Source organism: Sprattus sprattus (assembly GCF_963457725.1).
Source record: "Sprattus sprattus genome assembly, chromosome: 18".
Taxonomy (NCBI): Eukaryota; Metazoa; Chordata; class Actinopteri; order Clupeiformes; family Clupeidae; genus Sprattus; species Sprattus sprattus.
The window spans coordinates 15,582,134-15,706,112 of record NC_137916.1 but is presented as its reverse complement, the minus strand read 5'-3'; the positions used below and the strand labels follow the sequence as shown (position 1 = coordinate 15,706,112).

General features: G+C 41.9%; 7 protein-coding genes and 1 long non-coding RNA gene across 8 annotated transcripts; 2 read left to right on the top strand and 6 right to left on the bottom strand.

Moving 5' to 3' along the window:
- Positions 1 to 14,171: 14,171 nt before the first annotated feature.
- Positions 14,172 to 20,405, bottom strand: abtb1 (ankyrin repeat and BTB (POZ) domain containing 1). The gene is given in 13 exon segments (XM_080856380.1): positions 14,172 to 15,148; positions 15,479 to 15,679; positions 16,230 to 16,391; positions 16,394 to 16,395; positions 16,576 to 16,678; positions 17,015 to 17,127; positions 17,499 to 17,615; positions 18,209 to 18,254; positions 18,394 to 18,553; positions 18,686 to 18,830; positions 18,921 to 18,976; positions 19,335 to 19,397; positions 20,145 to 20,405. Coding segments are annotated over 13 exon segments (1,431 nt in total). The 5' UTR covers positions 20,201 to 20,405; the 3' UTR covers positions 14,172 to 14,941.
- Positions 20,406 to 23,708: 3,303 nt separating this feature from the next.
- LOC308379124 (deoxyribonuclease-1-like) lies at positions 23,709 to 28,000 on the bottom strand (the record flags this gene model as incomplete). Its single annotated transcript, XM_080856180.1, has 9 exons — positions 23,709 to 23,860; positions 24,403 to 24,811; positions 24,943 to 25,039; positions 25,276 to 25,433; positions 25,548 to 25,660; positions 26,229 to 26,341; positions 26,932 to 27,018; positions 27,212 to 27,300; positions 27,920 to 28,000. 9 exons carry the CDS (start codon positions 27,998 to 28,000, stop codon positions 23,709 to 23,711), a joined length of 1,299 nt encoding a protein of 432 aa, XP_080712306.1.
- Positions 28,001 to 34,399: 6,399 nt separating this feature from the next.
- On the top strand, positions 34,400 to 52,250 carry LOC308379123 (uncharacterized protein; the record flags this gene model as incomplete). Its single annotated transcript, XM_080856179.1, has 17 exons — positions 34,400 to 34,581; positions 34,829 to 34,889; positions 35,064 to 35,159; positions 35,352 to 35,516; positions 35,787 to 35,912; positions 36,401 to 36,621; positions 36,709 to 36,746; positions 42,944 to 43,109; positions 43,482 to 43,549; positions 43,749 to 45,519; positions 49,378 to 49,539; positions 49,732 to 49,899; positions 50,044 to 50,217; positions 50,547 to 50,717; positions 51,166 to 51,336; positions 51,775 to 51,942; positions 52,181 to 52,250. 17 exons carry the CDS (start codon positions 34,400 to 34,402, stop codon positions 52,248 to 52,250), a joined length of 3,978 nt encoding a protein of 1,325 aa, XP_080712305.1.
- A 451-nt stretch (positions 52,251 to 52,701) lies between these two features.
- gpd1a (glycerol-3-phosphate dehydrogenase 1a) lies at positions 52,702 to 62,973 on the bottom strand. The gene is made up of 8 exons (XM_080856997.1): positions 62,843 to 62,973; positions 61,902 to 62,079; positions 61,649 to 61,789; positions 61,367 to 61,505; positions 61,097 to 61,209; positions 60,489 to 60,725; positions 59,285 to 59,391; positions 52,702 to 53,487 (listed from the first exon to the last, which is right to left on the bottom strand). Exons 1-8 carry the CDS (start codon positions 62,884 to 62,886, stop codon positions 53,391 to 53,393), a joined length of 1,056 nt encoding a protein of 351 aa, XP_080713123.1. The 5' UTR covers positions 62,887 to 62,973; the 3' UTR covers positions 52,702 to 53,390.
- A 4,880-nt stretch (positions 62,974 to 67,853) lies between these two features.
- Positions 67,854 to 96,708, bottom strand: asic1a (acid-sensing (proton-gated) ion channel 1a; the record flags this gene model as incomplete). The annotated part of the gene is made up of 10 exons (XM_080855986.1): positions 67,854 to 67,973; positions 68,254 to 68,333; positions 68,603 to 68,694; positions 69,023 to 69,176; positions 69,849 to 69,905; positions 70,120 to 70,270; positions 70,615 to 70,742; positions 71,286 to 71,433; positions 88,132 to 88,327; positions 96,329 to 96,708. 10 exons carry the CDS (start codon positions 96,706 to 96,708, stop codon positions 67,854 to 67,856), a joined length of 1,506 nt encoding a protein of 501 aa, XP_080712112.1.
- An 829-nt stretch (positions 96,709 to 97,537) lies between these two features.
- On the bottom strand, positions 97,538 to 99,589 carry LOC308379062. Its single transcript, XR_013968985.1, has 4 exons — positions 99,004 to 99,589; positions 98,168 to 98,206; positions 97,768 to 97,881; positions 97,538 to 97,671 (listed from the first exon to the last, which is right to left on the bottom strand). It is a non-coding gene; the product is annotated as an uncharacterized lncRNA (long non-coding RNA).
- Positions 99,590 to 103,418: 3,829 nt separating this feature from the next.
- On the top strand, positions 103,419 to 105,329 carry spryd4 (SPRY domain containing 4). Its single transcript, XM_080857232.1, has 2 exons — positions 103,419 to 103,552; positions 104,309 to 105,329. The coding sequence occupies exons 1-2, from the start codon at positions 103,420 to 103,422 to the stop codon at positions 104,848 to 104,850; spliced, it is 675 nt and encodes a 224-aa protein (XP_080713358.1). The 5' UTR covers position 103,419; the 3' UTR covers positions 104,851 to 105,329.
- Positions 105,330 to 105,442: 113 nt separating this feature from the next.
- gls2a (glutaminase 2a (liver, mitochondrial)) lies at positions 105,443 to 117,256 on the bottom strand. Its single transcript, XM_080857231.1, has 18 exons — positions 116,968 to 117,256; positions 116,062 to 116,149; positions 113,779 to 113,900; positions 113,066 to 113,195; positions 112,810 to 112,889; positions 112,244 to 112,407; positions 111,444 to 111,502; positions 110,177 to 110,209; positions 109,897 to 109,955; positions 109,550 to 109,616; positions 109,388 to 109,438; positions 109,101 to 109,277; positions 108,859 to 108,990; positions 107,896 to 107,988; positions 107,639 to 107,700; positions 107,217 to 107,293; positions 106,801 to 106,864; positions 105,443 to 106,681 (listed from the first exon to the last, which is right to left on the bottom strand). Exons 1-18 carry the CDS (start codon positions 117,153 to 117,155, stop codon positions 106,510 to 106,512), a joined length of 1,818 nt encoding a protein of 605 aa, XP_080713357.1. The 5' UTR covers positions 117,156 to 117,256; the 3' UTR covers positions 105,443 to 106,509.
- Positions 117,257 to 123,979: the final 6,723 nt, after the last annotated feature.

The window sequence follows — 123,979 nt, the reverse complement described above, 5'->3', positions numbered from 1 at the left end:
TTCCCCTTGTGTACAGCCTGTGTGTATATATATATATATATACATATATATATTCACCTGCTGACAAAGAGCAACAACAACACAACCCAGTGACACAAAACGATCTTCATTAGCTTTCCAACTCTTTGTGTGTGGAGTATGTTTCATTCAGTGAGAGATACACACTCATAAGCCCTTGCACCAGAGAGTGTTTTTGTATGGGGTGAGGGGTGGAGGTCTACACTGAACTCTAACCTGTTTCTCTCATTCCTGCTCATTACAAAATCTCTCACAAACAACCCCTCAGTATGTGTGCGCGTACACACACACACACACACACACACACACACACACACACACACACACACACACACACTCTGTCAAGTCCTTGACCTGGCAGTATTTGAGTGTATGAGTTCGACGAAGAATGTCTTATAAAAATGACATTCCACAACTCTTTCTCTTACACACAAAACTGAACACACAATAAAATGGGCTTATCATCTACAATTATTTTCAACTTCCCAACAAGGTCACTCACCGCTTTGTCAGCTCCACTAAAAGAAAAAAAGAAAGACAAAAATATAGAAAGAAAAAAGAATAAAATTCTTTGTCTAAATGTGTGTTTGTATATGTGTATATGAGCAAATGCATGCATGTACATGGATGCAGTATGGGATTTGGCATGTACAAAGTAATGTGTTGCTGTTCCTACAGGCTCCATTCAATCTTTCCTGACTGTCTTGCCAAGCATAATAACTAGTAGCCCTGAGAATAGAAGTGCCTACACACACTCACACCTCCTGACACTGCCCCGACTCTTACTGACTAATTAGACACAATACAGTACACAGTGAGCGCCACCTCATTCCTCACGAGTAGTAAGGTTATAAATACATTGAGGATGAAATGACTCCCTGGCCTCAAGTCACCCTGAAAATGTTACTGTATTCTGATGCCTAGATAAAACTGAACTTTGCACTGGAGGCTGAACTAAATTGAACTCGGTGATGAACTACCTTTAACTCTAGTTTACACAGACGGTCAGCTACAACATAGAGGTAAGCACGGTCAGACACTGTGTGGGGCCAGGCAAAGGCACAACACAGATGGACTGACACACAGCAATGCTAATGCTCTCAACATATTTAAAGGCATAGTGATTCCACACAGGTAAGTTTTAATGAATCACATTTACAAGGTATAATATGGTAGAAAATACACCCTGCCCCTCAGTGTCCCCTCTGAACGCCCTTTCCCCAGACACAGGCTGCCTAGGCAAGAAGACACATGATTGACGGGCAGATAAAGACGTCTCTTTGTATTGACTGTTTGCACGTGTCTGGCCCACATCATTTATTTTCTCCCCTCCCCCCCAACTACAGAGCCTGGAGCAGGCACTGACCTCACCACCCCCCCACCCCCTATTCCATTCCCATATTGTGGATACTGTGTTGACACATACACAAACCTCGAGGCTACTTTCATTATGCACTAAAAAGGTTGAGGAACTGGTTTAACACACACACACACACACACACACACACACACACACACACACACACACACACACACACACACACACACACACACACTCGCATTTGTTAGGGTGGCGTTGGGGTAACGTGTTAAATTAAGCTCAACTGCATTTGTGAGTCTGAGCACTGAGCCAGTGCATAGACATTTGGGCAGATGGCACCTCACTGTGATGGCTCATACCAACTGCATGCCAACTACCATAACCAGGGAATGCTATCAGTCTGCCTCACATTCAAGTTCACACTTCCACCAAATGACAGAGAATGAATGCCACCAGTGTGGTTTAAAGGAAGGAGAAAATGTTACCTCCCATCCACAACGTGGCACAAAACGCATTGTCATGATGTAAACCCAAAGCTGGAATAAAATAATGAATCTCTTCAAACCCTAGCTGCCAGTCTCCTCCTATTACAATGTATTTAACCTGTCCAATCAGTGAATACATCTGAAGCATATCAACCAATCAGCATCAGTATCTACATGAATTAACAACGGAAAGCTGCCCACCAAGTACAACACACTTTCTGGCACTTTTATATCTGAAGACAGGACCGCAATATTATGACCCAGAGGCCAACTACTGCCTGTTTCACATTTCTCAAAGATAGATAGGATGTAAACATACATTATCTGCTGACAGTGGCGTCGCCCTGACCCTGTAATGTAAACATTGAATTTGGCTTTTCTCTTTGTGGATTGTACGGATATAGATTCGTAAGCGTTGAACTGGTACAATTAGTGAAGGAGCATAGCACGTCCGCTTCAGTCAGATGGGGCATTTGTGTGCCTGTGGGGGATCCGCTGGCCCACTGAGCCTTCCAATATTCTGCTGGCAAGGAACTGATGTGTTCACAAAACGACTTGCCCAGCAAGGTATTTCAACAAACGATAAGGAGATTCGAAATAGCCTTCAAATCTACACACGTTCGGTGTTCAGGGGTCACCTTTGCCCTTCAGTTTAAACAGCCGGTAACCAACAAGGTGTTTAGTGATAATATGAACAGTTTATATAGCCATACATTTTTGGTCATCCTAGGCTCCTTGATGACGACAACAAGAGCGAAGCTACGTGTTTATGCAGCTACAACCTCAAGGTCATCAGTTTTTTTTTTAAATCGCTTGATCAAAATTGGTCAATGAATCACCTATCCTATGCCATCACTCTCTTAAATGGCACACCTGTTCTCCACGGCTAGTAAGGTTGATATAACACGCCCATATAGGAGGCTAATCAAGTCGGTGGAACCTGACCCACCCACCCGATGGCCTCATTCTCCACTCGTCTCAAAATCCCCTTCAGTATGTGCTCCAAGAACAAGACATATAGACAACTGGGATGCGAACACGCTCCTTGCGCAGACATATTATTTTTATCCATTTAAGCATATTGCATCCTCACGTCTAAGAAAATACCTGCTCTATAATTTCACATAAGTCTAAATCGAATCAACATTGAATGAAGAGTTTACCATGTCCACCAACCCAGACACGCTTCAATCAATCGCGTCTTTATTCAGAACAGACTTCACGCTCCACAATCAAATGGCCCTCCAGCTAATCTCATGACGGTTAACGCCAGACGGCGTTTCTTGTTATACTATTGTCACATATGATGCCCTACACAATACCCTTCAGTAAAATACGTTCTTTATGGCGGCATGTCCCGATGAGAGGTTACACATCTGGCTTCAGCTCAAGTCGAGAAACAAAGGCGAGACTTAACAAATAAATCAATTCAAATAACCGGCATCTGCTAAATATGCATATGTGAAAATCAATTTTTCTCGCCAAGAAATTTTGTAGACGCGCTGTTCTGACATTAGCGAGCAAGCCCCGGTGATTCCGCGCTCTTCATTTAAGGTTATCCAGGATGGCAGTTGAAAGAGAGTGAAATGCATTAAAACGAAGTGCTCCTTTCCTAGAACTTGTAAGTGTTTTCAAATGTTTTCATTTCTCCTGTTGTGCGTAAAATATGATATGAAGGTTGTTAAAGATATTGTGATAAAACACAGACCAAAAAAAAGACCTGAGCTGAAATTGTCTGCAAAAGAACGGAAACAAATTGTACATGGTTCTACTACATAATTTAACCTTGCCCCTGAGAAACACATCAATCGCTTTTGCAACTATAACGACAATAGTGACACTGACCAAGACACTGTCAGTTTCATTAACATCATATTCACACTTCAACATAATCGCATTAAAATCTCAGTTTTCTAATTAAGTAATTGAACATAGGTAGGGTATTACCTGTCGACTACTTTATTGTGCTGTTCGGTCCTGTCCTTCTTGCTTGTTGCTTGTTGTGCGATGACTGGGTACCGGAGCACTCGCAACACAATAATTCACACGCGTTTTTTTTTTTTAATTTCCTGGACTCCAGTTCCTTATAACGGGCGCCAGTGTGATATCAGTGAGAGTGGAAAAACACCAGCCTCCCGGTGCAACAGGAGTGTGCTTCTTAAAGAGATAGCTTCCCGCAAGCTTAATGAGCTCATTCCGCCTTCAGACCGGCGGCCAAAGCGCATGCGCTTTTAGAAACGTGCCGCCTAACATCCACACACACATATACACACATCCACGCACCCCGACCAGCAACAGAGGAGGATGAAGTGCGTGAGGGAGGCGTTCTGACGTAACTACCCTGGCAACCGGAGCTGCAGTGCATGAACCATATGCATAGAACAGAATACTGAAATGACATATTGTGATGTGATTGAAGTCATAGAATGAGAATGTTCATCACCCAGAAACTACATAATTGCTATGTTGACCATTTTTCTACAACACACTGTCAAATAATCTATTTTACACAATGTATTCTTTTTTCAAATACACAGGCACCACGTTCCCTATTTCATGTTGGCACTGAAACTCGTAATTTCTATTAGCCCTTTCTTTTGTCTTCTATTGCCCGCTCCACTTAAACCTACTTAAATGAGATGCAAAGTTCCTTTCTTCCTCCCCCAACCAATATGCTTTGTTCCATTTGACCCTCCTCATACCTCATATTGTGAGAGTATGATCTTAACCCTGGGGGATGTGGACCATGTCCTCCCTAATCAGTTATTCAGCAAGTCAGTCTGCACAACTTTATTTATTCAAATAAGCAAGTCTTTGATATCTTAAGAAGTTTGGAAGAGGTAGATAAAAACATAATTAAACAGTCTACTGCCATAAATCATACAGAAACCAATATAGTTAGATATGAGAGCATAGTGGTTATCAGGAGCAGGGTTGGTTGGTTACTTTTGAAATGAATTAAGTCACAAATTACTAATTACCTTCTTAAAAATGTTACTATTTTAATATCTTTTTAAAATGATTTTAACTGCTACGTGTCTTAAATTCAAACAAAGGAAACAAAAAAAAACAATGCGAAAAGTTGTAACACAACAGAATGCATGTTATATTCTACATAAAACTTATTACAGAAAAAAATATATTCGAATTTGACACCAACATTTGGATTAGCAACTATAATTTAATTATATATAATTTTTTTTAGTAACTGTGACTGATTATAATCACATTTATTTTGTAATCAAATTACATAACTCAGTTACATTTACCTACTCCCCAGCCCTGGGTACTGTTCGGCGACGCTCGCTAAGCGGTGTAGCGCGCTAGATTCCAGGCTAAAATAGAGGACGCCCCTTTATCGAGTTCGGCAAAGCAACTTCTGATGTATTACCATAGTAACATATCGCTTAGCACTAACCTGCTCCAGGGCAGGCTTACCAAAGTTTAGCTGGCTAAACTTGCCACACCCACGCCTAAAGGAGGGATCCCATTGACAAGGAGTCATATTATAGTTTGATTAGCGCAGGAAGAGTTATTTGCGATCGCCAAGAAGATCCATTTTTCCATCATGATGAGTTCTTGTATGAGCGCTACCGATCCACCCGACAAGGAATAATTAATTTAGAAGACCTTCTCGAGTCATTTATTGCATACACCACCGTCAAACATTGAATGTCTTCACTTTCTTGCGAGTGGTAGCCTTCATTTTTGTAATGTCAGCGATGCGGAGAACAAAGCACTCATAATTATATGACAGTGGTAGCCTATTAGTACAGTTGAGACATTGGTACAGTTGATAAACCCGAAATAACTTTCATGCGCAGCCTGAGACGTGATTTTTAGTTTGCACATGAATACTAAAGTTTTCTTTCTATTTGAGCACATAACCCATCTCCATTACGGAGATATTGGCGAAAGTTGTTTAAGATTTTGATTTTATGTCCCTTCTAAAATCACGATGTTATTAACCATACGTCATCAACAAATGCACGCACATCATTGCAAACGTATAGTTTTGCAAACGTGTCTAGTTTTTGTGCAGTAGTGAATAAAGTCTGAATTTCTTATTTATACATTTACATTTAGTCATTTCGCAGACGGTTTTATTCAACGCTATTTACAAGGAGATGTAAAACTACAATTACTAGGGAGGCGAAGGGGTTCGAACCAGCGATCTATTGCAAGCAATCCATGAGCTCTAACCGCTTCACCAGTCACATATTAGACATTGGAAAAGATATCACAACTTATACAGCCTATAGACAGTTTCTTATATTGCTGTCACAGCCACGGCAGTGTTGAATTTTGACATGATTATGGTCTTGAATTCTTCATAACGCATATCGGGGAAAAAAATCATGGTTTTGGTGATCGACCTTTCTTGCCTTTTGAAGTAGGACGTGCACGCGCAATTTAGTTGACAAGTTTAGCCTGGGATAAAATAACTTGACATATAAATAATTTAGCGCACGTCGCCAGACCGGCTTGGCCTGTTCTCATTTAGCGAGCTATATTATCTCATGTCGCAAGCTAAATTAATTATCTTAGCTTCAGTTGTACGCCGAACAGGGCCCAGATCCTTCACCTGCTTGTAGTGACTACTTTACCTCCTCACATTTGAATTGATATCCAATTATTGACCACATTACCTGTCATATTATGCCAGTATAAGGGCAAGTTTGTGCCTTGGGGTACTTTTTTGTGGTAGATGGAAAATGGTATCACTAAGAAAAAGTGTTTGTTGGAAATTATCTTTATTGGGAATAACCCCTTGAGATGTACCATCTCGTTTTCGAGGGGGTCCACAACACAATCAGATAGTAAACATACATTAAATGAACATAAACATAGAAACAAAAATAAGACAGGACAAACAAAAACAACACACAACAAACGATCAGCAGAATTGCAGCAAGACATCAGATACATAACGAATTATACGACTGCGCTCCAAGCAGAGCACAACAACAGATCCTCGGTTTACATAGTACTGACACAACAAACACTTCAAATGAGTGTGCATGCACTTGCAATCGTGCGTGTGGACAGACAGACAGACACACACACACACACACACACAAACACACATGCACACACACACACGCGGCAGACACACACACATACACATACACATACACACATAAACACGCACACACACACGCACACACACACACACACACACACACACACACACACACAGACACAGACACAGACACATACGCACACACACACACACACGCACACAGACACGCACACACACACACACACACACACGCACACACACACACACACACACACACACACACCATTGTGCTTTGTGACAGGTGTTTGGAGCGCAGCTGAGTTGCCATGATGCTGATGCCTCAGGAGAAACTGTGATGTTTCCCAGCAGGTACAATCTCAACTGCTGAACAGACTCACTCTCATCTCTGAGATTGTGTTTAATCAGGGCCAATGGGAACCCTGAAACCAGTTCTCGTCAAAGTAATTGTATACTATGTGTTTGTATTAATGCAAGTTTGTTGTATCAGTGTAACAGTGTACATGCATCAATATTACATTATAATCCAGTTCTACACTGCAGTCATAGAGTCTGTTCTGTGCACTTCAGTAACTGTCTGGTTTGGTTCAGCCACCAAACTGGACAAGAACAGACTCCAACGGACAGTCAGGTCTGCTGAAAAGATCATCGGTGCCAACCTGCCCACCATCCAAGACCTGTACACCGCCAGAGTCAGGAAACAGGCAGGAAAAATCACTGCAGACCCCTCACACCCCGGAAACAAACTTTTCAAACGCCTCCCCACTGGTAGGCGTGACAGTTTCTTCCCCCTCGCCGTCTCACTATTGAACTGCTCAAAGTAACATACATATTTATCCATGTAGCATATATTTATCCCTGCACTTCTTGCACTCTCCACTTTCTTCTTTGCACTATTGTCAAAATTCACAGCTCCTGTACATACTTTGTCAAACTTTCATAGACCATTGCACTGTTTGTTTTTGTATTGTATTGTGTTTGTTTTTGTATTGTGTTGTAATGTATATTTTGTGTAATATATTGTGTTTGTTTTTGTATTGTGTTGTAATGTATATTTTGTGTAATATATATGTAAGCACATTGAGAGCCAGTTCACCAGGTCAAATTCCTTGTTTGTTCTAACTTACTTGGCAAATAAAATCTGATTCTGATAGTCCAGAATATTGTGTATTTTGTGAGGTTATTGTGTATTTTGTAAGGTAATTGTGTATCTTGTTGCACAGTTAGAGAGAGAGAGATAGAGAAGTGTTTTGGCACCACTGAGCAGGAGTTACCATGTCTCACAAAGTCATGTGGTGTTAGTAATCCTCTTTCTTTCTCATATGAAATCTGTGTGTGTGTGTGCGTGCGTGCGTGTGTGTGTGTGTGTGTGTGTGTGGGGGGGGGGGGGGGGGGGGTGGGGGGGGTGTATGTGTGTGTGTGGGTGTGTGTTTAAAAGTCACAAGGTTCATTTAAGTCAAGGACAGGAAGGACTGGAAAAGACCACTCACACACACACACACACACACACACACACACACACACACACACACACACACACACACACACACACACACACACACACACACACACACACACACTATACAGAGTTTGCACAGTTTTTCTATTGCAACTCTCTGTTCCATACTCCGTTCCTCATTTGAATAGTTTTTGTAATCTTTTAAGTTTACTTTGCTTTGTAATACCTCTGTTTGGGGTGCAGCAGTTAAGGTGAAACTAAACTAAACTAAAAATGTGTCCAGTGCACTGACTGTCATGTGACCTGAGGTGTTATCAGATCCTTAGATTCAACCGCAAAACCCCTCACCCACACACACACACAAGGTGAATATGACAGAAAAGAAAACAATAAACTATCAGTATTTACTCACTGGTAGTAACGCAAGTGTAAGTGAATTCCATGGGTCTATAATGAAAAGTGTTCCTGCAACTGTGGGACATCAATGGCTCAATCTTTCTCACTCTGGAAATCAATTGGTGCCAAGAAGAAGTAATGTATGTGCATTTGCAATACATAATCAAGTCCTGAATGTCATGTCTGGAGATTTGTATTGATTGGGATATTTGGATAGTGATACTGATATTCATTACCAACATCCACAATTCCCTCTATTTGTAGGGAACATTTAAACAAGTAGGGTGTGTAATACAGCCCAGTGTGTGCTCCTTCCTGGGCGACGCCAGTTTAAATCACTGCAATCCCCACATAATCCATGCATTGAATCCAACCAAAAGATGTCAAAGTAAATCTTGATGGGAAAGAAAGTAGTCAGATAGTACTGGGAATACATGTGTGGGTGGCAGATAGATAGAGAGAGAGAAAGAGAGAGAGAGAGAGAGAGAGAGAAAGAGAAAGAGAGAGAGAAAGATAGATATAAATACAAAAAATCTGCACATCTCCAGTAGCGCTCTCACTGTTGTCAAGGAGACATTCCCTGTCATACTACCAAAGTGCCCAGATTACTCAGCATACCCATAACAACCATCAACACACTCCCGCCTCCCTCTCAAATGTTAGGTTAACAAAGCCACAATCATCAACTTGGAACCAATAAAGCAACAACAGACACCAGTATAGGCCAAATAAATATTTTATTTTAAATTATTTGTAGATTCATTATACAATCCAACGATTTTTGCTATACAGAACTACACTTGAGAACATCATGTAAACTGGTCTTTCAATATCAGACAGCCAAATTAGCCAAACAGACACACAGGCAAGCATATGGCATTTGGCACAATCAATTGTAACAAGTCACGTGCATGACATCAGTTCTGCATCAAAATAAAACCAGAAGTCAGTTTTTCAATATAACGGCCACCCTTGGTACCCCATAAACTAACATGGATAACTTGTAACTTGATATTTTATTTGGCTTTAAGAGATTGGACAAACAAAGATAAGTTACATAAATCAGCAGTTTTCTTACTAGAATGATGCAGGTTTTTGCATTTGGCTTCCTTAATAGTACATAGGTAAATTATCTTAGACCAGTAGTTGTACTAGGGAGTGCCCTCTAAAGAATCCATGGCCTTCAGCTTAAGTTTACCACATGCCATAAACTGGGGTGAAACTCAGTTTATTTTCATCCCATTCTCTCTGATGGCGATAAGACAATGGCCGCAAGGACCTTAAATATTTAGGCTCTTTTATATCCATTTTACAGCTGGTATTACCATGTCACCAATCAGGGCTGATTTCCTTATATTACTCTTACTGGGAATCACATGAATGCCATTCCAGTCGGGATGTTAGTAGAGCCCAGTCCCTTCCTGGCTACTCTCAGCACAGCTCTCTTCCTTGGTGCTGTTGACTTGCTGTGCCTGGGTCCTGAGCATGAGCCACTGCAACTTAATACACCTCACCCTAAGGTTCACTCCATGCTATCCTAAGACTTTGCACAACAGCCCACAAACCCCACAATGAGTTCATAGCCACATTACTACCTCAGGTCTTCTAAATCCTCTTAGAGCTGTCCCTGCTGTCCCACGTATCACATTCTCCACTACTAATGAATACCTGAAAAAGCCAGAGGCAGATAAGCTGCCATTCAAAATCTGGGTCTGCTTTGTGTTTCTTCTTCTGTAGGAAGTGTGAGAGTCTGGCTTAGAAACATCATTGCAAATAATGACAAATGCATTATTTTCCCATAGAGCACTTTCCATTAAAGGGAAGCAGCTTTGTTGAAATGCCTTTAAAAATACTCTGCACATGAAATTTAATTCAATTGGTCTGTCCTCTTTCAAGGGCACAGTCAAATGAAATCTCTCTATTTGAGATTGCCTAGAAACAACGTCCAACACAACTTAACCCATACACTGTGTTATGCAGTGCGAATGTGTGTGTGTTTGTGTGTGTGCGTGTGCATGTGTGTATGTGTGTGCGTGTGTGTGTGTGTCTGTGTGTGTGACTGTTTGAGCAAATCATGCAGCATGTGACGTAGCAGGTAATGTCTTCTGAGTGTGTGAAAGAGAGATTGCATAAGAGGGACAGGAGCAAGAAAGAGTCAAGCAGAAAGATTGAGAGATTGAACGTTTGAGACAAGATCTCTTGATTGGTACAAAATTCATGCACACTGAATCACTGACTGCACAGTGAGTCAGCCGTGAGTCAGTGTCACAGAGGACCGTGAAAAAACTGTGTATTTCTCCAGAACCTCCATTCTGATGTCCCTATTCTCCATCTTTCAACCCTCTGTAATATCTTTTCTTCATCTTTCCTTAGTCATTTATCCTGGTTCTCATTTACTCCATTCTCTGTCAACTGTATTTGAGAATTTGCTGACTGACATTATACAGGACATACCTCTGATGTCTGTCCAGTCTTAATCTATGAGCAGGCATACCCAGTGCAAGCGGGCCGAGGGGAAAGGGAGAGGCGTGTTCACATTGTTGCATCATTGACAGTTTTTTGTGATTAGCCTTTCACCTTTAGGCTAAAGTCAGGAGTAATGATGAGTTTCACAGGTAGACACTGACAGCATACAATATGAGACGGTATCCTGTGAATCTTATGCACATTCATTTCTCCCAGTTCAGAACATTCTCTGTTCCAGAGAGCTCCAAATACGTGGGTGTGAAACTAAAATCACTTGATTCGGTTCCATCAACACACTATCTCCCCATTGTCAAAATAGAGCCTGGTTTACAGAGAGTGGAAAACAAGGGCTACGTGTGGCAGAAATTCTATCCGTTATACATTCCACATATTCTTTAGTGAATTCTACCCAGTTCTGGATTTGGGGGAAGTTTGGTGTGTTATTAGGAAATATTCACGTTAAGTTGCTCTTTCTCTTAACCAGGCTTGTCTTTGAATAGTGAATCATTGAATGGTACAGGTTCAAAAATATGTAGCATCAACACAACACATTCTCATTTTTGTGATTTTTTTAAGCAATCTGGTGTTTCATGCACCATTTACAAATGTATGTAATGTAAGTATGTTCTCATCAATAATCTCAACCGATGATCAGTTAATGTAAAAACAAAAAAAAAATAAAAAAATGAGATGCCATCCGCAGGTGTAAACAGTACTGTATATGTTCAGATGAGATATCTTCCATGCTCATCACCCGACGGGTATCATCTCGTTCTGCTCTCTGAAGAACTGGGCCAACATTCCCTCCATAGAGGTCTGTTACATAACGGGCCTAGTCTGTGCTTGGCTTCTCATGGCTCCTTCCCCATCCCAGTCCTGGTGCTTCGGTCCGTCTCTGCTCCAGTTCGAAGACTTGTGCGCAGTGCGGGCGTATGACCATGAGCAGTGTTGCGAAAGAGGACAGTGGATGAGCAGTGAAGGGCTGTGCTGCTGCCAAAACGCTATGCACATGAACTTTCCCACTGCCAAAGCAACCAAAGCAACTGTGTTGCCAAGGAAACATGATCAAAGCACTTGTTTGAGGTGATTTGTAGTGAGATGTACTATCCTTAATGGGTACACAGGTGCCTGACAAACAGACAGTGATCTTTAAGAGTTTTATCTGTTTAAAAGGTTGTGAGAATCTCTTACAGAGTCTCTGCTTAGGCATGGGCCTCATTAGAGTGACTTAGCGTGTAACACAAGGACCACATAAAGAGTGAGGACAGGAGGGAGACCATCAATTCACCTTATAATCTTTGGAATAGGACCAGGGTTCAAATTACGCCCTTAGTTCTGGCCTAGGCATCCCTAGTTACAAATTTGTGTAAAAGTTTGAAAAAATCAAAGTTTTCTTTCCTCATATTTGTTCAATTCTATAACTGGCGTGACAAAATGGCGTCTCATTAAGTGTTATTTTCAGCCACACTGCAAGGTGCATACCAAGCTTTAGAAACTTAATTAGAAATGAACTATTATTTCTGTGCTTCATTCAGATGTGCAGCACTAATAGTGAAAATTAATTAATTGAAGAAACAGTGAGCACACCTTGAACTGTTTTTATTTAAATGCCGCACGGATGTTTCAGGCAGATCCCTTCTTTACCCTGCTTTTCTGGCAGTCATGTCAACACATCATTCCCTTTATGTTCAGCACTAATAGTGATGGAAACCTTTCTATGCATTTGGTCGGATTTTCTAATTGAATGTGGTTATGGTGTCATGGCATTTTTCGTCAATCACTAGGGTGAGGGTTATGGTTAGTGAGACAGTGAGAGGTGTATAGCCTATTGCTGTGGGTAGTTGTTGCCTCACATAGAGTATTTGCTCTTATGTGATTCATTTTCGTATCATCTCTTCATTCATGCATCCAGGTGAATTCAGTAATAATGCATGCTACCTGTGTGTTATTATGGTGTGTGGCATGGCAGAGGTTCATCTATGATGCGACAGTGCTCATGGCCGTACCCAGGCTGTGTTACTGTGCGTTGACGTTACCTGTGAGTAGACGTGTGTAGACGTTACCTGTGTAATTGTAGTAAGGAATACAGCAATGTGTACAGTACCGAGGGCCATCCGTAAGGGCCCAGGAGCTGCAAGGTATTTCGAACACTGAATAGGACTGCAACATAACCAATATGAAGCAAAACCGCACGTATTCACCAATTTTCATGTCATTCTAATTAATCTTTAAAAACATATATTTTGTATATATTAGAGTTTTTTTGTAAAGTTTTTCCAGGTTGTTTGTTTCCTAATGTCCTTCTTGGTGTGGAAATACCAAGTTCAGTACTACGTGTTTGATCTTAGTTTGATCCTAGAGGTTCCACTACTCCATCACTCTGTGCTCTTCTCGCATGGCACCGAACCACACTAAGGCAGCGCCCCCCTGTGGCAAAAGACAGGAAAGACTCTTCCTCTTGCTCTAGTTTCACACAAAGATGGTAAAACAGCCCCTGAGAAACAGGCCCACCTCAAACATTACTACAAATCAGCCCACACTGCTAATCCATACACACATAAAAGTCCAAAATCTGTAACAATTTTATATCTTTTTATTTCTTGAGTCAGGCAAGCTTTATAATACTTTGGAAAATAAAGTACTTATATAAATATGTAGCTGACATTCTTAAACAGCCTTGCACAAAAAGACCCTGTTGCTGTAACTCCAGACCAAGCACAAACACATTGTGGCCAGATCAGAAAATATGGGGTTCCTGCATGACTGGAGTGAAACGGACAAACATCAGAAAAAGGTTATGATGAGAGATTCTCCTGACTTTCACTCACCTAACTCCGTATGTCCTATTAGTCCTTCACCAAATAGCCAAACATCAGCTCAAGTGTGAGAAAGCAGGTGTGTCAGAGTTAAGTGTGAGAGAGAGGATACACTAGGAATGTTACTATAAAATAAGAATGTCATATAGTTAAACATCACATACATCGCTTAAAAGGTCAACAAATCAATGTTTTAATTCAGGTGGGAGCAGTCTACTACTTCACACTGTAAGAACTCTGCCTGACTTCAGAAAATTATTTCGTAATGTTCAAAATAAAACAAAGAAGTTACAGGGGACTAGGTGGAGAAGATTGCTGGTGTTGACGGCACTGACAAAATTGACATAAAACAAGAGAGAAAATCTAGAATTCTTTGAGAAATCATAATCTTGGTACAAATAGAACCTAAAGTAAAACGATGAACACCAGCTACTTGGTATTACTGTCCTCTTAGTATACCAGCATGGGGTGAACACCCCCCGCCCTCCCCCCTCCTCTCTGACGTTTCATAAGTTTCACACCTCTTTGTGTATTTCATAGGCGTTTGATATGCAAATATTCTGCATAATATCAGCGACTATATAGTAAATTCTTCAGAGATCAGGTTAATGTTCTACTGTTGCTCAGAGATGAAGCTTTAAAGATGTCTGAAGACCTTACCTGCCTTTGTTATGAGTTTATAATATATTTGTGTTCACATTCTGTTAGTCATTCAGTAGCTTAGGGGTGAGCGAGCGGAGCCTCCTCCCTGCCCTGCCGACTACTACTACTAGCTTCTCTGTGGCCCAATGAGCCACACTAATGCTCAAGAAAACTCTTCATACAAGCTTAGTCAAACCTAGTCTGTCAGTTCTGCACCACACCCATCTTCCTATGCATCTCTATCCTTCTGTCCTGTCCTCCTACCTCTTTCTCGCTCTTTCTCTCTCTCTTTCCTTCTTAGCACTCAAGACCAATGCTGGTAAGCAGGAGTTCCAGGGCGGTGAGCTTCTGCTGGGCCTCCTCGATGGCGCTGTAGGTCTGCACATTGCTGCTGATGTGGAAGCGGATGTCGTCCACCAGCGGGATGGAGTCGGTCTCCTGGCGAGCCTCCACAGCCCCTGCGTCCTCGTGGATCAGATCGACAAAATCTGGACGCTCTACCAGCTGTAAGCGTGCATATACATGTGTACACACACACACACACACACACACACACACACACACACACACACACACACACACACACACACACACACACACACACACACACACACACACACACACACACACACACACACACACACACACACACACACACACACACACACACACACACACACACACACACACACACATTATTAAATGCAACTCTTCTTAGAACCACCTCAGATAATGAAGATTCCTCATCAAATGCTGACATATATAAAGCATCACACATGCACATGCAGAATCAAACAGACAGACAGACAGACAGACAGACAGACAGATGCATACCCTCTCAATGATCTTGGCCATGTACTCTGTGCACTGGTCCTCCAAGCGGGAGAGGCTGAAGAGCCGAGCACACTTCCACACGTACAGCACGTTCTCTTCACTCAGCTGTGCCGCCAGGCTCTTCCCGCACAGGCGCTTCAGCCCCGGCAGCAGGTACATGTCTGCCACACACAGCACCTCGTACACATTCTCCTGAGACAGCTAGACGCACAGCAAAACACACAGAATAGGAAAAACAATGTCTGTGTACTTGGAGCTCAACTGCTACTACACCAAGGGTTGATTGCCAGGGGGTATGCATGCTATTGAAAGTGCACAGTACGTCTGTAAAAACACTGTAAGACACTTTGTATTAAGCATCAACCTTCTCTCTCTCTCATTGAAGATCAAGCTTTTCCTGTTCTGATTCTGTGAACTGGATATGTATTTTTTGCATTTTTTGGGGGGGGTTGAGTGTTATTGACTTTGCAACATTTCGGTATTTGCGTGCGAGTGTTTGGAATGTATTTGTTTTGGGCTGTTGTAGCATGTTTTCCCTCTTAGGTTGTTTTATGTGTATCTGCAGCATGTTTCGATATTTGCAGTATGTTTCCTAAATGCTGTGCATGTGTTTTCAAATGGATGTAAATGTTGCTTGCATTTTGTCTATTTGCATGTGTTTCCTTAAGTTGTAGCAGATTTGCCCTTGTCGGCCACCCATGTGTGTGTGTGTGTGTGTGTGTGTGTGTGTGTGTGTGTGTGTGTGTGTTACCTCTGTGTCGTCGCTGTAGATGTAGTACAATATTTTGGAAAAGAGTTCATGGGAGATGTTATGTAATGTGATGACTGGGATGTGCGGGGCGGAGGCCAGCGTCTCGCCCTCACTGAAATGGTCCTCCAACAAGGCTTTAAAATAGTCACTGCGGCCAGAAAAATGGCTGAAAATGGACACACACACACACACACACACACACACACACACACACACACACACAAACATAGACAGGTGAACATTCGCCTGGTAAAATGGACGATAGTTATTTCAGTTAGTTAGCTATTTATTAGTTAGGTTTTTCAGATGACTGCTAATGGAAGATGATAATGAACATGATGTACACCCACTTTGTGGCACAGGAAGTCATAGCCTTCAACTCGGAAGCAAATATCTGGATAACTTGGGAAGTTGTCGGTTTTGTCAAATGGAAGCTCACCAAATCCAACCTGCAATGAGACACACAATCCATTCAACACTCAAATGCCCCAATAAGCAGTAGTGTCATATTTACCTCAGCTTAAGGATAACTCTCCATTTAGATGGAATCTTATCACCACATCCACCAGGCACATTTACAACACAATTAATAAAGGGCACTGTTCACAGATTTAGACCAGTATCGGTCAAACATTCCAATTCACAGCAACTTTTTAGTCACAGGCAAATATCGAAACGACATGCAAGTACTCAACCCATGGGGATCACTGTGAAAGGTTTGACTTGTGACCTACACATCAAGTTCACTGACAGGAGATGATCACAGCTGAGACGAGAGAGCTCACCCTGAGTTCAGCCGGAAGAGCACAGTCAGCCAGCTGGGCCATGTCATCCTGCAGCTGGCAGCCATGAGGGTCCAGAGTCAAAACCTTCACACAAGTGCCTGGCTTAGAGGAGACTAGGGAGAGATGGAGGGGGGGCGTCATGAAACAACAGACAAAAGACAACTACTGTCCAATATCTCTGGCCACCCATGATATGCAGTATATGTAATTATTTTGTTTGTTATAATTGTCATTAATGTATCTAAATATTAGACTAAACATAACTAAACAAAGTCCTTTTCATCAAAATTATAATACAATATCTTTTTCAGTCTTCAAAACTAGTTTGAGAGCTACAGTTTTCCTAGCATTGTTTGACAGCAAGAAACCCATACATGGAAAGACATATAGTGGAAAGCTAATCAGGCACATGACAGAGAGTTCAATGACCTGAGACAGAGCAATATGAAAAAAACAAGAGTAACAATTAGAAATAGCATCTTACCAAAGTCATACACCTGCTTACACTTTGCCTCCAGTTCCTCTATGAGATCTCCCATCTTACACTGTTTGGCCAGACGCTTTAAATCATCGACATAGCTGACATCAATGTCCAAACAGCCTTAAAAGACACACACACACACACACACACACACACACACACACACACACACACACACACACACACACACACACACACACACACACACACACACAAACACACACACAGCCACAAATCAATTTAAACCCACTCAGTGGTATTATTTAAAAGTAGATAGTCTATTGAATGGCTGAGGAGGGTGTTCAGTGTGATCAGGTATAAAATGCTGTCAGTATGCAGAATGCTACACTTAATGTGAACTATCTATAGAGACAGTGTTTGGTTGGCCAATATAATGACGGGCAGCTGAAGCTACCTCTGTCCAACAGGCAAGCCAATGTCATAGAAGTGCAACAACATAGAATTTATCTTCCACCAAAGACTTCAAACAGTGCAATGGCACTGAAGCTCTGCAAGAGTTTGTGTACTAGTGGCAGTTACACTGCAGTTCATTTAGTGCTTATTATTGGCAGTTACATCAGTGGTTTCAGACTTATATGTGGCTTGAGGTGGGTTACATGTACTGTGCAAGGGAATTTGCGCACATTGCACATGTTGATGGCCGTCAACTGTATTGTGTACATTAAGAAAACTCTGTGGTGCTAGGTGCTTACCTGTGTAAAAATACTGCAAGAGGGCTGCAAAGGCGGCAGGGTTTATCTACATGAGGTAGGGAGAGAGAGGAGTAAAAGTAGGAGAGAGAAAGAGAGAGAGAGAAAGGTAGAGGGCAGGATGAGGACATGAACTGTTATGGAGCGCGAGCGTCACCATGCTGAAGAGGGAAGTGTGTATGGTTTACCAGTGGATGTTTGAGGCCGATCATGTTCTTGCCCTTCCACTTTGTCTGGAACATGTGAGTGAAGTACTCGGAACGAGCACTGAGCACACAACGGTGAGCTCGGAAAGTCTCCCCGTGCACCAGAAACACAACGTCACTGAAGTAGCCCTGCTCCAACAACCTGGAACAAAGAGCTTTAGTTTAGGCCTGCTGATGTAAGGGAGAGTTTGTAGATATATGTTCTGGCTTGTGTGTGTGTGTGTGTGTGTGTGTGTGTCTGTGTGTGTGAGAGACAGAGAGCAAGTAGCCTAACGTTTGCAGGAATTGGTCGTAATAGTCTCTCTGCATGGCCTTGGCAGTGATGCGTTTGTACTCCTTCAGCAGGCGCCGTATGGGGTCACTCAGGGCTCCATACAGGCATCTCTCCCCATCAAACGTGTTCACCTCACACTTGGCCCCTTACATACAGAGAGAGGAAATACAGAGCTTAGGGAGTGGGTAATGAGGCAAGGGGCCAACAAACAGAAAATATAAGATAAAGAACTAACCATTGGCCAACAGGTACTGCACCAGCTCCTCGTGTCCACACAGACAAGCATAATACCTGCAGGAACAACAGTCCACACACACACACACACACACACACACACACACACACACACACACACACACACACACACACACACACACACACACACACACACACACACACACACACACACACACACACACACACACACACACACACACACACACACACACACAATGAGATCACCTTGACCACACTGTTGATGCACACTATAGCTTAATCTCTGGGAAAGTGGATTAAACTGCATATTTAACAAGTTGGTGTGGTGTTCTTAAGTGTGTACAGGGAGAGTGTGTACTCATAGAAGTGTGCGGTTTTGTAAAAAGTCAGAAAAGGATGTTTGCAAGCAGACACTTAATTAGGGCAAACTTACAGAGGTGTGCTGTCCCATTTGTCTCTGACATTCAGTTCCACATCTCTCTGTTCAAGCAGGTATCTATAAAGGATGTAAAACAAATCAATGCATTCCTTGCAAAGTACCCACAGGCTACATATTATATTTGTTAAGGCACCTTGGGTAACCCCTCTGACCCAGATCCAGGAGTGTTTACTCTGTCTGAGGTTCAACACCATTTCCTTGACTCAAGCGAAGTTAACTATATACTTAGGTGAAATTTGAGAAGTGCTGCTACGGTGTCTCACTCAGATGTACTGGCCCTCTTTTGCATAACCAGGCCAATTATAGACGCTGTCAAGATCGCATAAAGCATTGGTGTATTTACTATACATCCACTGTTGGCAACTAAACGCCGATTATTTGTAATATCTACATTTGCGTACTAATGACACCCGCATACAAGGAATGGAAGGCGTGAGTAGCACCAGTAAGCAGAAATGCACAGTAAACACGGCCGTTTAATTAGGATCAACCAGTGTTTATTCCGTTCTGTATGCAGTCAATACCTGAGTAATTTGCAAAAAAAAAAAAAAAATCGACCCAATGCTTGTAACTTCCATCGGGGCTTCACTTACGTTAAAAGCCTTAGCCTGTCACAGGACATAACAAATGTTACTGTTGCACGTATGTGATTGAGCTTAACATTGCGTGACTTCGCTACAACAGACCATAACTGAGCTTAGCGAAGTGTATGTAGACTGTTCCAGTTGACACGAAACGACTCCAGTGAAATGCACATGTCAGGACATCACAACAAATTTTCCAACAAACAGAAAATGTTCGTACCTCACTCCAGAAATGTCGCCCTTCCTACAGCTTGTAAACAAATCGGTAGCGTCCATCTCCGTTGAGGATTTAAGGCTCTGAAATGCATTGAAACGGCCTGCCCGTGAGACAGGAGTGTGTGAAGGGGCAAAAAGGCGAACGGCTTACAAAACACAAAGTGTCAACCTCTCACTCGAGGCTGATTACAGAGGGCCTGTCAAGTGAAAGTTCGCTGAAGAGTGATTCTCTGAAAGTAAACAAGCGGACAGAGATATCGCTTGACGTCACATCGGTCCTTCTTCGGTGATTCCAGAATGTATGCGTGCGACTTCTATGTTTAATTTAGCGCCTCGCAGTGTTCTGGTGGTTAGACAACGTATGTAGAATACATCATCGACGGTGTTGACGTGTGGACTGGGTGCCAGACACAATATTAGGCTTCACAAATATGTCGCAAGTTGGCTATCTTCAGCATGAGAGCGCACACATAATATAAACGAGCGCAAGGACGAGAATCTATCGTTTAAAAACAGAAAGGGGTGAAAATAATGTTGCGAAAACTGTTATCACAATACAAGTTGTGTTTAGACACGAACGCGAAGTTTTCATCGGTGTTTCAGTTTACTCGCTCTCACTTTAGTTTTAACCGCTTGCTCGAGTTTTCATCATTTGCATCTACGCGCTGTCTCTGATCATTCTATTTGCACTCCAACCGGAACATCGCCATGGATTAAGGCGTAATCAGATGATCACCTGATTACACTACGTGACAACGTGCCACTAGATGTCAGAAGTGCAGGGTCACCGGGGGTATGAGTGACAAACCTGTGTAGGTAAACTCGGAGTCAGTGCTAAATCTTCCAATACAAGTGCTTTGTTACTCTTTGTAAAGTGCTTACCACTTACTCTGAGTTAGAGTGTGGGATTGACCGAGAGAGAGAATGAACTAGAAAATGCATTTCCTGAAGGAAATACCAGTGCATGAAATGCAAAAGTTAGGAAAGGAAGAAGAAAAGAAAGAAGAGTGAAAGAAGGAAATAAGAAAGGAAAGAAGAGTGGAAGAAGGAAAGAAGAAAGGAAAGAAGAGTGAAGAAAGGAGAGAAGAGAGGATGAAGGAAAGAAGAGTGAAAGAAGGAAAGAAGAAAAGAAAGAAGAGTGAAGAAAGGAAAGAAGAGTGGAAGAAGAAAAGAAAGAAGAGTGAAGAAAGGAAAGAAGAGTGAAAGAAGGAAATAATAGTTGAAGAAGGAAAGAAGAAAGGAAAGAAGAGTGAAAGAAGGAAAGAAGAAAGGAGAGTGAAGAAAGGAAAGAAAAGTGAAAGAAGGAAAGAAGAGTGGAAGAAGGAAAGAAGAAAGGAAAGAAGAGTGGAAGAAGGAAAGAAGAGTGGAAGAGAAAAAGAGTGAAAATATTGAAAAAAGGAGATAAAAATGGAGTGAAGAAGAGAGATTGAGTGTGAGAGAAAGTAGACTGAGAGGGATAGAGAGAAAGATGGAGAGATGGAGAGAAAAAAAAGTAGAGAATGGAAGGTGTCTTAATGTTCCTAGTTACAGTTAAATTGAGAGGGACAGAGAAGAGGTTCCTTTGATTTGGCGCAGCTGTCAGTGAAGCACAGGTGCAAGCCAGTTTAAAGACCCTATTATGATGTCATAATGGCCCAATGTAAGTCAACGGGAAAAATTTTAGATTCGTTTTTATTTAATATCTTAAAAAGTATAAAGTTTAGAAAAGTGAAAAATACATAGCATAAGTGTCCTTTACAAGACCTACGCGACAAAGTTTGAATGAAGTTTCTACGTTAAGCGGTTCGGGCTGAATTAATCGCAGAAAAAGGTAACAAGAATAAGAAGAAGAAGAAGAAGAAGAAGAAGAAGAAGAAGAAGAAGAAGCCTAGGAATAACAACACAGGGCATTTCATGCACTGTAATAAAGGTTTGGAAAATCGTCAAGATAACCACCAGGATGGGCGGCGATGAAGATAGGCATCGCCACGGTGAACAGGGAGGGAGCTCAGATGAGAGGGAGGAAAGCCCTATGAGTGCTCATCGCATGCCAGGTGGTCCAACACCTATTTGACAATTGCATCATTGGACTTGACCTGCAGCTCAAGTAAGAGTCTGTGGTGGACATATGCTGGGCGCAGTTCTGCCTGTGTCCTGAGACCATGACCCTTCACACAGAAAGAGCCATTGAACAGAGAGGCTGGCCTAACCTCCATGCCAGAACGTTGAAGCCACCCTTCAGCCAACAAATCCCTGCGCTGCCGTCCTCGACAGAGACCACCCCAATGAGAGAAGAGACTGAGCACCAAAGTCTTCAACAAGGTGATCATGTCAAGGCCACGCCCACCCACTGGTTCACTCCACTCAACCTCCACAGCGGCTACTAGCAAGAGCTGACACCAGAGGTATGTCTGGACACCACCTTCCCCATTGACCAGGGGCTCTGGCAATTCCAATTGGTTGCCAAGTGCTCTCGTTCGGGCTCTGCAATGGGCCGGCCACCTTCAAGCACCTGATGGAGAGAGCCCTGGCTGGTGTGCCGTTCAGGAAGGTAAGAGCTTCTTTAGTGTGGTAGCAAGAAGGTTCATCCCCTATCTGAAGGCAAATAGGTTGGTAGATATTTAGATGCATAAAACAGGAATCCCAGGTTATGCTGGAGGTCAGGCAGCAAGGACAGAAGGCAGAGACAAACATGTGTTATTTTGCTGCTTAGGATCTATAGTTGGGCAGTTGTTATATTGTTTAGGTTAAGTTGATGGGTAGGAGTACTTGAAAATTAAAAGATCGGTCGCTGTTAGAAGTCCTCAACCAATAGCACAAGGATTTATACATCTTTTCCTGTGTATGTAAAATGTTTTCGCTCATGCTAAAGATAGCAAAATGATGCAACACAATCAATCAATCAATTAATTAATGAGCACTCACTTAGTCATTTGCATCAGGTACAGCACATACCGATAATGAGTATACAGTCATACATAACTGAAGACGCATACACAGAAAATATTAGCAAGCTGTTTAATAATATATGTATTTTCAAGACACAATATAGGTCAAATAATAATAAATGCTTCAATAATTGCAGTTGATTTGCAGTTGAATTGAAGTCCGAAATGTATTTTTTTTTTTATATATTATTCCCAAAAATTGAGGGTTTGTTTGTATTGCGCTTGTTTTTGTTCTGGTTCAAATGATAGTTGCATGGAAAGCTAACCATTCTAAAATGCCCATTTTAGTTTTAGAATGGTATAACTATTAGTCTACTCAGTGCATTTAACATACAGTAGCTAAAGCTGATAACACATGTGCATACGGCAAGAACAGGAAAAGCTGTCTCTGTGGTTTTCTGACAATGGAATCAAATCAGCAGGACTGAAATTCTAAACTATTTTGATAATATATATTGATATACTATTGAATTCCAATACACACACACATACATGCGCACGTGGACGCGCACACATACGCATACACACACAATAACAACATCCTCATAGAGGAATATTCACACAGAGCTCCTCACAGGATTCTTAATCTCTGTCTTCCACATGCTAAACTAACAAAGCTGCCTTCTGAAGACAATTTGTTATCACCGTCTGTCAGCTCTGGCCAGGTTGTGCTTCAACATCTGGATCTCCAGACTGAGCTTCTCTTTTTCCAGCTGCAGCTTGTCCTTCTGCAGCCCCAGCACCTCCACCATCAAGTGCTCCACTACTGGGGGGAAGATCACGAAAGCACCTCCTGCAAACAAACACCAAAAACACAAACAAAGCTGTAAAACATGTCAGACAAGATTTTTAATCTTTTAACAATCTATTTTAGCTTTCCAAGACTGCACCATTTCATACCAGTTTGGTATGACCTATTTAAGCATAAAGGTCAAGATTCCTTTTTAATTATTTCCTTTTTTATATGTTCATTTATGTTGCATCTGTGGTTGCTTCTATGGACATAATTGACAATATATATGTATTTACTCTATTTGTGTCCTTATATAATCAGTATATTGTAACCAGTTTTGAAGATTGCTCTATGAAGTGCACTGTAACACTGTAACAGCAAAGAGTGATTTACATTGATCGGTGTGTAGGTAGTGGTTGTAAAATTAGATCTATTTTAAGAAAGGATGTGTAAGCAGTTTTAAAAAAAACTGTAACAGTACTTTTTGTAGACAGTGTTCTGGAATGTGTTACTAACTATCACAAGAATGTGTTACAGTATTGCCTGATACAGAAGAGAACACCCAAGTGACTGACAGCATTCAAGAGGAAACTGGTTGCTACCTTGAAGTGGGAGGATCTCAGAGTGCCCATCTCTCGTTGTAGCATAGTCTTGCTGGTTGCCTACTGTACTTGGACGATAAGGTGTGTTGTTATCCTGTATGACAGGGTTGGGAGGTCGCAAGTCGCCTCTAATGATTGGATATAGCGACTGGTTGCTTCCAGGGACTGAGCCATAATATGATTGGTTGCTCTTTGACATTGGATCATAGTGTGACTGGTTAGTTTGTGGGTGTGGGTCATAAGATGGTAGCTCGCTTTGTGGGATTGGTTCCTGGGTACCAACTGGGCCTTGTGGTTGGAGAGCATGGTTTGGCATTGGGCCTCTGGGTAAGAATTTCCATCCAATAGGTTCATGAACTTCACGGCACAACTCCACCTCAACAGGGTAGTGATCGCTTACTCTCAGGGCCTGTTTTTGCATTTTTGTTTTTAAAGATAAACACGAATAGTGAAGTTAATAGTAGGTCGACAATTCACAAACAAATCGCAACTGTGTGTGTCTGTGTGTGTGTCTGTGTGTTTGAGCATTCTGATACTCGCCATCTCCTCTGTCAGGTTGAATGCCGTGTGGAAGTTGAATGGGCGAGCAGAGCCAGGGACTACAGCATCCAGCATGTCCTGCCCATACACCACAATCCTAAAGACCAGTACAAAGTGCACACACACACACACACACACACACACACACACACACACACACACACACACACACACACACACACACACACACACACACACACACACACACACACACACACACACACACACACACACACACATAGATAAAAGAGTGAGCTGAATGACACATGTTGCAAGTTCATAATTATACACTGTTATGGAAACAGACACATACACACACACACAAGCTCATACCGGTCATAAGTGTGTTCATTTCCTGTGTTGGCAGTAGTGTCCACATCATCTCCAATCAGCCAATGGAAGTTCTTGTCGTTCCTGATGCGAATGTTTAGGAAGTCTGCACCAGACACATAGGCTCCATCTGCGTTGAAGTCCCCAAGGATCATGATATTCTACAGGACAAAAAGAAACGAGAAGAGAGGAGATCAGGAGATTGTTTTGTCTCTTGAAATATTTCCACAATATTTTACGATCGCTATAAGAAGCTACATGGCCAGAAGACTCACATCTGTGTGCCACTTCTTTTTGACAGCCATGAACACCTCATATAGCTCATCCAGCTCTTTCAGGGAATCATCTGGTTTAGTGTGCACTGGGATTAGGACCAGATCCTTCAAAACTGTTGAACACTCACACACACACACACACACACACACACACACAGACATCTTGTGTCACTGTGTGAGGTTATGTGTTTGACTTTTAGACAATGTCTTGGGTGGGCACTTGTACATTAAGCATGACAGAGAGTGGGAGATCATGTTTCCATTCTACGTGTTGGGACTTGGGGAAAACATATTCTCAACAGAATGTTCTGGAACAACATAAACGTCACACAACTACACCGACCGGAGGCCCGGTTAAAAAAAGACACACCCAGAGCTATAACATCTTAAGACAAACAATAATTGCACGCACGCACACCACATTTATTAATGGGTGTTCAACACAATCTTACATTCACCACACAATCATTACTCTGAAGACTTGAACACATTCCAGACAAATAATGATAGGTCAGTCATGTGACAGTAACAGTGTGGGATTCACAGGCAGCCTGTCTACATAACAGGATTGGGTTACCCAATACGGTGTTATGTTACTCAATATTGAGGAATGTCATATACACATGTCATTTACACATGAACACACAATTTTTAAAGATGCAGGATGCCGGATGACCCTACCTGTGTGAAAGGACTTAAAGCGCAATATATAAGGCTCCCGAGCAAAAGCATCATGATCTCCTGTCTGGTTGTCCTCATACTGGTACGACCCCACCAAATCCACCAAATCATCTCTACCCATAACAGGAAGACAGCAATTATTATGAATAAAAGAGAAAAAGTCCGACCATCTCTACAATGTCAATATTGCAGTGATGGTGAGCTGCATGGAGGGCTTGGCACTGACTATAGGTAATGTAAACACACTGGAGAGAAGGGTAGTATGAGGAGTGTGAGTAGTACTATAGCAGTACTCACCTATAGAGAAAGAATACTATGAGTAGCACTATAATACTTACCTATAGAGAAAGAATCTTATGAGTAGCACTATAGAACTCACCTATAGAGAAAGAATCTTATGAGTAGCACTAGTACTCACCTATAGAGAAAGAATATTATGAGTAGCACTAGTACTCATCTATAGAGAAAGAATATTATGAGTAGCACTAGTGCTCACCTATAGAGAAAGAATACTATGAGTAGCACTATAGTAGAACCCACCTATAGAGAAAGAGGATTATGAGTAGCACTATAGTAGAACCCACCAAAAGAGAAAGAGGATTATGAGTACTCACCTTTAGAGAAAGAGGAATATGATTAGTAGTACTCCTATAGAGTACCTGTAGAGAAAGAGGAGTATTAGTAGCCCTATATTGTTACTCACCTATAAAGAAAGAGGAACTGCTCCTTGTATCTGGTCCTGCCCAGGCGGGTGCTAATCTTCAGTGTGTAGTGGTGCTCTGTGTTTGCCCTGCAGTCAGCCATTCAACACAGCCAAAGGAAAAAGTCTATATGTTTTGGGAAAAGCCCGCTTGCATTTATGTTATGTAAATTCTGATATTAGTTCAACATTAGCTTTTGGTCAGACTTACAGCCATAAGTTAATGTATAAGTGCATACTGTATATCATCCTACAAAGTGGTACTGATATGTGTGTCTCTTACGCATTCAGCTCTTTCAGGAAGATGTCCACAGAATCCCCACTCACGTCCGTCACCTCTAAAATCAGGATGATGTCATACCGAGACACAATCTGAGGAGCGGTAAATACAGAACCGTATGACAATTAAGAGGGGAAGTATTGTTATGGGATTCCTAATTCTCATAGACTATGCCTTGTGTGTGTCCTAAGAAAGCATTCCCGAGCAAACTAACGCACGATGAATAGGTAAAAAAATATTATGGCATAATTCTTGTCCTGGAAACAAGTGTTTTACAAGTGACGCTATGAAACATGACCACAGAGACTGCCACACCGATCATTCAGCTAACACACGTGAGACAGTGTGTTATCTTGTTTTTCTACATTTACACTGATGCAATGGAACTTACCAAACAATTCATTGTGTGTAAAAAAAAAAATCATGTTCCTGATGAACAATCATGCTTCAGCATGTGCAGATCCATAGATGTTCCCATTAGGTTGAATTCATTTGTGATACTATTACATAAATCCCACTTAAGACTAATACACAAAATATCTGAGTGAGAACAATAAGTAACTGAATCTACTGGAAGATTATTTTTGGACTGACATTGAAATTGACAAATAAATTTAACATAACTTTTCTCGGGGGGTAAACATGCAAGCCATCTCAGAGCTACACACACTAATGCATAAGCGTCGGAAAATGATGAAAAAGTTCCATTACCCTCACAAGTGTTGACAAGACAAGTGGGTCTGACACTTTTTTCAGTCCAAATCGCCGAATGTTGAAAGCAGCAATTTTCATGGCTTCTGAAAAGTAATTATATTTACAATTATTCATTTGTAAGACCTCCCACAATGTGGTATAACATCACTGTCACTCTGCTTTGTAACTATATTTTGAATTTAGCAGTGCCAAAGTCTAAGTAACAAATGTAGTGTTAAACTAGTGTAAAGAAACCATGTGCTAAAAAGAGAAGTGTAAAGTACTTACTGGAGTGAAGATAGTCTACAGTTGTAATGTGTAAACCTGAGAGAACAGTCTGTGATATGTCAGTGAAGAGAGAGATGGAAACACACAAAGGAGAACACATCCCCCCATCCAAAGTAAAGACATGCCCCATGCCAAAAACTGGCTTTTCCAGGTAATCACATCTATCACTTTCTATCTCTCTAGCTCTCTCTCTCTCTCTCTCTCTCTCTCTCTCCCTCTCTGTCACACACACACCTTTCCCTTGTTAATGTACGTCATTGCACTCAACCCTATCATTTCCTCACCCTTTCAAATAAGACAAATATGTACTTTGTAGCTGTTTCTATAGGATTGGCACATATCTAAAAACATAGGCTGCCTTACTTACTGACTTGAAAGAGTTTTTGTTATGATACACATAGCAAAACTGAAATGGGACGCCTATGATCTAATCTGGCATCACACTATGCCAAAGATCACACACCAAGTGGCATTGTAGGACAGACAATAACTGGCAGTACATTTCTTTCCTTCTCTACCTCTCTCTCTCTCTTTATATCTGTGTTGTGTGTGTGTGTGTGTGTGTGTGTGTGTGTGTGTGTATGGGGGTGGGTGTGTCAGTCCATTTGGGTTGGTCTAGTTTCGTTACTTTACCTGGGTTTGAAGACAGTCTGGAGAATTTCCATTGTTTGTTTTAACTTGCCTACAGCTTGTTTTGTTTGTCTTGTCTGTCAACAGAGAGTTGGCACAGAGAATCAGCTCCATCTTATAAGCTTCCACAGATACAAAAAAAATCACACATACACGGCCTGTCAACTGACAACATTTTATTAGATTGTCTACTAGCACTGGCAAAAGCTGACTTACTCACTTCAGGAATGCCTGATGTTCTCATAATCCAGGAAGTCACTGGGGGAAAACAGTTACTGTGTTCATGTGTTACATGTGTACTTTTGCCTAAAGGTTTTTATTGCTGCGCTAGTTGGTTTATCCTGTACCGATCAGAGGTGGCCATAACTTTTATGCCTTCACAACTTTGAGTTTGCCTTTGAAGCCTTCATTTGATTGTGTCATTATCAGGTCATGCCTCAGGCTTCACACGCTGGCAGGCTTAGTTGAGCTGCCAACTTCACTACTTACAGTCAAAGATTTATAATTATGCGGATGGATAAAAACACAACAGTGTGTAAGAAAGAATTAAAGGAGGCTCTTGAGGCTGATTGGCCAAAAGACGATGCATCTGACAAGAGTATTTACCAAAAGTAGGATGTATGTTACTCTTCTCCCCCAAACAAACACCCAATGGGGTTTTGCCAATATATAAATAGATAAAGAACAATTATTGTTAGATAGAGAACATCTGTCTCTAGCCAGGGTCCTGAAACACCTTGCAACGACCATGAAGGAGCTACAGAACCGGCAGGTGATAGAGCAGTGGAGGGAGTTAAAGGCCAAAGTTAAAGAGGTAAACTGGGGATATATTGTGTGAAGGGGCAAGTGGCAAATTCTATTATGCTTATGTTTATGTGGCTTAAGGTCCATGCCTCGGGGATCCCCAAGAAATTACAGTGCCATTTGATCTAAATGAGTACAGTTTATACAGGAAGTTGTATGATATTTGCACAACACTTTTTTATATTTAGTTAAAGCAGTAATAAGAAGTTCTGTTCAAAAACTACTATGCTAACTAGCCAAAAACCTTGCAAACACCACCAACAGCCCAGTTGACACTGATAGAAGCCTGCCAACACAATAAATGGTGTCTTTTGGTAATATAGCTGGCAATATCATGCTGTGAAAGCTTTTCTTCCATTTTTGCAGGGTGTTCCAGCCCATTACACAGAACTACATAGTGCATATCCTGGATGGCTAGTGGAAAAGACACAAGTGGGTGTTAATCTCTCCTCCACATCACCATATGCTATCAAATTTAATTTGTGGATGGTACCAAAACTGGTTGCCTATAAAACAAGACCTCAAAAAGAGACAAATTGTTGCGTAGTGTCATTTTAACTCGTCATCTAATTGGAATCACGTCCCTTCACCACAGTGTGGCACTGAGTTCACTGATGACTACTGTCTGCTGGGTCTCCTCATTGCTGCTTGTGATCATCATTTTAAGACCTGTTTCTCCAGTCATGTTTTATGGGGAGCCGCTTGGGGAGTGTCTTTTATGATGGCTGGGCTGTGGACAGGCAAGACAGTCGCCACTCGCCACTGTCACTTTTTTACAATTGCCAAGTTAATGGGACTGGTAGGTTTTGTTCATAGCAAAATCATTTGAACAAAGTGTTCAAGTTTGAGTTATTCATGGAGGTGCTCCCCCTAAACTGACATTGTTTGAATGGCTTCAAATAGCCTACAGAATCCAGCTTTCTACAACCCCAAATTAGAAAACGTTGGGACGGTATGGATAATGCAAATAAAACATGAAGGCAGTGATGACTTGTATTTCGTTGTAGACCGTATGAACACAAGACATTTAAGGTTTTGTCTGGTCAACTTCATTTGATTTAAAAATAATATACATCCATTCCTTAAGATTGGGGCAATTTAGGGGTAGTAATGATGTAGAATAATTAAATAATGGTGTGATTTGAAACAGGTGATGACAACAGGTCATTGTAATCATGATTTGGTACAAAAGCAGCATCCAGAAAAGGCCCAGTTCTTTAGGAGCAAAGATGGGCGGAGGATCACCAGTTTGCCAACAAATGCGGGAGCAAATAATTGAAATGTTTAAAAACATGGTTTCTCAAAGAAAGATAGGAAGCGATTTGGATATTTCACCCTCCACGGTGCATAACATAATTAAAAGATTCAAGGATTCTGACGGAATATCAGTTCGTAAAGGGCAAGGGCGCAAGCCTAAGCTGAATAACTGTGATCTCCGATCCCTCAGATGGCACTGCATCAAGAACCGTGATTCATCTAGATGATATAACCACATAGGCTCAGGATTACTTTGGCAAACCTTTGTCAAGCACTACAATACGTAGTTACATCCACAAATCCAAAACATCCACCAGTTAAAACTTTACTGTGCCAAAAGGAAGGCTAATGTTAACCCTGTCCAGAAGCGCTGTCGACTTCTCTGGGCTCTGAAGCATCTGAGATGGACCATCACACAGAGGAAACATGTATTATGGTCAGATGAATCAGTATTTCTGGTATTTTTTTGAAGAAATGGACGCCGTGTGCTCCGAACCAAAGAAAAAAGGACCATCCAGACTGTTACCAGCAACAAGTCCTAAAGCCAGGGTCTGTCATAGTATGGAGTTGTGTCAGTGCCGTTGGCAAATGTAACTTAAGTGATGGCACCATTAATGCGAAAAGTGCATAGAGATTTTGGAGCAACATATGCTGCCTTCAAAACGTCATCCTTTCCAGGGAAGCCCGTGCATATTTCAACAAGACAATGCAAAACCACATTCTGAAGACATTTCAAAGGCATGGCTGAGGAAGAAGGGTGTGTCGGTGGTGGACTGGCCTGCCTGCAGTCCTGACTTGTCCCCAATAGTGAATATGTGGCTGGTCAAAGAAAATGTACAAATCCTTGTTTTCAGTTTTAATTTTAATTTCACTTTTTCTGATTTGGGGCTGTATTTCTTTTTTCCTCTTTCTGTTGTCAATCTTTTGACAGTTGACATATATTACACACTGTAATTACGCTCTACTAATCTCTTCTCACATATTGAATTAAATGTCAGGGTTTAAATACATCCATGCGATGCCCTTTTAGACAGGTGAGACCCAATGCTGATGTCATTTCCTTTGTGTGATCACATGGAATGCAGTTCAAAAGGGGGAGCTAGGATGAGAAGGGGGGGGGGGGCGGCCTGTAGAGTTTACCCTGAACAGAACAGCTCAGACTGGTTCTTTCATGACACAAATGTAATGTTGGTACTCCACAAGATAACACAACACACACACACACACACACACACACACACACACACACACACACAGAGACACCGCCCCCCTGAAAAGGCATTTTTAAAGCGACACTTCCTCCTCAGGTCCCCATTCCAGAGGAGTAAACAAACTCACCTCTCTGTCTCTCTCTCTGTCTCTCTCTCTCTCTCTGTCTGCTTGTCTCCTGTATTGGCTATGAGTGTGCGGAGCAAACACCTGAGTGGGGGCAATGGCAGCAGGCCTGGTAAACAGAGCTTCAGCAGTCGCTCCCTTGGCTCCAACAGAAGTGGCATGGGCTTCAGCCGTGGCTCACTGGGGGCGGCGTACCCGTCACGGGGCTCCTATGTGGTTAAGCCCATCACTGCTGTGTCATTCAACCAAAGTCTGCTGACACCGCTGAATGTGAAGATTGACCCCAGTATTCAAGCTGTGCGCTTGGAGGAGAAAGACCAGATCTTGAAACTCAACAATCGATTTGCTTCCTTTATTGATAAGGTAAGTGTGCTTGTGTGTGTGTGTGTGTGTGTGTGTGTGTGTGTGTGTGTGTGTGTGTGTGTGTGTGTTTGTGTGTGTGTGTGTGTGTGTGTGTGTGTATGTTTGTATGTATTATGTCTACCAGATGCAAAAATAGGCATTTCATTTTATTCGTGGGTGAAGTCTTTCTCCTACCTGGGCCCTGTTCGGCGTACAACTGAAGCTAAGATAAATAATTAAGCTCGCAACTGGAGATTAACTAGCTCGCTAATTGAGAACAGGCCAAGCGCGTCTGGCGACGGGCGCTAATTTATTTCAACCTCTCGTTAATTTATCCAAAGCTAAAATCATCAGCTAAATTGCGCGTGCACGTCCTGCTTTAAAAGGCATGAAAGGTCGATAACCAAAACCAGGATTTTTTGAATGGCATTATAGTCTAAACTCAAAGAAAAAGACTCATTTTTTCTCCGCTAAGGAGGGATATGACCATGAACGCGTTATGAAGAATTCAAGACCATAATCATGTCAAAATTCATCACTGTCGCGACTGCAACAGCATTAAAGAAACTGTCCATAGGCTGTCTAAGTAGTGATATCTTTTCTTGTCCCAGATATGTGACTTTGGTGCAGCGGGTAGAGCGTAGGGCTTGCATGCAGTAGGCGTGTATGGCATATATGCCTATATCGCCGATTCGACTCCCTTCACCTTCGTAGGTATTTTAAATCGCTTTGAATAAAACCGTCTGCTAAATGACTAAATGAAAATGTATTAATAAGAAATTCAATAAATTGAAGCAATGCAAATAAATTGTGTTTCTTTCTCTCTTCTTATCATGCAACCACCTTACCATCCACATCCACCATCCACCACTGCACAAAAACTAGACACGTTTGCAAAACTAAACGCATGAAAGTTATTTCGGGTTTATCAACTGTACCAAGGGTTTATCAACTGTACCAAGAGTGCTTTGTTCTCGCATCGCCGACATTGCAAAAATGAAGGCAACGACTAGCAAGAAAGTGAAGACATTCAATGTTCTACGGTGGTGGGCTATGCAATAAATGACTCGAGAAGGTCTTCTAAATTAAGTATTCCTTGTCGGGTGGATCGGTAGCGCTCACACAAGAACTCATCATGATGGAAAAATGGATCTTCTTGGCGATCGCAAAGAACTTTTCCTACGCTAATCAAACTACAATATGACTCCTTATCAATGGGATCCCTCCTTTTGGCGTGGGTGTGGCAAGTTTAGCCAGCTAAACTTTGGTTAGCCTGCCCTGGAGCAGGTTAGGGCTAAGCGATTAATTACCATGGTGATTGGTAAAAAGTTGCTTCCACGAACTCGCTAAAGCGGTGTTGTCTTTTTTTAGCCTGGAATTTAGCTCGCTAAACCGCTTAGCGAGCGTCGCCGAACAGTACCCTGATCTCCCAGTTCAGTGAAATTTAACTAACAATATTATGAAGCAAGTAAAAAATAAAAGATTACCTTCAAACACTGTATCTCATTGTGCTCCCCCTCTTTCCATTGCTACCCCCTCTTTCCCGCTCTCCCTCCTTCATCCTCTCCTTTCTTTCATCCTCAACAATTTGATCATCCTTTCTCACCCCTCCTTGTTCTTCTCCTCATCAATCATGGTTTCCTCTTACTCCTTCATTCTGTTTTCCATGTTCCTGTCTCTCACTTGTTCTCTCTCCTTTCTCTCCCCCTTTAATTATTCTTATTCTCTCTCTCTCTCTCCCTCACACACACAAACACACACACACACACATACACACACACACACACACACACACACACACACACACACACACAGGTGCGGCACCTGGAGCAGCAGAATAAAATGCTGGAGGCCAAGTGGCAGGTGCTGAATGCTGAGACTCGGCCTCCCTCTAAGTGTGAGCCCCTGCTCAAGGCCCACATCCAGGGCCTTGAGGCCCAGCTGCAGCAGCTTGCGATCAACAAGCAGCACCTGAATGCAGAGCTCAGGAGTGTCCACGCAGAGGTGGAGGACAAGAAGCAGAAGTGAGCCATCTGATTCAGAACTTATGAATGACACAGGAAAATACATCACATCACAGGGCATACCTCGTACAAGGCGCACTAGGCATTCTTAACTTACAGGATACAATGTTAAGAATGTAGAATGGCTGACACACAAACATGTGTATAAAACACCGCTTAGAAGCAAACACTCTTAAGGTCAGATCTGGTTTGGTTTAATGTGGGTTGACACTGATGTGAATGCCTCTCTCACCACACCTGTTTGTAGGTATGAGGTGGAGATCAACAGGAGAACTGAAGCAGAAAATGAGTTTGTTCTGCTGAAGAAGGTATACACATACTGCACACACGGACACAATCAACAGCACAGTCTCAACATCTTAGAATAGACTTAGTTTAGCACATAGACATATAGTATTCCATGGCGCTCTGGTACACTGCAGCAAGCCTTGGTCCTGCATCCTTTATGTCTAACTAACTATGAGTGTGCCAATATCCCGTAGGATGTGGATGTTGGGTACATGTTGCACGCTGATCTGGAGGTAAAACAGGCCAGCATTATCCAGGATATCAATCTGTTCAAGAAACTGTATGATGAGGTAATAGCATTCTTTCTGAATACATACGTATCATTCACAATTTATAGACTTTTAAATCATCGCTCTCTCTCTCTCTCACTCTCAGTGTATACTGCCAATGCATGTAGTAGATGTAATATTGGAACATCTTTAGGACAAAGTTCAAATGAATGAGAACCTTTACATTCTCTCTGCTGGTCTTCCTGTGGTCAGGAGCGACGTGAGCTGGAGGCTGAGATGCGGGACGTCTCGGTGATCGTTGAGATGGATAACTCACGAGCACTGGACATGCAGCAGATTGTGTCTGAGGTGAAAGCACAGTATGCAGACATCTCCTCACGCAGCCGCAAGGACGCTGAGGCTTGGTACCAGACCAAGGTTAGAACACAAAAAAACACACTGTCTCTCTTACACTCTCTCTCTCTCTCTCTCTCTCTCAATCACACACACACACACTTATACACACACACACACACACACACACACACACACACAGACACACACACACACACACATACACACACACACACACACACACACACACACACGCACACACGCACACAAACACACACACACACTTATACACATACATACACAAACTCACACACAACACTGGTAATGAGCTCTTTTCTCTTTGTCTTTGAATAGTTTGATCAGGTCTCTGCCCAGGCTGACCATTCCTCAGAAGAGCTGAGGATAAGCAAGCAGGAGATTGCTGACTTAAAGCGCATTATCACTCGCCTGCACAACGAAATCAGTGGTGTTAAAGCACAGGTGAGAGTCTGTTGCCATAGCAACTCCTCAGAACAGGAATGACAACAGAAACACACAACAACAACATAGCTGCACTTTCAGATATGACAAACATGAATGGATTGCAGTTGATCTTGTGCAATCTTATTATCCTTTTCTGCCTTCGCTAGTGATATATGTAGATCATCATACCAGAAAGGCCCTTTTGGCTACTCTATTATCACTTCTTCCTGAGAGTCCTGATGAATGTGGAATCAAAAATCAAGACTCCATTCCACATAGAAATATAGAATTCATACAGATACATCCACAACATAAAAACCAAAACAAGGAGACAGGAAATGTAACAGACACACAAAAGGACTCAAAGAACACTCTATAAGTACAACACACATTTTTATTTATCCAAATTGGCCTCAAAACATAAACTGTAATAAGTGTCATAATAATAATGTCAGTCATGTAATAATGTCAGTTCTGATGGTATTGCATTCTTTCTTTCTTTGCAGTGTGCCACTCTGGATCTCCAGATCTCGGATTCGGAGAGCCAGGGCGAAGCGGCATTGAAGGATGCCCACGTCAGGATCCATCAGCTAGAGGAAGCCCTGCAGAACGCAAAGCAGGACATGGCCAAGCAACTGCGTGACTACCAGAAGCTTATGGACATCAAGCTGGCACTTGATATTGAGATTGCCACCTACCATCGTCTGCTGGAAGGAGAAGAAAACAGGTTAGATAGGAATGTGACAAAGACAAATCATATGGTTAGATGTCATACATTTTGATGATTGTTTGATTTTGTGTTGATTTTCCTCAGGATTGGACAGGATCATGTTGTCAATGTCCAGACAAGCTGTGAGTATCCGTCATGCAGAGTCACATTAGAATATGTAGTCAATGTGTGTGCATTGCGCATGCATGTGTGTGTATGAAAGTTGATGTGTCTGTTTCATTTAAATTCTCTCTCTCTCTCTGATTCAGCCAACCGATCCACTCCCCGCAAGATGTCAGCACCAAAAGTGCTCATCAAAGTTACAGAGACTCAGGATAGCCATACCTCCAGATAAACACACACGCACACACACACATTTCTTCATTCACATTTAATACAGTACAGTATAAACATTTCCAACTTCTCTTTTCCATTGCATCTACAGCTCTTCACTGGCTGTCTAAACAGGTTGTTTTAATATATATAACCTATAAATAAATAAATAAATAAAGGTGACTTTTGAAGGTGACTGGCTGTGTACTGTTTTTACTCAAGGGAGATATCCTTGTAAACTTTTAAAACCTTTGACAAATGTTCTGCTTACATTCTTTGGTCAGTAAGAATACATGCTTGTGATTCTTCTAATTCCACATCTTCCACCACAAGTATGGTAAAGAGAAGTTCGACACCTTTTCTTCCTTAGAAGAGGATGCAACAGAGATGGGGTAAAACTGGTCATGCCTTGATCTAATTCGATTGACGTAACCTTGGGTGGTCGTTTGGCTGTTTGTCCCTGTTAACCACATACTGAGCAGTAAGTCCATTTCACACTTGAAAATAGCTTATTTAAGTGTAGACTATGTAAGAAATGAAGGAAGTTTCTTTGTTTCTGATGCAGCAATCTTTATTCCAATAATGTGCAGTGACGAAGCAGCCTTACTCCGGATTCAGCGGTGTAGGACTGAATAACAAGCATCCACAATTCTAGGCATACTGTTTTAAGACCACTCCTAGGCCTCCAATGTAAATGAGCTAGGCTTGTAATGCAAACAGGTCTGGCAACCTTTTGTGTTGTATATGATAATCTGGTTTCTCTGTCTGAGATGGTTCTCAATGGCTTCCCCCATTCCCATACTATGATTAATTGCAGTCACTCACACCTCAGTTTGCTTCCTGACCCCAGGTGTCTAAGGCTATGTGCACACGAAGTCTAGTTTGTCTTCGTCCGCAAGCCCTATCATAAATACGAACACTCTCTATCCGCACACGGTTTCCGCAACGATCGAAGTCTGGGGTAGAAAGTGAGTAGATTTGAATCGGTACGGTGGCTGGTGTTCGTCTGCACGGTTTCACGCAACCTGATGACGTCATTGCCCCACGTGATCGTATATATATATATATATATACATATATATATATATATATAGCTTGTTCTCCCTCAAAATCTCACTCGTGGTGGGCCTCGAATTCACTAACATTAACCCAGCCTTCTGATTTTTGATTAGCCTCCTATCTTGATATAATTCTTCTTATTCAGACGTAACATAACTTTAATGACCACAAATATAAATTGGCCAGCGATTTAATTTGCTTTTTTATTCATAAATGTATGTAAAATGGTCGCAGCAAAGGCTCATGGGAAATGGGATGACAGACATGTCATGTTGTACTGTTCCAAACTCTTTATTATCAATAGAAAAAATTATTATTTTTCTCATATCCTTTAGTCTGACCACTGATTTTATTAACCATCATAATGTAATGTTGTTAATTGGAGCTTGAATGTCTTGTGTAATATGTTTATCCTCGTGCTGTATAGTCTCTAGGTTTTTCACGTTTTTTCAGTGTTGTAAATAAAGCGTTGTGTGTGAGGTATGTACTACAGCCCTTTAAACACAATCTGGTGGCTCCGTTTTTACGCAAATCTCTCATTGCCAGCCTCTGTATTTACGAAATTAAAAGATTCGATTGGTGTGAAAAGTAAATCCGATTCGGAGGCCCTAGACTTCTTGTGCATATGACCTGAGGAAATCCAGTGTGGGGCCTTTTCCTTTGTGACCATGATAAGATAACCATTTTGGGTATTCCGCTGGCCAACTTCTGGTGGTCACAGCAGCTGCTTGATCATGAATCTTACAACTACTAATAGTAAAGTGAAATCACAAGAAATATTTAGAACATACACCCACTCGCAAGTTTGAGTTATAAGACAGCATGCCTATGCTCTCATGCTTAAATATCACCACAATTTCAGAGAAAAGGGGCTTGTACCATATATGAATGCTATCATATTGTAGGCTAACCATTATTGTAGGGAGTGATCTGTTAGAGATCTTTTTTTAAGATGGTTAATGGGAAGGTCTAGTAGCCTAGACTAATACGTTTCAAAATCAGAAATGTGCGGGTCTAGCCAATCTTCATCTATGGAGGTTTCACAAAGCCTACTATGGCAATGAATTTGGCCATCAAATCCCACACTTCCATTTGTAAACATACAACTTAGTCCTTGTGAAAAAGTAGCATAGGCCTACTATTGAATTAGACAGATTTAGATATGGCCTGCGCCTGGTCGAATCGGAAAGTTAAACATGACACTCCTGGTTAGGAAAGAGTACAGACCAGAGCTCAGAGAGGGAATTGTTTGTTTAATGAGTGAGTACGGGGAGAAAGCAGGCAGGGCAGGCAACAATAGGATAAAATAAGCAGTTTGATTGTACATTTTTGGATTTCGGACATCCGGGTAATATTGTTTAATAGAGCAGTCAGAGTGGGGAATGTTGTGTGGGGGTATCGGCTGACAGATTGTATAGGTCTGGTATACCGTGCTCTTGCTCCGTGTTCCCTACTGCCATAGAGTGTAGTCAGGAAGATAATGATAGCAGTAGTATGGAGGATAATGAGGGAGAAGACAGTGAGAAGGGTGGAAATGGAGATAGTAACTGGGAGATACAGGGACAGGGAAGGGGATATAAGAGGGGGGATATGGGTAGATTGGAGAGTGAAGAAAGGGAAAATATAGAGGAACAATCATTTAATCTAGTTGTGAGGTTTAAAGGGGAAGATTAGATCTGATGAAGTTGACAAAAATGATCAGCAATCAAATAGGAGGAGAGATGAAATATGTTAGAGTTCTGGATGACAGAAATGTGTAGGATGTAACTCTGAAGGGCAGATTGAATTAGCAAAAAAAGATGGAAAGTGCTGATTTTACTCCTCTTACAGTTGGTATGCAAGGACCTTGAAAATGTCAACGTGAGATGTAAAGAGTGTCAAATTAGTTTAGAGTGTCAGAATATTGACTGAGAGGATAGAGAAAAAAATGTAACTGAGTCAGACCTGGTAGAATCTGAAACAAGGACCTGCCAAGAGAACTGTACTTTGGATTCACAGGTAAGAGAATACATACCATAACCAATAAGGTGTTTCAACTGTCAGCCATTTGGGCATTTTGCAAGGATATGCAAGGGGGAAAAAGATATGCCCAGTGTGGTGGTGATCATGAATATGGTAAATGTGGGCAGAGAATAAGACAATCATTCTATAATTGTGGAGGGGGGCACAGTGTTGCAAAATGGGGATGTGAAGTTATGAAACTGGAGGCTGAGATTCAACACATAAAAGTTAGGGATGAAGTTTCATACGCAGAAGCAGCAAGGAGGGGATTGAACGGAGCACCAGAAGAGAACAAGTAGCTTCAGGAGAGAATAGTAGGAGGGAGCATAAACAGAACATTATTATTAAAGGAAATTGAAAAATATATGGAAAAAGACAACAATAAGAGAAAACGAAAGAGTAATAAATCCATTAGCAGGTCAAATCCGTATGGGAAGGATCCAATTTTTTCTGGAGGCAGCGGTACATCAGTTAATTATGGTAGGTCTGAAATGGGAAAAAATATGAGATGGTCTTAGTATCCAACCAAGAGTCAAGCCAAGAGTCAAATAATGTACGGTGTCACTACTAATGATGACAATATTACAATGCAAGACGTTGGTTAGCAAATGGTCACGATTTCAAACAATTTGTCACCCTGAGAGAGAGGACACTGGACAAGTGTGAAAATTCAGCTCCAGGGAAAGATGAAGTCTGTTATAATGTTAAAACCCATTAGCGACGAGGGGCGACAGAAGCTTTTGATTCTGTATAAAGTATGGGAGGAAGGGCAGATTTGAGGGTGGAAAGGGACAGTTACTGTCCCTATCAGAAGGAAACAGCATCACTAAAACAAATGTATGTGTCTTTGATTAGAATGAAGTGTACAGGTCTTCTTTTTAATCATTTCTGTCAGGGCTGGATCTAATCCAAGCCAAGATACTTAGGATATGTACCAGGGATGTGTGTTCCTCACCGATATGTGTATTGCAGGTTGAGACCGGGGAATGACATTGGGTTAACGCCGTAAACAGCTTCTAGCGAATTACTGGGTGAACCTGATAGCCAACCAACAGGTGATGCAGACATGCTGGCATAGAGGTGTGGACAGGTGAATTAGTGAATAATTGAGAGTCGGCTATCAAAAGTACTGGGGCTGGTACATCTCATCTATGAGATTCTGTTGGCAATCAGAGTAGCTTTCCAAAGCAGAGGAGGGAAGTATTGTTTGGATGGAATTTAATGTGGAGTGACAACAGGAGACAAAGGGAGGCACCTGTATTAATTCCTGATCAGAGTGACAGGTACAGTAAACCTAAGAAGGGGGTGGGAGGTTGGGTGGAAGAGAAAGGAGCAAGTAATTATGACTACAAGGAGAACCTGAATGGCAAACTTAATGTCATAGGAAAGCATCCAACCGGGTTAAGTCAGGTGTGTCAACAATCACAAACAGTACAGCAGGTACTCATATCATGCAAGAGGTACACGGCAGAGATTTACAGAAATAAGGGGCATGGGTTTGGTAGAATTATCAGTTGGAAATTATTTTAGAACTGAATGAAAGAGGAAAAATATGGATTTTAAAATTCCTGGAAACCACTGGATTGAAATGTAACTTCACACCCCAGCTCTGACTCCTCCCACCAAATGCTAAGAATAGGCAAGGGGCTGTGGGGTAGCTCCTGTAAATGATGAGTCCCGATTAGCAAAAAGTATGAGACTCACAATAATGGGCGGGTGCTGGGGTGCTTACCCATTTCATGACGTAGGTAAGCCCCAAACGGTTGAGTACGTCAGCATCGGCATTGCAAGTTCCAGGATAATCTTTAATAGTGGAGCCATTTTCAACCCATAAAATGTAGTCTGGGAAGTCCCGCCCCTCTTCTCCGGCCAATTTGATTTTGCCTCTGAAAGGGGTCTGGCATTGTCTGGGAATTCCCTGCCCCTTCACTGCATTCCATTTGTTCAGTTGGTCTGGCCAACTCTCAACGGCGCTCCACTTCAGCCACCTGATTGGACAGTCCTTTAACCAATCAGACCAACGATACTATACAACGATACAACGATCGGTAATAAAGCAAACACATATTTTTTCTGTATGAATTGTTCCAGGGCAAGTTTCTGTTCTGTTTTCAAAGAAAACTTGCCTTATCGAAGTTTTGCGGTGCTTCGGCGGCCACCATGTCCAATGTTTAAAAACTCTCCATGCAGGAGATTTTATAACGTAGCCGTGGTAAGTTTAAATCCGCCAATGGCGCGCCAGGTAGCCAAAAGCCAGTTTGTGATTGGCTCCAAGGATTCTGGAAACCTTGAAATGAACGGGTATGCAAACTTGGCCAGACCCAGTTCTGAGGCAAAATCAATTTGGCCGGAAGAAGTGGGGCGGGACTTCCCAGACTAGGTCTGGCAAAGATTGCACAGCCATTCATTACAGCATTCTCAGGATCTCTGGGACCAATCACAAACTGGCTTTTGGCTACCTGGCGCGCCATTGGCGGATTTAAAATAACCACGTCTAGAATCAAAAGCGAAACCTAAGAGAAAAGCACAGCAAACTATAAACTGCTCTCGCGGCTGTCTTGGATGATTTCAAAGGCAAGTTTTCTTTGAAAATAGAACAGAAACTTGCTCTGAAACAATTCATACAGAAAAAATATGTGTTTGCTTTATTACCGATCGTTGTATCGTTGTATAGTATCGTTGGTCTGATTGGTTAAAGGCGTGTCCAATTACGTGAGTGAAGTGGACCTCCATTTAGTAGTTTGCCAGACTAACTGAGCAAATGAAATGCAGTGAAGGAACGGGGAATTCCCAGACAACATAAAATGATGATTTTAATTAAAATTATATATTTTGTTTTATATCAACATCAGCATTGATGTGTCCCATCACAGTATCGTATTATTTAGTTTACATCTTAAAAAAACAAACGTAGGGTGCAATTACATTTAAATTAATATGATTTAAGCATGGTGGCGTAAGGGAGTGATCCAGAGGGGGCAGCAGTTCAACACTAAGAATTCCGGCTGTCGTAAAACGACAAAGAAGAAGAAGAAGGAAGCAGTAAACTGCCTCTATACGCTAGACTGGCTGTGGTACAATGGTCTGCTGACCCCTAGTGGCAAAAGTTATTGGTGCCGTCATATTTTATGACTTACTGCTGTGTGAAAGAAGCGTGTTGCATTACCTACATACAACGAATAGCACGTTATACTCTCTAACTGTTCAGTTAAGTCCAGTTTAGGGTGTGCATGGGGTGTATTCATCGCTTAATGCGTTTTTGAATCATAGCACTCTATGTTCTTTTTCATGCCCACCGCGAGTAGACAAGTTATGATTCATTTGATGAGGGTGTGTTTTGGACTGTGGCCGCGCTTCGGGATATTGCACAGTACTTACTTCCTTTCGTTCCCCATTTCTTCCCTCTGTCAGCGAGTGCGCTATTGATGGTCACATTGTCTTTGAACTTGAACATCAGTAGCCTACCGTGTCATTTTGCTTTACAACGTGTGTTTCAAAGATAAAGTGATGGCAACTGTTCAAGATGACTGCGACAGCACGGGCAGTTGGCTAAGTATGCATGTGGTACTTTATTTGGCAACTATTTATGACATGAGTTTATCGAATTGTATATTTTCTCCGTGCCTCCTTGTCGGTAAATCAACACACTTTCAACTGTGTCCATTCGGCACATGGCCGTGTTTGGCTGTTGGCTACAATCACTATCACCTTACTAGACTCATTCACATATGTTCTCCTCCTCTCTCTGACAGATGCCCGGTCTCGGCACATTCAAGCGCTGCTGACTCCCACAGTCACTCCAAAAGGCAGCAGCTCATTCCTGGTAAATCAATCCCCTGTTGAGGTGCTAATCGGAGACCAGCACCGCCCTCTGACAGCAGTCCTCATCCCCAAAGCTGAACAGTACTCAGACTACAGATATTTGGACATGAATAGACGTTGCTTGGATGATGTCATCACGACTGTGCTGACTTCTGAGGACACCCTGTTGGCAAAACGTCAGGTGGTGGTGTTGACAGGACCAGCCGGGGCAGGGAAGAGTGTGTTCGTGAACAAGTTAGCACAGGATTGGGCAAGGGGCCAAGTGCTGAAGGGCTATGAGCTGGTCTTACACCTGTCTGTCAGTGAGTGTGTGACCACTTGGGTGAGTAAAGTAAGGGAATCTGGGTCTGTGCGTGAGAAGGAGGAGAGGAAGCAAAGCTGTCTGTCTCTGGAGAATCTTCTAATGGTGGCTCACCCTCATCTCTCCTCCACCACTGTCTCTTATGTTCTGAAAGAACCATCCTCACCCACCCAGCCCCGGCTCCTGATTCTCCTGGATGGGCTGGATGAAATCCCTCATCTTCCCGACATCGATGAGCTGCTCATCTCTCCGTCCTCTCTCCCTCTCTGTTCTGACCCTAGGTGCCCAGTGCCCATCTCCCACCTGCTAACCAGCTTGGCACAGGGCACTCTGCTGCCTGCTGCCTCCCTCCTCATAACATCCAGATGGGAGCCAGACATGGGTGCACTGCCCCCTGATTTCAAGTTTGTGAAGGTGCTGGGCTTCTCCACCTCTCAGAGGAGCCAGTTCTTCCAACGCTTCCTCAGTGAGGATGGGGATCTGGCATCGAAGATGACTCAGCTCTGTGAGAGCGTGTTTGGATATAAGTTCAGCAGCTTGCCTCTCTTCTGCTGGACACTGGCCTCTGTATGTCGCACCTTGCAGCAGACTGGAGGTGCCCCTCCTGAGACTCTGACACAGCTGTGGGCTCACATCACAGCCCTCAGCCTGAGACCCAGTGTCAGCCCAGCAGGTGCAGCTCAGGTGCCCCCCGTCCCCACCCTGCTGCGTGGGTTAGCCCAATTGGCACGTACCAGCTCCATGGATGGCCGAGGCTTTTGCTCTCAAGAGGAACTGCTGGCATGTGGTCTGGAGCCATTCCTTTCCTCTCCACAGCTGCGTGCATTTCTGCAAGAGGCCATCGATGCCCACGGAGCCCACACTTTCTTATTCCTGTCTCCAATGATGCAGGAGTTCCTTGTGGCTGTCAGCTTGTTCCTTGAGGACTGTGGATGGGAAGACCACATGGATCATCTGATGACTGATCTGGAGGAACGGGAGAACGGAAGTTTGGAGTATGTGTATGTGTTTGCGGCTGGGCTGTCCGAGACTTCTCAGCGGGTACCACTGGAGGGGCTGCTGGAGGCAGGATATGCAGCGGAGAAGGGCGCAGGGTTTCAGCGTTGGCTGCAGACTAACACGCAACAAGACCTGGACAGCTACTCCAGAGAGAGACACCTGAGTTGCTTCAGCCTGCTGAGGGAAACTCAGAACCAAACACTGGTGAAGCAAAGCATCAGCAGCCCAAGCGCGAGACTGGGGATCAGCTACGGTTGCCCTCGAGGAGCAGACTATGCAGCACTGAGCTACGTGCTGAGCTGTGCTGGGGAGATCCAACGGCTGAACCTTTACAACAGCAACCTGACAAGTGATCACACTTCACAACTGCTTCCTGTTTTTAAGATGGCTTACAGTATCATGTGAGTATACCAGGGGCGGGGCAGTTAACAGTTCAGCACAGCTCATTATTAGCATAGTTCTGTTCAGAATTGAAACGAGTACAAGTTTCACACATTTTTGTGAAATTGATTGGATTGGAGTGTAGTTATAATAGCAGACACTGCCCTAGCAATATTAAACTGGCAGCCTGAGATTGAGATTAAGGTTAGTAAATGGGTTAGCTGAATAGCAGGATAACCCATCTTCTCCCCAAAGAAAGGCCTTTTCAAATATACAGCCGCGGAAAAAATTAAGAGACCACTTCAAAATTATCAGTTTCTCTGGTTTTACTATTTATTGGTATGTGTTAAAGTTAAATGTACATTTTTGTTTTATTCTATAACCTACTGGCAACATTCCTACCTAATTTCAAATACAAATATTGTCATTTAGATCATTTATTTGCAGAAAAATGACAATTGGTCAAAATAGCACAAAAGATGCAGTGTCTTCAGATCTCGAATAACGCAAAGAAAACAAGCTCATATTCATTTTTAAACTACACAATACTAATGCTTTAACTTAGGAAGAGTTCAGAAATCAATATTTGGTGGAATAACCTTGATTTAAAATCACAACTTTCATGTGTCTTGGCATGCTCTCCACCAGTCTTTCACATTGCCGTTGGGTGACTTTATGCTACTCCTGGCGCAAGAATTCAAGCAGCTCGGCTTCTTTTCATGGCTTGTGACCATCCATCTTCCTCTTGATCACATTTCAGAGTTTTTTTTATGGGATTCAGGTCTCGAAATTGGGCTGGCCATGACAGGGTCCTGATCTGGTGATACTCCATCCACACCTTTACTGGCCTGGCTGTGTGGCATGGAGCATTGCCCTGCTGGAAAAAACACTTCTCAGAGTTGGGGAACATTGTCAGAGCAAAAGGAAGCAAGTTTTTCTTCCGGGACAACGTTGTACTTTGCCTGGCTGAGGTTTGTAAAAGACCATAAGGATTGAACCAAAGCCGACTGGAGGGTCTCCTAGTTCGTCTTCTCTGATGAGTCCAATTTCACAGTAGGTGCAAGACTCTGTGGCTTGTAGGCCTCTCCAGGTCTCCGTCTAACCATCAGACGACCATGTGTTGGGCAAAGCTGAAAATTGGACTCATCAGAGAAGACGAACTAGGAGACCCTCCAGTCCGCTTTGGTTCAATCCTTATGGTCTTTTACAAACCTCAGCCAGGCAAAGTACAACGTTGTCCCGGAAGAAAAACTTGCTTCCTTTTGCTCTGACAATGTTCCCCAACTCTGAGAAGTGTTTTTTCCAGCAGGGCAATGCTCCATGCCACACAGCCAGGCCAGTAAAGGTGTGGATGGAGTATCACCAGATCAGGACCCTGTCATGGCCAGCCCAATTTCGAGACCTGAATCCCATAAAAAAACTCTGAAATGTGATCAAGAGGAAGATGGATGGTCACAAGCCATGAAAAGAAGCCGAGCTGCTTGAATTCTTGCGCCAGGAGTAGCATAAAGTCACCCAACGGCAATGTGAAAGACTGGTGGAGAGCATGGCAAGACACATGAAAGTTGTGATTTTAAATCAAGGTTATTCCACCAAATATTGATTTCTGAACTCTTCCTAAGTTAAAGCATTAGTATTGTGTAGTTTAAAAATGAATATGAGCTTGTTTTCTTTGCGTTATTCGAGATCTGAAGACACTGCATCTTTTGTGCTATTTTGACCAATTGTCATTTTTCTGCAAATAAATGATCTAAATGACAATATTTTTATTTGAAATTTGGTAGGAATGTTGCCAGTAGGTTATAGAATACAACTAAAATGTACTTTTTACTTTAACACATACCAATAAATAGTAAAACCAGAGAAACTGATAATTTTGAAGTGGTCTCTTAATTTTTTCCGCGGCTGTATATATATACTGTATATGGGCCATTCTACCGAATTCGTGTAATATGCAGTCCCTCAACAATAAAAACTATTTACAAAACAATTAGGTATTTAGGCATAGATATTTAATTAGAAAATGTTATGGTCTATATAAACCCAATGCATTACATGAGATAGTGATAAGCTAAATATATACAAAATCATCATTTATAGGGTACTTTCTATTGGGAAGTAGCTGTCCCCAACCCTGACATCTAAATTTCAATGCCTTTAAATAACACTTTTCAATTTTTTTAGATTTTTTTCAATGATTTAATTTCAAAGATCTTTATGATTGGGTTGAAACAGAACTTGGAATATTTAGATTTATTGTGGGTTTAATTTTTAAATCAATTTTCTATACTCAAAAAATCATGTCCCTAGTTTTCATGTCACTACCGAAACACAAGAGTTTTAGTCCATTGGCTGAGCCTGTGTTTTAGCCACGACTCTGCATTTTTGACCATGCAGTGACACTGCATCTCTGACCCTCATGGTTGAATGGTAAGTAGCTAAATCCCATAGTTTTTATATAAATGTGTTCCAAAGTCTGAAAATCGACGTGTAACCTTAAGAATTGTCACTACCGAAACGCATGTTTTCTTCAATTAAGTAAACCTTTTGGGGTTTCATGGAAAATCTTATGTTTGTATGTGTGTTCACCTCTTCAAAGATGTCTTTGCATGCAGTGTGCTTGTTAGAATTCTTTATTTATGCTTAAAATTAGCTAGAATTGTCACTACCGAAACAGTCACTACCGAAACATATGGTAGTGACCTGATGATTTCAGTAGTGACAAAATGAAATGGTAAGTAGTTCAATCCGATATTTTTTTAAATAAATGTGTTGTGTGGACTAAAGGGCGGCCCAGAGCACCTTTTGGAAGATTTTGGGAGAGAAATGAACATTCATCCAACAGTGCAGTCACTACCGAAACACTGGATGTCACTACCGAAACAGTGCAGCACTACCGAAACACAGGATGTTTTGTAAAAAATTAAGTATATTGAGTAATCAACTAAAATGTTATGATACTGATTGGATTAATGTATGTTCAATTTCATCAATCAACAACTCTGGAATCAATATGATCAGTATTTTGCATTTTACAAAGAAATATTGCACTTAGATTTTGATGAATTGTATAAATTGAACTTGAAAATTTGGTAAAAAATTCATTTTTATGGATTTCATTGTGAAAACCTTCAAGAAATATTTGTAAAAATACTCTTCAGAGAAGGGAAGGAAACACAATCTGAACAGGTCAATAATAATACTTTTTTACTATAGTAAATGTGATGTTTCGGTAGTGACAATTTTTGGAAGAGGAAAAACATTCCAACACATTCTGAAAATACAATATAAAAATTGACTGTTCTTTTACTAGATAAGTGTACTTTAGATATGGTACAATATACATACGGACAAAGTTTTGGGAATAAAACATAAAAAAAATCAAAATATTTCCGACCTGACTTTGCACCAATTCGGTAGAATGGCCCATATATACACATAACTGATTCATCTCTCTTAAAGCAGATCTGAATGTGATACTCTGGACAGGTTGACATATTTCAGATTTCAAATCCAAGTGCTTTCTCTTTGAAATTGCATAAATCACATAGCTGGTGATAGAAAACAGATCAAGTTGTTCTCATTGGAAAGCTTCCAGACTATAACTAAAACTAAAATGAGTATAGTGCAGCAGCCAAATAGTGCGGTACAGCATAGCTTGTAATAGAACAGTGCTGCACAGGACAGCATTTTTCCCCTTCAGATGACATCTCATTTAAACACATTTCTCTTGAACTATTTTCATTAATATTTGGACTTTATTGTAGAATCAGTGTTATAAGCACTGTTATAGCTTTGACATCCACATTTTCTGGCCTTTAAACTTAACTTAACTGTGTGTGTGTGTGTGTGTGTGTGTATGTGTGTATGTGTCTCAGTCTGTCTCAGAGCAACTTGACTCCAGGAGCCTTGGCCCATCTTGCAGAAGGCCTCAGAGGGGGAAGCACCACTGAGCTTGATCTGTCCTACTCCAGCCTCAGAGATGAGGGACTCAGGGTGCTCTGCCCTGCCCTCAGCCATTCCCCCCTGCACACACTCAGGTACAGATGCTCATGTCTGTGTGAGAGAGAGAGAGAGTTTCTGCATAGCTTACACAGTCTTTTACACAGTGGCATCCAAATAGAAAATAGCCTTTAACACAAAGTAGTGTGTGTGTGTGTCTGCTGTGTTTTACCAATCCATGGTATTATCTGTGTATAAATGTGTGTGTGTGTGTGTGTGTGTGTGTGTAGGGTCCCTGTTTGTAAGCTCACAGCTGTATGTTGTAAGGACCTGTCTGCAGCTCTTGCGGTCTGTGCACTGCGTGTTCTGGATCTGCGCGGGAACAGTCTCACTGATGAGGGACTTACGCTGCTTAGCAACGCACTCAAGAGCCAGCAGTGTAAATTGCAGGAGCTCAGGTAAACACATAATCTAAACACCCCGCACGTTCAGTGCGCTCTCGACACAGTTGAGTAGCTGCCTTTGTTGGGGGTTGTACTCTGTCAAGGTAGTCTGTGGTGTTAGTGTGTTTAACTGTGTGTGATGTGTATGTGTGTGATTAGTCTCCACAGCTGTGATCTCACCGCCAGCTCGATGAGTGCACTGTCTGAGGCCTTGAGCTGTGGTCACTGTCCTTTAACATCCCTTGATCTGACCAGTAATGACCTGTGTGACCTCGGAGTGAACACTCTCTCAAATGGCCTCGGCAAACCCAGCTGCAAAATACACACACTCAAGTAAAACAAACCCTCAAGTTATACACACACAAACTCACATGCACATGGTCAGCTCCTCATTCTACTCTACATGTACTGGAATAAACATGCACTTTAGTCTGACACATGTTCATCTGGAGCTGACTGCTCATTCATACTCCACTCCCACTGAAGATAGCTATCACATCATATTTATTATCTCTCATGTTTAAAGCTGCTTCAGGAAACTAAACAAATCTGATACCTGTGTGTGTGTGTGTGTGTGTGTGTGTGTGTGTGTGTGTGTGTGTGTGTGTGTGTGTGTGTGTGTGTGTGTGTGTGTGTGTGTGTGTGTGTGTGTGTGTGTTCAGGCTGGTTGAGTGTGAGCTGACTGACTCATGCTGTGCAGCTTTGGCTGCTGCTGTGAGATCAGGAGAGTCATTGGCAGAGCTGGACCTTTCCTGTAATAACCTCGGCCAGGAGGGGGCGCTTCTCCTCTGCGAGTGCCTCAAGGGGCCGGAATGTTCTCTCATCAGTCTCAGGTAGCAATCCCTGTACTAATGAACTAAACATTTCCCCACAAATAAGGAAGCACTAAGCATATAAATAAGACCTGTCACGGACCTGTCCCCACTCAAGTTTATTTCCATACTGCGTCTATTTCCTAATTTTTCAGTGCAAGCTTATAGTGCAAGTTCGTTATGAGGTGGTGAGAAACTTAACATTACACTCAGCAAATTTGAATATTGCTGTGATTTACATTTATAATGAAATTAAAACTTTTCAAATAGCTTTTTTAATTTGTGTTGTTTATCAGTAGTTTATGAATGTAGATGTTATGGCAGTTCATGATGTATTTTAGTGAGTCGGGTCCTGGTGCACTACATTTTTTTCTTTTGGATCTTAAGCTGAAAAGGAACCAATGAAATAATGCAATGTTTAATTTACAATTTTCCAATATATGTTGGTGTGTGTATTTTTTGTTCACAGTATGACACGGTGTGAGCTGACCCTGCCAGTGTTTAGTGCCCTGGAGGAAGTGCTGTGTGATGGGTCTAAGCTGCAGGCTCTGGCTCTGGGATTGAACAAAGTGGGAGACACTGGAGCCAGACACCTGTGGAGGGCCCTGAAACATGCACACTGCAAACTACAGGATCTGGAGTGAGTAGCCTCTCACATACTTTCACATACCCCCACAGACGTGCATGCTGCAGTATACACTCCCTTACATCCCACCCTTTAACTCACCTGATCCAGAGAGTATTAACTCCTCCTGATATCCCTCCACCTCCCTCACACCCACTCAGATTAACTGAAACCTACTAACACTCGGTAACCTCTGTACTAAAATTTAGAACGACATCTCCTTGGCTTCTGTCTGTCTTACCTCTCTCTCTTTACACAGACATGTGACATAACTGCTTAAGTACGCTGTTGCGTGGTGTCATTACGCAATCCCTGTCCAGTGAACAATAACTGCATTTGTTTCTTGTTAATTATTTTTGTTGTACGTGTGTTTTAATGTAATGCCCACGGTCATAATTATTCAATTATTAATACTGTCTGCTTTAATACAGTTTGTGTGTATATGTCTGTTAGTTTAGAGATGATTGGCCTGACAGATGACTGTGTGGCGGATCTGTGTGAAGCAGTGAGGGCCCACGGCTCTCTGGCGACCCTCATCCTGAAGAACAACTCTCTGACCGACAACTCTATTCCCTCCCTGGTCCAGCTTGCAAAGGCCTGCCCCGGCATGAAGGAGCTCAAGTGAGTGACAATAGCAGAGTACAGACATACAGTGTAGGTCTGTGTGAATATCAAACACAATAGCAGAGTACAGACATACAGTATAGGTCTGTGTGAATATCAAACACAATAGCAGAGTACAGACATACAGTATAGGTCTGTGTGAATATCAAACAAAATAGCAGTGTGCAGAGATACAGTATAGTGTGTGAATATCAGACAGAAACATTGCCTGACATTAACTTCTGCCTTTTTTTAGTGTGCAGTATAACGACGTGGGTGAGGATGTGTTTGAGCTGATGGACAGCTGTTCCAGGATCAGATACTGAGCCCTCATGATCAGCACACAGCGGGGAAAAGATCCTGCTTGATTACATTTTAAATGCAAGTGCTGGTAAATCACAACAGTAATACTGCCATCTGCTCTTTATTTCACTATATTGCATGACATGTTTTGTAGTATTCAACATTTTCACCTGGCACGGTGTATGATGTCAAGTCATTGCTATTCTAGTGTCACTGCATATTTTTAACTATACAGAAAAAGTATACTTTCTTACCATACTCTTATGCCTTACCATTGACACCAAAATTGTAATGATTCCTACCCAGCCTCTCTTTAATCTATGCACTTTACTATTTTTGTCTCTAATTCAGCCTGTGATACATGTTTCTGTGAGTGCTTTAACAATGCTTGAAGTTTTAATAAAGTTTTGATATAATCATGATACCAATAAGCAGCGCGACAACAAGATGGTATAACATCCATGAGGACTTTAATGTTCAAGGTCAAAGGCACAATGGTGGTGATACATTGACTTTGCTCTCATTGCTTTGGCTTGTGTTAATACTGACGATTGAGTCAGTCATGAGATTTAAGGCCGTTACAGTACTACCAGTGAAACTTGTGCGTTTAGACAGAGTTGAGATGCATCACTGGAGGCTGACATCTCCCTCATAGCTGCCTAGTGATCACAGGAGACCAGTCAATGTTCACTGTCAGCTCAGGGGCAGGAGCCTGGAGTACCCAGTCTCTCATTCTTGCCCTCACACACACACACACACACACACACACACACACATACACATTACGCATACACCCCATCCATCTTTCCACACAAATTGTTTACCTTTATCCAAACAGACCCATCTGAAGATGAAATAAAATAATTTAGCCACTCATGTTCCAGGAGAATGTGTGTGTGTGTGTGTGTGTGTATGTATATTATTAATTTGTGTGTGTGTGTGTGTATATGTATATTAATTGTATGTATGTGTGTGTGTATATTATTTATATGTATGTGTGTGTAAGTGAGGAAAATCAGAAATGTGTCAGACTGAAGTTACTCTGGTGACCATTGTCACCAGAGTAACTTTTTTTTACCATTGTCAGATTATCAAAGACAAACACAGACACACACACACACAGAGGCAGAACGTAGGCAGTCAAGGCCTCCTGAAGACCTTGCTCACATGTGCTCTGGGTGGTTTTGTAGACAGTCAATGAATTCTGTGACTGGACGGCCCTGGTAACATATTTCATAGACTGCAGTGAAGAGTGGGAACCTGGACAAAAAGACAAAATACAAGGACAGTGATTAAAAAGTGCAGACAAAAAAATAAACAGACCACTCCTACACTGGCGAAACCAGTATTTCACACTGCTGACTTCTTCTTTTGGGTCCACAATAGGGGCGGGTTAATCAATGCTACGGGATTAATACTTTGATACTCACAAGATATTTATTTGGTACCGATAATGAAAGTATATAAATACAAATGTGGGTGGCTGCATCGCATCTAAACGTTTAAAGTATTTTTGTGTTTTTGCAAAACAGCCCTGACATATTTAGCCGGCCCGGGTCACATGACTGTGGAAACCTGTGTCCCTGCTGGGGAAAAAAACAGCAGAGCAGCTTAAGCTGGTTAAGATGGCTGACCAGCTAGTTTAACCACCTTAAGGTATATTTTGCATTCAATTTTATGGTTGCACTGGTCATAGCGGCCAAGGCCAGCTAACACCATCTAACATCATGCTGGTGTTCAGCTGTTCTTTCATCAGGAGTGCACAGGTGCACAATTCAACGTGAAACTTGTGAGAGAGTGGCAGAGAGGAAACCTAGTGTGGTGTGGCTCTATTTGTCATCTATAGATACAAACACAGCAATTTGCTCTATTTAGACATGAAGAACACAAGAAACCTCTTCAAACATTTAAAAACAACACAACCTGAAAGTTAAGGAGACTAAACAACACTGAAAGCAATGTGGTGATAAGTGACACGTGATATGCAACAGAAGGTATCTGACAATCTGCCAGCACAGTCAGCTCCTGCACGATCCTCTTCTGCTTGAATATCTTTCGAAAAAATAAATACAATCTTGAACTGATGCTTTTTTGACCGTCAGGGAGCAAAAAAACAAATTGGGAGATGCAGGCTTGCACACGAGACAGCCTGTGTAGCACACAGCAGACAATATATCTGAACTCACAAGAATATCTAACGACTGGGGCATTACCAACAGCAGAAATGTGGTGCTATCTTTCGGTTCTTCCACTACAGCACCAAAGCTTCAGACAAGCAAAAAGTACAAATTAATTTGCAACTGCCAGAGCACAGACTAATCTAAGCAGTAGAGAAGCGATGGAGAGACTGTATGAACAACAACAAAAATAAAAACAACAAGCATTTATAACAGCACTTTGTCTACTTGTGCTCGAATGACGGAGAAGGGTCCCAGATCAGCCAAGCCACTGAAGCACTCAGGCCCTTTGAAGAGGCCACTTAGGAAGTGTCAGCAGAGCAGTATGAGACCATATCTAAGGTCATACTTCTGGTCTCTCTTCTCCAAAGAGCCATCACACTCGGGCTTCACAGCTTGCAGCACAATGCAAACGGCACTTTCAAAACATTGAGGGCACCTACACTCTGGCAGCCAGAACCTTTTTGGACGATTTTTGTGATACTGGACATGTGGAAAACATACAATCATGGCTCCTAAGTGAGATGTAAGCCCTGGGCAGTTAGGATAGACAGGCAATAACGAGTGAACCCTCTAATACTGAATCAACCGTCTCTATGGCAACAGCCTTGTCAGTGCCACAAGTTTCACCCTCTGCACTGAAAAAGAATGATACAGTCCGTTCAACATCCAAGGGAGGATTATGGCAGGAGTTTAACACGCTTGTGATGGCTTTTCAAGGGAATCGTCCAGTAATCGCAGACGCATATACTGAAATGCCAAGAAACATGGAAGAAAAAGTGATCCCAAGGAGTGGTGACCCTTTGCTTTGGTGGGAAAAAAATAAACAAATAAATCAGAGCACATTTCCAGTGCTCAGCAAAGTGGCAAAAAAGATACCTTGGAATGCATTGCAACCTCTGTTCCAACAGGAGGCAGGAGAGGAAATTAGTCATACTCCAGTAGCAGCTAATAGGTTGAGTATGCAGTATGAGCGGCATGACTTTTTTCAATGGATTCTGACTAATTTGACCATGAGGAACAAAACTAGGGTGCGGTCATTTCATGTTATCCGAGCGAAAATTGAGATTTTGCCACGCCCTTTTAGCTCGCTTGCGGCCCATCCAGCGCATCTGTATCTCAGCTTCTGAAGGTCGTAAACACTTGATGTTGGTCTTAAAATGACCGAAAAATTACGGTTTCTAAGCTCTAAACCCTTAACTTTTTGAGATACACAAGAAAAACCATTGTGTGGGGCGTTAAAAGCTTAAAATCGCACAAATTATATTTCTACTTCAGCATTCAATAGGGCATTATAATTGTCTTCTTAGCCGTTTAAAAACAGTATTATGCAAATGCAATGTACTTTCATTGAGTCTTAGCCACATAATACAGAGTAAAAGGCTATTCAACTCATGCTGGTATCAGGAACGATATTGATGCTTCCCTGAAAGACTGTGTGGAATACCTTGAAAATGACAATATTGAAGCATTCAAGTTATCTTGGGAACAAGCCAGAATGAGCAACAATGATTTTAAAGCCGCTTTCCACTCATCATGATCTGGCAATGAAAACTTCAGATACTGGATCATGTTTCTTGATGAGATCTACCCAAGATTGCGGAATCTTACCCACTCAATCAGACAGGGAGACTAAATCCTTTTAGTCAAAACCATTTGTGATTGCTTACCTCTATTCTTTCATTGGCTAAGGCTAATAAGTCCGCATTGGCAAGAGCTCTCGTCAATGAGCTTCCGAAGGATGATAGAAACGTTATAACTGAACTCAATCCACAGATGACGGTGATTGATTTTATGGCATTCATCCGAAAATTACCAATCAAAAAGGGGTTGCGTCAAGGGGTTCATCACAGATTGATATCATTTTTGACTCCTACAATGATGCTTCAATCAAAGATGGTGAACGATCAAAGAGAGGAAACGCTGGACACATAACAGTCACCATCAAGAGTGACAGGCAAAAACTCCCTGTTGACATGCAGTTGTTCTGGAACTCAGCTGAGAACAAAGTACAGATCCAGAATGACTTCATGAACTGAGTAGTTAAGAACTACCATGGGCCTTTGAACTTTTATTTTGGCGGGTTTGATGGAATGTCCTGCATGAAACTGGTTAGCAGACAGTGCAGTAACATTCCTCAGCTGAAAATCCCACAACAACAGGCCGATGAGAGAATGATGGCCCACATTCAGCATGGCAAGAAATCTGGAGTTAACTCTATTCTTCTCCTGTCTCCGGACACGGATGTCCTTGTTATCCTGCTCTATCATCAGGCGAATAGATGGTGCTTAAAGGAGCTTCACCTCAAATCTGGCAGGGGTCGAAACAAAGAAAATAATTCCTATTCATCTCCTTGCCTCTAAGCTGAACAGTTGCCTTGTGAGGAATTTACCTGGCATACATGCCTTGACAGGATGTGACAGCACAAGTAAGGTTGGATCAAAGGTTGCCTGTTTGACCAAAGCATTGGATACGAGCTGCATTGATCATTTTGGGAAACTCCCGATTGATGATAACATGATGAAAGGAGCAGAAAACTACCTTGTACAATGTCTCCCTAAGAACAAGGAGGTTGAGACCTTCGATCAATACAGGAAAGAGCAATACTACGATCAGCTCAATTTCAAAAAGCTTGTTTGTTGCTCTGCATCAATTCATGAGCATATCAAACGTTCCTATTTCCAGGCTTTTAAATGGTATCGTTCTGCTGACTCCCCAAACACTTTCCCCAACCCAGTAGATTTTGGATACCAGATAAATGACCAGGGTATCCTGACCCCAATTGATGTACCAACTGCTGCTCAGCGCCCTACAAACATCCCTGAGCCCCGCCGTTGCTCTACTTGCGCCAAATCCACTTGCTCCTGCAGAGTGTCTCGTGTGACATGTACAAAATTCTGTAAGTGTCATGTAAATGCCACCAAAGCTGGGCTCCATTCATGCAAGAACATTTACAACAAATCCCAGTGATACCCGGTGAAACTGACAATTCAATTGACTGTAAAGAGAGACAACTAAATGCATTGTCATTGATAAAGTTGTATTACCTACACGCATTTTGCATGAATAGTATTTGCTTATTTGGGCAATAGAATGAGGAGTACGTAGCTTGAGTGTTTGTTATCGTAAATTGGATTATTAAGATACATTTGAATTGCTTGCACCTGTTTTGTTGTGGTTGAAACGATTTGAAATGGATAAATGAGAATTAAAACACTGTTTTCAGCCAAAATACCTTGTCAGCGTCTAGTTTTAATCAAATTTAAGGGCCTTTTAGTTGGCTTATGTGGTTAAGACTCAATTAAAGAACATTGAATTGGCCTAATACTGTTTTTAAATGGCTAAGAAGACATTTATAATGCCCTATTGAATGCTCCTGCTGAAGTAGAAATATAATTTGTTCGATTTTAAGCTTTTTGTGCCCCACGCAATGGTTTTTCTCAAAAAGGAAAGGGTTTAGAGCTTAGAAACCTTAATAGTGCATATATAAACATGCATATTCCGGTCATTTTGAGACCAACTTCAAGTGTCTAGGACCTTCAGAAGCCGAGATACAGATGCGCTGGATGGGCCCAAGCGCGCTAAAAGGGCGTGGCAAAATCTCAATTTTCGCTCGGGTTACATGAAATGACAGCACCCTAGTTTTGTTCCTCATGGTCAAATTAGTCAGAATCCATTGAAAAAAGTCATGCCGCTCATACTGCATACTCAACCTATTAGCTGCTACTGAAGTATCAGAGGCTGAATCAGCTTCAAGCTAGAACATTTTAACATGTTACTTTTCCTGAACACCAATTTAAATTAGGGCTGAACGATTAATTGCATTTGTGGTTTAATCGCGATATGATGAGACGCGATTTTCAAACCGCAACTTTAAAAAAAAAAACGCGATTACATTTTTTTTTTTATATATATATGTAAAATTTTGCACACAGTGACTAAAGTAGCATAACGGATCACTTGCTAATCACTAACGAGATGCTAGTGGCTCAAACTAGCGAAATCTCTTGAAATGTGCTTACTTTGACACTATGACCAACTAGTTAGTCAACAACTGTCCTAATAAGTCAATCATCAAACAAGTGCAACACAAGATGGCAAATAAGCTACTTACTAGTTCGGTAGACAGTAAAAACCAGGCGGCTTCAGGCACACCTGAATAACGCAGTAATTTGCCTACGGACCTACTGGTATGGCAATGGCACAGAGGCGATTCTTCATATTGAAAGTCATTGTAGCGCCCCAATTTTCAAAGCTGTTATTTTAAGGTAAAACTGCTTATCCTAACCCTAACCCTGAAGTACAATTACTGCATAAGGCCAATTTAAAAAGTGCATGCCTTGTGTTTATACTTGACTTTGTTTAAATAACTTAAATGCACAGTGGCAAAGCCACCGATTTGTTTCTGTAATGAGCAGTTAAATACAAATGTAAAATGTGGGAAAGACTATTCCACACTAAATGTATCTAATATTGTGTCATATTTAAATCATTCAGTACGTTTTGTTGGAGAAAAAAAGAGGATAACATTTTTAAAAATCGCATATCAAATCGCAATCGCAATATTTTGGGGAAAAATCGCAATTAGATTATTTTCCCAAATCGTTCAGCCCTTATTTAAATGTTGAGTAAACGTGCCAAAATATACCTCCTGAGATTTCTAAAGAAATGTGAGAAACTTTTAAAAGTCGAATTTTAAAAGTTTGGTGTCACCCATTCCTAGTCCACAAGATCCCTGTTACACAACCCAAGTTGTACGTGCATATATGTGTCTGTGTTAATGCATGCGTGTATGTGTGCGTGCATGCATGCATGCATGCATGTATGCATGTATGTATTCTAATCCAGTCAGTTGAAAATGTAATATTAATGATCCTCACTTGTCAAGCAGGTCTTTGAGTTTTAGGATGTGATGGACCTCTGCTGCTGTGGCTGGACCCTGAAGCTTCTGGCCGTTGAGCATCTCCTTCTCCAGCTCCTCTAAAGACTGGAAGCAGAGTGAGGTCAGGGGGCAACAGACACATCACAAATATATTAAGATTAACGAAAAGAAGGTGAAATAAGCTTGCAGCACCATTTTTCTCAACTGGGACATTAAAGCCATTTACCCACAGTTTGAAATGAATTAAGATAATGTAATAGTGACTAGCTAGAGTATAACTTGCAAGATGTTATCTTCAAACACCTGTGTGCGACTTTGATCATAGGATTGTTCTACTGTCTCCTTTGATAACCCAATCAGTATAATGCTTACAGATACAGCACAGTTTGTACCCACACAACTTCTTTTGTGATCTCAAGGGATTTTTTGATCATATCAAGTAAAAAAAATAACTGGGGATGACAGATAGTCAACACAAACTGTTGAAAGGTCATCACAGATACAGTTGCTTCCTTTGCACCTCTACCAGATTGCAAGTCTTGTCTTTTAAAAAGATAATTCAGTTCTGGTCGCTAGTTATTGTGTCTATAGAGGTATAATGAAAATAACACCAAGCTTTTATTACACATTGACCTTTGTTGAGATATGCAGTTAGTAAATGAGGACATGCTATTTTAAGATAACTGGGTAACATACAGACTCCTCAGGATTTTAAACCCCTTAATTATCTGGGCAGTGTCCAGTTTCCTCTTATCTTATTGAGGCTCATAGACACCACACATCATAAATAACAAGATCCTTCTCTGATCCATTGTTTTGAGAATACATTGACCCAAGTACAAGGTGTAAAATTCAGTAGCGCCACTTACTAATCTGCAGATTGCTTTATGATCTTCAGTGATGGTCTGCCTGTACTTTCACACGCCTGCCTATCCCAACTGAATTTGGGGATAACTGGCGTACTTATATTCACTGCTTTTTGTAGGAATACACTATGAAAGAGTGTTGAGACCAGACAGGGTCTTAAATGGAACCAAACCACTCGTCTAAAATGTAATTGACTTATGAACCATCCGCCGAACTGAAAAGTTATCAAGTCATGTCCTACCACCACCCAGCTGATATCATGAGTATCACATAAAGGCCAATGTAGTGTTGTAAAATTTGAAATGAGCAAAACGGAGAAGCATCCCATTTCTTACCTTCCCAGTCTTGGCGAAGGCCTCAGAAACTTTGCGGTTGCGTCCGCCGTAACAGGTGGTGATGAGGTCGGCGACTCCACAGCTTTCCAAGAAGGTTGCAGGGGAGACTGGTCCAGCGGTGCAGAAGAGGCGAGTGAAGGCGATCATCTCCATGAGGCCGAGCCTGATCACCGCCGCTTTGGTGTTGTCACCGAATCCCAGCCCGTCGCAAAAGCCTGCACCCACTGCTACTATGTTCTAAAAAAAGTAGTGGAATCAGAGGCATCAGTCTCCGTTACTTCAACTAAATTTCAGGACCCTCTGAACATTCCTCACGTCAGGAGTAGCCTCAACAAAACCATTCAAACGTAATATATCAAGAATTTAGAGTAGGCTACATCAACCATATTAGAAATATTTCTCTTGGACCAAAAAATGTATAATCTGTTCCCAAGTCATCTTTAATCCCTTCTTCCAAACACTCTACGATAACAAAATGATTCAGTGTTATTACCATTCCACATCCTCTGACTGATGAACAAATAAATCTTAACAGTATTCAGTACTACATTAGTCTTGTGTAACCACTAAAGGCAGATATGAAAGCTGACAGACAGGCTGCAGTTTACCTTGAGAGCTCCACAGATTTCCACCACATCAGACTCCTCCACTACTGTGATGCGGAAATTCTTCGTCTGCATGAGCTCTTTCAGTAAAGCACCGTCCGTCTTGTTCTTACTACCTGGGAGAGCCATTTGAGAGATACATTTACGCAAATTAAATTGACAGAAAATCTAGTCTACAGTCAGAGTCTATAGACAGGTCACAAAGACCCCCCTCCACACGCATACACACACACACACACACACACAGATGAAAGTACAATGTGCTGGTCTTACCAATGGTTGTCTCGCAGAATTTCTCATCTGCTACCTCATTGGCAATATTGGCCCCCATCAGAACACTGACAGTGATGCCCAGCTTCTCCTGGATGACGTCGGAAATCAGCTTCAGGCCATCAGGGCCCTCATCCACTCCCTGCAGGAGAACACAGACTCTTTAACCAACACCCACACTGCACCACAGTATCCAGCTGGCTTAAGGCAGCCAAAGGAGAAACACTTCTTGTTTTTAATCAGGTTAAAGGTGCCAGAGTGAGCGAGAGAGAGAGAGAAGATCACCTTTATGAGTGAGAGTCCAAGAGCATCCTTCTTTATCTTCCCCTTAATGGTTTCACACACTCTCCCAATGAACTGATGAGGAATAACGAACACCAAGATGTCAGCTCCATTGGCAGCCTCCGCCAGGTCCGGCACTGCCAACTGACACACGGGGGGGGGGACAAGAAACAGGTCTGAGCTTATGGACCTTGCACATTAAAACCAGACTGCAGGGCTGTAATGCTGTATGGATGCAATGCAGACTCTCCCTCACCACATTCTCTGGAAGTTTTCGCCCAGGCAGGTACTTCACGTTCTCGTGATCTGTGTTAATGATCTCCGTGAGCTTGCGTCCATCCACCATCTCCTCGAAAACCCACATGTTGACGACAGTGTCAAACTTTGGGTTCTGTGCAGCATTTGCTCCAATAATTTTGGCAATGGCAGAGCCCCTGATGAGAGAAGGGGGAAGTCAACAACACAGTGTCAGCGAGCTGACAGGAGATGCTGACGGCACCCTGCCACATGCATGTGACTGACACACTCAGAGATAACCTAAAAAATAAGACAATTGGGTTCACCTGATAATAATATTCTGTAAAGTTATTCTACTTGGACAACAAATTGTGGCAAGGTGTTTTAAGTTTACTGTGACACTCTTATTTTAAGCATTCATTCACTCACACTTATAAGCACTGTACAGATATTAACAGGGTTGGGTAAGCCATTTATCTGGAAAAGAGCGTTTTATTGCAGAGAATTGTCGCGCGAATGTTAGAAGTCTACCTTAACACGTTTGAAATTCAGACAGGTCAAAATTGTGATTTCTGACAGGCATCAAAGAATTCAGAAAAGTTACGGACAGTAGCCTACTGATTCACGTGACTAACGTTCGTGGTACTACGTTAAATTAAGACTACAAGAGCACACCTGGTTTCAAGATAAATATCCAAAGAAGTGTTCACCTGTTGAATGTCAAACGCATGCACATGACTGCTGCTCAGGTAAAAAAAAAACGTGAATGTATTTTAGAAAAAGTACCTTGAATCTTGCAAAACACTGTGAATCTACACTGTGAATCTAGTCATTGGTCCATTTACAGACAGCTTCATTACTGATAAGTGTCATCGGTCATATTAAACAAGTGCGTTGGTCGCTGGAGTCAACAGCGGGGCTCACAGTGGATACAAGCGAATCAATTTTGTCATGCCTTACCAGTTTCCAGAGCCAACAATGCAAACTTTCTTAGAAAAGGCCATTGCTTCAGTTTCAATCACGCGACTTGTAGCACTGTGGGTTATCCTCGCTTCAAGCTGTAAATATCAATCACCCACAAGCGGCTGCTTGGCCTATTATGCTACAATCCCGCCCCTCCAGATCATTGGTCAACAAGAGGGGGAACCTAAACTCCGCCCACGGTTTTGCGTTCCGCTATTTGCCAGTGGGTCGAAGGTGAAAAAGAAAATTGTAGTGAGACAGAAGTGTATCTAAAATAAACGACATTTCTTTGCACATTTAGCCTACATTCATGTCGTATTTAGGCTTATTTACATCACATTTGCGAAGAGTTCATAAAAGAAAGACTCGCCCTACATAAATAACTATTTGTAGACTACTGTGCTGAACTTTGGTCGCTTTTGGCATGTTCATTGGTCATGCTCAATACCCCTTGCCCCCGTGCAAATAATAGCCTTATTCTTGGACAGCAGCACAGAACAGTCAAACGCCAATTGACAGTCAGGGAAGGATTTGAATCAGGTATATTACATTATTGTATGCCGTAGAAATCGTATGGCATGAGGCATTAACGGTTCATAGCCATAGGCTCAAAAGCGTACTGAGAAATTCCTTTAAGAAGTTAAAGACCTAGACTGTACACATCATTTTGTCAAGCTGGTCCCTGTGGTTGATTCCTCCCTGTTGGGATGGGTAAGAAAAAAAAAAAGTACTAAGAGTGCTATGATTAATAGACCCTCTATTCCATGCTGACTTTCCATCCATACTCAGATCCTTATTAAGGAAATGTACCAATACAGCAAAGACAAAATACTCTATTACAAGTAAAAGTCCTGCATGAAAAATCCTACTTAAGTAAAAGTATATAGATATACATTTGAGCTACAAATACAGTTCAAGTATTAAAGTACAAGTACTGCTTTGGTCCTTCTGACTACTTCAGAAAAAAATCTTGAAGCGGTTAACAACTTAAACATCTGAAATGTGACCCAAAAAGGTTGGAAATCACTGATTTAATCTTTAACAATGTGTTGTATTTTCAAAGCTTTTTATATTATTCATTGTGTAAAATCTTCATCCTAAAAGTAATCAGTTACTAAAGCTGTCAAATACATGTAGTGGAGTAGAGAGCACAAGATTTCCCTCTGAAATGTGGTGGAATGGAAGTATAAAGTAGCATAAAATGGAAATAAAGTACAAGTAAAGTACAAGTTCCTCAGAATTCTACTTAAGTACAGTACTTCAGTGAATGTAGCTACTATCCACCACTGGCCTTTGACTTCAGTTATCTCCAAGGCTGGAGTGGCAATGTTTTTGGTGAAAATAAAACAGGCTCAGCAGCTGTCTCGTGGTTCTCTCAGGTTACGTCCCCAGGTGTTACTCAGTCTACCAAATACTGGAGGGAGGGAGTACTTCCCCTCTCAGCAGTTTTCATCAGAGAAACAAAAAACAGATCTTTTTCATAAACCTTGTAAAATAACTTAATTGAAATTTGACAGCTGAGTCTAGTGTTCTTTCTCCTTTTAAATGTTCTAATATGCACTGAGCTAATTTGATGATCCTATGTTGCTTTAAGAGGTAAAGTCATTGACATCGGAATAAACCTGGTAAGAATATGTCTCAGAATCCATTTGGAACTGCTTCTTTTACATGACTGCTTATTTTACATGTCATTTTATCTTTATAGGGATTATCCCCATTAAAATGCAGCTGTAGATTCATGAAGCATTATCGCCATATACACATAATAATAACAAGCCTTAAGTCAAAAGTGTTGAGTATGTGAATGGACTACTTCCATCTGAATCGGCATCATCCACTCTAAAATGCATAGATCATTGTCTGAAGCACTCAATTGTTTAAGTGGAGATTACAATTAAGAGGTTAGGCCACTGAAAAGTGTCACTCTGTACAGTTATTGAGAATATCAGAAGCAAGTTATCTTTGATTAACTGGCCATTGTCAGTCAGTCTCATAACAGAAGGTCATCTTGGGCTATGTACAGATATGAAAATATGTCAGTAATGTTGATTCTCGCAATATTGATAAAGAATGTCACTGTAATGCTTTGAAAACATATATTTTTTTCTCTCTCACACACACACACACATTACCAAACCCTTTTTTTGTTGTGAAACATTACTGATTTAGGAGCACCCGGTTGCTCAAGCTATTGTGGCAGAGTAACAGGATTGGTGGGTGTGAGGCACACTCCTACACATCATCATAGTGAGTGCTGTTCTAATCTAAAAGGAGGATTGTAATGCAAATAGTAAAGGCTCAGAACAAGTCGAGCTACAACAGGGCTGGAAAGACACGATGCCCCTGACTTACTCGTTTTTGATTTGCTGAAGTTAAGGTACAATTTTGACCTCCAACTTCAGCAAATAATAGTGTGATCTGATACCTTACCATAATTATGTGACTGATTTATATCACTTGTTTACGTTATGTTGGGACCTTGGAGATATATTCTGTATATTTATGTGTGGATGTGTGTATTGTTGTTCATAAAATGAAGTTATTCACACAAGATAACAGAAATATTCATTTTTTTATTTTAGCACATCATATGAATAAAACATTTCAACTGACAAATAAAACTATATGTAAAAACATTCAAAACATATTTAAGTAATCACAGTAACCACATCAACCATGTTAAAAACAACTATACTTTAACAAGATCCATCAAGTCCTTCAAAAGGAGGTTACTAACAACCATTTCAATGTCGATGCTACTGTATTATTGTGCTTATAATAAAGAAAAAAATATCTACAAAAAAAGATGCAGTGGCACTAGGCTCCAAGGTTAGGGCCAGAACCGCTAAGGTGAAGGTGACAAAGAAGGGATACGCAGAGCTTCAACTGAACAGAAACCTACCCAGGCAGTTATTGCCTAACAAAAAGCATTCTCTTTAAGGCCTTTGAGGATGTGGCCACTACGGGTCACATTTTTACCCACTCTTCTAGTTTAATCAACTCTTCAACTGCTTCACATATTAAACAGTGCCGTCCTTCAGTAACCAGCTTCAAAAGTCGGTGGCAGTGACTGTGACGGGTAACGGGAGGAGTGTGTCCACTGTGCTGGCGTGAGGAGTCATACACTGACCTGATACTCATTGTCTTAGGTCCCAGCCCCAGTGTCTGACACTGAGAATAAATGGTAATGGTCACTGTGGATCTGTGGATCCCTCATGGTGCTGATAGATAAGATTCATTAGATTATAACAGTGGTATGCTTCATGTTAAGGTCATAGTAAGGTTGAGTGCTGCCAAATTGCCAAAGACCTTTTACGTAAAGGCTACAGGAAAGACAGAGCATACACACACTAATACATGTTGTCTGAATGTACTTTAACGATGTATTGTCTGGTTCATTGTGAGATTAAAATGCTGCAGTCTCTGGAACAGGCTAAGGAGACGTGGAGTAAAAAAATACATTTTGACAAAAATAGCATTCTCAGTGTAAACTGCCTTACTAGCACACTTCCTTACCCCAAACAAGTGTGCAGCTCTTAAAGTGGCACATCTCAAATGAATACTTCATGTTTCATCTTTATATTCGTATATATATTTATCATATTATATTCATTTGTTTTCTCATATCGTATAGTATTATTTTAGCTCCACATGGTGTTTTCAGAGAAGAAAGTTAGAACGTGTTCAAATCAATTGCCTTTGATGCTAAAGACAATGAGGCAACGTTGTAGAGTTGGGTGGGGACAAAATGTACCAAAAACATGCAGATACTTGCTGAAAAACAGCAGCATGGATGCTGTCTCTCTCTCTCTTGTTATTTCTTTCTCTCTCTCACTTTCTTTCTCTTTCACACACACACACACACACATACACAGGTAAACACAAACCTTCTCCATACATACACACGTACAAACATGCTAACAGTGACAGACATTTGACAGACAATATCATGGGATTCCATGCAGTTCAGCAGTAAAAGCCAAGATCTCAGGATAGCACTTGAATTATATGATTGAATTACCAAAACGATATCTTACCATGAGCATAAACATCCACAAAATACACATCATTTGACTGCATTTTTGCTCACAGAAAGCCATCACACACACACACACACACACATACTAACACACACATATAGCAAGACACATACAGCAGACATACACACACACACACACACAGACACACAAAGCTGACCATGCACTTCATCTGTGTTTACTTCTTGGTGGTGACTGGGTCTACACTCAGGAAAGTGGTCCTTTCAACTGATCTCTGCTTCTGTCTACAAAGCTTTGAGTGGCTCATGTGGGATCATGTTGCCATGTACATGGAGGGCTCAATGCTTCTCATCCTCAGGTCACCCATTAACACCGAGGGGTTCAAGGGTCACATTCAGTCAGAGCACTGGGGGTTCCTCTATACCACTAGTGAGTGAAGCCATACACACTGTTCAATGGGTTGATGTTTCCATGTTTATATGTGATGTGTTCGTCTTGGATCCTCTAACTCAACCTGAATACCCATTCAATAATAACCTCAGCTTTAAAGATATTCATTAAATCCTAATGAAGGGCATTACAAACTAATTGTTAGAATTACATTCTTGCATAGTGCAGATATTTGGAGGTGATGTTTTGAAAGTGAATGTAGTGAGCTGTAGGAAAGTATCAATCTCAATGTCACTGATCACTGATCAGAACGTACAGTTTCTTCACCTTCAACACTCACAGCTGTGAAAGTTGAGAATTTTCTCTTTACAAAGCCTTCACAGAACAACATCTACTGAGCACAAAACAGACAAAACCAAAACAGAACGCTAGAACAGAGCTTCTAAAACCTCCCAGAACATGACAATCTAAGTACCTCGGTACATGACCTAATACAGGAATATGTCAAATTTGGTCCTTGGGATGCTCAGAAAAGACCCCAGAAGATGAAAATCTTGAAGTGCTGGCTGGTTCTGGAGTGACAGGATGGCCAAGTAGAAGGTGCTGATGAGAACCCCAGGCTATGGATAATGAGTCATGTGGCATTTGACGTCATCCAACCTAAGTACGGCCCCCTGACTGTTTGCAGCACCATGCAAGTCTTTCCTGTCGGAACAGCGGCAAAACTTGTATTTGATCACCTGAGGGTAACAAACACACACACACACACACACACACACACACACACACACACACACACACACACACAAACAAGGGTAAGCGTAATTTCACATGACAATCTTATATAACTCCACACAATTTAACCACACATTTTTAAATGGTAAGGAAATCTCTAAATAATCTCTGAACATTATAAAAGAAAACCTTGCTTAACATCATGCCACCTGAGAAGAAATGAACCCTAACTTGACTTTCCTCCATCAAGTCCCTCCCTTACAAGTGCCTACTCCAGAGTCTTACCTCATACAGGTAGTCAAATAGCTCCAGGATGGTGAGGATACTGGCCCCAATGAAGAGTCCCATCTGCCCTCCAATATCACCTAACACAAATGCAAACAGTTACAGTATGACAAACTTACAATAACAGCTGTTCCCTGCTTTGATCAACCTTCAGGAAGGAAGCTGATATAGTTCCACTACAAACTACTGTGGAGCAATCCTTCAGTTTCTCAAAAAAGCAACAACCTAGGGAAACTGGGCGAGTGAACTGTAGCCAACAATAACATTACAATATTTATAGCCATGCTAATGTGTGATTCATGCAGTGTAAGGAGAGAAGGGCAGGAAGGAGTGAGGGGAAGAGACTCACCCAGTAGTCCGGCCACTTCATAGGCCTTCTTCTGTTCAATGGTCTCATAGTTCAGTGCCTCAAAGAAGATGTCCAGAACCAGTATATTATCCCTATGGGTGAGAAACCGAATTCACATACACAAAACACACAAGCACAAATGCATGTACATGATAATACAGACAGTAAACACACACACACACACACACCTACACACACACAAACAGACTCACACACACACACACATACACACACAAACAGACTCTCACACACACACACTCACACACACACACACACACACACACACACACACACACACACAGACACACACACACACAAGCACGCACTCACACACAAAAACATTTACACACACACAAACATGCTAATGTATCTACTATATTTACAGTAAACACACACACACAAACACCTGAGGCTACTCACTCAATGTACTCCTCTGTTTTGTTGTACTTCTTGGCCAGGTATTTAGCAGACGCCTTACTGGGGATCTTGACAAAGGAAAGTTCCTTGCTGTAGCGCGTCATGTTGCATGGGGAGTCACACAAGCAGAAGTCGTTGTCTCGCTCCACTAAGAAATCTTTTGGGGAGACACACATCAAGAAGTAAAACAAACAAGTAACACAAACACGTATAAAAAGCTACCCACACACACACATATACAGGCAAAAAACACTAGCTGAAACTATTTGGTTGTGTGTGAAGACTCCTGCAGTTTGGCATATTCATGGAGAGCTGCTTTGAACTGTAAGGTCACTCAAACAGCAGGTATGTTATTTCACTAGCACATAATTATTCTCAACCAAGGCCAAAGATGTTTTAATAATATCTTTAAACCCAAATATCCTGGCACCTCCTCATAAGATTACAAATACTGACCTGATAAAAGACCAGATATTTCATGAAATAGATAGTTGTAGAGCGTAAAGACAGCAAACATTTCGATTAGTCCAAGGATTAACTGTGCTGACGCAGATGGGTATGTATGTGCTGTCTACAGAAATCCCCATGAGTTAGGGGGAAAGCACAACCTCAGTCATGATTAGCTTTTCTGTATGCATCCTACACTGTGTTGTCCTGTGTTTTTATTATCATCAGGCACTCAGTTTGCCCACTCCACACATGCAATCATACAAGAGCATGTGCATGTAGTGTTGGGAATAGTAGATTTCATCCAATACTTCCCGAATACTGAGTTTTAGTTAGATCAACCCAGGTTAAAGCCAGGTCTGGTTGTGGTTTGGCTCTTTACCAAGTGCTGGGTCCGCACATTCCTTGTAGAGCTCTGGCGTGCAGTATGGGGCGTCGCCTGCAGGGGACACCAGAGTTACACAAATGATTGAATGAAACCTCATGAGCTTAGTCAAACTGTGTGGAAAGCTGCATAGCACATTCATTTATGTATTAACACTAAGAAATAAACAAAAAGTGCGTACAGTGTGTGTGTGTGTGTGTTCATAAAAGGCAGAGACAAAGACAGATACTGAGAGATATGACAAAGTGTTATGGGAACTGGGTTCTACCGGGCATGTGCACCATGCGGCAGTTGCAGTTCTCCACCAGGTAGCGCGTCTCACAGTCGATGCGACAGGCGGTGATGCTGTATACCTCAAAGAAGTCAGAGTCTATGGGAGTCGTCTTACACTCTCCCCATGGTGGAGGTAAGTACACCAGCTGAATACATACACACCCACCCACACACACACACACAGACACACACAGACCATGCATTTAGAGTCAGATGTAAATACACACAAAGCGCATACCTTATACTGCTCCAGTAAAATGTTCATAAGAGAGAAGGATGATACTTCAGACAAAAAGATACACATACATACATACACGAAAGAATCAACACATATTCAACAAATTCACCCACATTTCTATATAAAGCACTTTGAGCTGCATTCTTTTGCATGAAAGGTGCTATAAATAAAGTGTATTATTATTATTATTATTATATTCCATTTTTGTTTCGATTTAGAGTTTATTTTTAATGTTTCTATGTTCACACACACCCGCTGCTCTTGGCATGAGACAAATGTCTGGAAGCCTGGTGCCACACCGAAACCCAGCTGGTCTATGAAGGGGGGCTCGTCCTGATTGTGGATCTGAACTTTGATCCCAGCCTCAAAAGATGTCTCGTCTACCAAGGACAGTGGAATGAGGGGACGAATGAGAGACATCAGAGAGGTTAGAACTGTAGACATACAAACACTCAAACATAGATTGGTCTGGCGCATAACACTCACAAGCTGACATAACATACAAGCCAAAGTCTGTATAAGCAACTCTCGCCACTTGGCAGCCATCCTGGTAACGCCTATGGGGACCTGTTTTAGGTATCCAAGATCAGGCTCATATCAAAATGAACCCTTAAAATACATAGCGGGAATCAACATTTTATTCTGATGGCATAAACAACTTTGCAATAGACAGTCAAATATGGCTAAAAACACAATATTTTTGGGTTTCACAGCAAAGCTACTTCTATGGTAAGGGTGAATAAACAGAACAATACAGACTCCCACAAGCACACAGGTAGACAGGCACACACACACACACACACACACACACACACACACACACACACACACACACACACACACACACACACACACACACACACACACACACACACACACACACACACACACACACGCAGTTGGCCCCTTCATAAAACATGTACCTGACTCTCCCCACACAGGCAGATACTCATCTTGTTGGATGTCCAGCATAATCTCCAGGCCGCTGCCCATTCCGCCTCTCACACTGATCCGTGGGGAATGTTCACCTCCCCCATTAAATGTGTAGCACTTCCCATAGCGTGTAAACACCTGGAACACACACATACACACATACACACACACACACACACACACACACACACACACACACACACGCACACGCACACGCAGTGCATCAGTGCATGCAATGCATTTACTACTCCATATTTTCTACCAGTGCTAGTCAGTTCTGACTTTGATGGCTTTTTGTCAACCCCACCAGGGAGGTAGCAGCTGACAGCAAAAGCCAGCTCCTCACTGGAACAAAGGGGTTGTGAGTGGGGGAAGTTTGTGTGTGTGTGCGGGTGTGTGTGTGTGAGTGAGTGTGTGTTTGTGTGTGTGTGCGTGTGAGTGGGGTGAGGTCAGGGTCAGGAGATGACAGAATAAGGTAAGGTGCAAGTAAGGTAGAGAGGGAGTAAAAGAGACAGCAAGACTGAAAAAGGGAGGGAGAAGAGGGATCACACATAGAGTGATTTTTTCCCCTCTTCTGCTACATGCTGAGTGTTATTACAGACGTTGCCATAGAAACAAAGCAGAGGAAAGTGCATACTCTCCCATTGACACACGGAAGCACATTTACAAACAAAAATACACACAAGCACGATACGGATGTTTGTATTTGTATTCGTATTTGTATTTGTGTTTGTGTTTGTGTTTGTATGTGTGTGTGTGTGTGTGTTTGTGAGGAGGTGAATGTGTGAGTGGCAGAAAGTAAAGATACAGAAACTGATTGTGTTTGTGTGTGTTTGTAGGTGGAGCCCTGAGGGTTTAATCGATTTGCTTCTAGCGATTAATCTGTTTGCACTTACCTCTCCTAAAACATGCACACATTGGAAGAATGCACACATTGGAGGGATGCACACATGGGGATGTGCTGGTAATATTGTAATGAAACACACAGTGACATTACTGGGACATGAAAGCATTGTCTTTCTTTAAACCAGCTAGAGAAGTGAGTCCAGCCTTGTAGGCCTGGAAACGCTCACTAATAACAGTGTGAACCCCGAGTCTCGCCCCCACTGAGCACAACACAGCACAGATGCACTGAAACAACCCTCCCTCAAAGGTCACACCAAAAAAAAATGTTTTTGCTATCCTTTTTCCACATTGATTACCTCGAAGCAGGCACTAAGTCTAAGTGTACTTTGCTGTTCCTGTAAATAGACACAAAAGTGGACCACCTGCTGAGCTGTCATTACAGATTTCCTTCCTCCTCGCTGTTTATCTATACATTTGTTATTGTGTGTAGGTGGTTGTTGCTGTTATGTGTGTGTGTGTGTGTGTGTGTGTGTGTGTGTGTGTATCACAGAGAGAGAGAGAGAGAGATTAAAAAAAAGACCAGTTATAGCAGAAGGCTATCACAAGGAATGCCTCCACGTTAGGAATACAGTGCACCAAGGTGTTCTGGTTCAGAAATAGCTGACATTTTCCTCCCAAAAAGAAAGCAAACCGTATGCTTTCAGCTGGCTTCAGCTACAGTGCAAGAAGTGTCACATCATTAAAGCCCAGTGGTAATTACTCTCATGGCATACAAGAGTAATGTTTCATGACTAATAGAAAAGGCTTTTGCTGAAGCAAGCAGGACTTCCATCAGCGCTCTGAGAGCAGCCTTTAGCACTCTGCTTCCCGCCATCCTTCTCTGTTCCCTGGGTTTGTACAGAGCTAACTCAAAGAAAATCTGTTGAAAAACAAATCTATTGAAAGCCTAGGCCTCAGTAAAGTTTTATCTCTTCTTCTCTCGCTTGACTGAATAGCTAGGATAATTGCAATGCAATAATGTTGACCATTACAAAAAGTGCAGTCATTAACTGGCGCACAAAAGAACTTGGAAATGCCCCTTTACCTATACCATGTTACAGTTTTAGATTCAGATCTAGTTTATGGTGCACTTGCTATTATTACTATTTATACTGTGCTTTATATCTTCATTCAGGTGTCCTTAACTTTTATCCTGTTTCAGGGTTTATTCTAACATCATGTCCTAAAATAATAAGATTTAAGAGTGAAGATGCTGAAGAGTGCATGTACAGTATAGAATAAGAATAAAGTAGAATGACACTGAGCTTTATCAGGGGATTTAAACAGATGCCTCAATGCTTCTGAGAGTGATATTTAGCAATTGCTAGAATGTTCTGCAGATATTTCTTATGAGAAAATCGTCCATACACACCCATGGTGGACACAATTTTATGGAACCACATCACATTCCAGGTGCTGTGGATTTATGTTAGTAAAGGAAGCCGCAATGTTGATTCTATGAACACATTCTCAGTTCCTATGTGCCCTGTCTTAATGACACTTTTTCGCTCTTTCTTTGTCAGTTTTTGCAAGTCTATGTGCTGATGAATTGTTTTGGGTTGATGGGCCCTTACATAAACAGTAGCACCCCCACCCCCACCCCCACCCCCAGTGAGACAGCCAGGTGCACACAGCGGGTGGAGAGTGATCGAAAGAGGCAGTTTGGCTTCTGGGGGTATCAGGCAAAGGCCCTTAGGCTGTCTGTGGAATAATGTCAGAGAACTCCTGGAGCTGTAAGTGTTGCAGAAAAAAAAAGAGTCTGGGAGGGAGGGAGTGAGAGAGGGAGAGATAGAGAGAGCGTGAGAGAGAGGGAGAGACAGAGAGAAAAAGAGAAAAAGAGAGAGAGAGAGATGAGCACCCAAAGGGAAAGAGATGAACATATTTGCCTGCTGCTCAGGGGATTGCTTGTCTTAAAAGTGGAAGGTACAAGGATTGTTCATTATCGCCAGTTCGCTTGGATGGAAATCAAAACTTAGGTGATCCTTTGTGAATGCACAAAACAGCAGGAGGGAGGAAATTCAAATGCATTAATTTAGCACATCTAATGCAATTTTCCAAACCTGAAAGCAACACTACAACAGGCATGCACTCAAAATGAGTCTTTCGCCCAGTTTTAGCAAAACGCTGTGGTGTGCTAAGTAAGACTCTCAGACACACACTCATGCACCTGTTATGTAGACGTGTTCAGTAGTTTCCTTTTGTGACTAGGACGCAGAACAAAGTAATGAGGAAAAGCCATCAGAAAGTTATTTGTAATGTGAGCTAATGATGAGAGAATGACTGAAACCAAATGACTTGTCTGTTTTCCAGCCAATGCTAAGTGATGAGCCCAACAATGAATGAACGAGCAGATTGCAAATGTGCGTATAACAGCACCCGGAATTAATGTAGTGGCAACTATTTCGAGACATAGTCAACTTTTAGTGCAAAAGCAGCATGGTCTCTGATTTCATTCCAAATGCACTTAATCAATATTGGCCACCTGGTATATACATGGTGGATACTTCCCTAAATGTCTGCCATTTTATACCACTGTGATCTGTATGGGATTTGCTTTACTTCACTGCAGCGTCCTGAGTTGCTGCCTAGGTGCCCTGCAAGAGGTACATGTGATGAATATGTCATAGCCTGCCTGAGTCAGCAGTTCTGCAGGAGTCCCTGTGGGGGGGGGGGGGGGGGGCTCTGAGTGTCACTGATGAACAGCACTGAGGCAGCACTAGCAATTAAACAATGGTAGGCGTCCTGCTGAAAAAAAACATCTTACACGTTTTCTACTGCTGCTAATTGTAGAGGAGGAGAAGAAAGCCCTTGCGCTCTTCTGCACTGAAATACAGCTCTGACTGGTCCCATCTTGTGTGTTATACTGGATGCCTGACTCATCTGAAGCCCTGCCGGAATGATGATCTTAGACAGATATGCAGGCAGGTAATGCTGAGAAAATGGACCATCTGCACAATGCTGAGATACAGGATGAACATTTTATGCTAGTGAACTGGCAGTTTAACAAAAATGTTTAGATCTTGATTTATGGTCAAATCTAAGTAATGGGCTGGACTTTAAATCTACAGTTTTGTGCTCTCCATATTTTAATACATGAGTGTAGGCTACGTGTTGTGACTATCACGGAGACATGATAAGATGCATGATAATTGCTTTCCTATATTTATTACTTAAGCAATTTCACACATATGAGACGGTGGGGCTATACTGAATATGCTGGTAGCAACATATCCACAGCAATGCTGTTTTCTGTTAAACATTTATTTTTCGTTTTTAATTTAATTTCTTTGACACAATAATAAGCTTTGTTAGCATTAAACCTTGTGCCTGTGACCACAGAACCCCCCAAAATCCCAAGTAACCTCAATGCAAAATGTGATGTAAAATGCCTTGAGACTGAACAGCTGGATGTCAATGAGACAGCAACCGTCAGGGGCACTTGTTAAGGGAAGGACTAGGATGGAGATAAAGAGCTTCTTCTGACAGCACTTCGTTCCCTACGGCTGTCCTCAGGTCCCACGGGAGTCATGCTTCTTTCCCACTCTTTTTTCTCTCTCCTGCTCACCCAGTCCGGCTCTTCCACTCTTGCTCCGTCTCTACTATCCATGAATATTTAACAGACCTGTAAAGGCTGGTCTCCTGTGCCTCACACATGAACCTGAAGTTTCTAGATAGAGGTGTGTGTGTACGTGTGCGTGCATGTGTGTGCATGTGTGTCTGCCTCTGTGTACGGATGTGTGCATGGAGAGAGGATGACTGATTATTTGACTGTGAGCATGAGAGCGTGTGAGTGTCAGCATCTGTGTACTTCATTGTGCGTGGCTAGAGAAAGAGAAACTGTGTGGCTGTGAGTGAGTGTGTGTGTGTGTGTGTGCTTGTGCGCATAAGGGTGGTTGTTGTTGACATACAATCTAAAGGTTTGCCAAAGGCAGGCAATTAAATTCAAGGTAAGTACTTGTTAATGACTCCAGTGTCTTAAAGGTGTTTCTCAACACACACACACCCTAGGTAGGTGAGTATGTATGCTTAGGGTGTGTGTGTGTGTGTGTGTGTGCGTGTGCGTGTGTGTGTGTGTGTGTGTGATCCAGAGTGTATCTGCAGCAGGCTGAGTCTAACAGGCTGGGAAGTCTGCAGAGCCCCCGGCATATGTGCAAGCTGCAGTATTTCCGTTTAGACAACTCTGACTACCCAACACAGAGATTCACGCTCCAAGGTGACTTAGTGCGACACAGAGCAACCAACACACACACACGTAAAAACATACACGCAACACGTAGGACATGGACAAAGTCATACCTGACCAAACTAAAACAACAAAACAGCCTCCCTTCAATGTCAGACCAGGTAGAAATCATCTGTCACACCTTCATAAAGGAATGGCGACTGTTCCCCTGCTAAAATTCAAAGGTCCTTTGGCCAACCATATCTATCAGGTTTATGTTGGTGATAAAAACCTGACCTGACTACAATCTGTGTGATACTGAATGAGGGAAGGCCCCAGAGAGCTATTGTATCTAATGCTAAGTTGTCTTTCTATGTCATTGTGTTGCAATCACATATTGTTCTTCTTACATTTTATTTTTGGCGCTGTCTAAACTCCCACAGGTTTCACAATATTGATTCCATTGCAGCGCTCACAAGTCTGCTACTGCCGTACGCACTGTAGCACGCACATGCACAGCTTTTTGATAGACCCTTTCGTTATTTCTTATTTGACATTTTTGATTGCTTATTTTCCCATTGAAAATCAATAGGGGATGTTATATGTCTTTAGTTGCTCAATTAAGAAGTGTGGTTTCCCCAATGGCACAGCTTTGCTACAAGTCAGTTTAAGTAAACAAGCTAGAGTCAACAGCTGGATTTTCCCTAAAACTTGCTGACACTCAAGAAAACGGCTTTGTAGCTGTAATTGTCAGATGAAGATATCAGCAGCCTGTGGATAAATAAATCCTATATTTCAGCTGATGACTTGGTTGTGTCCACGTAACAAGGTAAGTTGAACAGTTAACGAGTTAGTGCCTAGCTGAGAACTTGTATGCTATTTCGATAACTCTGGCAAGCTAACAAGGTGAAAAGGAAAGGTGACAATAAAGACAAAAGGGGTCTTTAGCATAAACGTAAGTTTGTGTGTAAATATTTGCTCATATTTAGCCATTTGGACATTCAATTAAATGAATAAATCAGAAACATTTGTAACTTGTCATTTTGGTTTGTACATTTAAATAACAATTGGTAGAAAGTTTCTACAAGAAACAGTGAGCAGTGACTGTTACAGTCCAGGCTCTTACAGACTGCAATTTAAAAGGGATGCAACCACCAGCTGAACTTTAAACAAATTCATTTACTAAAGTTTCTTAGTGAAAAACATGAATGTCACGTGGATTTTACGGGCGACTGGTGCATAGGTAAGCTGGCAATATCCAAGTTTGGATTATGGATGTAATTATCCATCAAGACCTCTCATTCGACTCACACATAAAACATATCTAATTTTTTTTTTATATACACAATATTGCCAACATCTGGAAAGTACTATCACTTTCCGAATCCTAATCCACACATGTTTTACTTTGCGACTAGACTATTGAAATGCCCTCTCTCAATGCTAATTGTCCACTACTGCCCACCTAGACTCCTTCATTCCCCAGAGTGCATGTTTCCTTGTAATTCCAAGAATATCAAAAAGCAAAATAGGTGGCAGAGCCTTCTGCTATCAAGCCCCCCTCCTGTGGAATAATCTTCCTGTCTCCATCCGAGAATTGAACAGCCTTTATATCTTAAAGTCTAGACTAAAACATTCCTCTGTAGTGCATCCTACAGACACCACTATTGTGCCTTCTAGATGGATTACATCAGGAGTCTCACCCTCTACCTCCATGGGCTGTGTTGAGGCTGTGTGAGACCAGACAGGCTTTTTGGAGATGTCTTGTCCAAACAGGCTGGCTCTACTGCTCTCGCTCACCTGCTTCACTCCTTTTTCTCATTGAGAAGGTCAACGTGGGGATGAAAGCCCTTTATTTACTAGTCATCAACACAAATTCAGTACTCAAGAGTGGTTAGAATGCAGTCTATTTTAGCTTCATCCTGGGGACTTGATCTAACACAAACCCGGAAGGTCCTCTTTGACCTGAGGTTCTGCTCAAGGTTTCATCCTGGGAGGGAGTTTTTCTTTGCCCCAATCGCCTAGGGGATTCAGGCTCTGTAAAGTGCCTAAAGACTATTTCAATTGTTTTTGGTGCTATATAAATAAATATGAGATGGTTTGCAGCCCAAGTCAGTTCTGCATTTGCTGTGATGTTTATTAGTCATGTCAAATTTGAACTCAATTTAACTGCCGCACTGTTTCCCTTTTATAATATTGCTGCAATCTTAATCTATGGAATACCCACCAGTGCACCTATAGTAAAATATGTAGATCAACACAAATCTACACAAATACACCTTAAGCCGTCATAAGAAGCACGTATTATTTAACCAATATCAGCTGTGCTGTTGAGTCGCAAAGGATGGTTTTAAGTGGACATTTTTGTCCAAAGTGAGCCTTCAAAAAAACAAACAGAATAAATATGAACAACCAAAGCACAAAACAACAAAATGCTTATAACATAGCAGTATTGTACATCAAATCATAGTAAAATTAACAATAATGACTATTTTACAATTGTAGTGTTTGTAACAAATGTCTTGGAATGAGAGATGAGTTATAAAGAGGTGAGTCTTTAAACGCTTTGTGATACTCTCTGAATGTAGGCAACCATCGCATTAGGTAGGTCATTCCACCACCGATCACATTGACATTTTTTTGAGGAAATACATCTGTAGTTTTAGCTGAGAGCCCTCCTCGTCCGGAACATAAACTAAATCAAATAGAATGGAATGAAACCTAGCCCCTCATCCTCACATCCTACACACTATCCCTACGTGATGTGAATCAGTAGTGGAACCTACCATGTGTGGATGAGTGTGTGTGGGGAGCAGCTTGGAGGAGCCCCCAGAGAGTGGTCACTTATCCGGTGGTTTGGATGCACTCCCAGCACGGCGGCTCTTCCTAGCTGGCTATCTCACAGCTGGGCCAGCCCAAACGACTATTCATTATGTGTACGTTTTTGTTGTGGCGTTAGTGTATATACAAACTGAAGGCAATTCCAAAAAACATCTGTCCAAATGCCATGGGTTTTCCTCCAGATACTAATATTCTCAACACTCAAGAGGAAGACAATCAGATTCTACTCACTCCTGCAGAGGGCCTGAAGTAATTGCCTGTTAGGTGTGTACACCTCAATCAGCGAGACTAATAAAAGTAGACAAGTCCCACTCCGGTTGTAGTCACGTTATTTACCACCCACAACACAATGCAGAGAGGGAGAGCACGCTCCCATTCTACTGGTGCCGAGGCCCATTGTCTGTTCAGCTGAAGCCAAACAGCGGAGCGCTGCCTCCCCATGTCATCATCACCCGGTCCTGTGGCGGTCGCTGCAGTCACTTGGAATGCCATATTCTGCAAATATTTAGCTTGGACTCTGAAGTCACATATTTTGGAAAGCTTTTTGTGTGTGTGTTTGCTCAAGTTGATGCATATGAGCCATGTGTATATGTGTATATAGCAGTATATATTGGTATGTCTACATTCTGTAATTTGTAGTATTTCTGTGGTTAGTTACCATGGATACCATTAGTCAATCTGTCAGTGTGAGCCTTTTTAAATAATATCCAGTCAGGTACGCCAGCTCTCTCTACTGATCATTCCCCGTGGGGTGGTACTTTTATTGGTGCCTAAATTGAATCTTACTCCTAAATTTAAGGGGAAAGAGCCACGTTTCTTTAAAGGTGATAGCACAGATAAATACTCGCTGTGTGAGTTGGAGGCATAAATGAGGGGGTATCCGGATACAAAGTAGATACACTGGGGGGCATGCAAATTAGGATTTGGCTCTGCAACAATGTCCAGGTGTCTGACTCAGGTGATGGATGCTATGTTTTGCATCCTGAGACAACATTTTGACAGTGCTGTGTATTCGGGTATGCTCTTAACTGATTTATATTCAACTATGCTGTGTATCAATGAACAACCTCTTGAATATTGGATAAGCCATCTGAGGTAGCGGAACAATCCCTGGAGAGTGAAGGCAGGCCAATGCGCCTGCAGACTGTAGAAGTTGCTGCCATGTTTATTAGACATTGCCCTGACAGCTCATTCCCTGAGTTTCTAAGTAGATTCAGAGTGAGTGGACTGCCTGTGAAGTCCAGGCATGTCCAGATGAGGGGCATGTCTAGACTTAGAGGACGTGTATCTCAGCACGCTGCTTCTACCCTCACGTCTGTAGGTGGGGCTGTGGATTGCACCACACTGCACAGGTAACTGGGCATGCTGGAGAGGGCATTGGTGTATAATGATAGATAGCCATCATATGCAGAGTGTGAAAACGCAGTTTGAAATGTGAGGTCTGTCAGAGTGCTGATCATACTACCGATGCACACTGCAGGTTGCATAAATTGTGCTTCTGTTTCCCTTTTTGTTGATGGAAATTCAGGGAAATCAGTGGGGGTAACTGTAGGGAAGCCGATAATGTGTTCCCCTGACCACTAAGGTTTGTGTGGTTCCTGTGGGTGTAATTGTATTTTCCCAGGCATTTGTGGATTTTGGGAAAAGTGATAGGAAGGCAGGGGGCATGGTGGACATCTTGACTGTGACTGTGCACCAATGGTTAGTGGCTGGACTGTAAGGTTTGTATACATCGATCAGTGAAACTAATAAAAGCAGACAAGGCCCAGTCCGGTTGTGGCGTCAAGTCATTTACCACCCACAACACAATGCAGAGAGAGAGCACATTTCCTGTTACACACACACACACACACACACACACACACACACACACACACACACACACACACACACACACACACACACACACACATGCACACACACACACACACACACACACACACACACACACACACACACGCATGCACACACTCAAAGAACACACACACACACATACATACAAACCCCTGAGCTGTCTTTCACACCACACACATACACAAACAGCCCCTAGAGCTATACTTAATCAAATGCACATCAGCATGAATACAATGCAGGACACACACTGACACAAACATGCACTTGCGTACACAGACACACACACTCACACACACACACACACACACACACACACACACACACACAGGCATGTTTAACACAGCTGCAGCACAGACAGGCAAGAAAAATACAGCCCCTCTAGTCACCTGTGCTAATCTGTGCCAAATAAATAAAGCATGAAACTGAGGCTTGAAGGGCTATTTCTGCCTCAGAGCTATTCTCTCTGTCACACACGTGTGCGCATGGATGAGCAGCGTGCACACACAGTCACACACACACACACACACACACACACACACACACACACACACACACACACACACACACACACACACACACACACACACACACACACAATTACTAAAACTGTTGTATATGCAGAGAAATCCGTTCTCATTTGTGTTTGCTGGGTTGGAATTGTCTCAACACAAACATGAAAACAATCAAAATCTAAGTAGGAACAAGACTAATACAGAGGCTGCTGATACATCAGCACCATGTAAACGTAAAAACGAGTTGTTATGATTATTATTATTAGTAACCTTATGAGCATACTGTATACCCACTAAGCTGTTCTATAACCAACACTCTGAATGCTGTCTCCATTTGTATCCACTTGTATGTATCCTTGAGTGTATATTTGCCGCATGCATGCTAGAATGTTTTATCCTGATGCATGTATGAATTTGTCTGCTTGCTCGTGCTTCTCTCTACTCTCTCATTCAGTGCCTGTAGTCGACTACTTCTCCTTTTGTAAACGAAACAGCCCCCCATAATCGTCTACAGGCACTTAATATCGTGCAACGTCCTAGACCGGAACTGGAGAAAGGTAAACCACTGACTGTAGAAAGAGTAATTTACTACAGTGTCTTTACAAGCGTCTTTAATGCCTGCTCAGGGTTGATAAGCCTCAGGGCGCTCAGACAATTTGAATTGTTATTGGCGTTTTATAAATAAAATGTACTTGAATTATTGCATCATGGGCTACTTGGTGGAGCAAAGCTCACAGTGAGGGGCCTGCAGTCTCATCTGGCACAGACGCCCAAATGATAATGCTAGTTTAGGAAGGAATCCTCCATAGCCTTTACAGAGAGCATTTCATAATGCAAAAGAACACTTAAATGTATCGCTATATGTTACATTTAAAATGAGCATGTATGGAATCCATGTATTTTCTGCACAATCCATATATTTTCTGGAAGGTGTGTGTGTGTGTGTGTGTGTGTGTGTGTGTGTGTGTGTGTGTGTGTGTGTGTGTGTGTGTGTGTGTTTGTGTGTGTGTGGCGTGTGCATGTGCGTGTGCGTGTGTATGTGTCTACATGTGTAAATTAAGCCCATCAAAATCCCAGATGGTATACATAACATTTTACTCCTAAGGATAAAAACATTTCTACATTACATGTTAATGTGGATTTTCCATATGTATCATTTTATGACTACTATATATGGTGGTGTAAAATGCTCATATCCATTTTAAACTCAATACCTAGTGAACTAGAAAGGTTCAGCTGAATGTAAAACCTAATTCCCTTCTATAGGGAACAACTGTTGGCTGCATCATTAAATAGCTTCATGTGAAAACCTCTGGCCCGCTTCCTCTCGAAGTCCTTATTGCTTCATGCATTAGTAAGTGACTTCACAGCGGATATGTGTTATTCCGAGCGATACACAATGGTTTAAATGATTGAGTAGACTGCTTTTCATCACCACAAAAATATAATGCTGGTATAGTGTGTAAATTACCATGCGTTTTTCCTTTCACAGAAATTACATCTAAATGGTTAATAAATGATCTTACATTCCCTCGCACAAGTCATCATCACACCCCCAACCCCCAATCTCTATTAATAATTTATTATAATAATGTACTGATTAATTTTTTCAGCTGTACTGATTAATGACACACTTACTATGGGCAATTAATTACATAAGAGTCTGAGTAAGTGTTTTATATTTCCTGGCCAGCTCAGCAATCACTTCCCTCATGTTGCTTATGAAGCATTTTATGTGCGTGGTTGGGAGATTATCCTCCCACTCTGTACCTTCTAGACCAGTGTTTTTAAATTTGCAGAATCATTCTGATTGGTTCTGAGAACTTTAATGACTTTTGAAGAGAATATATGAACAGTAGCTTTTCATTTTAAAAGTCTTTTACGGTTCTCATGCCTCAATCACCAAGGGAAAGGGAGCTCTCACATAGAGACAGAGACAGTTCTGTTCTGACAGTTAAGTGGCAGATGCATAGCCTACTGTATGGGAGTCCGAAGCGTTGGAGGAGTGCTGTGATGTGAGTGGTGAAAGCTTCGACTTATATGTCTACAGGGATGCCACTGGTGGGCTGGTTTAATCTTTGTTTTAGAATTCATAATTCTATTGCGAATGTAAAACATTTAGCTAATTACTATAGTTATATTGCTGGGTAACATATTTTCTTCAGAGAGCACCTCCTTTCCCAATTTGCATTTTCTCTAACTTCCTCTTCCTTTTTTCTACCTCCCCTTATCCTTCCTCTAACGCTATCTCCTCTAACTAGTACTTAACTCGCACTAACAGAAGTTACATTCCTGTACTTTTTTATCTCTTATGTAAAATAGTATTTATTAGTGCTGTCAAACGTTTCAAATATTTAATCGCGATTAATCGATTTTTTGTCATAGTTAACTCAAAATTAATTGTGATTAATCGCACATTTTTATCTATTCTAAATGTCCCTTAAATTATTTTTTTCCATCATTTTTATTTTATTCTAATGCTCTTATCATGTAAAAGTGGATTGGCTTGTTTTTTGCAATGTTTTATTTTATTGAAAAACAACATTGCCAAACAGGGTATAAAGTGCACATTTCAGATAAACAAGGACTCAGCCTATAGTGCAGTTAAACCATGGCTTAATATTTTCTTTTTTTCAAGTTTGCTGTGAACATAGAAGTCAGGCCTCTTATTTCAAAAACAATGAACCGTAACAGTTAGGTAACCAATAAAAGGTAAGCCTACTACTTCTGTGCTTTCAGCCAGCTTCCTGTTGACATTTTCAGACAACAGTGAAGCTCGCTTCTTTTGGACAACACTTTTAAAAGTAAACTTTCTATTCAGAGGCTTTTTATCATCTATTTCGCCGTATTGCGCTCACCATTCACTCAAACCGTAACGTTAGCCTACTACACAGTTTGCGAGGCCAAAAAGAATGTTAATCTTAAAAATTAAAAAAAATTTAAAAACGTTTTCTTTGCTAATCGCGCGATAAAAACACTCACGCCGTCAAAATGGGTTTGCGTTAACGCCAGTTAATAACGCGTTAAACTGACAGCACTAGTATTTATTGTTACACTAGGTCTCTAATGCTCGTAGCTTTACTGTTCTCTCCTTTGTAAGTCGCTTTGGATAAAAGTGTCTGCTAAATGATTAAATGTAAATGTTCATTTTCTTGTAATTTGCAGTTAGCATGTGACAGACATAATACATGTAGTTTTGTGTGTGGTAAAGAAATCAACATACATGTATGTATAACAGGTTAATTTGATGAAGAATATAACATGAAGTCTGAATCATTAACTTAATCATTAAAGAAAGGTGAAGCAAATTGTTACCAAATAACTCGACAGTGTGGGGTAAAAATCTATTTACAAAAGGCAAAAACCTTGCCAACACCACCAACAGCCCAGTTGGCACAAAAGGTGGATACAAGTTGGATATAAGCCTGCTAACTGGCCTCTTTTGGTGATATTAATTTCCCTCTGGATCAATAAATTATCCATCTATTGTTGGCAATGGTGCTGTGAAGGCTTTTGTCAGGCTAGTTGCTCAGTTTAGCATAGTTTTGCTTTAAAATCTATCTGATGTCAGTCTTTGATTAATGTGTATGCAGGATTTGATTTCTATCAAATTTGGAGCGCAACTTAATGACCATGGGATGAATTTTGAGTCCCAATGCCAGTTGGAGCCACTGTTCTAGATTTGATCAAGAGAGGAGGGATGAAAAGAGAGAGGAAACAGGGGGGGAAAGTGACATGAGCTGAATATGAAGGAGAGTTGATGCAGCAAGAGAAGAGATGGAGAGTGCATGGAAAAGAAGATGTCGAGGTGAGACAACATGGAAGAGATGAGAGCAGAGAGGTATCATCGTAACTAGGCACTGTCACAGCAGCGGCTAATGGCATGCACAAAGAGCAAACAGAGCAGATCTGATAGGGGCTCACGAGCGTGTCTGAAAGCACTCCACACACACACACACGGCAGCAGCACACAGGAAGCCCTCATTAGCAGTCAGGGTGCGGTAGGGCTCTCTTCACACACAGATCAAAGAGCCCTGTCTTTGCACACAAAAGCAAGATCCTCCTTGAAGAGATAGCAATCAAGGCCAAGCACAAAGCAAGCTTCTCATGATTGTCCCCCATGAACTGCTTCACACTCTTGACACATGCACAGCTCCACCAGACCCCTGCTGTCTGATAGCAAAATCAGGATGACCTAATGACCTCTACCCTTTCTTTTCCTAATGATGGCGAGCGCCATCCTCGCATGGTCCTCCAAGTCCTCCATCACCTTACAGTCTGATTCCTATAGTGGAGACAGCGCATCCAGCCTTGTGATGGATATTTTATACCTCTTGGAATATCTAAAATTATACCTAGCAAATTGTGTTTGGCGTAAATAATGTTAATGCATATCAATATATTCCACTATTGCAATTGTCTAAAGCTTCCTTTTGAAGGACCAATTAAACGTGTTACTTAACAGGCTGTAAGCTGCTTCTAACCCTATTGATCATATAAATACTCTGGAATTACCTCCAAACAACGCACCTGAGAGTAAAAAGTGGCTGCAGGATCAGTGAAGTCTTAAGGAGCCAAATTGGTGAAGGGGATAGGTGCATTTTCTCATTACTTTATCACAAATCTGGTTGCACAAACTATGACCAAAAAGTCACCCCTTAAATATTTATGTGAACTAATGCTCTAAGCCTAAAGTGCCATTTACACGGAGCCGAGTTTGTGTGCGTCCAAAATGAAACAAATACAGATAGTCCTATCATTTAGACGAACACTCTCTATCCGCACTCGGTATCTGCAACGATTCGAATCGGGGGTAGAAAGTGAGTAGATTTGAATCGGTATGGGGGCTGGTGTTCGTGTGCACGAATTCATGCAACCTGATGATGTCATTGTCCCACATGTTCGCATGCCGATCTCCAACCAATATATACAGTATAACACTTGTTGTCTCTCTACATCTCACTCATGGTGTGTCTCGAACTCACTTTCATTAATCCAGCCTACTGAAATTTGTTTAGCCTCCTATCTTGATCGAATTCTTTTTATTCAGACGTTAAATAACTTTCATGACCACAAATATAAATTGGCCAGCGATTTAATTTGCTTTTTTGTCCATAAATAAATGTAGAATGGTCGGAGCAAAGCTTCATGGCATGTTGCACTTTTCCAAACTCTTTATTATCAATAGGAAATATAATTCATTTTCACATAACCTATAGTCTGCTCTGACCACTGATTTTATTAACCAACACAATGTATTACTGTGCAGATTAAATGTAGGCTATGTGGTTAGGCTAAACGTTGCTAATTGGAGCTTGAATGTCCGTGTGCTGTGCTCCTGTCTTTTCTTCTACGATTTTTCAAGTTTTTTTCAGTTGTCTGTAGCAGCGCTTAAGCGCTTCATCCCAATCGGCTGGGTTCGTCTAACCGCAAATCTCTCGTTACCAGGCTCCATCCTTACGAAATTAAAAGATTCGATTTGTGTGAAAAACTAACCCGATTCAGTGACTCTAGGCTTTGTGTAAATGGGGCTTAAGTTTAGTAAGTAGCAGATTAATGGCAACACCTCTGGCAGGAACAGGGAACATCACTATGTCCCAGAGCAGCAGCGAGTGGATGTCCTGAAAGTGGACGTCCCTCTGAGACAGCCTCCCCTGACGCTTAGGGACCTGGGTGCTTAGAGAGAGACAGATGCCTCCACAGTCATTGCCGTCGCAAATAAATGTCAGCGTCTGTCTGCAGCTGTGATAAGCATATGATGAATTCTAAAACGCACAATTCCAGCTGCTGAAAGTGAAAGCTTTACAAACGTAAATCAAAAGGCAGAGTACATGACATGCTTACTTTGTTGGTGTGGTAATCCCACTTCCAACAGTCTCATCAAGCCTATAATTCAGTCGCCTACATGTGAACAAATCATAAGCATTAATTATTCACTTCATACACTTGAGTCAGCAAAGTGGTGTGAACCTCAGTTTGAACACTGGGCAATAACCATTTCTTTAAGGGAGAAAATACTCCCATTCCTCCGATGTAGAGTAGATTTAACAAACAAAAACTCAGCAAGAGAAGACAAACCTTAAAGGAAGTATGTCTGTGCTGCAGAATGTCACCATGTATACTACCCACTTCTTAAACTGACACTGCAACCTCAGTCCTAAAGAGCATGTATGTTGTTTTTTTTTTTTTAAATTAAGGGTTACATTTGCAGGTAGCTTTAATTTTATTTCCATGATATAAAAGGTAAAGGACAAATAAAATATAAACATATAAACAATAAAACTCCCACTATTCCTATTAACTGTTCCCACTATCTACCCAAGCTTTGTACTATATAGTTTTTCTGTGGATAGGGAACCCAGCAAAAACGCTGTTTACAGCAGGACATAATGAAACTTTTTGCCAAAATGCATCACTAAGCAAGCTAGCTAGCCTTCATCAGTGCCTACTGCTATTGTTGGTGTTTCTAAAATGTTCAGAGGAAGTTACAACATTGTTGTGCTGTTTTTCTTAGATGTATCATAATTTAAGCGAAGAACCATGTTCAAGATCTCTGAAAAGCGTTCTTGCATCAACACTCACCACTTTGAAATCCTCTGGTCGGCATTCAGCTCCACGGAAACGGCAAGACAGCATCATGTCCCTGATGTCATGACCTGTTCTGTCGTAAAACTCTCGCATGTTAAATGGCCGTGGCTTGTAGTTGTCGAAGTCAGCTTTGACCTTGAGGGCCTCAAGAACACTTTCTTCCACCATGTGTTGGTCCCGGATCTCATACCTGAACGATTTAAAAGAATAAAGGGGATCAGTTTCAGCCAAAGTCCAACAGTGTCAGATGTAATCAACATTCAATTTCCTGCCTCTGGTTTCTATGTGATTTAAAGTGTACCATCTTTCACTGGGTGTAATCAGACCAGCCAGTGAGAGTGGATCTTCAATATTTCATAGTTAGAAATAACAGTCTTCCATGGGTACAACCTTCTCACAGCATGACTTGGACACTCTAGAACTGAATAAAGGACTGACGTCTTGGGGATGGACAGTGCAATGACAGCTGTCAAAATAGGGGCTGCAAGGCATTAAAGATGCATCTGTGAAATATTAAAGAGAGGCAAGATAACCCCTGTGTGAGATGAGCCACGCAATGCTGTGTGTGAATACAGATGTCCTCATTAATCTGTAATGTCTGTAATATTCACTTTAGTTCCTTATTCACACACTTCGTATTGAGTTAAGAACCAAAGTTCCTTCTGGTACATTAAATATAAAAAGGCCAAGCCACCAACATCTCACAGAGTTAGTGTCTATGCATATGGGCCAACAGCAGAATTGGATCAAGAAGAAAAGCCATTTTATTTCTGGAGTTCCAGAGTTTTTTCTCGCGATATGATATTACAAAGTTACTTAGCTGCCAATTCAATACATATTGCAAAAAGTATTGCGATGCTGTGAACATTGAGACTTAATGATATTATATATTTAGTATACATTTAACTGTTTACTTCAAACAATTGAATCTGGCTTGGAAATTAATTAGGGAATTAGGGAAAAGCTGTGTCTACAAATTAAGGGTTTAGGAAAAGTTGTGTCTGCAATAGCACATAGTAAGTTGTAATTGTTTTTATATAATGTTGTTATTAATAATAATAATTACAATAATAATTACAATAAAGAATCAAGTTTTCAAAATCGTTTAAGGATTGTCATAAACAAAGATTACAACAGAGATCACAAAACATGCCCAAAGCAAACAACCCTAATGCAAGTGACAAGAGAGCTATGATGTGAGCATTTAAGGTCACACATTTTCCCACAACTCATTGATTACTCAAGAAGTTGAAAAATGAACAAAGCAATACTAACAGTAGTACATTCATGTGTCAACAGTAGTACATCCCTGGTCATTCCTGGGGTCAGGTATCCGGGCTTCTAGGTTTTGTTTTGGTGCTTGAAAGTAATGGAGAGTCATGGATGAGAGCTTTGGCCTGACTGTGATCACTGTAGAAATCTCATGTCATTTGAACACTAGTTTATATTAATCTCCTCTCTAAATCAGCAGTACTTTAGATGAAGGTTATAGAGCAGGGGTGGGCAATTCATTTCCCCAAGGGGCCACATGAGATAGTGGGACTGTTGTGGAGGGCCGGACCAATAGGCTGAACTCAATTCAGCATCAAAAAAAATGTTTTTGCAGTATTAAACGACCAGACGACCAATACACATGGCACACACACAAACACACACACACACACACACGAGAGCAAGCTCGCAATGCAATAGTTTATGTATACAAATCAATAGTAATATCAATTTTTTTCGTTTAACGATTCCTAATTTACCATTGATCTCTGCGGGCCGGTCAGGGACAGCCAAGGGGCCGCAAATGGCCCAGGTCTGTTATAGAGAGACGTTAAATGTTAATTACTCAAGCCTCACTTGTATCCTCATTCGTTCAAAGAGTTTCCTAAGCCCATACGCCGTAACTTCTCTTCCCACAGGCCTTTCAACAGGAGATTTTAAAAGTGTTGTAATTGAACTAAAGCTTTAGCTGTTTAGGAGGAGTGACGAGTCCATCAACAGGGCTCTCATGGGATTGCATGCACTTGCCAGAACACAGACACGCACGGATACACACACACACCCTCAAGCCTGTATAATCTTATAACATGGTGGTATTTTAGACCAGAGTGTGAGACAGAGTGGGAGTCAGTGAGGCAGAGGTAAAGAGGAAGAAGAAGGCTGGCAGATGGTTTAAAACACTTCCACGCCACCTACTTCTTCCGGCAGCCACTTAGCAAATTATTACATGAATTTATAAGTGTGTGCGCAAAGATATACACATTCAGATACACCGGCAATCATTCAGTAATCTTTCATAGAAACCAACCGAACAAACCACATAAACAATTCAGTGCCAGCAATGACTCATGAATCCCCTCTGCATCTGATTCATGCCACTGACTGATGGTATACTGAAATCAGCCGTGATTTTCAGCATGACTAATAAATTAGTTTCCGTGTTGAAGTGAACATTAGCATTAGCATTACCTTAGTTACAAATTCTGCTCCCAAATGAACCATCATGCCCATGCCCTCATTTATGAGGAACTTGCGATCAAAAGAGTCAACAACATGCAATCATCCAGGGTAACATTAGACCCCAATCAAAAAGAAAGAAACGCACATTTGAGATGAAGGGCGAGAATGAGTTATTGGAGGCACTATAATAGCTCTGACTGGAAAAGTGGTTTACAAATACAGTTATTACCTTCGTCTGAAAGCACCGGTCTTAATGCAGGTGTGCTATTTAATTAACCAAAGTTATGACACCATCCAAGGTCTACTGTTCCTTGCCATGTGACCTACAGTCCCCCAACAGGCATCTGATAGGCTCCCAATGGGACCTACCCTTGAGACTAAATATTGCTGTGGGCCATCATGTCACAGTCTCAGGTTGAACTACTGAGAGCTTCTAGTCTGGCAGGAGGGTCTGGATGGGCTTTGAACACTAGAGAACATCAACACAATTCTTGTGTCACGTTTCTGCCAGCCTCACCATGTGGAAATCTATTCCCGTGTGCCTTGAGCACAAACTGCAGGAGATCTATTTAATCTTTCACCTGCTGCTCCAGGTGCTACACAGTGCTACGCAGTCTCTCTCCATAGTTGATGATATGTCAGGTCAGTGGCATTGGTCTGTGCTCATTCCCTGACACACCAATTTAATGCCCAGGTGAGTGGGCGCCACCTTGCGCGGGCGTTTGAGAGTGGAACACTCAGTCAGGAGAGGATCGAGAAGAGACTCGTGCGGAGGCATGTCACAGCAGGCAGCTCCAGAGGACATTAGATGACAAGGGCATGAGCAAGTGTGTATGTGACCTCAAGGGCACATCCTGTCTTCTAGAGTCTCATGGCCTCCCAGTCTGTGATGGCTAAAAGGCCATACACAGAGAGAGAGAGAGAGAGAGACAGAGAGAGAGAGAGAGGACATTTTGCTCTAAGCATCCCTCTGCCATTTCACTGCACATAGTTACACACACATTCTCCCTCAGTCACTCACGCTCAAGCTCACTCTCTCTCATACACACACACACACACACACACACACAGTTCACAGATACAGTACCTTGCGTAAGTATTCACCCCCTTGGATGTTTTACCCTTTTATGGCTTTTATAAATCAGTCATGGTCAATATAAGTTGGCTTTTTGGACAAAAAAAAAATCACAAAATAGCTCTCTTTAATGTCAAAGTGAAAATATATTTCTACACAGTTATGTAAATTAAATACAAATATGAAATGAAAATAAGTGATTGCATAAGTATTCACCCCCTTTATCACCCCCTTTATATAGACTGACCTAATTCAACAGAGGTCCAGCCAATTGGTGCTAGAAGTCTCACAATTTGTGTAATGGGGATCAGTGTGCAGTGAATGTGTCTCAAGTGATTGTAGTATAACGACACCTGTGTCTGGAAGGTCCATTCACTGGTCAGTATTCAGTAATCAGTATTCCTGGCTACTGTTACACCATGAAGACCACAGATCACCCTAAGAAACTTAGAGAAAAGGTTATTGAAAAGTATAGGTCAGGGGAAGGATACAAAAAAATGTCCAAGGCACTTAACATCCCCTGAAATTCTGTTCAATCCATCATCAAGAAATGGAAGGAATATGGCACATGTGTAAATCTGCCTAGATCAGGCCGTCCTTACAAACTGAGTGACCATGCAAGAAGGAGACTAGTAAGAGAGGCCACCAAGACACCTATGACTACTCTCAAGAAGTTTCAAGTTTCAGCAGCTGGTATGGGAGAGACTCTGCATACCACCACTGTTGCCTTGGTTCTTCACCAATCAAAGCTTCATTGAAGAGAGCCACTGTTGAAAAAATGCTCCACTTTGGTCTCATTAAACCACAGAACCTTCTTCCACTTGACCATGGAGACTTCCAAATGCCTTTTTGCGAACTGTAGTCGATCCTTTTTTTCAACAGTGGCTCTCTTCCATAAAGCTTTGATTGGTGAAGAACCAAGGCAACAGTGGTGGTATGCAGAGTTTCTCCAATCTCAACTGCTGAAGCTTGAAACTTCTTCAGAGTAGTCATAGGTCTATTGGTGGCCTCTCTTACTCAGTTTGTGAGGAGGGCCTGATCTAGGCAGATTTACACATGTGCCACAATCCATCCATTTCTTGATGATGGATTTAACAGAATTCCAGGGGATGTTTAGTGCCTTGGACATTTTTTTGTATCCTTCCCCTGACTTATACTTTTCAACAACCTTTTCTCTGAGTTGCTTAGAGTGATCTTGGGTCTTAATGGTTTAACAATAGCCAGTAATACGGATTACTGAATACTGACCAGTGAATGGACCTTCCAGACACAGGTGTCGTTATACTACAATCACTTGAGACACATTCACTGCACACTGATCCCCATTACACAAATTGTGAGACTTCTAGCACCAATTGGCTGGACCTCTGTTGAATTAGGTCAGTCTATATAAAGGGGGTGATAAAGGGGGTGAATACTTATGCAATCACTTATTTTCATTTCATATTTGTATTTAATTTACATAACTGTGTAGAAATCTCTTTTCACTTTGAAGTTAAAGAGGGCTTTTTTGTGATTTTTTTTGTCCAAAAAGCCAACTTATATTGACTATGACTGATTTATAAAAGCAATAAAAAGGTAAAACATCCAAGGGGGTGAATACTTATGCAAGGCACTGTACACACACACACACAGGGGATGTTTGCCACTATCTTCCTCTTAACAGTTCACAACAGCATAGCTGGCTCACAAATGATATACTCACCCACGACCACACAGTGTATAACACTCAAACGTTACAAATGATAAATGAATTTACTTTAAAAGTTTTTTTATAAATATGGGGATTGTCATCAAGACATGGCCATCCACAATCACATAGTCAGTGAGATGTATTTGCATTTCAAAGAAACCGAGTCATCCATGAACTTGCGAACAATTGTGACAAAAAGCATTAATCAAATGTAACCCGATCACAGTGCTTCCCCACTGTGTGGTTACTGCATGAATAAGACATATCCTTTGTTATCATTATTATAGAGTTACCAAGTCTGTCTATTTTCTACAGAACAGTGCAACAGCTGAATAGAAAATGAATAGGCAAACGTGCAAACCTCTGAATGTTTAGTTGTATTGTGTTACGTTTTTGTACAAATATGCCAATATCTACTCTTGTTTCTTTTTCAACAGAACACTCAGGCCTACCTGGCTGCTGACTTGGTGTGCTCACGTGTTTTCGGGAGTTGAACAGGAGATACATTTGTGCACTAACGTGAAATATGACCACAGACAAGGCCAGGAGTTTAGCCAGACATTTCAATTCAATCTGTGTTGATGCTCACTAAAACATAGTTGTGCAACTGGATGCTTATTTAATTTGATATGATGTATAATGTTCCTGATATTGAAAAATTAGAATTATAGCCACCCCACCATTGTTGTGTGTAAGTATGGCATCTCCAAAAACAAAGGAGCAAAGAACCACATTCCTCTCGTTGTATAACGTTTAATGTGCCATTCTTAATTACTTAAAAGATTGAGAGAAAGTCATTAAATAGAGAAAGTAATCAGATAAGTTGAATGTAGAGCTATGTGAAACACAAACCAGGTTTCAGTGTCTCTTTTCATTACACCTGATTGATGTAGACACACTCATTGGAATGGCAGCACTTTTTACTTTCATTTGACTTTGAGATACGTCGCCTCAGAACACTCCATGCCTTATCTAACAGATGACTTTCACTCCCACATCATAATCCTGGCTTCATAGGAATTTAATATGTGAGACAAGGGACGTTGCTTTGATCTTGCAAATTCACACAAGTGCTTAGAGATGCAGTTTACAATTCTAATCCAATACGCTTTTGGTAGAAAATTCAGCTAATTGCTCCTTACGGCCCCCTTGCTATGCATTCAGTGTGTGGGCTCAAAACCACTTAATGTACTGGCTCTGTAAATGGGGGAAAAACATAGTGGTTTGGACTGAGCCATAAACAATTCCAGCCAATCAACACATCGCTTCAGGAGGCAAGGGTGTAATTTGATCTCCAAATTACAACCTTTTGCCAGAATTGTGGACTGAATATGTAAGCGAGTGTAGAGCAAAAGTTTGTTTCAGGCCAGTGCATAAACACTACTATGAAATATTTAGACTTTATATACAATTCACCATCCATGTTACTATGACATGAGAATTTAAAAATAAGAAACTACAAGAGTTCACCTCTTTCCTCAACAACAGTCTTGAAACATACAGCAAGTCACTGACTGTCATTGAGGCCCAGCGAAACCTCAGATCTCAGATGAAGGGTGGTCTCTAGCCTACATCGCCACAGGCGCCACTACAAAGTAACAAACAGGGAGTCCACTTTGACATTATGTGATGAGTGTAAACTGATGGTCAAACACACATTTTACTATGAAGCTTAGTCTATAACAGTCCACATTTTGACTGCTTTTTTTTATTCCATAGTGCTGCTACGTATCACAGCTATTATTTTGCTGGGTAAAATGATATGAATATCATATGAAAATGACAAAATGGCGAGTCGTAGTATTTAGAGGACACTCTTGAGACAGATGTCAAGTTAGTCTGAGTTACTGAAGTAGGAGCCCTGCAGTTCTATTTCTGCACCATGTTTCTGCTGTGCTAAATTTCCCCTCATGCAGAAAATTATGAGAGAGCCTTGAAGACGGCCAGAAAACCCTTGGCACTGATGTGCACCCTGGGATGCGATGAGTGTCTGGGACCACCTGTCCTTGTTGGTTGTTTAAACATGCCAACTTTAGCATCCTTAGCAGAAGGAATGGGAACCACTGAGGATACTCTGTGACTGGACTAGCCCATGGCTCTGCTTATCAATTACGCTGACCTGTATTATTCCCCACAGAGTGCTGCTGTTAAGTCACAAGAACCTCCTCATAAACAGCACCCATCAGGCACATTCAAATATTTCATATAGGATGCATTCATGCAAAGAGGATGGAGGAGTCTTGTCTGTGTATTCAAAGGCTGAGATTCATGTTCACCAGTTAGATACATGTAATATCACAGCGTGACCAAACTCAGAGACAAACAGTAATTGTTCTTTCCAAAAACCTAGTACAATTCTTTTATAGATGGAACATTTTCTAATCAGCCTCAGTATTAACCAAGTTGACCCCTTTCATTAATTAAGTACAGAGCATACAGTATGCGATCAAATATGAGCAACAGGTGCGAGAGGATGTGCAAGTAATGAGAATTAGGAGGGTCAGTGAATCATAAGAGCATGCACCATGCAAAACAAGTATGTGAGGATTTACCAGGGCTGTAGGTGAGTAATGTGGCTGAGTTTTGATTGTGTGTATGCAATGTATCTGGATAGGAGGGGTGTGAGGAGTCGTGTGTATGTGAGTGTTTGAGCATGGTGGGTTTCACATTTGGGACAAAGGGAACCAAACATAAAGTTACTCTTTTGCTATAGACATCTCTAATGGCACCCAGGCAACAACTAACAAGGAATGATTGGTGAAAATGTTTTGATTGGGAAATTATGAATTGTTGAGGAGATGAGGAATTAAGACCGTGTGCGTGTCAGTGTGAGAGAGAGAGGGAGAGAGAGAGAGAGAGAGAGGGAGAGAGAGAGAGAGAGAGAGAGAGAGAGAGAGAGAGAGAGAGAGAGAGAAAGAGAGAGAGAGAGATCTGGATCTGACACAGCTTATAATATATTATTTTTTACGCACCTGGGACCAAGCAGTGCAAGCAGTTCCCCTGCGTGGTACAGGTCATTGCGCGTGACTTTACTAAAGCGAAAAGAGTTCAGGTTGCAGAACGTGACGGCGGGAAACACCATCACAGGCGTCGTGATTTCATCCAATTTGGTAACGTGTGGATACTCCAAGTAGAACTGAATCCTGTCTGTGCACACGTACAGCAAGAGCGTCAGCGAGCTCAGAAAAAACACCAGCCACAGGCAGCGTCTGATGCTGATCCGGTCATAGGAAAAGATGTGCGAGATGCCGTGCAGCGTTGAAGTATTAGCGAAAACCTCAATAGGAGGTGGCTGGTCGCAGTCCATCTCTCCTGGCTCAACTTTCAGGTCCATTATCGCTACCGTCTTCATTCAGAAGGTTCCCACACAGCAAAAGGACACCGCAGCGGATCCGCCGCGGAGGTGTCGCGGGTTCCGCAACGGACCCGCGAAACAGACCCGTATCGGGGTCCACTTGCACAGTCTAACAGATCCGGTACGGAGGCGGTAGTGGAGCCCGCATTGGCTCCGCACTGTATCCGGTCCGCATCCGTGCTTACCTCGAGGACCCGCCGTGGCTCCGCACTGAATTCGGTCCGCATCCGTGCATACCTCGCGGACCCGCCGTGGCTCCGCACTGTATCCGGTCCGCATCCGTGCATACCTCGCGGACCAGTCGTGGGACTGCACTGAATCCGATCCGCATCCGCGCTTAACACCTTATTACCTCCGCGGAGGTGGAGGTATATTGTACATATTCTTTTGTTTAGTAGCCTAGCCTACATTCATAGTGAGATTATGTCAAAACCTATTCCTAGAGAACCCTGTAGCCTAATGTAGATAATGAAAGTAGGAATATTTGTTTATATTATACCCTCATCTTCAAACAGCATCGAAATAGCCTATATTTAGTGCTATATAATAATAATAATAATAGTAATAATAATAATAATAGGCCTAGGACGTTGCAGACATCAAATAGCTTGCCTATTCAACTTCAATGAAATGCTGCGCCACAAACAGTCTAAGTTGTCTCCTTATTCTACTTTGCCCTGTTTCTACAATTTGCATTATATCTGTCCATAAGCACAGCTTAACTATCATAAAATGAATAACTGATGAATGACGAGAAGTGCAATAAAAAAGTTTATTCAACAGTTGATTTAGTCAGGCGATTCGATTTAATAGGCTATTCCGTGTGTGGGGACTCAAGTGCGGACGGCACGGCACGTCTTCTCGTAGCCCGATCCCCAGTCAGATTGAACCACCTTATAATGTGTCGCGTGACCTCAGCCTCCGTAGCGGACCGTGTCAGAGCGTTTTTTCTGACTGCACCTGTAATCAAACAGACAGATTGTATGTTTATGAAAACAAAAAAAGACGACTTACACATAAAACATTCCCAAATCAACACTACACTAGATAACTCACATGGTTACAACACATTAGGCGGGTCCTGTCCCAAGTGTAACCGGTGGCTTGTTCACTCTGCGTTGTGTTGTGCTGGCAAGCGGACACACGACTCTGTTTTGAATATTTATTGTTCTGGAAGACAGCAGTTGACAAGGCAGTGAGAATCCTACCCTCTTCCTTAGAATTAAGAGACAGGGCATACAACCACACAAGCCACGAACAGCAAATAAAAACTTAACAGTCTGCCCTCAAAAAGTCCTTCACGAAAACTCGCGAACTTCCGTTACACAAGGCTAGGGGAGTAGCCTAGCCCCACACCAAAACCATACCACAAATGCTAGCGAAACCTAGCATGACAAGCTAACTAAACAAAATGAGTGTACAAACAAATAGGAATATAAACGAAACAATGACACACCTGGAAGACAGCAGTTGACAAGGCACTGAGAATCCTAACCTACAATAAATAACAATAGCATACATAAATATCAATACATTACAATGCTAGTCATTACCAACCTCTTAGCCCCCAAGTTAACTAGCCACAGGCTTATCCTATACCATGTGACAATAGTAAACTAAAACTAATATATAATATGCAACGAATTAAACAAGTCACCACCACAATAATAATGTATAAGTGTAGACCCTGGACCCTCCTGTGTGATCGGCCCCTAAGTAATCTGCTGTCCATCTCGCTTGAAAGACACGCAATGCGGGGCGCATTAAATCGCCGCCAGATGCATCTAGATTATAATGCTAATTCCCTCGAGTGAATACGCTAAAATTGTAGCCTAACTACTACTACCATAGCATACAAGCTCATTGACTAATATTCACCCTACTTTATTGACCGAAAAACCAGTACAAGCGAAATTATCAGCTTGATGTATAGTTTGCATTGCAAACGTGAACATTAACACATTCACTAGCAATAACTTGCAAAATGTTGCAATCGCACCTAGCAGCTACATGCCGCTACCATAGGCTACATATGAGTAACTCATTAAAACAGACCAGACCTAATAACAATGTGTTTTTTTTAATCACTCTACCATAACATATTCTGCCGAAATTGCTATCCCATTTTAAATCAAATAGCTTCAGCCTCACATGATCATCACATCAGCTAATAGTCTGATGCATAAATGGTATGATACAATATCAAACAATATTATTTACACAGCATTAATATACACAAAGGAAAATGTTTACTGTGAATCTCGCAATATATCAATAAATCAATACACTTACTTAAGAGGGCTCAGCTCAATGGTATAGGCTACTTCAAAGAAAATCTGGAAGCAATGAGAGGCGGCAAATAAAAATTCCACTGATATGGGCTCTGATATGTAGCCACGGCCGTTACAGCCGTTAAGGCGCGTCCGCGTTCGTGGATCCGATCCTGATCCTCTTGGCGGAGCCAAAACGGTCCTCAAAGGCGCGTCCGGCCCCCGTATCAGATGTGGGTCCGCTCAGGAGCTGCTGTTCGATAGCAGCATTTACTTCGCCGGCCGGAGGCGGCGCTGATCCGTCCTACGGCATCAAAACGAATGTGACAGTCACGCGGGTTTGGCGATTCGAATGCGGATCCGCGTTTGAGTCTCCTGCTGTGTGGGTTTTGAGAACGCAGACGCTCCAGTCGCTTTATCCCTCAGGGCCGGGCGAAGCCTCTCTGCCGCTTCGATTGTGTCATGCACTGACATCAGCACGTTTCGGATGTGGAAATCGAATGACCAAACGGTTCCTTCGTCTGAGCTGTAGCCTATACAAGCCAATAGACATTCTGTGGCTTGCTGCACCACAGCGCGTGCGTGTGTAAATATGACACTGCGATCAAGATTGATGTCCTCAAGCGGCTGAGATGATGGTATATTGAGCTCTTTAATCTTTTTTTCCCGAGCGTAATGGGCTGCCCAAACACACCCACAACCTCACAACTGGCTGTAGCCTATCAATCCAGCTGTCCATCAATTCCTGGGTAATTTAAATAAGTTTGTCCATTTTCTAAAAATATTACAGTAGGCAAAATACATCGCAACCACCCAACGCAATAAAATAGGCGCTGCGCAGAGTAGCTGACCTAAGTGTTCGAGTATTCGTGCAGCTACATTCATTTTCGAGTTTCTACATTAAAATCGAGTATAGGCTACTCGTTAATCACGTGATACTAATAATGGGCTTGTTCCAAAATACTGTTCATTGTTAGAAGTGACTACATATCCCATACTGCTGGTTGGAGTCTGGGGTGAAACAGAAGGAGAGTTGATGAGTTTTTGGGATTGCACTGGAGCGTTTCGACTGAACAATAATTAAACATAAAAAAATAAACGTTTGAATGGATTTGTTAACCATAAATATATCATTAAGGTTGTGCATTATGTGTTATCTACTGATTTTTTTAGGATATTATTGACATAAAATAATGTGACCCAAATTACAAGGCCCACTACACACAGCTCTGACGGTTAGCAAATCTAACCTCTTATTCCTTCCGCTAAAAATCGCCTAGGATACATCACTTTTTTTGTGTGTTATAAATGTGACTTTTTCAATTTTAATCAGGTTATTTATGACTAAACTATTGACACATTTCATTTTATACCCTACAAATGTTGTCCCAAATTACCTGAAACATGCTGTCCCAATTTACCACACAATAGTTGGTAATTTGGAACACCTAGAAAATGTTCAAATTAAATTAATATAAACATATTTTTAATTTTTTATTTTAGTACATTATTACATCACACATATTTGCTCAACATTGGTGTCCACCTCAAATTAAGCATACATTTTACAGCCTTATATTAAAATCCACCTAAAGCACATGTCATTTTTCTTACCTCTTGATTTTTGGGGTCCACTTCCTGTTTGATGCTGACCATACCACTCTGTGTGATGTCACCTATGTTATGTCATGTGACTTTAGTTATATGCTTCCTAAGCAATGTATTAGCACCCCTAACTTTACCATAGCCTTTTCAAGGCAGAAGTAAAATGATTTTTCCTTCTGCTGTCCCAAATAACCTGTTGTCCCAATATACCTGAATCCACCTAGCATAAAGTGTCTTAAAGAATCCAAAACAAATTCATCGTTGATCACAGTCACATTAAACTAGCGACACTCTAACACTCTGTCAGTCATAGGGCCTCCTATGCCTACGAACCCTCCGCGCTGGCTGCATTGTCTATGGTTATGCCCCTGGTGCACATGCACATTTTCTAACACAGCGCAGGTACACTCAATTAAAGCCAACAGCAAATTAACAAAATACACCTCTTTCAACCACAAATAGAGAGACATAACAGTGACTTCACGCAGAGGCTCTGTTAATAATCCATTCTTGCTTGCATCCTTAACTTGACTATACTATGACTATAACTTGACTTAACTTGACATTCCATGAAGGCCTATGGTACCTAGGTAGGTTTACCCAATAGGCCTGCTCGTGTCTATTACAGCAGAGTATATTCGGAAGAAATCACACAAAATTGAACATAACATGCCCAACACCAAATGCAAATTCACTTTATGTGACAATTTTACTGAAATGTCTAAAGTAAGAGAATTTTTCGTTGGACCCATTTTCCCAAATAAGGCATCATCGGAAAAAAATGTAATGACGTAAAGTAAATCAAGCTTTACTAATTTAACAAAATATTTATCATATGGCATGAAATATGTATGGTTCAGCACTTAAATTCACCAGGACGGCGTTCTCTCCATTAGACTGGATACGTCTCCGTTTGACACCAGAGCTCAGATCACTTGGGGCCAATCCCTCTCAGACACCATATTCTCCTGAGCAATAACACGGTGAAACGGCCGGAACACCACGATTGGAAATTACTGGAGCGCAAACTGCTGCGACGCATTCCAGTTTTCCCTGATGTTCAACATTGCTAAAAGGCAGATAAGCACCCTGTTGTACATCAGGGACTTTGTTCAGGCATTTTCTCAGTGCATTCCTTGTCAGGGAAAAGCTTGATGCTGTAGACTTGTTACATGCTGTAGCCCCCAAGTATCGGTTGTGAGGGTGTTTTTCAGTGTTTTTTTTTATTTTAATTATTTCTTATATTTAAAATTATGGTAGACTAATACCTTTTCATTCCTGTCTCTAACATCTGTCTTTTACAACTAATAAGCACACGCACGAGCTTTGTAATTACCTTGAGTAACACATTATTATGTTTTACTTCGAACATGGAGTACCTCAGCTAACTGTTGTAAAACTTGAGCCTGTGATGTCATTCATATGCTTGGCCTACTCAAAATTCAAGCCAACAGTCTAGGGCTGCCGCCAGATAGGCTGTCTGATCATCTTTCCTTAAACAGTTTTCCTTGACCTCGATGGATAAAGTCATGAGGTCAAGGAAAGATATGAAGTAGAATTTATAAGGAGTTATGAAAAGAGGGTGCTAAGAGAATCCAATTGCACTTAATTAGGCTACAAAATGGTCCATATGATCTGCTTAATCAGCCCATCTGACTGTGGTTGGTAAGAGGAAGTTCAGGATTTGTGGATATGCAGGAGTCTACATAATTCTTTGAACAGAGTTGACTCAAAGTGTGCTGTCATTCCCAATTTGGCACATTCAGTCCTCATTCAAAACCTTTGCCATTGTGTGCGCCTCCTTATAAGACAGAAGAAAAGCCTCTGTCCATTTTGTCACCAATCAACAATAACAAAAGTGTAAAAAAAAAAAAAATCTGGGATCTCCAGGAGAGGTCCAAGAAAGAACCCACCCATTTTAGATGCAACTGGTGGCTGCAATGGTCTGCCCTAAGTCTAGCAGGAAGCACAATCTACACATTTGTTGACCCATGCCTTGACATCTCACCATGGCTATTAAAAACAGTCTTTAACCTTTCCCTGCAGTTTTTGCACTTCCAAGTGGCCTCCAGTAGACACACTATGCAGCTGTTTTAAAACATTGACTGACTGAAGCAGCACCACCTGCACCTGAGAGGCAGCATCAGAATGAACAGGTGGGATCCTCACAAGCACCTGGAGCTGATTCCAAATAGGAGCATATTTCTGCAGGTCAGGATCCACTGGCATCAGACTCCAATCACCCAGTCAATTATTTGCTGTTAATTATTCAATTAGCCAACTTAATGTTGGTCATCTGTGCCTGAGACAACTCATTCATCTCTCCTGCCTTAAATGGAACCCTCTTGTACTGCACACACTTTTGGGGCAGCCCTGTCTACCATTCTCTGGGAAGATTTCTGATTAGACTTCTGGCAGCCTTGAGAGGGCTTTGACATTACCGTATAGCTTGCCTAGACGATGAACAATCATGTATTGGAAATTGGCAAACTGTTCAACCTAGCAAGCCAACTGCCCCTCCAAGCCAGGAAAATTGCAGCCACTGCAGTGAATTGTTGCCAGTTTGCAAAACCAACTCCCTACCCAACAAATAGTATCTGAAGTGCTTTGTGAAGGACACCATACTCACCATTGCCGTTTTGGTAGTATCAAATTTGCATTCCCAAAGCCCACTTTTTATGGACAATTAATACAAAGTGTTTTTTTTTTTTTTTGTCAAGCCAGTTCAATTGCGACACACTGCACAACTCCGGTAGAGGGCAGCAATGGGCAATAAGCTCTGAGTCGCAGTCTTGCACAAAACTGATAAACAAAACATCCATGTGTGGAAAAGATGGCGTTGCCTCTCAGCATGGCAGGTTGTTGCCGTTTAGCAGGGCGGATAGCGGGCAGCCTGCTTTTCCGACAACCCCGTCGAATGGTTCTGTCAAGTACGAAGTGCTTTGTCAGTACCACCACAATCAATAGTGAGTAACGTTAAGTAGTGATTTAAATTAGTTGTGATTTGCCCGAGAACTCACACCCAGCTGTCACCGAAGTAACATTAGCTAACTTTGGTTGGAAGAGCTAGCAAGCTAGCATAGGTAGAGGTCAGAGGCTTCATGATAAAATATCGACCACTGAAGGTGGTCGTGCCTACCCTCAGTGGTTTTGGCGTATTAAGCCGCACACCGGAATGCTGATCTATATCTATCTAAATCTATCAAAGATAGTAGCCCATGTGAAAGCAGTAACTAAGTCGGCAAGCTAGGACCTTTCAGAATGTGTGACGGGCTCAACCATCTCCCAGATCAGGATATTACCTGTCCGATTTAGGGTCTTTAGTTAGATTGTGTGTGAAGTGGAGTGGCTAATTACATTGAGTGGCTAATTACATTTAATTATTTATTTTTTGCGATTTAGTATTGTTGATGTTGTTAACTATTTTGGACATTCTTGTCTTGAATGAATGTAGCATTTTCTGTGAACACAGGCAGTGGCATAGATGCAATACAAATCTTGTCCACAGAGTACTGTATTGCATGACCAGGTTCAATCCTCTTCTTTCAGAATGCTTATTTGGGCATTTCATATCATTATTTAATTATTATTTGTATATTGTCTGTCGTGCACAGCTATTTATTGTAGGTTGCAGACCAGGTGGGCTGCTGTCAGTCCCATCCTCCTTTGGTAATTCCTATTCAGCTATGATGAAATAATGTTGTTTCCTCTTGTTCTCACAGACCTGCAGTTTAAACTAGATGAGCGGACGGCTCATAGCAGTCTGGACTTGTATAAGCGAGACACAGGCGTGATCTACCGTATTCTTGGCCTTGACCCCAGCCGATTGCAGTACAACCCTGAGCGCTTCCGTGACTGGGCCGTGGTGTTTGGCGACAGCCACATCACCTCTGGGCGGCACTATTGGGAAGTGACCGTCCGCAAGTCACAGGAGTTTCGGCTGGGAGTGGCAGAGGTAGCCATGTCACGACACGATTGCATCGGCACCTGTAACACATCCTGGGTGTTTGTGTACGTCCAGCGCAAGTGGCTCGCCATGACGACTAACAAGATGGTGCCAGTGTCTTTGGTGGGGAAGCCAGACAGAGTTGGGGTGCTGTTGGACTACGAGGCAGGCCGGCTGAGCCTTGTGGACACACAGAAGAACCAAATTATCCACACTGTCAAAGGCCAGTTTCGCGGACCACTCTGCCCAGCATTCGCGCTCTGGGATGGGGAGCTTCTTACACACTCTGGCCTGGAGGTTCCAGAGGGACTGAACTGAACAGTGAGGGGCCCTTCCCCCAGCTTCTTCCCAGCAATGTATGTAGGAGAAGAAAGCCGTGCTGAGAGAAGCAGCCCACCCCCCCCCCCCCCCTCTGTTTCTGAAACTGTTGTTGTGGAAGTGGACATATTTGGTCTTCTCATAAACGACTGCTAGACAGGTGACGTTCATCATACACACTCACTTCAGATGACGGCAGCAGAATCGCTGTTGTTCCCGTGTCTCTCCTCAAGCAACTCGGCCTCGGAACCAGAGCCTGTTTAGTTTTCCCCCGGGGGCAGCCTCTCTCAGCACATGTCAGCAGCTCAGCCAGCTGACAGATTCAGTCAAAGATGATTGCTAGCCCAGTCCGGGGGCTCCATGGAGACTGGGGAGAACAAACTGATGGTCAACACCTTGTATAGCATGACGTTTTTTTGGGTGTTTTTTTAATGGGCACACATGGAAAGAACACTTTTCTTACTAACATTCATTGTTCATTCTATCATTCATTCATTCGTAGGAACATTTGTACAGGCATTTCTTAACACAAGCCAAGCAGGCCTTTGTCTGTCCATCGAGATTTACACCACAGTAAATAAAAGATGGAACATTTGTGTTCAGGACTTCTTTTTATTCACACAGATATTCCCGTTATGGCAATTTGGCACACTTTCTTACCTAAAAAAAAAAAAACCTTAAAATAAATACATATTATGTACATACCACACAGTCCAGGGGTTAATGACTTCCGGTCTCGGAGTAAACCAGTCATAATTTGTATAATTTAGTTGGATCTACCAACTTAACTACAATTAATGGATGAATGTGTATGTGAAGATACCAGTAAATTATCCACAAATGGGGTCTCCCTCACAGTTTCATACGTCCTTTCCTGACACATTGTCAACTTTTCAACTAGCAACTGGGGTAAGAGGGAATAAGGCTTCACTGCAAAAAAGCGCTGGGTGTCCACACTGTCAGGGTTGCAACTTTCTGACATCAACTAGCTTTATTTTAACAGATCTCTGAGCAAAGTCTCAAAATCATCTTGAAGAGCAAGGGGTTAGGGCTGAGAGAGATGATAAAGGAACCATCTGTTGCCTGTACTCATTTTTTCAAGCAGCACTCACAGAGGAAGTCTAAAATAACTGGCAAAGAGGTAGCTGTGTTATTATTGGCTGCAGCTTATCTCAACTTGTCGAAGGGGGACCAACAGAAGGTGTTGATACCGCCTTCAATCACTATGTACAACCTGAATGTTTATCCACCATTCACACCAATTTCCCTGTGTAAATCACCACACATGTACAGTACTTACACCTGATCAACACAACAGAGATATTTTACAAAAATAAATAAATACATCTCATTTAAATACATGACTGAACCAGTACGTAATATATAAACATCTTGGCACTCTGTACACAACTCGATGGATGGCAGTTTAACAAAATGATGGTTTAACAGGACAGTCTCACATCTAACTGCTTACAGCCACCATGAACTGGCATGAACAGCGGTTATGTTGGAAAACATCACCTATATTCTTCTGCATTGATGCATCCCCCAAAAAACACCTCTACACCCATCATAGGGTAGAACTAGCCAGTTCTTCAATAAGAGAGTGTGTGCAGGTGCCTGGTTAGGTCACAGCTGAAGGAGGGGTCTTGCCTGCGGTCAAACCAGGCCTTTCAGAGCATCTAGCTTCTGTTGTTCCTCAGGTCCCGGTGCAGGTTCTGTGGGACAGGAGATGTCTGTTTGTGTGTACAGCGCCTGGTACTCCTTGAGAATATTCACCACGTCCTCCCTTGAGAACTGGAGAGCGTCGTCCAGAGGAGTGTTTCCCCATCTAAGAGGGGACAGAGGAAGACGACAGCGTTTAAATGAAGAGGTCACTGCAGTTGTGAGAGCGAGAGAATGAGAGAGTGAGTAAATGAGGGGATGACGACGGATGGAATGCGCCCTCACCTGTCCTTCACCAGTGGGTTGACTTTGCAGATCTGAGTTAGAAAGAGCACGGCCTCCACATGACCTTCACAAATGCAGGTTAGGTCACATGTGAGATGCAGGAAGACAACATACCCTGACTAAGCATGTGTTGTCAGTGTCAGCAAGAGAGCGTTTTTTCCCTTGTTTTTATAAACAGCTGTAGCTACATATTATAGAACAAGTCGGTCATAACAGTGGAATGACATGATTGTGACGGGGTATGAATGGATGGCTTAATAAACAAGTGAGTGACTAGAGGAATGACCTTCCATAAGGTATTCCTTCTGTGAGTATATGTGATATGAGTATGTGTAGGATAAGAATGGATTAGTGATTGGATGATGCAGATTGAGGATCATTGAGAAATGGCTGGTGAGATGAGGAGAGCGGCTCACCCTCAGCTGCAGACACGTGGAGTGCAGTCCGTCGATCATAATCACTCAGCTCCATGTCCTTAGAGGACAGTGCGAACCTGCAGGATGGACGGATGACAGCGGGAATGGGGATTTGGAGAAAGGCAAAGGGACTCAAATTATTTACGCAGTTGAACAATGAAGGCTTGAATGATTTATCGCCATAACTAATTCACTCAAACGGAATCATATGTAGATATCCTTAAAATCACTAAAATGGAGAAAAGATGACTGGCCCATTTTTTTAAAATCTCAATGCAGGTCATGGATTAAATTAATAGTATTCTGTGTTTAGAACTGTAGTTCAGTTTTGTGGTAGAGAATAATGTGTGTGGAGTTAATATGGATTGATTACATTACCCCACAACAAAGTTAAAATGTTAGGTATGATATGTATGATATACCTTCTGAGAGCTGACACATCTCCACTATAGGCAGCAAACATCAGGTCAACCACAGATTTATTCTAGAGAGAGAGAGATACATCATCAAACATCATCATATTGTCACATATGTACAATTTTGTCCTTTTCATTACCATATCAAGAGATGTTCATTTGACAATTTGTAAAATCTGACATATTGGCATTGATATAAAAGCTGTTAAAGAAAGTAATTGCATAAACATGCTCATTCTCTTTTTTCTGCCTCGTGCCCTTACCCTGTCCTCGCCCGCCTGTCTCCGTGGGTCTAGCTTCTTGACGAAGTGCTTCAGGTTATCATAGTTGTGGAAGTTAAAGTGTTCCACCAGTTCCTGAGACACGTATACGCAAATGCATTAGCCAAAAGTGTACTGCAACCTCATGAAATGTGTTTTGTGTGTTTGCCATCACAGGAGCATGTGTGTGTGTGTGTGTACTATTATAGCAGCATGTGTCTATGTGTGTGTGTGCCATCACAGCATAAGTCTGTGTGTGTGTGTGCCATCACAGCATGTGTCTGTGTGTGTACTATCACAGCAGCATGTGTCTGTGTGTGTAATATCACAGGAGCATGTGTCTGTGTGTGTACTATCATAGGAGCATGTGTCTGTGTGTACTATCATAGGAGCATGTGTCTGTGTATTATCATAGGAGCATGTGTCTGTGTGTACTATCACATGAGCATGTGTCTGTGTATGTGTGCCATCACAGCATGTGTCTCTGTGTGTACTATCACAGCAGCATGTGTCTGTGTGTGTGTCTGTGTGTGTACTATCACAGGAGCATTTGGCGGTGTGTGTGTGTGTACTATCACAGGAGCATGTGTCTCTGTGTGTGTGTGTGTGTGTGTGTGTGTGTGTGCCATCACAGCATGTGTCTGTTGGTACTATCATAGGAGCATGTGTCTGTGTGTACTATCATAGGAGCATGTGGTGGTGTGTGTGTGTGTGTGTGTGTGTGTGTGTGTGTGTGTACTATCACAGGAGCATATGGTGGTGTGTGTGTGTGTGTGTGTGTGTGTGTGTGTGTGTGTGTGTGTGTGTGTGTGTGTACTATCACAGGAGCATGTGTCTGTTGGTACTATCATAGGAGCATGTGTGTGTGTGTGTACTATCACAGTAGCATGTGTCTGTGTGTGTACTATCATAGGAGCATGTGTCTGTGTGTGTACTATCATAGGAGCATGTGTCTGTCTGTGGTACCTGGCAGAAGTGGATTCCTCTCACACTGTTGCCCACTCTGTCCAGTGGTGGAGACCAGCACATCATGCCCATGATGTTGGGGACCACAAGGAGCACGGCGCCTGACACACCTGACTTGGCAGGTAAGCCCACCTGGGAGATAACATCTCGTCATGTTCACATGAAGAATAGCGGGCAGTGTATGTGTGTAATACAGAGAGAGAGAGAGAGACCGAGGGTGTTAGAGAGAAAGACAGACTCACGTGGAAGGCAAACTGTCCAGAGAAGTCATACATTCCACAGGAGTACATGAGACTCAGTGTGTTCCTCACAGCTTCTGCACTCAGCACAAGCTCGCCTGTGATAGGACAAATCCCTCCGTTAGCCAACGTGGCAGCCATGACACTGCCTGACTCACACGTCACCTCTATTGAGCACAGCTACATGGGGGAGAGAAAGAGGACTTTACAAAGGTGAGCCTACAGGAGAGGACTGGCCGTTATGGAAGGACTTGACATACTGTCTGCAGAAACAAGCTGCTGGGGTTTACCTGGAAGTAGAAGTCCAGAGCGGCACTCATATCAGATCTCTGTGGGAAGCACTGGAGACAAAAGGCGCAGACCAAATTGTTATTACAACCAAACCATGACAAAAATAATAGGCATACCTGAAGATAAAAGTAAAGTTTTAAAAGTAAAAGTAAAAAACCAACCTTTTTCTCTGCGAGGTAATATCCAATAGCATAATTCCTGTCACCCGTCTCCTTCTCGGACTGAAAACTGTAAAAATGAAGAGTTCAGAAGTGTCAGCTTTCCACTGCCCATATCAGTAGTAAGGAAGTCAAATGGTTACAGGTATTTATATGCCAGACTCTACAACCTGTAGGGAAGCTGTGTGTGTGTGTGTGTGTGTGTGTGTGTGTGTGTGTGTGTGTGTGTGTGTGTGTGTGTGTGTGTGTGTGTGTGTGTGTGTGTGTGTGTGTGTGTGTGTGTGTGTGTGTGTGTGTGTGTGTGTGTGTGTGTGTGTGTGAGGGAGAAAGAGAGAAAAGTGCGGACTTACACAGCATTATTGAAGCCAACATATTCCAGCCCTGCCATTCTCTTCAGATATTCCAACACCTTGAGAGACACAGATTGATTGTACATCAAAACCCCAGACCACCTGTGTACTACATCCATTGGAAGAATTCCTTACTTAGTACTGTAGTCCATGAATTTCTGTTTTCATATTGCAATGTATTTATATCCTTAGGATTTAGAATGACACTTGATATGGCAACTATTCAGTATTTATTTCTGTTAAAACATTTTGAAATATGCTCATAGTTTCTGATACTCACATAGTCAAACTTCTCTGCTTTATTTGCTCCAGGCTACAAGAAATAAAGAGAGGTGTAGGCTTTTCAGTGTTGATCTCCAGACAACAACTCACTGAGTCACACAACAACACACTGATCTGAGTTCAGAGTAAATGTGCAGTCATTGTCTACTTCAAGGTAGCTCTGTGTGTGCGCGTGTGTGTGTATGTGTGTGTGTGTGTGTGAGTGTGAGTGTGTGTGTGTGTGTGTGTGTGTGCGTGTGCGTGTGCGTGTGCGTGTGCGTGTGCGTGTGCGTGTGCGTGTGCGTGTGCGTGTGCGTGTGCGTGTGTGTGTGTGTGAGTCAAATTGCCTTTCAGCACAACAGAAATAAATGCTATACGACGAGAGATAATTCACTTTTATAGACAAAAATAACTTTTTATTGTTAGCAGCTGTCCTCGTGTTACTGATAGAAGAGAGATAGTTACTGATGGTCCAGTCCACACCAGGGCCTGTGCATGTGAGAGGGTTTGCTTATTAGAATGTGTGTTTGGGCTTTGACCTTTTACAGACCAAAATTATAAAAATCACATACAAATAGATGTTTCTGCATTACAAAATTACAAAATAATAAAATGAATTGATTGGAATACAATCTTTTTAGTACATTTACATTTAGTAAATGTACTAAACAGACACTTTTGTCCAAAGCGACATACAAGGGAGAGAACAGTAATTATGTACTTAAAATGGATCATGGACCCGATGATGGATCGGACACTTATTGTGCCAAAGGCACTTAAGGCATTCAAGGCATTACACTCCCAGAGGCCCTAAAGGAAGATGGTTGAAGATTTCAAGAAAATGTTCTGAAATGTTGCTTGAGTAGCTTAGGCAAAGGTCAGACAGGTGTTCTGACAGGTGGTCCGGCAGGAAAGCCTTAGGCCCTTGGTCTTTAGTGAGAGTGAATTAACAAGAGGGTGTGTGAAAACAGACATGTTCAGTGAGTTTGTTTGTCTGTGTATTTGGGAGGGATCCTGTTCATATTAACTTTTTGTGAACCCAGTATTGTCAGCACACGTCATCGATTAAGCAAGGACCCAAAGTCAGTCTAATAGATCAGCACAGAAACTGCCATGCCTCCATATAAGGCTGCTCATGCCTTTGTTAAAATCTCCTGAAGTTACCAAAGCTGACCCTGTTTCTGAAGGCATATTTTAGTTCACTGGACAGTTCCAGTGTTGGTCCATAAGGGGTCAATATAGTTTTCTGTATATTTTGTAGTGTGTGAGTCCCAGAGCTTCCTTACCTTAATAAGTGAGCTGATAACGATGGCTCCTGCATTCACCATGGGGTTATGTGGCTTGTCTATGAGGAGAGAATGGCAAACAATATTCAGCTGGACAGAAATAATCATCTGGATAATGCCTAATGCCATTACCTTACAACGGTGTACTGCTAATTACATAAAACATACATTGCTAATTTCGTTATGCTGATCAAAAGAATATATAGTGTTTTGGTTGGTGTTTGTTTATGTGCCCTACAATATGAATATGTGTCCTAGTTTTCTAGTTTTCCTGGCAACAGATGAGGGTGTGCATGTGATAAGAGGCTTTTAATGACCCAATGTCAAAATCACACGCTGTTTGAATTACACTGCAGTGTTGCAACACCACTTGTTCTCACAGTGGCGCTTCAGGATCTTTCCAACATTTCCAAAAGGCCACGACCAGACAGATCAATCATCTCGTTGTCACCTCTGGAATCTGTTGTACTGACACTCTGACACTTGTACTGACCGTTCCTTTGCAGTGAGTTACACATCAGTATTGTGCAAGATTTGCGAAAGAGTACTTAGTACAAGTAACATAGAGCTAGACTGCCTAGAGATAAGAGGAGAGACGTAGTAAAGACATGAGAGTAGAGCGTGAGTAAAAAGATTATATATAGACGTGGGGTGAGGTGGTGGGGGGTTGGGGTGGTGACAGATGGATCTCACAGACTGACTGAGTGAATCTAAGCACTCTAGGATCAGGAGTAAGAGAGAGTGAGTCAGTCTGTGTGTGTCTTCATATCAGCTTGAGGTGTGGAGGATGAATATCTTACCATCTTCATCCAGAGAAAGCTTGTTGAACTTGAGTCCACTGGGCTCTTTCCCAACGTATCTGTGCACCTCCTCACTGCCCGCCTCATGCACGGCCACCGCATACTCAAGTGGCTTCACACATGACTGCAGACAGAACGGCACCCGCGTGTCCCCCACTGAGTGCCTGCAAGAAGGGCAGAGGAGAGAGGAATGGAGGACTGCTGGGTTTCCATTCGAATGCTTCTTTCAATCAAGCAAATTAGTCCTAATGAGTACCCCCCACTGATCTGTGACAGACAGAAGCAGAGAGCCAAGTATCACAGAGAACAGCTGACGGTGAAACGGATACGGCATGTCGAGGCTGGATCTGTTCTGGAGTCAGCAGGTTTTGGGGTTTGGAGGTTCAGGGAAGATGAAAGGTGATGGCAGAAGATGTAGCAGATGATCTCTCTCAGTTAATGACACTGGTCATTTACCCAACCTCCTCATATCGCAGCCAAAACTGAGCCAGGGGGCTATCATTACACTGCAGTCTGCAGACTTTAATTTGGACACAAATCTGGAAGTGAGTATCTGAAAGTCTTACCTCTGGCCATCAACTGTGCAGAGGGAAACCCCCCATGATTCCGGATTTAATTTAGCCAGCTGTGGAATGTAGTCTGCCACCTGCCAACACATCACATGCACATTCATAAGTAAGAGAGACTGTTTCTACACACCAGTGAAGGTGTGAATGTGAGTGAGCGTGCTGTATGGCTATATGGTGACATAGCTCTCCATTTTAAATGGTTAATCACATATACATGTCAATTTATGGCTTGTGTTTGTGCAGGGAATTTCACCTGTCCTCCATCCTGACGCTGTACAGAGTAATAGATTTCATTGATGTGGGAGACGAACGTCTCAAAGTCAGGGATAATGAACTTCTTCCTGAAGGCCTGTGTCAAAAGCACAATGTTGGTGCCCACGCACCTGAGAACACACACACACACACACACACACACACACACACACACACACACACACACACACACACACACACACACACACACACACACACAGAGACAATGAAGGGACAATGACACAAGCAGTATGACTAAGAAGTTAGTGAAAAGTAGGATAATAAGAGGGTGAGACTAATAACAGTGATACGGTGCTGTAGTTACACAGTAATGTAGTGACGCATTGAGGTAGGCCCCACTTGGTAACCAAGTCCTATATTGCACAGAGTGAATGGAATGGGCTATGTAAAGAAACAGCCGTGCTTACATACACTGTCAGCAGCTTTCTAGAAGTTTCTAATAAAAGCAAACATACTTGAGCAATGAGCATGACTGTGTATCCGTATGCATATCCATGTGCAAGTCTGAGAAGATCTTCACAGCCATGGGTGATAAGCAGGCATAAGCACATGACATACACAGCTGTCATGGTCGTAAAACTCCAGACTCTCTGGTCAGCACTCTCTAACACTCATTTAAGGTCATCCGTTAGAGATGCACCATTAGAGATTAGCCAAAGACGTGAACAGACATTTATTAAAGGGCAAACTCACTTCCTGAAAAGCTCCTGGTCCATCATCACCGTCCCAGTGGACTCGTGAATGGACTGCTGTAGCTGACGCATGCAGTCCCGCAGTCTGGGGTCAGAGGGCATCAACCCCGTGCTCCTCACAGCCTGCAGAAGACATGCCCCATTACACACTGTGCCCCAACGCAAACACACTCACACACATGCACCTTGTCCAGCACTTGATCCCAACGTCTTTCCCAACTTCAAAATTACTCTGTGTATATATAGCCCTCTGAAAATATGTAAAATTTGCCACTGCCATGATTACTTTCTCTGTAGTTTGTTGTGCAAATCCACTTTGAAAGTTATCACTACAATACTCTCAGATCACACAGGAGCCACCAGTGTTTCCCATGAGAGGTATTCCAGATAAGGGGAAAAGTGATGAACTAATCAGAGGCTGGAAAGGTCGCAGGTCTGAGCACTAAGTCTATGTATTGGTATGGGGTTAAGCCATAGACTACTGTGTTCAGTGATGTGAGGGATTATTAGCAAATGGGGACTCGTTGCCTCAATGGCTGAATGCTAGGCCTGTCATCCGAGCAGCACAGCTCAGTATGTGTCTGTGTGAGTGTGCATGTGTTTGTATGTATTTGTCTATTTCTGGACGACCAGGTGTTTGCTAAAGGCTAGAGGCTCAAGCTATTTTCACACCCTCGTGTCTGATCACTGGCCTTCTGCATACAAACATGTGATTACCCAGAAGTACACACTGTGTGGTTGAGACAATTATGCATTTTGAACATAGTTTGTTAGGAAAGAAGAAACCACTTATTTTACAGCCTCAGAACTTCCCTGAGGCTAAAAAGTTGGAATTCGATCACTAAGTTTGCATCTTTGCCTGCGGATCTCAGCGCTTCACCCAGCCAACACAACTCTATAGGTCTTCTCTCTACACCTACTCCAGGCCTGCCTGATTGACGTCAACCTGTTTTTAATGCTTTTGATTGGCTAAGTCTGGTATGCTCAGCTACTCACGAATGGCACTGAAGAATGCAGTCATGGAAAGACAGCAAACATGCAGACTGGGAACAGGACTGAGAACCCATGCTTAGATGTTTTTGAACAAGTGCCCTGACATTTCTTAGCTGTCTTGTTGTTATTGCTGCTATTATTAGGGTCTCTTGCAGGTTTTCCATTCTATAGTTTCAGGTGTGTCGCCGTGTGTCTGTTTTTCACCTGCCAGAATGTGTGTCAGGGTGGGCGTGTAAGGCTGTACATTAGTTTGATGGGCAGCTGTTGATGTGCAGAGTTGTCCTTTCATAACCCTTTGGTCGGTTCAATGAAATACGATTCTTTAAAAAAAACGTGTGTGTGTGTGTGTGTGTGTGTGTGTGTGTGCGTGTTCGTGTGCGTGTGCGTGCGCGTGCGCGTGCGCGTGCGCGTGTGCGTGTGTGTGTGTGTGTGTGTGTGTGTGTGTGTGTGTTTGTGTGTGTTTATGTGTATACGTTTGGATCTCTGTGTCTGTATGAATGTGGGTAGTGGTTAGTACCACTGGTTAGTTACTCATGCTTACAGCTACAGAGTGGAGTTCTTGTCCAAAATAACAATTCCACACAATGGCTACCTCTATTCATGTGAAAACATGAGAACTAAACGCATTTAAACTAGAGCTAATTAAACTAAACTCATTTAAGTCGTTAAACTAAAGACTAAGACTAAAGATAGACAAGATGCATTTACTGCATGAAGTATTGAGAAACACTGTGATCATGCCTTAAAAATTGCCCTGTGGAATTACAAGTCTAGAGGCCTACACACATCAACAGAAATACCTTGAGTGTATGTCCATGTGACTGTGCATATGTGTTTGTAGTGGCATCTTCCTCTACTGCGTCACAGACTAGTTGAAACAGGTTTTACTGTGTGAAGAACATTCCCCTGAACATTCTAGGTTCTTGTCAGACAATCTCCCCTTACACTTGCCCTCACACAATTAGGAACTAGACACAGAATCTGTAAAGCTGTGGGAAGTTCTGCGGATGTCTGTGGAAAGGACTGTATTGACTGGTGGTAGTGCATTTATACATATGTACAGTGTCCAGTGTGCACCTGTATTGAGTGCTCTATCTATCCTCAGTTTGGCATAGTTTAACCGTGCTAGACTTGTACGTTCTTGTCTGCACAGCAATGCGTAAGTAGATATCTATTATCCATTATCTAGTATCCATAAGTATCCATTTGGTAGGAATGTAACAAAGCATACCAAATATGACTGGACTGTGCATCAGCACCGCCGAGAGCGAACACGGAGAGAAAGACTTACAGCGATGAAGCGAGAAACAGGAATTTTTTCCTCTCCTTGGGTGATGGTGTAAAACAGCAGATCCTGAAGACTAGAGACCACTCCTTTACTAAAACACAGAAACAGAACCCATCACATAGGTGGACAACACCCAACCCTCTGTGAAATAACATTATGTGCTGATATGTGATGCTGTTGTCAATGTATGTTGCCTTACATTTGGCTTTTCTAAACATTGTATTATTCTTATTACCAATGCTGATGTCTTTTCACCAAACCCCATTCCCCTTAAAGATTTTTGAAAAGTTGCCATCTATCTTAATCATGAAACAGTCATGATACAAATGAGTCTAGTTTACACGTACATCTCCCTGTTTTTCTGCTTACGATGTATTCATCCATCTTACTCTGTTTAAACTCAAACCACAAATGCATATTTATGACATGCCTCTTTTGCACTTACAAATGTTAGGAACAATATAACTATATTTCGCACAGAAATTGTTTAATTGATCTGCTATCCTGTCCAATGACAAATGTTGACATTGTCATGTCCAGTTGCATTATACTTTGTTTGCACTTTATGCTGTTTCTTATGTTGTCTGTTTCTATACTGTCCAATTACTGAGAAATGTCTGGTCTAATTGCAATGTACATGTTGTTTGCACTTTATGTTGTTTCTCGTGGCATACAGTATGTCACACCATGGTCCTGAGGACATGCAATTTCGGCTGGGATGACATTATAGAGAACTTTAACTTGACTTATAGTGAAAGGTTTAATGATCCTCAGTGAGGCATCTATGGGGCCCTCTCATAACACAGATTATAACATACTGTAAACATGCTTGACAAAAGTGCCACCACCAATTCTTCTTAATTTTGTTTGAAACTATTGACCCATTCTTGGTAAAAGAAATGTACACACCGGAACTGTGCCTGCTCTGAGTTGGAGACGCTAGGCTGATGACGCGATTGAGCTGAGGCGCCGCTGGTGCTGAATGGCGGTGCGACGGGCGAAAGAGGGATCACACACCGAGCCTGAACCAACGCACTTTGTACCAGCAGTTTGAAAACGCCAGTATTTGATGCACGTATGTTCTTCAGACAGTGCATTTTGGAAAACCTCTTCTGTTTTTACGCCGGCACTCCAACTGTGAATAACAACGAATAGAAGTTTTGCCCGAAGTAAACTGCCGCGCCGCGTCGTCACGGGACTTTACACGAGGAGGGGAGGGGTGTGTCAGTGTATCAACCATGTGCTTCAAGAAGCGGACGCGACGGCTCTGTTGCCAATGACGCGATGATCCCAACTTGGCCACGATGACACATTGATGACCCGCTGGGCATGGAGCACTTAGGGATACATTAGCGCGGGCCAAAATAAATATTAGTGACAAAGTTACGGTGGGAAACAATTGATCTGAATGTCAAGCTGTTTTGACAGTAACACCGCATGGTATGAAGTAGTAATTCCACATGTCTATAGCTAACTTCTGCGCTATATAATGAACACCACACACTGGCAGTGAAAATTTATTTCAGGATATTTTAGGCACCTCAAGCACGTCAACAGAAGGCTTGGCCTATGCCCGGTAAGGCTACAGTCTGCAAGCTGGTTAGGTTTAAGTGCCTCATAAATCCCCGAGGAACTTTCTGACTCCTCTATGAAATTGTATAGGGCACAGTACATGACTAAACCAGCATCAACAAAAATATGTCATGATGTTCTTCAAAGGTCGCAAAGTTAATATAGACAACATACATTTCTAGGAAGCCACCACTAGTTTGGAGTGCACTAGTTTGCACTAGTTTGGAGTCTGGCCTGTGGTCAACGCTACGCGCAACTTCCCATGGTTAGAGAATTTGAATGAAGAATGGCAATAATGAAAACATTCACCCAACCTAGGCTACGAGCGTCATTAACTGCCAATTTGCTCATGTGTTGAAGAGACATCTATCTATCTATCTGTCTGTCTGTGTTTCTGTCTTTTTGTCTGCCTTTCTGTCTGTATGTCTGGTAACTTTAACAATCAATCAACATTGGACGTTTGAACACGAAACAAGAAATTAGGCTGAACCTTTCCCCAAACGTTGTAATTACGCAGTTATAGTGGCACCATGTGGCAAGTTTGCGTATTACCGTTCGAGTTGTAATGGAACAAGGGCAGTGTGTGTGGAGTGTCCATAGTCTGTCTGTGAGGGGCACCCTCAGCTCAACTCTAAACTACAGACTGCAGAGGCAACAGTCCGAGTCTAAATGCCCCAGCATGTCCCAGGTAGCAAGCTACAAGTGCTTGGTTGGCTTTTTAGCTCACACACATATGCTGTAATCATTGAACCAGGGTTGATTACATAGATTTTCACCAAGTATGGTGTGACACCTTCTTACATGTACTACTGGGTTGATGGTTCCTCACAATTGTTTTCAATATTCATGAATTAGGTCAGTATGCATTAAAATAAGGTTTTTTACATTCAAAATGAAAGCATGTTAAAAATACAATTATCTACACCTTGTATTTTGCATTGTAAAACAGTTTTATACTGTACTACCACACATAAGATTGAGAAGTGGATCATTGTTTAATGCTGTTCTGATTTAATACCTGTTCTGAAATATGTTGCTTTTAATGTTTCTGAAATCTGCTAGTTATTAGTCCAATAGAAATTACATTTCAGAAATAGTGTAGTACTATGCAGAAAACCTAAACCAAGCCTTCTCACCTTCTTAAAACACATCATGTAAATGTGAAGAATATTAAACAACGCCAAGGACGCTTAAGATTAAAAGAAGAGGGAAATAGTATGCTCAAAGCTGACTCTGACTGTTTCCACAGACTCAGTCTTAACCCTACGTACAGATCCAGACACAGTTAGCCTCTGTGCCAGGGTGTGCACTGCATGTATAGGCCTCTTTGAACTATGAGGAAGTCCTTGTTCAGTGGGCTCTGGAGGGGGCGAGGGGGTGTAATATTGGAGCTTATGTTTCCACAGGGGGCATCAAAGCACATAAAGGGAGCACCAGCTGCTAGTGATTGAGTGGATGTACGGGGGACACATAATACTGCTGATTAGTAGATAGAAGTGGGGTACACCCATGGCCTCCAGTGTTCCCCAACTCCATTTCCTCTTTTTCTGTCTCTGCCTCTGTCTCTGTCTCTGTCTCTGTCTCTGTCTCTGTCTCTGTCTCTGTCTCTGTCTCTGTCTCTGTCTCTGTCTCTGCCTCTGTCTCTGTCTGTCTCTGTCTCTGTCTCTCTCTGTGTCTTTGCTACATGCATTCATGCTTTCTACTGGACATGTGAGTGTGTTATGTGAATACATTTTTAAATGGGCATGCATTGTGGCTCTGTATTTTTTTTCTTCAACCAATCAGGTTTTCTTCAGCTCATCCTAATACCTAATGCAAGATCAGCATGCCTCTCGTCATTGGATATGTGCGCCCCCCCCCCCCCCCCCCCCACACACACACAAAACACACACACACGCACACACACACACACACACATACACACACACACACACACACACACACACACACACCCACACACACACACACACAATTTCACAGACACTCACACACACATCTCAGTGCCCCTCTCTCTCACACACACATGTGAGTGTGTCTGAGGGTGCAGGCTGACCTAGGCCTCTGAGCTAGGCTGAGACTCCCAGCATTCACAGGAAAATGCCTTCCATTCCACCTCCATTCCTCCTGTGTGCTGATCAATGCTCACTTTGTCTCCACAGCCGCCATCTTCCGTCAGAAACCCCTTCCTCACCTTCCTCTTCGCCTGTACAAACTAACCCCCCACCCTTCGTCTCACTCCAGGCTCCCCCATTTTGAGTCTCCTCTGTTCTGCTTTTATCTTTTTAAAATAAGTTATGAAAGATGAAATCAATCTAGGAAAGGCAAAAGATTTCAACTATGTTCATCTTTTTATGAATTGTCCCTCCGAAAAGCCAAGCTCTTGTTTGTTATTCACCCTTCACTTATTTCATCCAATTTTCTCAAAATATGATATTGATGAAATGAAAACTCCCTAAATATACCAATACTGTTACTTTTAGTTTTACTGTGTTTTCTTCAATTAGATATTTTTCAGAAAACAATCAAAGGTCTGGTAAATGTTCTCATCATCATGCTGTAAATTTGACAGGAGTTGTCTCAGAAACCTGTTCATTGGATCAACCTCTTAAATTAAATTATTACGTCTTACACCTATATGTAATGTTAACAGTGTTATGTATTATTATAAATGTTATTTTCACAAGTTTCTTCAAGGTAAAATCTTTTCTGAATAATGCCAAGAAACAAAAGTCCTCCTTCTGCATAGAGTTAATCAACTATCAGCACTGATGTATCAACTGCAGTACTTATTCAAATGTAATGATGTAATATACTACTATACTGCTTTTTTGTAATTTTCACAATATTTCTGGAGTATTTGATATTATAAGTAAGTTAGACCGTACTCCAACTTACTGTGGGGCGTTTAAAGGATCACTAGACCTTTGTTCTCTCTAGTGTAACCCTATGAGAATTTCTCCATTGGCAGGGGCTGAAAAAGACTGGTTTGTACCCTGGGATCCTGGGAGCATTCACAACGCTACTCAAATGTGTGCCAGAGAGCTGCTAAGAATGCCAGGGCCAGCCTGCTGTGTTTGTTTGGCTTAAAGAGCAGTTTTGTTGGGACAGGGGTTGTTTATTCACCTCCCATGCCCCCCCACAGACCCTATTCTATTTCTGCTCTGTCCGAAAAAAGGACTGCTTTCTTACTTTTCCAATAAACCCAGAGTGTGTAAGCACATGTCCCAAATATATTTCAAACCAAACCAAATTCAAATTGATGTTTATTTTCATTATGCATCTTATAGACTCTTTCCAAGATGGGTATTTGTGTTAATACATTGATCTGAATGAAATAATAGAATGGAGTCATTTTACTACTGTACAAAATGTCAAATGTAATCAAGTAGCAAGATCACACTGAATACTCTTCAAAAGTTGTTTTGTAATTTACCATTATAACCATTATATGGTTGCAAACACAGAAATGTCAAATAGATATCTGTCTTAAAATCTGGCTCAAAGTCTAAATGACGGCCATTTGAGTTCAAAAGAAATAACTAAAGATAAGTCAATTGCATCGCGAATGAAATTGTTCTGCAATAATGGATTTCTGGCAGAATAATAAACTAAACTTAATGAAATGTCTCTTATAAGACCACCAGCCATAGACCTTAGCAGCACTAACACTAACTGAGAATACAGGATTCCTATGGTTTGCCAAACATCATCTCACATTCCTTTCCCTGGTCAACCACCACCACCACCCATCCCCCCCCCCCCCCTCACACACACACACACACACACACACACACACTCACACACATTTAACATTTTCATCCAGATTAGAACAAGCAGCTTAATTAGCAAATTAAATACCTACTGAAACTAAAATCATGCATTGTCATCATGCATCATGCAGTGTTTTGACTCAAAAAGGGGTGTGTGTGTGTTTGTGTGTATCTTTTTTGTGTGTTGATGTGCGACACAGAGACCAAGCGAAATCCATGTCATTGTCGTCTAGACTTATTGTTCACACAGCATAGTCTTCCTTGGATTTTTCCTTGGATTTCATCATCTCCTCTCCTACCTTGTTTTTATTGTAATTCTGCCAGTGTGAGAGTATTGAATGTGCCACTTACAAGACCTGTACATGTGATGAAAGCAGTACTGCTCATTTTAGCTAATTTAGACAATTCCGTTTGATCTTAGTTTTACCTACATGGCTGCAAATACATTATTTTTGATAGTTTACATTGTTAACAATCGTATTGTCTGAGACTGATGATTATAGACTTTCCATCATATACGTATGATCCTATTTATATCAGATCATATATATACCGGCCCTGAGACTTTGGTCATTCTGTCCAGGTCAGGTCATCTCATTCAGGTCAGCCAATGACAGCCAGAATTGGGCTACAATAGATGCAGCACCAATGCTATCATTTATATCATTTATATCAACTGTAGATTATGGAGTTGACAATGCGGTGCATAATTTGAAGCTGTTCATCTTTTGTTTGAAAAAATATATTTAAAGCATTGCTTCTTGACATTCCACTTGTATGTCTCTCTATGAAAAGAGGAGCAGGAGTTGGGGTCACAGGAACAGTGTGTGTGATTGTGTGTGTTTCTGAACAGTCCTGTCAGGTCATCCACAGAGAGGTCATGGGTTTAGTAGGACTGCTAGGTAAGTCTGGTATCTGGAAAATACAATTCCAATGAAATCCATTAGGTTATGAAATTATACCTAATTTCCTTCCTTCTAGGGTTCACACTGAATCATCCACTATCTTAAGAGTGGAGATACTGATAGGAAAAGGATGAACTGACCTACAAACAAAATGTAGTCAAATTATATGTAAAACCACAAGTTCAAAATGACCAATACTGCTTATTTAAACAAGTAACGTGTTTCAAATGTAATTTGGGCTCCCAGCATTTTAGATGGGGGAATAAAATGAGAGACTACATTCATTCAATGGCCTAAGTATAGCCCGTCCAAAGAGTACACTTCAGACAGCCGCACTCGCAGCCCTCCGGAACCCGGACACCCTGCACACCCCTGGAGCCTCGCTGGACTCACATCCACCCCCACCTTCCGCCTCTTCCCACTCCAAACCTCTACCTTTCCTCACCCCCCCGTCCACACCCGGTAGTCACCCCCTCTACCCAGCATTCCAGCAGCCCAGCACACAGAGCTGCATTGTGTGTGTGTGTGTGTGTGTGTGCATGGATAGAAAGGGAGGGAGGGTAGAGAGAGAGTGAGAGAGAGTGAGAGAGAGAGTACACAGTTTAAGCACTCATCTTTCAGACACACACACACACACACACACACACACACACACGCACACACACACACACACACACACACACACACACACACACACACACACACACACACACACAGACACACACACACACACACACACACACACACACACACACACACACACACACACATACACAAAATCGCCTTAGGATGCTGTGAACTCACCTTATTATTTTACACACTTTCCCAATCCCTTCTCTCCTTCTCCAATGTGCCTTCTATCTGTAGTGTGTGTCTGTGTGTGCCAACTCTTATGATATTCCTCAGACCACTCTGCCAGTACTCTTGTCCAGTAGTTTTCTGACATGAGAGTTGGTGTATGAAATAACATTAGAGAGAGACAGAAAGAGAGATAGTTGAGCTGCAGATGTGATTGAACCTGAGACATCACCATCATAAACTGTAGTACTGCACAAACACAACGCAATTTCTGGACTTTCGATGCAGGCCCACAGTATGGCACTGGGTGTGATGCTTGTTAACCTGTGTCCAATGGTTGGCTCTATCTGACTCTTTCAGGCCTCTGGTACCCACCGTTCAGATAGGATTGTGCTATGAATTTCTGCAAAGAACCAGTGGTTCATCGGATAATCTGCTTTACTGTAGTTTTGAAATCCTTCTGTTCATTGTGATTTACAGAAAGGCTACTAGAGTGAGAGGCCTAGCTCGGCCTGAATACAACCAAATGATGCAAGTGGTCAGGTGTGTATCCCTTGTTTCTAATGACAGGTCAGTTGATGATGAACCAATGATGAACCAGGCACAGTGCAAACACTAAACCAAAACCATTTTCTCTTCTAGAATTTATAGGCTTATCATAAGGTGACTCTACAATGGTGCATGCATAATTTAGTGGTGTTCAGGTCTTGCCAGGCTGGTTCATTTAAATGAGATGCTGACATGCTCTGATTGGTAGGCTGAATCAGGTGGGTGTAGAGATCCACCTCATTCCTTAGCAGAGGTAAGGTCATCTCAGATCCATAAACCCACAAATGACTGACAGTTCAGGGGACCAACAAGATGAAAGTCCAGGCT

Coding starts and splice junctions, on each gene's coding strand:
- gls2a (XM_080857231.1), bottom strand. CDS start 117,155: ATGCACTGTCTGAAGAACATACGTGCATCAAATACTGGCGTTTTCAAA. Junction 109,956..110,176: donor AAGCAGAGAAGTTTGACTAT/GTGAGTATCAGA, acceptor GTGTCTCTCAAG/GTGTTGGAATATCTGAAGAG. Junction 109,278..109,387: donor CTCTGGACTTCTACTTCCAG/GTAAACCCCAGC, acceptor TCCCCCATGTAG/CTGTGCTCAATAGAGGTGAC.
- gpd1a (XM_080856997.1), bottom strand. CDS start 62,886: ATGGCCTTTTCTAAGAAAGTTTGCATTGTTGGCTCTGGAAACTG. Junction 62,080..62,842: donor ATTGTTGGCTCTGGAAACTG/GTAAGGCATGAC, acceptor TTCTCTCATCAG/GGGCTCTGCCATTGCCAAAA. Junction 61,506..61,648: donor TTGGACTCTCACTCATAAAG/GTGATCTTCTCT, acceptor GTTCTCCTGCAG/GGAGTGGATGAGGGCCCTGA.
- spryd4 (XM_080857232.1), top strand. CDS start 103,420: ATGGCGTTGCCTCTCAGCATGGCAGGTTGTTGCCGTTTAGCAGGGCGG. Junction 103,553..104,308: donor CAGTACCACCACAATCAATA/GTGAGTAACGTT, acceptor TTGTTCTCACAG/ACCTGCAGTTTAAACTAGAT.